Here is a 144,179-nt window from a genome sequence, read left to right as displayed (position 1 = left end):
CAGGCGGCAGTAAGCGTGGTCAGACAATCCGGATGGCAACGGTGGTAGCAGTTCAGTAGGTAGGGATAAGGCAGAAGAGTAGTCGGTAGGCAATTCCTGGTCAGCAGTGGACTTCCAGCAGTAGCAAGAGCAACAGATGAGGAGAAGCTTGATCAAGGCTCAGGAGCTCAATAATCAGCAAGCTGGAGTGCAAGGGGCTGGACTATATAGGGAAGTACCAGGTGTGGGGAATCAAGGGTAATGAGCAAGGCTAGGCAAGACTGAGGTTAACTAATAGGTTTCAGGGAGGAATGTCCAGAGAGGACGGTAGCCTAGTAAGCAGGGCTACCGCCTGGGATGGGGCTGGTCACGGGTTCGAATCCTGACAATTTGGCAAAAGATTCAGGGTAATCTGAAGAGGATGAGTGAGAGATATAAGCGTGTGGCGGATAAGAGACATGTACCTGGTCCGGACCTGAATGTGGGTGATCTGGTGTGGTTGTCTACAAAAAATATCAAACTGAAGGTTCCCTCCTGGAAGTTGGGTCCTAAGTTTATTGGGCCTTACAAGATCTTAACAATGGGTGCGGGGACCGCGCTATAAATCAGCAATTTAAATCAGTTATTCAAGTCAGATCCTATAAAGACGGAGAACTGAAATCGCATCCAGCTTTCAGAAGCAACAGTCACAGGTATGTATTACTCATACAAGGAAGCTGTCATACACCTCCTGCTGGTCCTCAGATTCCGTCATGAGCCACCAACCGCTGATTCCAGACACCGGATCGGAATACAAACTAAAAGTTGTTTGCATGCACATAGAAATGCCCGACCCGGGTTTCGCTGTTAGCTTCTTCAGGGGCTGCGGTACAAGATCTTGTCCGTCATCAATCCCATTGCCTTCCGTCTTGATCTTCCTCAGACTTGGAAGATCCATAATGTTTTTCATAGGTCCCTATTAAAACCTTATGTCCAACCCACTGTACCCTCCTCTTTGCCTCCTCCTCCGATTGTTGTTGATGGTAATCTTGAATTTCAGGTCTCTAGGATTGTGGATTCTCGCATTATCCGCGGTTCTGTCCAATACCTTGTTCATTGGGAGGGTTATGGTCCTGAGGAGATGATGTGGGTCCCAGTGGCAGACATTAAGGCCACTCGTCTCATCAAGGCTTTCCGTAGGTCTCATCCTGAGAAGGTGGGTTCTGAGTGTCCGGAGTCCACCCGTAGAGGGAGGGGTACTGTCACCGCCACTCCTGTGAGAAGGTCTGACAGACGTCTTTTTCTACCTCTTGCATGATGTTCTTTGTTTTGGTTTCACTTTGTCATCTCATTTCCTTCTCCCAGGTGTCACCTATTTAGACTAATCCTCTTTCCTTTATATTCCCTCCCATACTGCCTCACTTTGGGGTTTATACTACTTCCTGGATTTAAGTGTTCACTGCTGGAGACTTCTGTTGCTGCTTGTTCAGATAAGTCCTTTCATGTTTTGTGTTTCCGTGCTGGCTTGATTCTAGGTGACCCTGACTCCCTCCGTATTAAGTGCAGGGAGCCGGTGGTTGTGTCCCCTCACTATTATAGGGTTTTCAGGTGTCACACAGTATAGGTATGAGGGCATGCAATCGTCTACCTCTGAGACCATTGTATGTGCTTAGCAGTCAGGGTGAGCTCTTAGGGTTTTTATAGGGGTCACCTTTATGCTCCTAAGTTTGGAATCAAGCCAGTCGGATGTTTATCCATAACTTCCAGCTATCTGCAACATCATCTGTGACACACACTGGTGAAGGTGGAACTGCACTGGAGCAGAATGAACGGTGGATCCCACAAACTAAAACCCACCAACACTGGGGGGGCAACAGCTTCGCGGCCATTACAGCGCCGATGTGTTTGCACACCAGCACGCTGCCCCTCAATCTAGAGGTGGACGGCACACTAGAGGGAGTCGGTTATAGGCAGGTCACCCTACCTCTGCCTCCTTGTCATAGCCTCAAGTAAACATCCATATTAGAGGCTGTGGGCTCCATTCATGGTGCATGTTGCTCCTGATGAAGTGCACGTTCAGTGCATGGAAACGCGTTGAGCACTAACCATTGAGGACAGTGTCAGGGGAATCGGTGCTCTAGACACACCAGTCGGAGTCAGCGGCTTATACCCTGTCATAGTCCTGCACCTGTATTGTGTCAGTGCAGTGGATGTCTGCACGCTGACATCCACTGTTAGGAGTGATACCTGGTGCTATACTTGGTACCAGATATCCAGCTATACAGTACTTCACCCAGGTCTCACACGTAGGACCCTGTGGTGTGTTGCCTCCCCAGTGTTGGTGGGTTTTAGTTTGTGGGATCCACCGTACATTCTGCTCCAGTGCAGTTCCACCTTCACCAGTGTGGTTATTATGATGGTGGTCTCATAAATCAGTGACGGTTCAGATAGCTGCTCCGTGCAGTTTGGGTAGACACCCTTATATTTAATAAAGATTTTGTTATTTTGTTTTAGCGTCCTTCTCCATACATATATTTATTCGATTGTTCAGTAGGACGCATACCCATTACACCACTGTTGAGGAAGGGTTGAGACGCATGCATATATATATACATACATGCATGCAAACACGTGCGTGCATGTATGATATATATGCATGCATTAATTACATTATAGGAGGATGTGCGCGGATGTTCCCAGCATCTGCGCACATCTGCCCTTAGTGGCCCACAGGGGCTCATGTAGGCCCCTTTGGGATATATGTGATCCCTTTTAATATATGTAGGGGCTTGTGCCCCCTTATAATGTAGGGGCTTGTGCCCCCTTATCTGTGCCCCCTTATATATATGAATGTGGCCCCTTATATAATCCCCCTTAGAATGTATGATTAATGTATACATGTGTATGGATGTGCCCCAAGCATCAATACACATGTATATTATATATATATATTCCCCCCCCCCCTCCTACAACTGAAACCAGGTGCATCGGTGTGAATGTGCCCCAAGCATTCGCACCGATGCAATCTGGCTAATTGCATCAGAATGACCGGACAAGGGTCCGGTCATCCTGATGGATACAAAGAGCTCAGATTCAACAGAATCTGAGCCCTTTGTTGTAATTATCCCTTAGCGCCGCTGGAGATAATTACACATGATAGAAGAAGGGGAGAGGCTCTCCTCCTTCTATTATGCGCATTCCGACAGTGCGATTACTATCGCACTGTCCGGAATGCTAGGTGCAGCAGGCGGGAGATCAAAGGCTTCTCCCGCCTGTCTGCAGCGCGTCCCCGATGTGCTGGCCGGCGCAGTGACATCATATCACTGCGCCGGCCCACGTGGATGATGGGGGCGCGCGCCCCCTGGTGGGCGGCGTGGCGCGGGAGTGCGGGCCGCCGGGGGATAAATATCCGGCGGCCCCGGCACTCTGGGTTCAGGATCGGGACCCCCCCCACCTGGAAGAGGAGCGCGTCCTGCGCTCCGGAAGAGTTAGGATCGGGGCCCCCACCTGGAGAGCGCATCGGCGCTCAGGACAACGCGCCCCCCCCCCCCCTCCGGCCCAAGAGAGCAGAGCGGATCCTGCGCTCTGGGGGAAAGAGGCCTGACCGGAGCCCTGCCGCCCCCCCAGAGGAGAGCGCGGTCGGCGCTCTGTACAGAGCGGCCCCCTGGCTGGCGAGGATCACCCTAGAAGAACGAGCAGAACCATAAATATCACCCCCATATCACCCCCCCACTATCCCACCAACACCCCTGACAACGAGCCCTGCCAGGATAGCCCCTGATCTCTCCCTTGGTTACCCCTGGCACCCTATAACCCTGTTACCCCTGGACACCCCTGGTAACCCTAATCCTATATCCCCTGATCCCCTACTGACCCCTGGAACCCTATACACCCCTGGTTAACCCTGATTAACCCCTGGTGGTTACCCTGGTTCCCTACCTTGGTTGTCTCTGTAAAGCATGCCTCTGCTCTGCAAACAATCCCTTTAACCCTGTGTTCCTTGGCCTGCAGGCATTAACCCCTGCAGTGCCACAATTGTGTAATCAACCCTCTTGCAACCCCGTAGGGACAGTGAGTACAGACGGGTGGGTCATTGTTAATATACTTGTATGTGTGAACTGTATAGTTAGTTGATGGGTGGAATTGGGAACGTGTAGTGTAGTTTAGGATTGTATATTTAGTGCTGTATTGTAGTGTACTGCGTGCGTAGTGTATTGTTAGTAATAAATACTGTGTTACTTGTAACTATCTGTGTAACGTGTAGTTATTGGCGATAGTTACGGTAGTTAGTAAGGCGCATGCAGCTAGTGTAGCGATCAGTGTGAAGCATAGCGAAGGTATATTGTTATTATATAAAGGCATAAATAGGCGGAGTCATCAATAGACGGCTCCTCCCATTTATGAATATTAATTATCGATATTTGCATAAATATTGGTGATTAATATTTCCCCTTTACATTGGCGAGCCAGGCCCACTGCGTGGATTTTGCGTTTGTTTTTGGTCTTAGGGCTGAGGGTCGCTGGGACTGTGAATTAGCGGGCAGGAGAGACGCGGTCAGCGGAGTGTCTGAGCGTCTAGGACCCGATAATTCGTACAGGAGAAGCGATACTTCCCTTAGAGTACCAGAAATAAAACAAAATCTTTTGCAGAGAATCTAGAATCTATCTGTGTATTAATATTTTTGTATTTGCTTTACACGGTCACCGTCGCTGGGGTAAGAGAAGAAGGCACGGAAAGAGATCCATCTTCGTTGGAGGTACATAGAAGTCCAGCTGGTCAGGAAGAAGTGATCCGGAAGAAAAGGACTTCTTTCAAGCAGCTGCAAGGGACGGAAAAGTACAGCACCAACAAGAAGATGGAGGCTCAGAAAAATGTCACTGCATCGCTCAAGTGATTGCAAGGGAGAAGACACGTCACTGAAGGAGATCCATCTTCGTGGGAGCGGCGTACAAGTCAGGCTGGTCGGCAAGAGGCGATCCGGGAAAATGGACTTCTTCCAAGCAGCTGCGAGGTACGGCCCCAAGGAGAAGATGGACGCTCATCAAACGGTGAGTATGGACTTCCCCACACTGCAACACTTGAGCAGACACAGCACATTTAACCCCATCCTCCCCACTACATACAAGTCAGCAGAAATGCTGTGGTCCGATTTGTTAGCACAGGCTTGTAGTTATGACAAGCTTTGTGTTAACAAACGGACGGTGTTGAACAAGGCCACCAAACGGCTTCGGATGCTGGCCAAACTCGTTCATACGTTTGAGGCTAGCATCTGTAAGCCAAAGGAAGTGGCACTGGTGTCTCAGTCAACGGAGACAATTCCTCCGGCCATTCACTGCCAGTGCTGTACCAGTAATTCGGACCAGGTTTCGGCATTGCAGGCACAGCTGGCAGAGAATGAGCAGTCTACTGTTGACCGAGATGCGCAGGTGGCTAGGATAGAGTCACAGTTAGTAGAGCTGCAGAGGCAGAAGGAGGAAATTGAGGCTAAGTTGACTCAGTCTTATACTGAGGTCAAGGCCTTCAAGGAGCGGACTGCCTTTACTGACGTGACGGTAGCCAAATTGAAGGCTGAGGTTGCTGTAAGGTCCCAGCTAATGTCTGGCATGCAACAGGTTATCACCAAGTTGGTGCCGGCCCTTTCTTTTTCTGTAAAGCCAGGGTCGGAATCTCCCAAAACGTTGCCCTGTGCAGGGCCACAAGGGGGGAGAGTAGTCTGTGACCAGTCTAATCATCAGACCAAGCCGGTCCAGACTAACAGAGATTTTTCCCTGACTTTGGGAAAAAGAACTGTCGTGAAGAGTGCGTCCCTGAGGATGGAACAATTCAGGAGAAGGGAGCACGGCTGCAGTGTAGATGGACCTGGGCCATGCAGAGCAAACTACAGATGTTTTGCATGTGGTGGCCTAGGTCACATAGCGAGACACTGCAAAACAGATAGGAACATAACACACAGGACAGGAAACCAAGTCACGTGTTTCAGGTGTGGGAACAAAGGACACATTGCAAGGAATTGCCCTTGTGCAAGTAATTGCAATGTGTCCAACAGTATCAGCCAGGTAACAAATTGTGCAGTGGGGTCTAGTCAGCCTGGCCATAACGGGGTTACCTCTCGGCAGCATCACCAGCTGATGAGGGGTCAGAGTGGCCAAGCTAGGCTAGGCAACACTTGACACCCCTGTACTATTTGTTACACCGTTTGTTCCCTGTGTATGTCCATGTTGTGTGTTTTTGTTATCTGTTGGTAAGTTTTTCTTGATGTTGATGGTGGTAGTCCTTGTCTACGGATGTGTTCTACCATGCTGTTTTTTGTAGTTTGTTGTAAGTCCCGTCTGCTGTCTTGTTTCATTCTGTGTCCCCTTGGAGTGGAACAGTGTTATACTGTGGATCGAGAACGTATAGGTTCGCGAGCAGATAATATCACACAGGAAATCCTGCTGGTCGGGAGAAGGCATATGGACCTTCTCCATGCAGCACACAAAGGATGATGTGATATTATTCTGGGCAGCCAGGGTCTCAGATCGATACAGATAACACTGTTTTGCTCAAGGTTTTCGGTAGGGCTGTGTTGCGCTGGGGACTGGGGCGGACAGACAACATCGGTGTAATGTTGTGCTGCGCACTTAATTCTAGTCCGAGCAGGTAGCACAGCTCTGATAGGGATTGGACGCAGAGTGTTTGGCAGCGGAGTGTGGACTGTGTTCTTGTGTTGTGGGGTCCTGGGGAGCCGGGGCATTACTATGCCATTGGTTCTGCGGGCCTCCACAAGACGGGATCACAGGGGGAAATCAGCCTGGGTACACATGTGTGGACGGGGATACAGTGCCATCAATAACAAGATGGTGCTTTGTCCACAGAACTCCAGTTATCCTAACCTAGTAGGGTGGCCATCCTTATCTGTTGGTGCAGAGGGATGTGCAGCAGAGGACGCTATCCTCTGAAGGTAGGGTGTTCAGACACCAGTGTTGGGATAACGAGGGGTCATGTGAGATAAAGGGCAGCCCAATACCTTTCTCTACCCATGGGTCAAAGGTATTGGTGCTGGGAATTTTCACATTTAATTGCACTGTTAGGGGAAAAATTCCCCCGGGAGCGCCTGGTATTTTCTTCTGCCATAGGTGTGATTTTATATGGAGCGGAAGAAAAACCCAGGAGATGCCACAAAAGAGGCCAGCTATTCCCCCTGACACTGTTGTGAAGCTCCAGAGGATCCCACTGGATTTTGGCAACTAAGCGACCTCTGCCTAGAGGTGTTCTGGAGATGGAAGACTGTGCCACAATCCAGCGGGGGCGTTATTTAAGGCTCTGGAGGAAGACTTGGAGACGTTGGATAGAAGAAAGTTGGGACTGAGGTTGTGAGGGTGAACCCGCTCCAGATGCCTTGGAGGCGGGCCATACCTGAAGATCGGCAGAACTACCGAGAGACTGTGGGGGTGTGGTCACTCCAAAGTGGGGGTGGCCGACACCAGGAGACTGTTAAAGAAAGGCCAGTTAAAGACTGTAAGGGTGAACCCACTCCAGAATTGGGGGGGGCGAAGATACCTGAAGATCGGCAGAATAACCGAGACACTGTGGGTGTGTGGTATCCTAAAGATGTCAAGAAGAAGACGGTGTATCCTGTGGACGGAGGAGTAGGTTACGGTGAAGGGCAGGTCGGAGGAAGCTGGATTAGGGATGTCTAAGTACCTAAAGATCAGTGTGCACTACAGTTCTTCCTGAACTTCCACCAAAGATGGGGTTGAAGGGGGGCAAATATATCTCAACCCGTTCCCCCATTATATTGTCGTATTATATAGTCCGACAACAGGGGGATTGTTGAGGAAGGGTTGAGACGCATGCATATATATATACATACATGCATGCAAACACGTGCGTGCATGTATGATATATATGCATGCATTAATCACGTTATAGGAGGATGTGCGCGGATGTTCCCAGCATCTGCGCACATCTGCCCTTAGTGGCCCACAGGGGCTCATGTAGGCCCCTGTGGGATATATGTGATCCCTTTTAATATATGTAGGGGCTTGTGCCCCCTTATAATGTAGGGGCTTGTGCCCCCTTATCTGTGCCCCCTTATATATATGAATGTGGCCCCTTAAATAATCTCCCTTAGAATGTATGATTAATGTATACATGTGTATGGATGTGCCCCAAGCATCAATACACATGTATATTATATATATATATTCCCCCCCCCCCCCTCCTACAACTGAAACCAGGTGCATCGGTGTGAATGTGCCCCAAGCATTCACAAAGATGCAATCTGGCTAATTGCATCAGAATAACCGGACAAGGGTCCGGTCATCCTGATGGATACAAAGAGCTCAGATTCAACAGAATCTGAGCCCTTTGTTGTAATTATCCCCAGCGCCGCTGGAGATAATTACACATGATAGAAGAAGGGGAGAAGCCTCTCCTCCTTCTATTATGCGCATTCCGATTACTATCGCACTGTCCGGAATGCTAGGTGCAGCAGGCGGGAGATCAAAGGCTTCTCCCGCCTGTCTGCAGCGCGTCCCCGATGTGCTGGCCGGCGCAGTGACGTCATATCACTGCGCCGGCCCACGTGGATGATGGGGGCGCGCGCCCCCCCCCCCCCCCCCCCCTCTGGTGGGCGGCGTGGCGCGGGAGTGCGGGCCGCCGGGGGATAAATATCTAATATTGTTAATATACTTGTATGTGTGAACTGTATAGTTAGTTGATGGGTGGAATTGGGAACGTGTAGTGTAGTTTAGGATTGTATATTTAGTGCTGTATTGTAGTGTACTGCGTGCGTAGTGTATTGTTAGTAATAAATACTGTGTTACTTGCCCCTGATTCGCTCTCATGACCGTGGGAAAATGTATCCCATTTGCTGCCTATTCAGTATTCTCTGAAGGAAACCTAGTTTCAGTAATGTGATTGGCCAGGGGAGGGCATGTGACTCCTTCAACCAATGAAAACACACCCTGGGGGGTATATAAGGACCAGTCAGAAAAGAAAATGGCAGTCCCCATTATGTTTAAAGCCCAGATACTGTCCTTTTTTTCCCCTTTTATTGGCCCTTTATGTTCTTGAGCGTCCCCCTGACCTCCAGTCCGACTGCACATTAACCCTTTCACCCCTCTTCCTTTAAAATAAATATAGGGGAAAGTACTGTAATAGTTTAGAATTGGGCAGGCACAGAACAGCAGTGAAAAAGACAGAGCCGGGGAGAGAGCGGGAGGATAGACTGAATGATAGTGTGAATCGGCTCTACACAGAACGCTAATTAATCACTGCCTGTGCAGCGCGGACCTGACAACCGGTGGACCGTGACTAACTAAGGAGAACACTTGTTAATACACCCGCTAGTACAGCAACAAATACTGTACCCTATGACTGTGCCATATATATTATGCATCGCTGCATCTTACGATTTGAAATAAAATACAGTGGGCAGCTACTTACAATACCGATACTCCTGCCAATTAACACCCCACTAAAGTGAAGCTAAGGGGACAGCTGCGATTAATCTCTGCCTCTGCAGCGCGGACCTGACAAGCGTTCTTTTACTGTATACTGCGTGGATAAGCGAACGGGGAGAGGAGGAGGAGGAGGTGGGTTTTATTTACTACTGCTTCATATAAAACTTATGCTACCAGCTTTACACTGAGGACACTTGATATGACCGGCTTTATCAGTGATTTACTGCTCCTTCTCCGCTAACTACCGCCAGTATATGACTTGTTACCATATGAACAGCATGTCTCCTGGAGGAACATGAATAAAGCACTGGATTTAGTGCTTTGTACAGTATGTGAAGTTATGGCCGAATGGTTTACAACCTGTATGTCTGCTAGACGTCTTTACGAGACTTCTGTAATGGAATAAGCCTTGACACCTACAGTACTTCTATCTCCGCAGCGAAACTTTGATATTTACTGTATAGCGCACGGGAACTAACTAACTGACTGTAGTTCCATGCGCCATCTGGTGTTCACAAACCAACATTGCACCCTGAATTTTCTCAATGGCTATTTACGCGATTCGGGTTTGCTAATTATATTGGAAATCGCGTGGCGCTGCCGCGATTCTGAAGGGAGCGCTAGCGATGCTATATCTGTACTTTGCTATGACTTTGCTTCCTTTCACAATCCAGTAACCACCTTCTCTCAAACAGCTTTAGGTAAAGCTTCTTCTTTGATGCAAGGATTTGTTGTGGTAGTGATCAATAATCAATATTGCGAAGGTAGAGTTTTAGGGTAGAATTGCTGGATGCTTCACTCTGCTGGCTAACAATGCATTTTCTAGTCTCCCTCCCACCTTCAGTATACCATCCAGCAGAAAAAGATTAAGCTTGTACAATGGGTGGTTGTTTGGAAGCCTTTTTCGGTTCTTGACTAAGTCTCTTCAACTCTTCATTGTAGAATCTCTGTTGAATGAGTCTAATGACTGTTTCTTCAGCCTTTATTCTTTCTTCTACATTGAATGATTCCTTCTTTCTGATTCCCTTTGCCAAATGTTGAATTCGAGCTACTACGTTTATGTCTGTATTCCATTTTGAACATCTGGCTAGTCTTTCAAGTATGTCATCTTGACACTTGGCAGCAGTGCTCAATGTTTGTAAAACTTTTACTTCTGGATCACCCATAGACAATTCTGTGTAACCTTTACTGGGCATGATTTCCTTTTCCCAAAGGAACTCTGGACCGGTGAACCAGTTTGAATTTTTCAATTCTGTTACATTCAGGCCTCTTGAAGCATGATCTGCTGGGTTATGCTTTGTGTCAATGTGATGCCAATGTTCCAGATTTGTTATTTCCCGAATTTTCTCAACTCTGTTGGCGACAAAGATATGGAATCTTCGAGCTTCGTTGTTTATGTATCCTAGGACAACTTGTGAGTCTGTCCAAAAATATTCTTCATCTATTTTCAATTCCAATTCTTCTCCCAGAAACTTGCTTACTGATGCTGAAACAACAGCTGCTGTCAGATCAAGTCTTGTATTATCTGAATACTGGTAGGTGCAACTTTGGCCTTCCCGATAACCAGGGCACAGTGTATCTTTTCTTTTCCTATTACTCTGACCATAACCATAACTACTGGCATCTGAAAAGTGATTAAGTTCTATTTTCTTGTACTTTCCGAAATCATGAGGTACAAAACATCTGGGTATCCTAACTTCTCTCAAGTTTTGCAAGTCTCTTATCCAACTCTCCCACCTTGGCCTCAAATCTTCAGGTATGGGCTCGTCCCATCCCAACTTCTGTCTGCATAATTCTTGTAGTATTTCTTTTGCTCTGAGGATTACTGGGGCCAAGAATCCAAATGGATCAAATATAGAAGCCACTGCGGAAAGAATGCTACCTCTAGTTGCAGCGTTCTCTTCAATAGATAATTCAAAGAAGAACTTGTCATTCTCTACATTCCATCCCAATCCAAGTACGTTCTGAACTGGAAAATGATCATAAATGAGATCTACATTCTTCATTGTTGCTGCACGTTCAGAGTCACTGATGGATTCCAGTACCTCTCTGTTGTTTGAGATGAATATGTGAAGGCGCAGGTTTCCTCTTGCGCAAAACTCTTGGCTTTCTTTCACTAGTTTGATTGCAGATTCTGTAGACTAGACTTATGAGACCATCATCTACATAAAAAAATATCTTCTGAAAATTTGTTGCTGATGGGAAATCCTTTTCATTTTGATTAGCTAGGTACTTCATACCATGATTGGCGCAACCTGGAGACAATGCTGCTCCAAACAAGTGTACTTTCATTCTGTATTCTGCTGGCTCTGTATCTGTATCTCCATCCTCCCAACATAGAAACCTCAGGAAGTCTCTATCTTCATTTTTCACATGAAACTGGTGGAATATCTTTTTAACGTCACACATGACCGCTATGGGATACTTTCTGAATCTACAGAGTGCTCCAGGCAGAGTATTTGTAAGATCTGGTCCTTTTAGTAGGTGATCATTCAATGCAACACCATTGTACTTTGCTGAGCAATCAAATACTACTCTAATCTTATCTGGTTTCTTTGAGTGGTAAACACTTTGATGTAGGATGTTCCACACCTCTCCTTCTTTAGGTTTGTTATTAACTTTCTCTGCATGTCCTTCTTCGAGGATGCCTTCCATGAATTTCAAATAATCCTGCTTGAATTTGGGATCTCTTCCCATCTTTTTCTTCAAACATTTCAATCTTGCTAGGGCAAGATTTATGTTATTTAGCAGATGAGGTCGTTCTCTGAAAGGTAAGGGCATTTCAAGATGACCTTATTGAAATTTATTTGAAATTTATTTAGCAGATGAGGTCGTTCTCTGAAAGGTAAGGGCATTTCAAGATGACCTTATTGATTCTGCTGAATACTTTCTTCTAGAGTGTGTACGAACGTTATGTCTTCTTGAGATACACTCTTTTCTTTAGAACTTACATCTGCAAAGTTGGATTCAAGGATCTTGATTACTTTTGCTGGACTTACAGTTGGTAACTCTTGGACAGATATTCGATGACACAATCCTGTCACCTGTTTTGAGTTTGCGATCTGCTGTTTTCCTCCAACAACACCCCATCCTAGATCAGTTTGAACAGCATAGGGATCACCCTTTCCTCCTGTGATTACCTTTCGTGGTACTAAGGCTTCGGGACAATCGTAACCTATCAACAGTCCTGTAAACTAAAATATGCAATGCAACAGCTCTCTGCAAACCAAATAAAGTACAAAAATGCATAATAATTGCTAATGCTATACTTATAAATTAGAGATGCTTGGCAAATACATTTTGTACAAAATTATTTGAGCCCGTCTGCCGCACGTCAAAGCGATCTCTGTAAGACGGGTCCTAATACTAAATACTACCCTTTATGTGCCATGGCGGCTACCATACAATTCAGGGAGTGTAGGTTCCACATGCATGCTGGGCCTGCTTTAATTTCTGTCATCTTTGGTGCCAAAATCAACAGTCCAACACCAAACTCCTTCAGCGGGGACATTTCATGAGATATGACAGATAGGTGCTCCCATTCATTGGCTGTTTCACAGGTAGGTATGCGATATCGATCTAGAGGTATATCGTCTTTTGTATAAGCTGGAGGTAGATCTAATGTGCAGTTTGAATGAAGTCCTCTAACTCTCAGTCCTTTGATCCTTTGACTGTTCACTAATGGTGGTGAGTTTGAGCGTCACTGGTTCTGAAGCCACTTGTAATTTCTTGCAGATTTCTTGATCAATGAAGCTGACAGCACTCTGGGCATCCAGTAGCGCATAGGCATATACCTTCTTGTTCCTCCTTTTAGGATTTAATATGCACACTGGTACAACCATTGATGTGCCATTGCTTTCTCCTTCCCTCACTCTGCAAGAGAATACCAATGCTTTCTTTCCTTCCTCAGTATCTTTAGGTGTTGAGGAGTTATCTTTTTTTTGGACGTTCTTCAAGTAGTGGTGTAGGATGGCGTCCTTTGCAAACGCTGCATGTGGCCTTTTTCTTACACTCCTTAGTAACATGGCCTTTTCTTAGACATCCAAAACACAGTTGGTTATCAAGTACAAATTTTTTCTTTTCTTCTGGGGACTTCTCCTTCAATTGTTGGCACTTGTGTATGGAGTGGTTCTCTCCACAGAACATACACTTGAAGGTAGTCTGAAGATTTGTCGATTCTGTCTCTCTACTGATCCCAGTAGTGACTTTGGACTTGCTCTCGTAGGTATCTGGACCTTTAGCTGCTGTGTTGGTTGCAAAACTAGTTGCTCTTGCACGTCTTATATCTCTCGCAGGCCTTTCTTCTAAGGATTTTAAGACGAAGGATGCTGTTACTGGATTACATGCTATCCGTGCTTCCTTATTAATGAACTCAGAGAACTCTTTAAAACTTGGGAAGACCTTACCTATATCTAACTGTTCAGTCACATAGCGATTCCATCTAGAAACCACTTCTTCAGGTAGCTTAGCTAGCATCCTGTGGTTTTCTAGATAATTGTTCAGTTCTTCTAGTCATCGTACATGTGGGATGGCATTGCTGCATGCTTGCAGGAAGTCACCATACATTTGGAGTTTGAAGGGTTCTTTGGGACCTATTTTAGGCCAGTTATTCAGTTTCTCTCTAAAGGCTCTTTGTACTAAGAAAGGATGACCATATCTTGCATTAAACTTTTCCCAAGCTTGTTTGTAGGCTTCTTCGTCTTTTCTATAGAAGTTACCTTCAAGAACTTCCTTGTCTTCTCCACCAACATCTCTGAAGGTAGAATAACTTGTCAACTGGACTGAAGCAATGATGCTCAATGATCATCTCAAAACTTGTCTACCACTCTATGAACTTCAGTACGTCTCCTGGGACAATGGTTGTAACATTCTCCTGAGCATTGCGTTGGCATCTAGGAATAAAATCATCCGGTTCTATTTTCTCACTTACTTCTGAATTAGGTGAGTCCTTTTCTTCATCTTTTCCGGTAGAGATAGAGGGTAAATTTACATACCGTTTTCTTAACACTGGACTAGGCCTCTCTTTGTCTTTCTGAGCAGGGATGGAAGGATAATGACTTATTTCCTCACTAAGTGCTGGAGATTTCCTTCCATTCTCCTGGGAGTATGTAGGAAATTAGGAGTTTGCTTCTTCACTTAGTACAGATTTGAACCTATGACTACTCTGATTCATATCCTCTTTGTGTACTCTGAGTCTGGCTTCTATAATATTAACTTCCTTTTGCCTTTCCAGACTTTTCATTTGAGCTTCCATTTGATGGCGCTGTGCCTCCATTTCAGATTCCATCTGATGGCGCTGTGCCTCCATTTCAGCTTCCATCTGATGGCACTGTGCATCCTTTTCAGCTTTCTTTTCAGCCATCAGTTGGCGCTGCGCCTCGATGGCAGCTTCTGTTTCAATTTCTGCTCTCTTGACAGCAAGTTGTTCAGCTAAGTCCTTTCTTTTGGCTGAAGTATTTGAGGACTCTGATATATGGGTGGCACTTCTGCTAGGGAAGGAAGTCACACTTGAGATTGTGGTACCACCTAAGGACCTAGCATAGTCTCTCATAAAAAGCTCATTCATTCTACTTCTTGCTTTAACATCATCATAGTTTTCTTCAGATGATAGTTCTCTCATGAGCTTTACCAAATCTTTAGTGACCGCAGTACATGTGTCCATGTTCCTTACAATATCCTGGGAAGGTGTCATAAATGACCGCAGGTTGACATATGCTGCCATAAGCTCTGATTCAGATTCTTCTACCGTCTCTACCATATCACTCAAGTTCCCTTTTATACTTTCTTGTTTTAGCTTTTTACGAATGTCTTTAATGTATAATTTCCACTTATCATACATTCTGGCAAACTTTTTTCCTTTCAGTGCTGATTCTTGCTCCAAATTTTCCAGCATCTTTGGGGTCGGTTTTCTGGCACGTGATGAACGTCTTAGTTCATCTGCTTGGGCTATATTTGTTTGAGGCAAGACTAATGCTATATCAGACTCTTCTACCTCAGACAGGTTCCCTTGCTCTTCAACTTCTACTCTATCTATCTTTGCATCCTCTAACAGTAGCATGGTAATACTAGGCTCAGACATTTTACTTTAAATGCAATACTGACAAACAATATGAATATTAAGAGTCCTTTCACTTTAAATGCAATACTGACAAATGCAGAAATAAGTGACTGTCACTTTAAATACAACAGCGACAAATGCAGGCCATAAATGACTTTCAGTTTAAATGCTTTAGAGTCCGGGTACTACAAACTGTCCTTTGTTTTTATTTAAAGTCTCTTATTTCTGAACACAAAAAATGTCTCTTTATGCCAAAGCCTATATGCAATGATAAGTAATACAAGGAAAGCTCTGACCTTATTCTGAAGAGCAGGATACTGTGATCTGAAGGTTGCTGGAACAAATGTCTGTCTTAAAGGAGACTTGTCTTTTCTTGATGTGATGCAATGCTGTGCGCTGACTTGCGATGCTCTGTGATGACTTGCGATGCTCTGTGCAGACTTTCAATGCTTTGTGCTGACTTGCGATGCGCTGGCTTGGATACGCTGCTGCAAGCTTTGGACCTAGTGGAGGGAAACTAGCTGGCTGCAGTACGTGGTCTCTCCGTGGATAGTGGTACAGGCACTCTAGCTCTGGCCTTTGGCCTCCCACCATGAGTCTCTTTCTCTCTCTAGGAATCGCAGGAGGGTTTTTGCTCATTCTCTGATTATTTTGCCTTTGCCGTTCTGCCACTTTAAGAGTCGTCTGCAGTTTGACTAATGCACACGTTCTATGGCCTTTATGGTAGCTCCACTGAGATGTCTTTGCTTGCTCACTCAGGGAATAGTTGCTGCGCGGCGGTTTATGCTGGCGCTCCGCTGCTCTAATGCACTCTTTACTGTGCAAGTTGAGGAGCGCTATCGCTTTGCCCTCTGAGGGCAATAGTTCCACTCTGGCAGGCGCAGCACTATGAAGTGCCTTTTGTGCTGTGGCATTAGAAGAATTTTCATATCTCTGACTTTTAGTCTAACCAGACTGTCTATTACTCTGTAATTCCTCTAGTGCTGTTCTATGGAAACGCTTCAAATAACTTCTTTATTTACTTCAACTTTTCTTCATATACAGTATAACACTGCCGCCTCTGCAGCAGATAGTCCATGTACAAAACACGTGTTGAAAAGATATCACAAAATGGCGGTACACCAGACGCGTTTCGGAACATACACACTGTTCCTTCCTCAGTGGTTAATTTTTTTTTTAACCACTGAGGAAGGTAGTGTATATGTTCCGAAACGCGTCGGGTGTACTACTATCCCCTATGCATGTACACTAAAATGGACGACCAGCTGTAATTTTTCAAAAGGAGCGCTCCAGGATTATACCCAACTAAAGTTAAAAAAAAACGGTCAGCTGATTTTCTCACATGATACACTTACAGCTCCACTCGATTAAACCAACAAGCTATCCATACGCAAAAGCGGTGCCGGAGCAGAGAGATTCATAAGTGGGAGGAAGTATCGGAGGTAAAGACAGGAGTGCCGATAACCATGTGGGATGCCACGCAAGGCACTAAAACCCCGACTCACGTACTACAGAACCGTGAGAAAGCTGACCAAACTAACTCAGATATGAATGTTTGGAGGTACTAACAACCGACCAACACAACTGGGTATAAGCAACCTCGAACAAATGCAACATTTTTTATCCTTTTTTTCGGTGGACATTTTAGAATAATATAAATGGGATCATACATGGAAGGTTGCCTGTAAAACACTATGTGACTCTTAAACTCAATGGAAATAGGATATTGTTGCAACAGATAATATATAAGGAATACATCACTCTTCAGCAACTATGTCCTTTTATTAACCAATATATATACTGGATAATTATTACAATAGGTGACAATAGGTCATTTGTATTGCAGCAGGAGTGTACGGTGTGGAACATCTGTCCGTGCTGCATAAAACACAATATGGTCATGATGTAAATTGCATGTAGTTATGTTAACAGCATTGTTCTGCCTTCAATATTGTTTTACCATTGGATGATAATACTATATATGGCATATTGGTGATCCAGTATTGATTTTAATTGTACTCGTTTAGTCTATATTTTACTATGTTTTATATACTACGTTTGTATCAATTAACCGTTTCATGTATTCAGCATAAATAAATTGATTCTTGGAGTGATTCTGAAATTGGAGTGCCGACACTCCCTCTTTTAAGCTATTATTTTCTTCAGGCCTATTATTGATTGAGACATCCAAATACATGGAAACACAGCTACATTCAAATGCATGGAACAGGAAGCACAGCTCCATTCAAAGTGTAGTGTCTGTGGCGGGTTACTGCAGCTCAACTCCTATTGAAGTGAATCACAACTGAGCTTTAGAAACGCAGCAATGCCACTACACTTTGCATGGAGCTATGCATTCTGTTCTACTCAAAGTTACAAGTCCAGCACCAGAGGCTGCAGGGAACAGCTGATCGGTGGTGGTATGGAGTGTTGAACCTTCACTGCATGCAGGGGCGTAGCTATAGGGGAAGCAGGGGAAGCGGCTGCTTTGGGGCCCTGACCCAGAAGGGGCCCATCCAGGAGGAGGAGGGCTAAAAGATTTTGTCAGGGCCCCCTCAACAGTATTACACAATGAAATTATATACAGTGACAGAATAGACAGTGTAGAAAATGGATGGAACAGCTGCCGGGCCCGGTCTGAGAGGGCGATCTTTACTAACCACAGGAATGGGGGTGGCATGAAAGGAAGGGGTTGTAAAAAAATTATTGGGGGGAGGGGGGCCGCATTCAAAAATTTGCTATGGGGCCCAGTCATTTCTAGTCACGCCACTGACTGCATGGATTTGAATTAACTATCCTGAGGATAAGCCATCAATATTAGGAACTTGGAAAACCCTTTTAATCCCAGGCAGGCTAGATAGGCATTTTCTGGTAGTTTTTTTTTACAGAAACATGTGTTGAGTACCGTACTTTCAATCCCTCTTGATAAAATTGTGACAGGTTTAATATAGGACATTTCTGATTTACTTTTGAAGGCTCAATCTGTGATCTTGAAAACAACTGGCGGCCATACATACTGCACTTCAACTACATATGGGGGGAAACATGAGGCATTAAGCTTAAAGGGAACCTGTCATCAACTTTATGCTGACCTCACTGAGGGCATTTTATGTGTTGCATTTTATGCTGTGTCGGAGGGGGCTGTGTTTTACAGAGTTGTCTGTGAGGGGGCTGTGTGGTATTGTACTAAGATGGGGGTTGTGTGAAGGAGGGCAGCTGTGTGTATGCTGAGGGGGGTGTCTTGTGTGGGGGACCTGTGTGGGATTGTACACTGAGATGAGGGGCAGCTGTGTGTATGCTGAGGTGGGTGTCTTGTGTGTGTGGGGGGGGGGGCTGTGTGGGATTGTACACTGAGAAGGGGAGCAGCTTTGTGTATGCTGAGGGGGGTGTCTTGTGTGTGGGGGGGCTGTGTGGGATTGTACACTGAGATGGGGGGCAGCTGTGTGTATGCTGAGGGGGGTGTCTTGTGTGGGGGGGCTGTGTGGGATTGTACACTGAGATGGAGACAGCTGTGTGTATGCTGAGGGGGTGTCTTGTGTGGGGGGCTGTGTGGAATCAGGGGCGGACTGAGAACCCTCAGGGCCCCCGGGCAAAATAAATCAAGGGCCCCCCTTACAGGCCCCACCCATGTTCTGCTGCAAGCCCCACCCTTGTCCCGCCTCCATGCCCCGCCTCCAGCCACACCCTACACAATCTTTAATAAGATTTCAAAGTTAAAGCGACACAAAAGGCACCCAGACCACTTCAGTTCATTGATGTGGTCTGGGTACAGTGTCCCTTTTGCAAATCGAGCTGCAATGTTCTAGAGAAGCTGCATTGTTTACGTCCCAGCAATAAGTCAGCCTCTAGTCGCTGGCAGCCTCCTGAGGGCTTCCTGGAGTAAAACAGACCTTTGGTCCGGTATCTGACGCTGGAAGTCCTCACACCCTGCATGATGACCTCCAGGGACAGATTTTTCCCCATAGGAAAGCATTGATTCAATGTCAGTCACTTCGGTGCGCAATCCCATCCTGCGGCACGTGATCCCACGAGACCCGTGACCTACAGCGGCAGGTCTCGCGGGATCACGCGCTGCAGGACGGGATTGCGCACCGAAGTGACTGAACTCATTCCCGCGCAGCCCACAAGTAGCGGAACAATTACAAGAGGGGTGGGGAATAGCCAAATTAAAAAATATTTTTAACCAAAAGGTGTTATGGGGGCTCTGTGGATGGCACTGTTATGGGGGCTCTGTGGATGGCACTGTTATGGGGGCTCTGTGGATGGCACTGTTATGGGGGCTCTGTGGATGGCACTGTTGTGGGGGCTCTGTGGGTGGCACTGTTGTGGGGGCTCTGTGGGTGGCACTGTTGTAGGGGCTCTGTGGGTGGCACTGTTGTGGGGGCTCTGTGGGTGGCACTGTTGTGGGGGCTCTGTGGGTGGCACTGTTGTGGGGGCTCTGTGGGTGGCACTGTTGTGGGGGGGGATCTGTGGGTGACACATATATAGCACCTTATGCTATATATGTGTCATCCACAGATCCCCCCATAACAGTGTCCCTGTGAGTGAATTATCCCCAATACAGGGTCTGGGGGCCGACATCTGGTGCTGTAATGGCAGCGGGGCCCGGTGCAGTCACTGTATTCTATTACACCGGGCCCCGCTCACTGTAATACTAATATTCATATGTGAACAACTTGAAATCCTCTGCGATCCTCTCCCTCTGAGCTCTCTGTACTCACAAACTCAGTAGCAGGCCGGGCGGCAGCGCAACTCACGGACGTCACGCGCCTGCTCCTCCTGCTTCATTCATAAAGTGGGAGGAGCAGGCGCGTGACGTCAGTGAGTTCCGCTGCCGCCCGGCCTGCTACTGAGTTTGTGAGTACAGAGAGCTCAGAGGGAGAGGATCGCAGAGGATTTCAAGTTGTTCACATATGAATATTAGTATTACAGTGAGCGGGGCCCGGTGTAATAGAATACAGTGAGTGCACCGGGCCCCGCTGCCATTACCAGGCCAGAATAACATTCGGAATCGGGGTGCTGGGCACAGTGCTCCAGACTAAAAAAAATACCTAGTAGCCATTGGCTCCTGAACTGAAAAATTTAGGAGCCAAATTACATTTTTAGTCGCCAAATCAAAACTGAATCAAAATTTTGGTATTGTGACAACGCTACGCCGATCAGATTGGCGTAGGGTTGTTTCGATACCAAAGTTTTGATTCGCTTTCGTCACCATAAAAAAGTATTGCGATACTCAATACCGTGCAAAAAAAAAACACCAAAAAAAGCCGCGTGCATTTCGCATTTTATGAAACGTTCGGCCCATAATAGAACAGTCCTATCCTATTTTTTGGGGTGACAAGGTGACTAAAAATGGCGAATGCTCACCGCATAGGAGATATTTTTTAATAAATTAATAGTTTGGACTTTTCGGACGCAGTGCTATGTAATATGTTTATTTATTGTTTATATATTTTATATGTAAAATTGGGAAAGGGGGGGATTTAAACTTAATATTTTAGGGTACTTCACACTAGCGTTTTTCATTTCCGGCATAGAGTTCCGTCACAGGGGCTCTATACCGGAAAAGATGTCTTCAGGTCAGTCTTTTTGACTGATCAGGCAAAAGATAAAACCGCAGCATTCTACGGTTTTATCTCTGACGAAAAAAACCTGAAGATTTGCCTGAATGCCGGATCCATCCTTCCGGTTGAACCGTGCGATTTTCACGCATGGTTGCTAGGATGAAAGTCTATTCACTGTATTACTTTCCCTTATAACAACATGGTTATAAGGGGAAATAATAGCATTCTTTAATGCAGAATGCGTAGTAGAAGGTCAATATAATAAACATTGGTGGCGCAGTGCGCCCCCCCCTCCCTAGTATAATAAACATATAAACATTGGTGGCGCAGTGCGCCCCCCCCAACACCCCAGTATAATAAACATTGGTGGCGCAGTGCGTCCCCCCCCCAACATAATAAACATTGGTGGCGCAGTGCGTCCCCCCCCAACATAATAAACATTGGTGGCGCAGTGCGCCCCCCCTCCCTAGTATAATAAATATATAAACATTCGTGGGCAGTGCGCCCCCCCCTCCCTAGTATAATAAATATATAAACATTGGTGGGCAGTGCGCCCCCCCCCCCCCTCCCCAGTATAATAAATATATAAACATTGGTGGGCAGTGCGCCCACCCCCCTCCCTAGTATAATAAATATATAAACATTGGTGGGCAGTGCGCCCACCCCCCTCCCTAGTATAATAAATATATAAACATTGGTGGGCAGTGCGCCCCCCCCCTCCCTAGTATAATAAATATATAAACATTGGTGGGCAGTGCGCCCCCCCCTCCCTAGTATAATAAATATATAAACATTGGTGGGCAGTGCGCCCCCCCCCTCCCCAGTATAATAAATATATAAACATTGGTGGGCAGTGCGCCCACCCCCCTCCCTCGTATAATAAATATATAAACATTGGTGGGCAGTGCGCCCCCCCCTCCCTAGTATAATAAATATATAAACATTGGTGGGCAGTGCGCCCCCCCCTCCCTAGTATAATAAATATATAAACATTGGTGGGCAGTGCGCCCCCCCCCCCCTCCCTAGTATAATAAATATATAAACATTGGTGGGCAGTGCGCCCCCCCCTCCCTAGTATAATAAATATATAAACATTGGTGGGCAGTGCGCCCCCCCCCCATATATAATAAATATATAAACATTGGTGGGCAGTGCGCCCCCCCCCCCCTCCCTAGTATAATAAATATATAAACATTGGTGGGCAGTGCCAATGAGGGTTAAAAAAATAAATAAAAATTAACTCACCTCCACCAATTGATCGCGTAGCAGCCGCCGGTCTTCTGTACTTTCTTCAGGACGCAGGACCTGTGGTGATATCACTGTGCTCATCACATGATCCATCACCATGGAGCTCAGTGACGTCACCACAGGTCCTGAAGAAAACAGGAGACCGGCAGCTACGCGATCAATTGGAGGAGGTGAGTTAATTTTTATTTATTTATTTTAACCCTCATTGGCACTGCCCACTGCGCCACCAATGTTAATTATACTGGGGGGGCGCACTCAATGTTGATTATACTGGGGGGGGGGGGACGCCGCACTCAATGTTTATTATACTGGGGAGGGGGAGGCGCCGCACTCAATGTTGATTATACTGGGGGGGGGGGCCGCACTCATAGTTTATTATACTGGGGGGGGGGGGCATGCCACCAATGAAGATAACTGAGCTGTTAATACAAATGCAGGAGGCGGGTGCCGGAATCAAATAGCCGGCACCCGACCTCTATGACAGTGAGCTGTGATCAGCGGCAGTTAACCCCTGCGGTGCAGCTCCCTGTCATAGAGGTCGGGTGCCGGCTATTTGATTCCGGCACCCGCCTCCTGTATTTGTATTAACAGCTCAGTTATCTTCATTGGCCACAGCCCCTCCCCCTGTCCCTCTTCTTATTGGCCGCGGCAGCAGCAGCAGCACAGGGGGAGGGAGAGACTCTTCCACTGCGCTGCTGATAATAAATATTATTCTGCGGCGGGCCCCCATCCCGCCCGGGCCCTCGGACCATGCCCGAAGTGCCCGACCGGTCAGTCCGCCCCTGTGTGGGATTGTACACAGAGATGGGGACAGCTGTGTATGCTGAGGGGGTGTCTTGTGTGGGGGGCTGTGTGGGATTGTACACTGAGATGGGGGGCAGCTGTGTGTATGCTGAGGGGGGTGTCTTGTGTGGGGGGGCTGTGTGGTATTGTACACTGAGATGGGTGGCAGCTGTGTGTATGCTGTGTAGGGGGCTGTGTGGGATTGTACATTGAGATGGGTGCAGCTGTGTGTATGCTGAGGGGGGTGTCTTGTGTGGGGGTCTGTGTGGAATTGTACACTGAGATGGGGACTGCTGTGTGTATGCTGAGGGGGGTGTTTTGTGTGTGGGGGCAGTTTGGGATTGTACACTGAGATGGGGGGAAGCTGTGTGTATGCTTAGCGGGGTGTCTTGTGTGGGGGACTGTGTGGGATTGTATGTTGTTGGTAGTATGTGTAAAGGCTATATTACATAGGCAGATCTAACAGGCGATAAGGAAGGAATCATCTGCTCGCTTGCTGAGGAAACCGCTCCTATTACATGCAGCGATCTTGTCCACAGTATGGGGAGGAGCGATTGTTGTACCATCTCTTGTCTCCATGCGGTACAGTAATTTGCCGGCGGCAGATTGTAATTAGCATGATCTGCCATTTGCTTGTTCATCGGGTAATTACCGGCGGTATTACACTGTATTGATGATATGGGAATGTTGAAATGACTTCAGACCAGATGTCGCAAGAACGCCTGTACAAGCGTCAGAGATGCCTGCTCAGGCTGTTTTACTCTCTGTACAAGCGTCAGAGATGCCTGCTCAGGCTGTTTTACTCTCTGAAATAAATGTAAGGCTATTTTCACACTCGCGTTTTGGGCGGATCCGTCATGAATCTGCAAAAACGGATCCGTTACCATAATACAACCGCATGCATCTGTCATGAGCTGATCCGTTTGTATTATCTGTTACATAGCCAAGATGGATCCGTCATGAACTCTATAGAAAGTCAATGGGAGACGGATTGTGTTTGGCTCCGCTTTGTCAGGCCGAGAGCAAAACGCTGCAGGCAGTGTTTTGGTGTCCGCCTCCAGAGCGGAATGGAGACTGATCGGAGGCAAACTGATGCATTCTGAGCAGATCCTTTTCCATTCAGAATGCATTAGGGCAAAACTGATCTGTTTTGGACCGCTTGTGAGAGCCCTGAACGGATCTCACAAATGGAAAGCCAAAAGGCGAGTGTGAAAGTAGCCTAAGGTGGACCAATATGCGCTCTGAACGGCATGGAAGTGCATCACTGCTGCCTGTGCCAGCAATAAGAAGCTTTGTTATTGGTTAGTTTGGGCGTACAGTGTCCTGCAGCAGAGAAAGCTGGCGGGAGCTGTAAGAGGGAGGGGCTAGCTGTAAGGAGGAGGAGCTAGCTCCCGGGGTTGCTATAGTAAGGAGAGCCTGGCACGCTTCCCAAGGACCCCGGCAAATATGGTGGTGGTGGAGCTGAAGACTACATCCCAGACATCAAGATGGACGCGCAGAACAAGGTGACAGCAGTGTGTAATCTATTGATGTATGTGGTGCAGTGTGTCATGTATGTGGTGCAGTGTGTCATGTTCGCTGCACCACATACACCTCATACATCACACACTGCCCCACCTCACACACTGCCCCACAAGCACCTGATGCACACTGCCCTACACACACCTGACGCACACTGCCCCACACGCACTGATGCATGTAGTGTATGCAGTGCACTGTGTAGTGAATGCAGGCAGGCTTTAATAGCCAAGTGATAAAGTACAGGGTTAATTCCGCCATATTGAACTGGACTTCTCACTTGGCTATAATTGCCTGATGGTGTGTAGTAATGGTCCCCTGCATAAATCCCCTCCTCTTAGGCCCCGTTCACACCACCACTATTTATTTCTGTTCTGCTCTGTTAGATGAGCAGAGCAACAACAATAACAGAAGTGCTGGATCGGGCAGTAAGGGTGGGTTTTTTCATACGTTCAACATACACAAAAACTGTACACGTTACACCATATGGGGGCCACAAGGAGACGTTATACCATATGGGGGCAGTCCCAAGGAGACGTTATACCGTATGTGGGCAGCCACAAGGAGACGTTATACCGTATGGGGGCAGCCACAAGGAGACGTTATACCGTATGGGGACGGCCACAAGTAGAAGTTATACCGTATGGGGGCTGCCACAAGGAGACGTTATACCGTACGGGGGTGGCCACAAGGAGACCTTATACTGTATGGAACTAAGGGACACTGTCCGGGGCAGCAGCCACAAGGTGACATTATACTGACATTTGGCCCCCCAATGTCTTATGGCCACCTGCCACCATACAGTAATTCCTTCTTGTTGGTCATGTCATGGGGGAGGGGAGGAACTCATGATGGCTCATTCCCTGCCGGCTGGCTGCTATTTCAATGTGCACCGTGCAGCTAGTTGCAGGCAGGAGTAGGCCAGAGTTGGACAGGGCCGTGCAGCAGTAGAAGACATATATGGGGTCGTCATATAGACAGACATTACACCTTTATTGAGGCCAGCAGCTGTAATTGTAATATATATAAGGGTCTCTCTGTCTGCGAACTGAATTCTCTGGGGGTCGGAGTGGAACTTGAGAGACTTTCCCGCCACTCGCTCCTGTCCTGCGCTGCTCAGTCTCAGCGGCCTCGCCCGTCATCTGATTCGTCGGCGGGCAGAGACTGCATTATGGGAGCCTGCGTGTAGGAGCCAGAGTGGCCGCTACGGGCAGCAATTGGTGTAGCTGACTAGCTAAGACCTGTCCTAGGTTGCTAGTATAGCTTATATGTGTATACAGCTTGACCTGCCAATAGCCTTAATGCAGTTCCTATGTTTATGTGTTAAAGACAGAAGCAGAGTTATTTACTGTGACATCATGTTTTGGATGTCATATAACTGTTATATTTTGTGCTCACAGAGGCAGAAAAGGATAGTATGCCTTTGGGATTCATTTTGTAATGTAGGGTAAGCTCAGCGACACAGCAGAAACAACAGAAAGCATAGTGTTAATCAGTTGTTGCTGGGCAGAAGTCTAGACCAATCACAGCCAGCTTCTCACACAGCAAGAGTTTTCACCAATCACAGCCAGCCTCACACACAGCCTGTCTGAGAATTCCCCTAGCAGGAGCTGCTGGAATCATTATTCACCAGAGACAGGAGCTGAAGAGACATTCACTCCACTGAGAGCTGAGTTTTATGGGAATAAGGGCCAAAAAAAGGTATTTAGAACAGCTATATAATGTTCATATTGTTAGTATTGTGTTTAGGACTGTATACTGAACTAGATATATATGTGTTTACTTACAGTTCCACCAAATCAAACTACAATTGCAACCATACAATTGCAAATACAAATTGCAAGCATTCAGATTCCATATTGCAATACAAATTGCATACCGATCTGCAAAGTCACTGCTAACTGCATACTGCAAGTAGAACTATTAGTTAGACCTCAGATATACCTCTCAGATAGATCATAAAGTGCTTAAATAACTTAAAGTGACAGTACAGATACTGAAGAGAGAACTATATCCACCTTTTTATGTTGAATGACAAAATTGAAACGGTTGAACCACCATCTTATGCATACCGCCATTTTGTGATATCTTTTCAACACGTGTTCTGTACATGGACTATCTGCTGCGGAGGTGTTAATAAGGAAGTTATTTGAAGCATTTGGTGTGCTCTTTAAACCTACTGTTTCCATAGAACGGCTAGAGGAATTACAGAGTAATAGACAGTCTGGTTAGACTAAAAGTCAGAGATATCAAAATTCTTCTAATGCCACAGCGCAAAAGGCACTTCATAGTGCTGCGCCTGCCACAATTGGTATGTAATAATGCTGGGGCGGGCGGACGCAGATTTTGAAGCGGTCAGCGCACATGACCGCTTCTATGACGTCACAAAATACCGCGGTTATTAGGAAACAGCGCTATCACCATATCGCTGTTTCTTAATACCGTGGTATACCGCCCAACCCTAATGTGAACCCAGCCTAACTGACAGGGAAGAAGCTGAACAGACTCCGCCGACTATGATGGAGTCCGTTCAGTTTCTGTTCAGGATCCTGTCTTTATACAAGACAAAAAAGTGTTGCATACAAGGCCTTTTTGTCTGTGATGGAAAAATGAATCCAGCCAGCAATGGAGGCAACATGGAGAATCACAGCACATTAGGAAGGGCCTTATATTAAATGCTATGTGCTGAAGTGAGAGGACCCCTTTTTAACTGGGTAAGAGGCCTAGGGCAGGATTTGGGGGTACCATCTCTCTTTATGGAGAGTTCAGTTGGCAACAGTTTTTGTTTTATTGCATTAAATTGTATTATTGTGTAGGTCCAATGGGAATGGGTTTTTGGCAGTAATTACATTTACCTTTTATAGCACTTTACAAATGTAAAGGCAGTCAGTAGGATTACGTCAAGGAAACTAATTCCACAGGCTGGTAGGCTCTGCGCACTGATACAAAGTGTACAATTGTTACGCTGATCCCATGTTCCAGTGAAGAATACCAGGAGAGACACATGAGACATTTCTACTGTCACCCCTGCAGTTTCTGCACAGTGTGCCAGGCAGGGTCACAGCATCCATTTACATAGGCTGTGTGTGTCACTGACTGGACCGCATCACAGTCACAAATTCTCACCCCATCTATCTGTGCAAAAGAAAACTGACACTGTAGTAGTGCCTGTGCATGCTGTATTTACTGCAGAACCAGCCAAAATTGGCTTTTTTTTTCTTTGAGCAAAAATTGCATTTTATACAGCAGGTAATCATCACACGCCATTTTGGTGTGTATTTGAGAAAACTTACATTTCAATATTGCATTTTTATGTGTATTTTTAAAATAAAACCGTACACTGGAATATTGCTTGTAGTACAGGAAATTAGTTTCTTGCATCATGGACTGAAATTTGAGGTTTAGTAGGAAACAGAGGTACATTTGACTAGAATATGTTTGGCAGCAGAAAATGACAAAAGACAGGATAAAGGAGGAAAAAACCACGTCATCTACCAGTAATGTCAGCGGCCGTAGCGGCGGCAGCACTGCCAGACTCGGCACCAGCCTGTATCAACCAGTGACTCCACCTGCTGTTGGCCGGCCGTCATTATAGAGGAAGGAGATGAAAATGTGGAAAGCATCATCTCACAGCCGCATGATGTTACCTCTGACAGTGACATCACCCTCATATTTTGCCCCTTCCTACAAAGTTGGCTATTTACATACTGGCCTTTCTATTCTTATACATATGCATATACATATGCCTAGTAGATCTGGCAGGTATCTATCTTCTGCTCTGTCTGTAGTCTGCTTAGTTTGGGCCTGACTAGCTGAGGAGGTATTTAGTTTCTCTAGGTCTTTGGATCTGTACTCACAGGACTGCTCGCAGGGTATGATGTTTTCTTCCTGGAGATCTATAGTTCTGTAGATAGCTGCTTACTTGTCAGCCAGCTGAGTTAGATGACTCAGGCTGGGAAGCAGGGCTGGGACAAGGCCATTTGGTGCCCAGGGCGAAGATGGCAAACTGCGCCCCCCCCCCCCCGTTTTTAAGAAAGAATCAATGTTGTTTCAAAACAAGAATATACTTAAAGCAATAGAACAAAGGACTGTGGGACTTTGAAAGTATTCATTTTAAAACACGTGTGTAAACACGAATATGAACTTTGCCCCACGATAGCTCTTTTGTAGAACCCCCATAAAAACTTACAGTTACTTGACTTGGCCCTTGGGGATCTCGGACGCCACTTCAACACTTGGCCGGGGGCTCGGCGGAGCTGATGTTGTGCTTTATCCTAATGAGAAAGATTTCATAATAAGGATTTGGAGAAGGGGCAGAGGAATAGCAGAGCAGGGAGAGGCTGGTGCTGCTACTAGGGGGTCATACCATGGGGGAGTAATAAAGCCCACCATAATGCCCCCCCCAGTAGTAATAATTCTCCTTATAATATGCAAAACATACCCCTTTGTAATGCCCCCAGTTGAGCTAATGTTCCCATAATGTGCCAACATAAAATACCCCTTCTCAGTGCCCCCGTAGATGACCCCCATAGTGCTCCCCCCTTCCCCATAGTACCCACCATAATGTGTCCCAGTATAAAATGCCCCTATACAGAGCCCCCCATATAAAATATCTTCTTTTTAGCCTCAGTAGATGCCCCTAAATAATCTGCAGTAAGATGTGCCCCCATAGATGCCCCCATATCATGTGCCAGTAGCCAGAGCCCCCCCCCATATCATGTGCCAGTAGCCAGAGCCCCCCCATATCATGTGCCAGTAGCCAGAGTGCCCCCATATCATGTGCCAGTAGCCAGAGCCCCCCCCCCATATCATGTGCCAGTAGCCAGAGTGCCCCCATATCATGTGCCAGTAGCCAGAGTGCCCCCATATCATGTGCCAGTAGCCCCCCATATCATGTGCCAGTAGCCCCCCTTATTGCCAATAGCCCCCTTATGGGCCAGTAGCCCCCCTTATGTGCCAATAGCCCCCCTTATGTGCCAGTAGCCCCCTTATGGGCCAGTAGCCCCCCTTATGTGCCAGTAGCCCCCCTTATCATGTGCCAGTAGCCCCCCTTATCATGTGCCAGCCCAGTAGTCCCCCCTTATCATGTGCCAGCCCAGTAGCCCCCCTTATGTGCCAGCCCAGCCCAGTAGTCCCCCCTTATCATGTGCCAGCCCAGTAGGCAGCCCCCCTTATCATGTGCCAGCCCAGCCCAGTAGTCCCCCCTTATGTGCCAGCCCAGCCCAGTATTGTACCTATATAAATAAAAAAATAAAAAATAAAAACTTATACTTACCTCCAGCAATGTGATGCGATGCAGGCCGCCTCTTCCGTCTGTGTCCCTCGCTATACGGCAGTCAGGCGACGCGATGACGTCATCGCGCCGCCTGCACCGGCCTCTGATAGGCTGCCAGCATTAGGCCGGCAGCCTATCAGAGGAACAGGAGGGGACACACCTCTCCCTCCTCTGCCGCAGCGCAGGCATCTGTATTGCAGTCCTGAGGACTGCAATACAGATGACTATGGAGATGAGCGCTTCCGCAATGGAAGCGCTCATCTCCTGCTCTGCCCTGCCGCCGGCCGCGGCCGCCCCCACTTGTCACCAGGGCCGCGGCCTTGCGGCACTCAGGCTTGCCGGCCCACCTGCGCCCCCCTCCTTGTAGCGCCCAGGGCACCCGCTCCTTCGGCCCCTGCCTTGTACCGGCCCTGCTGGGAAGAGTGATCCTTGGGCCTCAGCCGAGGCTTGGATCCTAGGTTGGGATCCCTGTTTCTGGGAGCTCCTACCAACACAGCTTTCCCCAGCCAGGGGGCTGGTTACACACTAACTAACTTCCTTCTCCTCCTCATGAGACAGGACATGGGAACATCCCACTTCTGCTCACACAGGGGAGGCTAACCTGGAATGGACTATTCCAGGCTAGGAATACTAACTGACTTCGGTCTGCTACATATTGCTGCCACCTGCTGGTGTACACTGAAATTACAGCAAATACATAATACAGGCCTAAAAATACATATAATGGCAAATGCAAAGTTAGATTACACAGAATGACAATACATACACACCTAACATATTGTAGCGGGGAAGCAGAAGTTTTAGTGACATACTTCAGGATGTTACATACCCCTTTACTTTAAGTGATGCCGTCCTCGGCGTACGCTAGGAGGGTGAGGAATCAGCTCTGGGTACCCAATAAAATACAAAGTGCTGCATGAATTACATATAATGACATACATAGACAAAACATTTAACGGCTTTCTCGAGGTTCCTGCCCGCTAGAGTAAGGTGTCCAACACACAGTTTCCTTCTCTTGGTATAACCAGGTAACCTAAATACTGCACAAAGCAAAACCTTTACTGACTGACTTTGTATATCATCCACCAATATCAAAGAAAGCATGGGGGTGTCTTTACTCCGTAATCCCACCATTATGTAATGGAATGCCCGCAAATAGAAGGGTGGCTTTATCCTGTATTCCCTTCCCTGCACCATAGCCTGAATAAATTTGGCTTGTAGCACGATCACTATGATGACTAAGAGGAAGCTAAATATGGCTCTAAGGTTTGAGGCGCCTTACCTTGGGCAAAAAGGCTCAGAAGGGGAGGTATTTATTGTCTCCGTGTCTTCTGGCTAGTCACAGGAGGAGGGCCTTTAATCCCGTGCGCTCCTGGAAATTAGACACCTCAGGATGGGAACAATCCTGAACATTTAACAAGCGGGAAAGAGCAGCCTAGGGCTTCTAACGATTCCCGAAGCAGCAGGGGTACATGTGAAGTAATTGGATCTGCCAGGACTTACCACTTGGTCCTACCCTGGGTACCTATGGGTATACATCACCGGGTGTAGGCCATTAGTATTCAATGTCCCTATGATAACAGTCCGTATAAGGGGGGAGAGAACAAGAGCTGTTAAAAAGGCACACTTTAAGTAAGTTGCTACATTTTTGTTAACTGCAATGGTTAAGTGCAATTATTCTAAACAGTGCATAAATTCACATTGTGGCATGTGGATGGATAATACACACAATGGGCAGGTTATCTTAACGTTACATAACATGTAAACTAGTTACTAGTGCAAACATATCAAAGTATGAAATCACAAAGAGCTCAGGTATCACGTTTGAGTCCTTTCTTTGGGTGCAAGCTTTTATGTTGCAACAAAATATTTTATAAAAGTAGTGCAATTTTATAAGTGCAAGGATAGGCTCAACAATAACTCGAGTCCTTATTCCTGGAAGTGCTTAAAGTTGCAGAATCCTCTGGAAACTGATAAAGAGTCCATTGTAATCCACAAGGTAAAAGTTAATGGTAATCCAAAGGGTTAAAATGTCATATAAGAATAGCAGCAGGCTATCATGTAACCTGAGAAAGGGGATAAAACAGTTAACTTGGACAAAAGGGGTTAAGTGTTGATGGGGGGAGTCCTAACTAGCATGACCATCTGGATGAGGACAAACCAGGCAACCTGAAACAAAAGGTTAAAATCACACAAAGGCCAAACAGGTCCTCACCCGTCAAGTAGCAGTCCATGGCATGGCTCCCAAACAATGTCACTGATGTTTGTTTTTTTTTCATTGTAGGGGACACCTTACAGGCAGGTGTCCAGCTCCTCGTCGCTACTGGAGCTGCTGAATTTCATCAGAGGTTGTTCCTGCCTCTGATGATAGCTCATCGTGGCGTTGGTTGTAGTGCACCACTGCCCTCTGTTGGTGGCTGCAGGAACTGGTTGCGCTGACAACCTGGTAAATGCTGCGGTGACCCGCTGTAGCCCGGGATCCACAGCCGGTACAGGAGGTGGGAGCACTTCTGGCTGCAGGGGCTCAGGAAGAGCTGGAGCAGTTGCCTGGGGCTGCTTCCAGGGCAGCATATATGGTGGGCCAAGGTAGGGCTGGATCTTAGGATTGAAGATTAAAACAGAATTGTTAATCTGCCCTACCCTCAGGGTTGGTGGTGGTGACAAATTTGGAATAAGCGGTACAGGTTCAGGTTGGGGCTTCTCTTTGAACTGCAAACAGCCATCTGGGGTTTCTTGAAGACATCGGACCCTGCCCGCAGAGCCTGGATCCTCCTGCCAGGTCTCTGGGGCTATGGCAGGGGTAAGCGGCTTGTCAAGTAGAGTGACACCAGCCGCAAAGAGTCCTTGCATGGACCGCATCGGGGTGTACTCAATTTGATCCCCCACATAAAGGTTGTGCCTGGCCTGGGGCAAATAATTCCTTTTGACGGAGCGCCGGCCTACAAACACTTCAGTGCCGGAATAGTTGTCCTGGAGGAACCCGACCCCCCGTTCTACTGAAAACCATAGCACGGTCCCGGTTCTCCTAGTTAACTTGGGGTCTCCTGGCTGGGGATCATCAATGACTTGTTTTACCCATTCTTCGACCGCTGATTTATATTCCCAGGCGGTCTGGGCAAAAGCAGTAATTTCATGCGGAACATCTGGGTTCAAGCTCCGCAACTTGTCATAGCTGGGCGGCGGAGTGGAATCACTGGCCGCCTCCGCCGCACCAGTAGGTGGTTGTGGCGGTGCAGGCCTAGGCCTGGTGGCAGGTGCTGGGGTCTCTGGACGCGGTGCAGGGGCGGACACGGACCGGGCCTGGGCCTCAGGGAGCGGGACAGCTCCTACCTGTGGTTGTGGCCGGGCGGCCGGTTCCGGTGCCTCCGGGGTGCCGTCAAGGGGTGTCATCTCCGTCTGGAACACCGTCTTGTCAATGGCTGTGGTAGCTGCGTCTTCCGCGGGAACCATCTTGACGTCGACCTCCATCTGGTCTTGTACGTCGTCTTCCGCGGGAGAGCGCTTGACTTAGCGGAGGGATCCACAGCCTCCGGGAACTTGATCAAGTCCTGGCATTCCACATCAGGGATCGGGGCATCAGCGGCGGCCTTCTCTGAATCCTCAGGGATGCTGGCCAGGATAGGTGGGACAGGCTCTTTGGCCACGGAGGGATCCACTGCCTCCGGGTCGGTACCGAAGGTTGAGGGACCGCGCCTTTTGAGTAGCTGGGAGACCTGGATCTCCAGCGGGTATTCTGGGTAGACAGGCTCTCCGCCGATGGACATTTCGTTCCACCTGGGACGCGGGTAGGTCATGGCTGCTTCTCTCTTGACCACACAAACTGCCAGAACTAAGGGTGGGGCGCAGAGGGAGGAGTCTTTCTCACCTCGGTTCCCAAAGGCAAGTTCATGGAGGGCAGTCTCTATTTTTCCCGCTTCTAGGGGGCCGTATTCGTTATCTTCGCGCTCTTGAGGGGGAGTTACTAGGTTTTCCCGCTTCTGGGGGGTCGTATTCAGCATTTTCGCGCTCTTGAGAGGGCGTTCTTTTCTTCCCTCGCTTCTGGGCATGAAGATGAAGTGCCATTTTAACGAATATGGCGAATTTCACAATGACGAATTAACTCTTTGAATGCTGGAGCGCACGTCTGGCGCTTTCTGGCACAGCAATACGGCAATACAGTCACTTTTCAGGGTCTTTGCACAAGCGGCAGCGCTTGCAGTACTGCGAAACATGCGATCCGGTCCGTTTCAACACACAATTGGATCCGGTTCTGTTGTTAGGGATGGACACACAATTCAATCCTATCCTGTTCGTGACGCCACTTTAATGCAATGAGCCGGGCTGTGGTACAGTGGGACAGCTATGCAGTGGGTCAGGATATATGTGTAGTAGTTCGTGACGCCAATTTCAGATTGCGCAGGTACTGTAGCAAGGCCCTTTAAGATGTTATAGCTCACGTACCAGGTGAGGAATGCCAGAGAGGGATAATGTCTCTGTATAGCAGGTATTGTAGTGTCAACAGTGTCTCCTACCTTGGTACGGCTGGACTCCTGTATCCTGGCTCACTTGCAATAAATTGAGTGTTGCTAGTAGGAGTAATTGAGTAACTTTGATAGCAGTAAACGAGATCCAAACAAGTAATATGGTCCAACTCGTCTTTACTGAATGGCAGCTTTGATCCATACAAATTACAGCAATAGTCTTGGGTCCCAGCAGGTATTGGCAATATGTGGCAGGAATCTATATGTATTCTGCTTCTTATACATATGCCTAGTAGATCTGGCAGGTATCTATCTTCTGCTCTGTCTGTAGTCTGCTTAGTTTGGGCCTGACTAGCTGAGGAGGTACTTGGTTTCTCTTGGTCTTTGGATCTGTACTCGCAAGACTGCTCGCAGGGTATGATGTCTTCTTCCTGGAGATCTATAGTTCTGTAGATAGCTGCTTACTTGTCAGCCAGCTGAGTTAGATGACTCAGGCTGGGAAGAGTGATCCTTGGGCCTCAGCCGAGGCTTGGATCCTAGGTTGGGATCCCTGTTTCTGGGAGCTCCTACCAACACAGCTTTCCCCAGCCGGGGGGCTGGTTACACACTAACTAACTTCCTTCTCCTCCTCATGAGACAGGACATGGGAACATCCCACTTCTGCTCACACAGGGGAGGCTAACCTGGAATGGACTATTCCAGGCTAGGAATACTAACTGACTTCGGTCTGCTACATATTGCTGCCACCTGCTGGTGTACACTGAAATTACAGCAAATACATAATACAGGCCTAAAAATACATATAATGGCAAATGCAAAGTTAGATTACACAGAATGACAATACATACACACCTAACATATTGTAGCGGGGAAGCAGAAGTTTTAGTGACATACTTCAGGATGTTACACATCCACCTGTAATGTGCCCGCTCATCCAGGATTTGCCCATTCTAAAGGAACACAATTTGGAAGGCCATATAAAAGAAAAGCCGCTTCTTCATTTCTGAACCACAATAATGATCACCGCCACAATATTTTTTATAAAATTTGTGTAACAGCTTACTAGTACATAATAGATGGAAAAGGTCCTTTTGGGGTACGGGAAATAGTCACTTCAATGTGAGTCGGCTAAATCCTATCCTTGAAAAGGACCTCAGCAGTATGAATCCTCCATACTCCATAATAGAGAATATAATTTGAGAATATATGACATTTCTATATTTTTTTTTAAACAAATAATGTTAAAGGGGTTATCTGATATTGAAAATATCCCCGCCAATGCCCGGGCCCCTTGTATGGATTATACTTATGTGCTCAGGGCACCCGCGTTGCTCCGGATCCCTGCATTGCCACCGCTGCATCTCCCCGTCACTCAGATCAAAATATCCGGCGATGGGGTGAGCAGGCAATCGCAGGCCGCGACTGGGACGAGCCCCCCTTGGGTCTGGTCTCCATTGCGGCCTGCTATTGGCTGCTTCCCCCGTCACCAGATGCCCCCATTACTGGATGTTTTGATCCGAGCAAAGGGGAGATGCAGCAGCGGCCATGCAGGGATCCAGAGCGAAGCGGGTGCCACTGAGCAGGTAAGTATAATCCATACAAGGGGCCCATGAATTGGCGGGGATATTTTCGATATCGTATAACCCCTTTAACTTCTTGGAAAGTACAGAGATCACATGATCAGATGTTTCTGCGGAGCGCTTTCACATGAATATCCCAGGACCCGACAAGTGCTCAGAAGTCACATGATAGTTTTTTTTATTGTTTATTGTAAAGATTTTTCAGAAATAAAAATAAACATAAAAGAGGCTTATTCTGCAATAGTCACCTATTTAACTTTATTGTATACTATAACACTGCATCCATGTAGAAGATGTGCTGCTTGACATAGTTAATGACCAGGTCCTAATAGACAAGTGGATTTAGCCAAGTCATCGAGAAGCAACAAAATTCTAACACAGTTCAGTAACCAGATCAACGAGGCAGAAGAGGTCCCTACAAATGTTGGGAAATAGACAGCTCCCGTAGAGTCGGTTATTTCCTATCACAGGTAAGGACTAGGTCCTTATGGAGTGTAGGATTTAGCCAACTTCCTGTGAATCAGCTATATACTATTTCAGTTCAGGACCTGACCACTAGGGGGCAAAAAGGTCCTTACCGGTGATAGGAAATAGACAGCTCACCCTGAGCCAGCTATTTACTATTACTGGTAAGGACCAGGTCCTTACGGAGTATAGTATTTAGTCACAACCCTTTATTGGGAGCCTGACCCCTGTCACTACTACACTACTGCAGAACAGCTGATGGATGGGTTGTAACTTGTGAGGTGTCGTACCTCTGTCAATCTGATATTGATGGCCTATCCTGAGGATAGACCATCAATATCAAAATCCTGGACAACCTGATGGTTTACTTACACTGGTCAATTGTAATCACACATTTCTCATTTCCAATTAATTGTAACCATAACAAGCTAGTGTGAATAGAGCAAAAATAAATGGAAAATGATGACACTTTTGTACTGCCAGTGAAAAAATTCCCATGATCAGAGATATGATTTGTAAATGTAAATGTTTCTTGTAGTGACATTTACAACAGACATTGCTGACGATGGAATTGTCTGAAACGTGTGTTGGAGTGCTGGACGGTGAGGAACAGAACAACATTATGGTGTCTGGTGGGTAATCATTACTTGGCTTGCTTGGATATTTATTTACCCACATTACTTATTGCACTCTTTCACGGATTAATTATTACATCTTGTTCTGCATGTACTATTAAATCACTGATAGCAGTGAGTTAATGCTCAGTGCCATAATATTATATCACGGTGATGGCGCAGACTCAGGAGCTGGACATTTTTGCCAAATTTTTTATGTATTTGTGCCATTTATCGAGTGGTTAGCACCATGTCTGTCAGTTTGCATTTACTAAGGGGCAGCCAGATGTTTTTGTCTAGATTTATCATAGAAAATGTTTTTTAAAAGTTGCAAAAAACTGTTGCAAGTTATCCAGCTTCCTAGTAGCTTGTATTAGGGCTCTTTCACACTTGCGTTGTTCTGTTCCGGCATAGAGTTCCGTTGTCGGGGCTCTATGCCGGAAGAATCCTGATCAGGATTATCCTAATGCATTCTGAATGGAGAGAAATCCGTTCAGGATGCATCAGGATGTCTTCAGTTCCGGAACGGAACGTTTTTTGGCCGGAGAAAATACCGCAGCATGCTGCGCTTTTTGCTCCGGCCAAAAATCCGGAACACTTGCCGCAAGGCCGGATCCGGAATTAATGCCCATTGAAAGGCATTGATTCGGATCCAGCCTTAAGCTAAACGTCGTTTAGCCGACATTTAGCTTTTTTTGAATGGTTACCATGGCTGCCGGGACGCTAAAGTCCTGGCAGCCATGGTAAAGTGTAGCGGGGAGCGGGGGAGCAGCATACTTACCGTCCGTGCGGCTCCCGGGGCGCTCCAGAGTGACGTCAGGGCGCCCCAAGCGCATGGATCAAGTGATCGCATGTACACGTCATCCATGCGCATGGGGCGCTCTGACGTCATTCTGGAGCGCCCAGGGAGCCGCACGGACTGTAAGTATACCGCTCCCCCGCTCCCCGCTCCTACTATGGCAACCAGGACTTTAATAGCGTCCTGGGTGCCATAGTAACACTGAAAGCATTTTGAAGACGGTTCCGTCTTCAAATGCTTTCAGTACACTTGCGTTTTTCCGGATCCGGAGTGTAATTCCGGCAAGTGGAGTACTTGCCGGATCCGGACAACGCAAGTGTGAAAGAGGCCTTAAAGAGGACCTTTCATCGGTCCAAACATTGCAAGATAATTATCAGGCTATATAGAGCGGCGCCCAGGGATCTCACTGCACTTACTATTATCCCTGGGCGCCGTTCCGTTCGTCCGGTATCTTCACTGAATTGGTTAGACTAGGCGGAGTCTGCCCTGTTGACCCTGGGCGTTCCTTCTCCCAGGCTGTAGCGCTGTCCAATCGCAGCGCAGAGCTCACAGCCTGGGAGGAAAAAAACCTCCCAGGCTGTGAGCTCTGCGCTGTGATTGGACAGAAGGAAGAAGGAACGCCCAGGGTGAAACAGGGCAGACACCGCCTAGTCGAACCAATTCAGTGAAGATACCGGAGGACCCAACGTGTAAGTGCAGTGAGATCCCGGGGCACTGCTCTATGTAGCCCGATAATTATCTTGCAATGTTTGGACCGATGAAAGATCCTCTTTAACTTTATCTACATGACAAATGTCATTTGCTGAAGTGAGACAACTTAAATTTTATTTAGAAAAGAATACACAGCCAATGCTTAAAGACGTATCGCCATATGGGACATTTATGATATGCCATAAATGTCTGACAGGTTCAGGTCTGGGTTCCATCTCTGGGGGGGCCCTCTCCAATCTCAAGAATGGGGTCCCAAAGTGAATGGAGTGCAAGCTACACATGCGGCCACCCCTGCCCTCACCACCATGTGACTTCTGAAATTTGTCAGGGGCTGGCTCAGCGATCTTCTGAATTCCCACAGCAGTGAATGGAGATGGCGCAGTGCATGTGCAGTGTGCTATTTAAGATACAGTAATGGTGGTGCCTCACCAAGCTCTTTACATAAATACAGAACCAAGCTCCAGAACCATGCACAGTACATGAATACAGCACCAGAACCACAGTAAGCCCATTTCATGAATACTGTATGAATAAATATTAGGCAGGCACTCTATATCTGGTTATTACAGAATTTATATTTATTAGTAGATAGAAAATAAGTAGTTTATTATTTGGTATTATCTTTAAAATATAGAATAGGCTTTAAAATGATTAAAAGGATTGTAAAAATTAAAGTTGGGAATAGGTTATGGTAGTTCAACTAGCGTTAGTTGATGTGTCTTTTGACTGGTAAGTGCTTGAAGTTCGTTCATAGATATGGGTACATAATGCGATTTGGTTGAATGCAGGTAAATGTCCAAGAAAACGGAAAATAAAATATATAATTAGTCTCTTGTCTGAACATTTCATGAATGCAACACAAAAACCAAGCCTATTACATAAATACAGCCCCAGAACCATGTACAGTACACAAATACAGCAAAAGAACCAAAATTACATAAATACAGCACCAGAACCAAACTCATTACATAAATACAGCACCAGGACTAAGCCCATTACATAAATACACTACCAGAACCACGCCCACTATGTAAATACACTACCAGAACCATGCCCACTATGTAAATACACTACCAGAACCAAACTCATTACATGAGTACTGGCCCAGAACCAAACTCATTACATAAATACAGAACAAGAACTAAGCCCATTACATGAATACAACACAAGAACCAAGCCTATTACATTAATACACTACCAGAACCAAGCTCATTAAATAAATACAACTCCAGAACCAAGCACAGAACACAAAAACAGCAAAAGAACCAAGCTTGTTACATAAATACAGCACCAGGACTAAGCATAGTACATAAATACAACACCAGAACCCAGCCTATGACATGATTACAGCACAAGAACCAAGCCCATTACATAAATACACTACCAGAACCAAGCCCATTACATAAATACACTACCAGAACCAAGCTCATTACATAAATACACTACCAGAACCAAGCCCATTACATAAATACACTACCAGAACCAAGCCCATTACATAAATACACTACCAGAACCAAGCCCATTACATAAATACACTACCAGAACCAAGCTCATTACATAAATACAGCACCAGAGTCAAGCTCATAACATAAATTCTGAACTAAGCTCATAACATAAATCCAGCACCAGAACCAAACCCATTGCATAAATACAGCCCATTATCTAGTGAGACATGCTCTGTGCCTTCATGCTCTGTACCATGTACCGTACCTCCTTGCTTTTGCCTCTATGTTCTGTGCTTCCATCCTCTGTGTCCCTATGCACTGTGCCCCCAAGTACTGTTCCCCATGCTCTGTCCCCCCTTATATAGTGATACATACTCTGTACCCCTTGTATAGTGAGACATGCTCGGTGCCCCCATATACACTGATAAATGCTCTGTGCCCCGATGCTCTGCACTATTTACTGTGCCCTCTTGCTCTGTGCTTTCAAGTACTATGCCCTCATGCTCTGTGCCTCCATGTACCGTGCCCCATACACTGTGCTTCCATGTACTGTGCCCCCTTGCTCTATGCCTCCGTGTACTGTGCCTCCTTGCTCTATGCCTCCGTGTACTGAGCCTCCTTGCTCTGCACCTCTATGCACTGTGCCCCCTTGCTCTGTGCCTCAATGTACTGTACCTCCTTGCTCTGCACTTCTATGTACTGTGCCCCTTACTCTGTGCCTCCCTTATTGTAGTGTGCCATGTACTGTGCCCCCTTGCTCTGTGCCTCGATGTACTCTGCCCCCATGCACAGTGCCTCCTTGAACTGTGCTCCCTTCTCTTTGCCTCTATGTACTGTGCCCCATGCTTTGTGCCCCCTGGTTCTCTGCCTCATTGTACTGTACCAAGTAATGTGTCCCCTTGCTCTGTGCCTCCATGTACTGTGCCCCCTTGCTCTGTGTCTCCATGTACAGTGCCCTCCGTGTACTGTGCCCTCATGCTCTGTGCTATCCTATACTCACCTTTTACCCGATCCCACAAAGTTATCAGAAATGCAGTTCAGGTCTCTTCAGGCCATGCATCCCGTAAACACAGATACAATTGAGTGTGGGTGTAAGCAATTATTATATATAAATATATACCAAATATAATATACCCTCTTACTGGTTCTGATTCTTTAAGTTGGGTGTAATAAATGAGAAACAAGAGTGAGATTATAAAAAAATAGGTAGAGTGGTCCCTCAAGATACAATATTAATTGGTTCCAGGAGAACCATTGTATGTTAATTAATCGGTTCCAAAGCCCCAAAATGTCATCCAAGATAAGAGAAAATGCAGATTTAAGAAAAATAAGCAGATAACTAAGGCTACTTTCACACTTGCGTTCGGAGCGGATCCGTCTGGTGTCTGCACAGACGGATCCGCTCCTATAATGCAAACGACGGTATCCATTCAGAACGGATCCGTCTGCATTATATTTCACAAAAAAATCTAAGTGTGAAAGTTAGTCAGACGGATCCGTCCAGACTTTGCATTGAAAGTCAATGGGGGAAGGAACCGTTTGAAAATTGCACCATATTGTGTCAACTTTAAACGGATCCGTCCCCATTGACTTACATTGTAAGTCTGGACGGATCCGTTTGGCTCCGCACGGCCAGGCGGACACCCGAACGCTGCAAGCTGCAAGAGTCTTCAAACGGAACTCACAAGCGGAACCCCGAACGCAAGTGTGAAAGTAGCTTAAGACTGATAGAACAAGTCCTCAAATCTCAGCCTTTTACATGCTTAAAAGCCAGTCCTAGAATATAGCCTGGACACACCTGATTGGTTGTTGCTAGAGATGAGCGAATTTCATATTTTGAAATTCGTTCACACTTCGTTTGGTGGTAAAAGGTGAATTGCATTATGGATTCCGTAACCACGGACCATAACGCAATTCTATGACGGAATGCATAACGGAATACCTTTAGAGGCATTCCGTTATTCATTCCAGCATAATAGAAGTATTAGAAGTATTTCCTACAGGGGGTGCCCAGAAACTGGGTAAATTGATCCAGTGACCAGGTGCGCAGAAGAGGGGACCATCTAGTGCCCCCTCAAAAACAAAGGGTGATGTGCCCTGTGCCGTCGCACAGGTTACACCCCCCTAAGGCTGGCCCTGATGCCATGTATAGAATTAGTAAATTAGCGCATCTTGCGACTGCCTGGTCTAAGTTTACACTAATGATTAGGCTACCCTCACATGGGTGCAGGTTTACAAACAGAAAATCTGCAAATATTTATGTGCAGATTTCAATGCATTTCAGCACCAGTCCTGCAACAAAAACTGCATTTGTTACTTGTGTTTTTTAGTACAGATGTTGGTCAATTTCCACACGGAAGAAAAAAGCAAGTGTACATGAGGTTTATCTAATCTCATACACTTTGCTGGTACTGTATTAGGGCTTGTTCATATGACCGTTGCCCCTCTGTGCTGCTGTGTGTTGTGGACCCCAAATTGCGGTCCGCAATGCACAGGCACCGGCTGTGGGGCTGCCGCATGCGGATCGCGACCCTGTCCGTTCCGCAAAAAGGTAGAGCAAGTTGTATCTTTTTGCGGTGCGGAGGCGTAGAACAGAACCCACGGAAGCACTCCGTATTGCTTCCATAGAATTCCGTTCCGTGCTTCCGTTCCGTACCGCACACGGCCGGTGCCCACTGTATTGCGGACCCGCTGTATGCTGGCCGCAATACGGCAATGGAGTGGGCAACGGCCGTGTGAATGAGCCCTTATGCTGTGTTTTTTTTTTACACACAATAATTTGAGCGGAAAAAGCAAACCTAATCTGTGAAGTGTGCAGGTAGCCTTAGGCTCCATTCACACGTCCGCAATTCTGTTCCGCATTTTGCGGAACAGAATTGCGGACCCATTCATTTCTATGGGGCCACACGATGTGCTGTCCGTATCCGGAAATGTCCCAATTCCGTTCCCGAAAAAAATAGAACATGTCCTATTCTTGTCCGTAATTGCGGACAAGATTAGGCATTTTCTGTTATAGTGCCGCCGATGTGCGGTCCGCAAAATGCGGAACGCACATTGCCGGTGTCCGTGTTTTGTGGATCCACGGATCCGCAAAACACATACGGATGTGTGAATGGACCATGTAGGCTATTGTGCTAGGAGTCTGATGGGAAAGTTGCAAATGATGCCAGTCAAGTGCAGAAAACCACTTAGTAAATGACCCCCCTGTGACCTCTAAGAATGCACCAAATTTATCAAACATGCACAAATTACAACAATGCAAAAAGTGATGTCAAAAACTCCCCTCGTGATAAATTCCTCCTATAGATGTTGTGATTATTTTGTGTCCTACAGAGCAGTGACATCAGTTATGAATCTTCTGTAATCTGTCTCTGGACTTTGTCCGCACAGCGCCAGGGTCTATTGTGATAAGGCGGACAATTCCCCGAAACTGTATTGTGTCATGAACACTGTCAGCAGTCACCTGTGTCACAAAGGGTTACACATTGTAGAAGCAGACCATCTGTGAGGACTGCTGCTGAGCCAAACTGCAAGCCCATCCCTTTATGCAGAGCAAGCTGGAGCGCTCAGCTCGGATTCAGTGACTGGCAGCATAGTCAGTGGGGAAAGATCCAGCTAAAGCCATGGGACCATACAGAACCTTCTCTGTCCTGCTCCTCACCCTCAACCTGGCTGCCCCCGGCCTAGCAGGCAACAGACTTCTGCTGTTTCTGATTGATGGCTTTAGACCTGATTATATCAATGAGAAAGAACTGGAAGTCCTTCCTGGCTTTAAGAAGTTTGTACAGAGTGGGGTCAAGGTGGATTATATGACCCCAGACTTCCCCAGCCTCTCCTACCCTAACTACTACACCCTCATGACAGGTGAGTGCCGCCACGTGTGGTGTCTGTGTGTGCTCCATCTGGGATGTTATCCTAGCTCTATCCGTACACAGGATAATATATATTAGAAATTCTGTCAAGCCTTCTGATATTTTGGTCTGCAAGAATAGTGTAGTCTCCAGAGCTATTATTATCTAGAATGGAACCTATATCTATCTATCTATCTATCTATAGGGGTTGGTCATTATTCGTCACTATCCAAGAGTGTTAGGAATCCTAATTTAGGATAATGGGAGATTTTTTTTATTTCTAATCTGCAGTTTTGTAGAGAATTGGAGAATCAGAGTTTATGATAAGGAGTAAGGCTACTTTCACACTTGCAGCAGAGGATGCCGGCAGGCGGTTCTGTCACCGGAACTGCCTGCCGGATCCGGCAAAACGTATGCAGACCCGTCTGACAAATGCATTGAAATGCTGCGGTATTATCTCCGTCCTGAAAAGGCAAAATGACTGAACTGAAGACATCCTGATGCATCCTGAACGGATCGCTCTCCATTCAGAATGCATGGGGATATACCTGATCAGTTCTTTTCCAGTATTGAGCCCCTAGGACGGAACTCATTGCCGGAAAAGAATAACGCTAGTGTGAAAGTACCCTTATTCACATGGGACCCTTTCTGCCACAGATGTTAAGAAACTGGGAGTCATTTACAAAGACCACATTTTTATGCCGGTCTTTGTTTCCCCTTGAACTGCCAGAGGATTTGCCTAATTTATGACAAATTGTACGACTCAACATAAATTATGTGCACCTCTGGCAGTCTGTGCACCTGAAGTAAAACCAACTCCAGCCCCTGACTGGAGTAGTTTTACTCCTCTATTATGCCTTAGGGCTCGTGCACACGACCGTATATTTTTTTTTTCCATGTCTGTTCCGTTTTTTGGGGTTTTTTTTGCGACCCATATGCGAAACCATTCACTTCAATGGGTCCGCAAAAAACGGAAATGACTCAGTGTTAGTGTTGAGCGAATTTGTGGGACTTGTGGTTCATCGTACAAAGTTCTGGTTCGGGTTATCTAAAAATTCCATTATGGATTCCGCTACCACGGACCACAACCACAAGTTCGCTCAACACTACTCAGTGTGCATTCCGTTTCCATATGTCCGCATGGCCGTTCCGCAAAAAGACAGAACATATCCTATTCTTGTCCATTTTGCAGATAAGGATAGCAATTGTTACAATGGATCCGCAAAAAAACGAATGCAATATGGATGTCACACGGCCACATCCGTATTTTTTGCGGATACGTGCTTTGTGGACCGGAAAATACATACGGTCGTGTGCATGTTCACACTTCAGTTTTTTGGTCAGTTATATCCATCAGTTATTGTGAGCCAAAAGCATAGTCAGAGATCAGGTATAAGGGAAAGCTCTTCACCTGTTCTTTGCTTTTGACCCACACCTGGTTTTAGCTGACATGTCAGTGATTTCCATCGGTGATTGTGAGCAAAAAACAGGATTGGAGCCTCCACAGACATAAGGTATAAAGGAAAGATCTGCACCTGGTTTTGGTCACAATCGCCAACAGTGATGGCCAGTTCGCAGGGTTCACCAGCGAACACATGGGGGCTGCCATCTTGACACACAAGTCCGGCGATGCACAGGTAAGCACTTACTTACCTGTGCCGCGAGCCGGTCTGAAACAAATGCGGTCACCGGGAGCAGGCAGTTCCAAGAACAGCCGCCGGGGGCCTTCATCGGGCTGTTCTCGGAACTGCCTGCTCCCGGTGACCGCATGTGTTTCAGACCGGCTCCCGGCACAGGCACAGGTAAAGGCTTACCTGTGCTTCACCGGACTTGTGAGTCAAGATGGCAGCCTGCATGTGTTCGCTGGCGAACACTGCGAACTGGCCATCACTGATCGCCAATGGAAATCACTGACCAAAACACTAACGTGTGAATAAAGCATAACTAATGGAAATAACTGATGAAAATACTGAAGTGTGAACTCAGCCTTAGGCCTCATGCACACGACCGTTGTGTGCATCCGCGGCCGTTGTTCCGTTTTCCGTGTTTTTCTGGAGACCCATTGACTTTCAATGGGTCCGTGAAAAAATCGGAAAATGCACTGTTTTTCATCCGCGTCCGTGATCCGTGTTTCCTGTCCGTGAAAAAAATAGACCTGTCCTATTTTTTTCACGGACAACGGTTCGCTGACCCATTCAAGTCAATGGGTCCGTGAAAAACCGCGGATGCACACAAGATTGTCATCCACGTCTGTTATCCGTGTCCGTTTTTTTTCAATCATTTTAAAGGCAAACTTGAATTGACTCACTTTTCATGTCCGTGGATTCTCCAAAAATCAAGGAAGACCCACGGAAGAAAAAACGGACACGGATCACCGAACTACGGAACCCGTTTTTGCAGACCGCAAAAAAAAAAACGGTTGTGTGCATCAGGCCTTAGTAAATTTGCTGATGTTCCAGCCTCCAACATTCCCAAGTGGCAAAGATGCCTGTGTGACAAAGTACCGTATTATTGCACGGGCATTTCAAAAGTTTCAAAAACTAGCGTAAATTTTTTTGCAAAGGACCCCTTAGTGTTATTTTTCACAATTCTGCAGAAATCACAGCAAAAACACAACATGACTCCGACATTTGAATAGACCCTAATCAATGTTTTGCGACAAATGTTTCTTGTATTATTTTCCGCATTGGTTAAAAATCTCCATTGAGAGTTCTGAATACAAGGGAACAGCTAGTAATAGCTGATCAGTAGCCCTGTGTATTATGTACTAGGTATGTATTTATGGTTGTGTATTTATAGTAAGGTTATGGCCAATTTCGCACTCAAGTATTTAGGGGCACATTTATTAAGACTGGCGTTTTAGACGCTGGTCTTAATAAAGCCCTCTCCGAAGTTATGAAGAGGCACCGGCCTCCATAATTTCAGTGCATCCAAGGACTAGTTGCTCAATGTAAGGCCTCATGCACACGACCGTTGTGTGCATCCGCGGCCGTTGTTCCGTTTTCCGTTTTTTTTTTCGCGGACCCATTGACTTTCAATGGGTCCGTGGAAAAGTCGGAAAATGCACCGTTTGGCTTCCGCGTCCGTGATCCGTTTTTCCAGTCCGTGAAAAAAATATGACCTGTCCTATTTTTTTCACGGACAACGGTTCACGGACCCATTCAAGTCAATGGGTCCGTGAAAAATCACGGATGCACACAAGATAGTCCGTGATCCGTGTCCGTTTTTCCTATCATTTTCAATGCAAACTTGACTTAATTTTTTTTTTCACTTTTCATGTCCGTGGATCCTCCAAAAATCAAGGAAGACCCACGGAAGAAAAAACGGTCACGGATCACGGAACAACGGAAAACCGTTTTGCGGACCGCAAAAAAAAACGGTCGTGTGCATGAGGCCTAAGACAGCGTCCGAGCGGTCTTACATTTAGACCATTTTCTACACCTAAAACGGGGGTAGAAAATGATGAATGAGACGGGCCTACTGGCCCGGCCCCTTCCCCGCCCACCTGTGCCTGAAATACGCCTAATTTAAGTGTATATCAGATTAGTAAATGACCCCCTTAGGCCTCTTTCACACGACCGTATGGCTTTTTCAGTGTTTTGTGGTCCGTTTTTCACAGATCCGTTGTTCTGTTTTTTGTTTCCGTTGTGTTTCAGTTTCTGTTCCGTTTTTCTGAACGTCATATACAGTATACAGTAATTACATAGAAAAAATTGGGCTGGGCATAACATTTTCAATAGATGGTTCCGCAAAAACGGAACGGATACGGAAGACATACGGATGCATTTCCGTATGTGTTCCTTTTTTTTGCGGACCCATTGACTTGAATGGAGCAACGAACTTGATTTGCGGGCAATAATAGGACATGTTCTACCTTTCAACGGAACGGAAAAACGGAAACGGAATGCATACGGAGTAAATTCCGGCTTTTTTTTGCGGAACCATTGAATCGAATAGTTCCGTGTATGGAACGCAAAAAACGGCCCGTAAACGAAAAAAAAAAAAAAAAACGGTCGTGTGAAAGAGGCCTTTTTAGTCTGTGAAATACACTCTGTGTGACCACAGTATTTCCCGGACTGAACGCTGCTCCTGTGACCCAAACTGACAGCATTATATTGATTTATAGTGCTGTGTGTTCCTGCCTGACCCTGGCTGTACTGAAATGTACTGACATAATGCTATCAGTACAATTCAGTACAACCGAAGTTGGGCAGGAATACACAGCATTATCAATTATGATAATGCTGTGAGTTTATGTCACAGGAATAGCATTCAGTCCGGGAAATACTGCAGTCGCACAGAGCATATTTCATGGACTGAATACACTAGCCTAAAACTGCATTTTTTTCTACGGCCTTTAATGTGTTTATCTAAAGATGGTAAAAAATCTAATAAGGGTATATTCTCACATTGCAGGAATCGCATTCATCAGAATAGAGTTTACAGAAGTCGTGCACATGCTGTATACACAACCCTGTTCAGATGTATAGGACATGTTTTCATTTTTTCCTGCCATTAATCTGTCAAATAATGCCAACATACCCTAAATATCACAGGATAGTATAATCCACTAGAATGTAATTCAAGTAGTTGACAACACATATCAATAGATTGAGCTCTGTCAAATTCCATTTTAAATCATTCTTGGCCATTGGTTGGTAGTAGCCCATTTGAGATTATCCCTGCCATCCAAAAACTGGACGGCACTGACCTATGAGGTGTGGGTATTTATCAAAACTGGTACTATTGGTTGTCCATGGTAACAAATCAAGTTGTGGCTTCTATTTTCCAGTTAAGATTGGTTGCTGTGGACAGTTACCCCACCATTACTTTGCAATAGTATTGATACAGCTCCGTCAGTGGAATAAATTCTGCCATTGACACACCTGATGTGTATGATATATACTGTATGTACTAGTAATCCCTGTACTCTCCCTTTGGTGTGATCAAACACTGGAATTTTTTTTTTTTTATAAGATGAAGGAGTAATGTGATTCTTCATTGTACAGGAAATCATAGGAATTCAGAGACTTGGTGTTATGGAGGAGTAATCCTTGGGGAAGCTCAATGGTCTCTGACTTGTGACTCTCCAGATGTGAAAGTACAATTCATTTATTCAGAAGAAGTTGTCACCTGATCCATTCAAGGTTTATTTGTTGCAGGATGTCTGCACTCTACAAGGACGAACAAGTCATTCTCACAGCTTGGAAACCACAGGCATATACAGATTGTGCTACTAAGTATGAGACATTGGCAGGAATTTATCAAGTCCTGCACTCCAGAATGTTTGCTTCAAGAAGCTGCAGTATAAGGCCTCATGCACACGACCGTATTTTTTTGCGGTCCGCAAAACGGGGTTCCGTTTTCCCGTGATCCGTGACCGTTTTTTCGTCCGTGGGTCTTCCTTGATTTTTGGAGGATCCACGGACCTGAAAAAAAAGTCGTTTTGGTGTCCGCCTGGCCGTGCGGAGCCAAACGGATCCGTCCTGAATTACAATGCAAGTCAATGGGGACGGATCCGTTTGACGTTGACACAATATGGTGCCATTTCAAACGGATCCGTCCCCATTGACTTTCAATGTAAAGTCAGGAGTTAATATACTATAGGATCTGAGTTTTCTCCAATCCGATGGTATATTTTAACTTGAAGCGTCCCCATCACCATGGGAACGCCTCTATGTTAGAATATACTGTCGGATATGAGTTAGATCGTGAAACCTCATTTCCGACAGTATATTCTAACACAGAGGCGTTCCCATGGTGATGGGGACGCTTCTAGTTAGAATATACTACAAACTGTGTATATGACTGCCCCCTGCTGCCTAGCAGCATCCGATCTCTTACAGGGGGCCTTGATCAGCACAATTAACCCCTCAAGTGCCGCACCTGAAGGGGTTAATTGTACTATCATATCCCCCTGTAAGAGATCAGGGCTGCCAGGCAGCAGGGGGCAGACCCCCCCCCCCATCCCCAGTTTGAATATCATTGGTGGCCAGTGCGGCCCCCCCCCCCTTCCTCCCTCTATTGTAATAAATCGTTGGTGGCACAGTGTGCGCCCCCCCGCCCCCCCCCCCCTTCCTCCCTCTATTGTAATAAATCGTTGGTGGCACAGTGTGCGCCCCCCCCCCCCCTTCCTCCCTCTATTGTAAAAAATCGTTGGTGGCACAGTGTGCGCCCCCCATCGGCCCCCCCTCCCTCTATAGCATTAACAACATTGGTGGCCAGTGTGCGGCCTCCCATCTCCCCCCCCCCCCCCCCCGATCATTGGTGGCAGCGGGTTACTAGCAATAGTACAATAGTTAAAGATTCATACTTACCTGTGAGCTCGATGTTCGTGTCCGGCCGGGAGCTCCTCCTACTGGTAAGTGACAGTTCATTTAGCAATGCGCCGCACAGACCCTGTCACTTACCAGTAGGTGGAGCTCCCGGCCGGACACGAACATCGCAGCAGCAGCCAGCAGCAGGTAAGTATGAATCTTCTACTATTGTACTATTGCTAAGTAACCATGGCAACCAGGACTGTAGTAGCGTCCCGGTTGCCATGGTTACCGATCGGAGCCCCAGCGATTAAACTGGGACTCCGATCGGAACTCCGCTGCCACCAATGATGGGGGGGGGGGGGGGGGGAGATGGGAGGCCGCACACTGGCCACCAATGTTGCTAATGCTATAGAGGGAGGGGGGGCCGATGGGGGGCGCACACTGTGCCACCAACGAATTATTACAATAGAGGGAGGGGGGGGGGGGGGCGCACACTGTGCCACCAACGAATTATTACAATAGAGGGAGGGGGGGGGGAGGCCGCCCTGGCCATCAATGATATTCAAACTGGGGAGGGGGGGGGGAGGTCTGCCCCCTGCTGCCTGGCAGCCCTGATCTTTTACAGGGGGATATGATAGTACAATTAACCCTTTCAGGTGCCGCACCTGAAGGGGTTAATTGTGCTGATCACGGCCCCCTGTAAGAGATCGGGTGCTGCCAGGCAGCAGGGGGCAGTCTTTTACACAGTTTGTAGTGTATTCTAACTAGAAGCGTCCCCATCACCATGGGAACGCTTCTGTGTTAGAATATACTGTCGGTTCTGAGTTTTCACGAAGTGAAAACTCAGCTTTGAAAAAGCTTTTATGCAGACGGATCTTCGGATCCGTCTGTATAAAAACTAACCTACGGCCACGGATCACGGACACGGATGCCAATCTTGTGTGCATCCGTGTTCTTTCACGGACCCATTGACTTGAATGGGTCCGTGAACCGTTGGCCGTGAAAAAAATAGGACAGGTCATATTTTTTTCACGGCCAGGAAACACGGCTCACGGATGCGGCTGCCAAACGGTGCATTTTCCGATTTTTCCACGGACCCATTGAAAGTCAATGGGTCCGCGAAAAAAAACGGAAAACGGCACAACGGCCACGGGTGCACACAACGGTCGTGTGCATGAGGCCTAAGACTTAGTAATCTTTTGGGGTTATTTGCACAAAGATTTTGCAAAATGTTAACATTTTTACACCACTCTAGTTTGGAAAAGTAGGTGGGGAAGTAGGCATGGCTAGACTGTCCAGCTGATTTAAGCCAAATTTTAAAAAGTTTTTTTTTTTCTATTAATCTGAACTACAGAGAGATTTCTTCATTATTCAAATAAGGAAAAACTAATCCTGTTATTCTTGGCACTGGTTGTACATAAGGATGTTAGGCGTCAATGAAACAAATCCGGTTTTGCCACATTTTTAAATTTAGCATGAAATCATCCTCATGGACACAGCAAAGTTGCATACGCCAGCCCTGTACAGGAGCTCAGATCTGTATTTTAGAGCTGTAAGGGCCTATTCACACAAGTGTTGTTCAGGTTGGTGTGCACATGGACTGAACAATGACCCTTTATAGTCAATGGACCACATGTCTGATTTTCCAAATGGACCATCGGTAGTACAAAGAAAATTGCACTACACTGGCTCCATTCTTGCACTAAACTTGTCCATTTAAGTAAATGGGTCCACGGATATAAACAGACCACACACGGATGCCACCTGTGTGCAGTCCATTTTTCACTAGGGTGGCTAGGAGATGTATGTGAAAACAGATAAACTATTGATGTGATAAAACAGAAAAAATGGACAAACTTAATGCAGTCAGAGACAATACTGATTCCACACGGATAGAAAATTGTCCATTTTTAGCAGATGGAACATGGACTCGGAACCACTGCAGTTCTTCTGAACTAATTATATCTTGTTTATGGAGTACTATGGTGATTTAAGGTTAGAGGAATGTTAGAAATATGTGGAGTCATAATTTAATCTCTACCATCTGCTCAGGAAGGGGGTAGTTGGGCAGAGGAATTCAGGCTCCACAGGTGGCCCTGCTTCAAAACAGACCAAGTGTTTAACTTTCACACCCTACTCAGCCACACTGGCAACTCAACTTCTCTTGCAGGATGAATGCCGGTGGGGGGCTGAGTTGGTCAACAGAACAAAAGAACTACCTAACAAATTGTGGAACCAGGAGTTCATAAGAAATTATGAACTCCCCGTACAGCACAGGAATAAAATGTTTACGTCTCTGCGACTCTGGGACCGAGACGGACTTTCTCCTGGTCGTTATTTGCAGGTAGGATGCACGGAAGGGGAGAACTCCTAGTAGGAACCAAATAACTGCACCATGTTTGGTCTCCGATTGTAGCTGAAACCCAGGCGGATCCGTTGGTCCCAGAACCATCTCCCTAGGACCTTTCGGTGAAGAGCTATGATCAATAATGTGTTTTTGGATTCGTTGCTGCCAGCCAAAGGGCAGGAGGAGTGGAATCCTCCCTGGGGAAGTGAGGGGCGTGACCCACTTAGGGTTAAATGCCTGTGCAGGGCAGATGCCATGGTCTTGCTCTGAAGGGGGTCACATTGTGTAATGTGTTTGGAGGGACCGTGAAAAACCTGCTGACATCACTGCCCCCATATGGCTATAGCATTTATCATCATACCCAAAGGATTACTCATCTACCGGGCAACTGACTCTTTTATCTGTTAAGGCCTCTTTCACACGACAGTATGTCTTTTTCAGTGTTTTGCGGTCCGTTTTAAACGGATCCGTTGTTCCGTTTTTTGTTTCCGTTGTGTTATCGTTTCCGTTCCGTTTGTCCGTTCCGTTTTTCCGTATGGCAAATACAGTATACAGTAATTTCATAGAAAAAATTGGGCTGGGCATAACATTTTCAATAGATGGATCTGCAAAAAACGGAACGGATATGGAAGACATACGGATGCACTTCCGTATGCATTCCGTTTTTTTGCGGACCCATAGACTTTAATGGAGCCACGGAACGTGATTTGCGGCCAAATATAGGACATGTTCTATGTTCAAACGGAAAAACGGAATGCATACGGAGTACATTCCGTTTTTTTTGCGGAACCATTGAAATCAATGGTTCCGTATACGGACCGTATACGGACCGCAAAAAACGGCCCGTAAACGGGGGGAAAAAAACGGTCGTGTGAAAGAGGCCTAACTCTGTTTTCACCATATCTTCTGTATTTGCACATCTGACCATTGTATATATCTGTGTGTACATAGTGTTGTGTCTAATGTGCCCTTAAGGCAATTTAATATATAAATTAATCTTGCGCTGTTCTGTATCTAAATCACAAATTCCCACGTCCCATTAAGTGACCGGGCTTATATCTAATGAGGAACTGGTCGCAATCTACCAGGCTGGCAGGGCACTGTTCCACTGGGGCAGTGAAAGGACCCTCTGAGCTTGTCAGGGTTGTGAGCGAGTGTGGAGTCACGCCGAAGGTAGCATGGACCACCCTCTCTCACTTCCCGTGCTTCCCTGTGCCCGTGCGGACAGGAGGTGTCTGTGTAAACTCTGCCCAGCTGACCTTACGTACTCCCAGGTAGGGCGTAACGTCAAGTCTTGGTAACCAGTGACGAAACCGTACCACGTGATCCCGACGTAGTGTAACGTCAAGGGGGGACTGCAGTATCGTCACAAGGAACTCTGGTGAGTCCAGGTCTTTTGGCCATAATTCATAAAATGTAGCCTTTTGAGGTGTGTCTAGGGCACCTTCTATCTTAACTGATTGGGTCTAGTCCTTATTTTTTGTTTCTATGACTTGTTTCAGTTCAGAAATGTATATTTTCCTGCATGTGCCTTTTTTGTACGGGTTTACAAGGAAGGGACGTGTTAAGCCCCTGCAAAGGACTGCATAACTTTACTGTATGCAAGTGGTATATACTTTGAGCTCTCTAACACCCTTGGTTTGTTTCCCTGTGTATATGTATACAAGACATGTGGAATTTGTCCAGTTGCCTTGCCTTTAAATTGTTACAGATCACATAAAAATAAAAGCAGCACTACCGGTCAGTGAATCCTGTGATGAGTTCCATGCTGTGGCAGTGCAGGCAGTGTTAGGCTTTAGCTATATGCCCCAGCAAGTACTGTATTGAAGAATACTGCTTGTAGTCTGGTTGTAGTTGAAACGTTGCACATGCTTTGGTAAAAAAAAAACTTTATTAACACAGATTCAAGATTTCGAGTACTGCAGTATTCTTCAATACAGTACTTTAAATTGTTGCACGCACACTTATGACATTATCTTGGCAGTTGTGTTCAGCGGTAGAAAGTATTGTTCTCCAGTGATAGATGCAACGTTGTGACGGAGACTTGTGGCCCTGGGTGCCATGTTGCTAGAGGCTGTCAACGTGTGGTCCTGCGTAGTCCTGTTATGATGTAGAGATTCAGAAGACACAGAATTAGTGCCACAAGGAGTTATTTCTTGCCAGTGGGTAACTTGTGTGGAAATCTATGGTAGTTGTTCTAGAACTACATAGTAAGCAGGTTTAGGAGCCTGAGGAAAAGCGAGGCAGCACAGGTTCTGCAGCAAGCCTGGGAAGGAAGAAGACAGGAGTGGTGGTAAGGATAGCGTTAGTAGTCATCACAGTAGTAGTCCTCACTCTGGTGCACCTGGGGGCATGCAGTGAAGAGAGGGATGCAACCTTTCTTCCCCTCGGGGCACATCCTGTGTTGGAGGCCTTCTGCTTGGTGGTAGGTGTCCTTGGCATCAGTGGGTTTTGAGGTGAAAGGTGGGGCTCCCTTGTGGTACAGGCAAGGTTAGGTCATGCCAGGCAATTAAGAGGCCGATGTTGGGGTAAGCAGTCCACTGTACTTTGTTGAAGTATTTGAGGCAGATGACACACACAGAGATGTGCAAAAATTAATTCAGACTTTCCAGCTGGCCATACAATGAGTACCTCTCTGAGGCTCTATTGTTAATCTGAGAAATCTTTCCAATTTGGTCAAGGGTCAAAGTCTCTCTCACAATAAATACTCTACTCTCAACATGGCACTACATTGGCCAACGGCCGTGTGTAGTGTTTAACAGATGGACACTCCATCTCAGAGGTATGGCAGGGTACTAAAAGCTTCTTCCCAACCAAATGCAGTCAACCCTACAGCCTACATTTAGGCGTAACCTTCACTGACTCTTTATCCATGCATTGTCTCTTGAAATGGCCCTAAACCTTCTGTAAACTTCTCTGCATCCCTCTTTCAGATGTTTGCCTGTGTTAGGATTGCCCCTAAAGCTGCTGTTGGCTTGCAGGGTTGAAGTATCCCTGTCAGCTGATTTTCTTTGTAGCACCAGCTTCACATATTTGCTGCTCACAACTCGGCTGCTGACTGCACACCACCAGATAGATACTACACAGCCCCAAGGGGTTGGACCAGCTTACACCCAAAAACTGTCTCTAAGGGGCTAGTAAATTAACCCTATACTCCTCATACACAGCTCATGGGATACAAGAATGCAAGGAAGACAATTTAACCAATTTAGCAGTGAACAACCGGGCCACTACAGTACCACAGCTGATTATTGAAATGATGGCACATATAACTCTGGTTTTAACATGGCATTTAGATAAATGACTAAAGCAGGGTTACAAAAGAAAAATATCTCTCTCTTCACTTAAAGTGTGTAACATTGAAGGGGGATATTTCTTTTCAAACTTTGTTTATTAATTATCAGTAAAGAGCTCAATAACAACTGTAAGTAAGTCGGTAAAGAAATACAGCAGGAAAAACGCATAAATAAACTTAAGCAGTCATCAGACATGTAATAAAACTAGTTCAGTGCGAGAACCCTAGAATCTAAATAACTGTGAATGACTGAAAATCAAACAATATCCAGACTAGTTGAAAGATCCACTAGCCATGTTTGAAAAAGAAGCCCGCTGAGCCATGAATAGTAACACAAATTAAATAAAAAGAACATAAACAGGAACAAACAAAGGGTGGTAAGGCGAGGAAAGAGGAGAGGGGAAGGGGGGACATTTTCAAAAGAAGGAAATAAGAGTATAGAGCTCACAAAAGAGTCAAATGAGTAACATGTACATTTCAGATAGGGAAGAAAATCATTTGAAGTCTCTACAAAACTTCCCCATCTTCCTAGGTTCCCAATGTGCCAATTCTTCCAGCCTATATATCTGATCCACCCTTTGAACCCATTCAGTTAAGGAAATGGTATCACATTGATGCCAATGTTTGGAGATGAGGAGAGGCTATTAAATGTTTAGCCAAGGTCACTTTCTCTAGGGGAAGAGAAGGAGGAAAAAGAAGGGCCGACTGGCTTGCCTCAAACGAGAGCAATAATTTGCACATTGAGTTTGTGGCATAAAGGACGCTTTTCCAGAAGGGTTGAACAATCAGACAGGACCACTACATGTGAAATCAATCACCACCTGGTGCTCCACATCTCCAACACATATCTGGATAAGATATCCATGCAGGACTTTCGTCTCCGCTCAAAAATCATGTTCTGAGCGGACACCGAACGGAACCTATTATAGTCTATGGGGTCTTTAGGCTCCGTTACGCTCAGTTAGGTCTCAGTTATCTGCAGAATCCGTCCTTTCTGTTCTCCTGCTCCTCAACGGAGCCGGAGAACGGAAAGGAGAAATGGTGATGTGAACGAGGCCTAAGCTGTGCTGTCTTATTGACTGTCTGCTTCAAATTACAAGCTGTTCGTTTATTGTGCACGGAAGGACCACACTGACACTTTGCAGTATCAAAGCACTCGTTTATTACAGGAAGTTAAGCAGTTTTTATATCATCAGAGAGGTGGTTCCTCTACTGAGGCTCATGCCATTGTTTCATTGGCTAAAATACAAAAACAAGAAAAGAGATAACACTTGGCATCTGCGCATTGTGCATTATTTTACAAACTTTGGTATGATAACAGTAAACATCTAGGTGCCAGCACAATATTGTAATTGTTTCACATTAATATCAAGACATCCTCAAAATGGCTTCACAGTAATATCATAACATCCTCAACAGTCCCCCCTTTTGAAGCCATTTCAATTGGCTGGACGCTGTCCCTAATCTAAGTAGGTTCTACAATCTGTCCCATTGTACCTATTGGTTGTTTTACCACTTTGGAGACAACCTATCCCTATTGGATAGGCTCCCTCGTAATGGACTTATACAATGGGAAGTCAGATTCTCACCTATCCCTAACACAGAATATATGGGGCAATGTTGAGTGGTGGATGCTTAGTTGGATTTCAGTCTTCAACTTCTCGATTATTGTGAACATAAAAAATATTAAAATACATCAAGAAAAATGCAGCCGGCACTGCTACGTGTGTATACTGTCCAAGACGACCCTCCAACGCATACAGCAAATGGCGATGATAGGTGGAGCTCTGCTAAACATAGTCAACAAGTGGAAACCAGTGGTATAAGAAAAAAGGTAGCGGCACTCACCAATAAATCTTTCAGCAGCTTTATTGAAGATAAAAGCAGGGGTCGGATACAGGCACTGCACAAATGGTCAGGCTACAGCCGTTTTGCGCTCTCTGCGCTTTGTCAAGCCTTCAATGAACCGGTGGGGGTGTGAAGATATATCTGCATGCCCTCAACTCCGGTCACATGACCACAAACAGGTGAACAGCAAGTGGAACAATTAGAAAAGGTGACGTACATCATCTAATACATATATATACAACCAATAACAACATAATTCACCCATAAAACCACATTAGACAAAGACAGCAAGGTCATTTTTATCATTGAGTCCTAACGGACCATTCGCATTCGTTTTGTTAATCCAGGTTGCTTCCTTTTGCAGGAGGAGGCGTTTTCTATCCTGTCCTCTCACCGTCATGCAGACTACTTCTAGTCCCGCACACTTCAAGGTGTGCTTGTCACCTCCATGTTTCTCATGTATATGGTTAATCAAGCGTGTGGCTCCCACTCCTGTGTCAATGGATTTTTTGTGCTCCCTGAACCTAACATATAGGGGTCTGAATGTTTTGCCGATGTAGAACTTACCACACGGACAAAAAATAGCATACACCACATATTGTATTTTACATGATATAAAGCTCTTAATAGAGTGTTGCACCCCCCTATAGTCAGGTGCTTGGACTTATACATGTATCTACACATAGAGGAAGTGCCGCATGCAAAAATTACCATTGGGGACACATTTTCACTGCCAATTAGTATAATTCATCTGTAGGTTACTTCTGACAATGGCGCTCCCTATTGTTCCACTTCTTCCAAAGCTAATGATGGAATACATCGTAGTTTTAGCCTTACGAGACTCATCTTGCACCAGCATCTGCCAGTTATTCAGAATAGCTTTTTTATTCAGGGGTGCCATGGAAATGTAGTCAAACGTGAAAACAACGAATAAACTGAAACAGGCTGTTTTTCAGCTGATCAAAAGTTTAGGACCACACCTCCAAAAAATAACGAAAATCCCCCAAAACAGAAATTCAACTTCCAAACATGAACTCAGTAATGAGTAGCTCCGCCGTTATTGTTTATCACTTCAAAAATTTGTTTTGGCATGCTTGATGGAAGCGTTTCCATGAGGTGAGTGGGAACATTTCTCCAAGTGGTGAAGATGGCCGCACGAAGGCCATCTACTGTCTGGAACTGTTGTCCATTTTTGTAAACTTCCCTTGCCATCCAACCCCAAAGGTTCTCAATTGGATTTAGATCAGGGGAACATGCAGGATGGGCCAAAAGAGTGATGTTATTCTCCTGGAAGAAGTCCCATTGTGTACTGTACCGTTGTCCTGTTGAAAAACCCAGTTGTTACCACACAGACGAGGGCCCTCAGTCATGAGGAATGCTCTCTGCAACATCTGGACATAGCCAGCGGCATGTTTAGTGCTCTCTTGCAAAGTCCAAGCGAGCAGTTCTGTGGCGTTCAAGGAGACAAGGTCTTTCAAGACGTTTTTTGTTTTTGAAACCCTTCAGTCTCAGATGCCGTCTGATGGTTATAGGGCTGCAGTCAGCACCAGTAAGGGCCTTAATTTGGGTCGAGGATCGTCCAGTGTCTTGACGGACAGCCAATTGGATCCTCCGGCTCAGTGCTGATGAAATTTTTTGGGGTCTTCCACTTGACTTTTTTGTTCCATAACCCTCAGGATCATTTAAGAATTTAAGAAATTCCAAATGACTGTCTTACTGCATCCCACCTCAGCAGCGATGGTGCGCTGTGAGAGACCCTGCTTATGCAGTTCAACAACCCGACCACGTTCAAAAAGGGAGAGTTTTTTTTTTACCTTTGCCATCACCACGTGTGACTACCTGACAGAAAATGACAATGAATCCACATCTTTGCACAGATTTGGCCTTTTAAAGGCATGTGGTCCTAAAATTTGGATCAGCTGAAAAACAGCCTGTTTCAGTTTAATCGTTATTTTCAATTAATTGAATGCTCAAAAAATGTTTTGTCTCACTTCTTCTTGTTGCATGTTGAAGCTCTACTTGGAATGTTGTTTAGATCCAACAATGCCATTTTTCAAGTGGTCTTAAACTTTTCATCAGGACTGTATGTATTAGATGATGCATGTCACGTTTTCTAATTTTTCCACTTGCTGTTCACCTGTTTGTGGTCATGTGACCGGAGTTGAGGGCGTGCAGATATATCTTCACACCCCCACCGAATCATTGAAGGCTTGACAAAGCGCAGAGGACGTGAAACGGCTGTAGCCTGACCATTTGTGCAATGCCTGTATCCGACCCCTGCTTTTATCTTTAATAAAGCTGCTGAAAGAATCAATGGTGGGTGCCGCTACCATTTTTCTTATACCACTGATAAAAAATATTAATACTGACAGTCTTTGGGCAATGCTACAGTCCTGATCAAAAGTTTAAAGGGCTTCTGTCAGCCCACTAAACCGTTTTTTTTTTTTTGCTTAATAATAACCCCTACACTGCGATTTATCCATACATAAGTAAAATAATAATTTTGGTTCAGTAGAATTTGCTAAAACCCTATTTTTATAATATGTAAATTACCTTGCTACCAGCAAGTAGGGCGGCTACTTGCTGGTAGCAGCCGCATCCTCCGATGGTAATGACGCCCCCTCTGCTTGTTGATTGACAGGGCCAGCGGACGGGATCTTTCTCCGCTGGCCCTGCCTGTTTTCATTCAATATCTGGCGCCTGCGCCGCGGCCGTACCTATCTTCAATCGGCGCAGGCGCACAGAGAGGCGGCCACTCACTCGGCCGCTTTATCCTCAATGCGCCTGCGCCGGGTGTAGATGTGACGTCATCGGCGCAGGCGCATTGAGGATGAAGCGGCCGAGTGAGTGGCCGCCTCTCAGTGCGCCTGCGCCGATTGAAGATAGGTACGGCCGCGGCTCAGGCGCCAGATATTGAATGAAAACAGGCAGGGCCAGCGGAGAAAGATCCTGTCTGCTGGCCCTGTCAATCAACAAGCAGAGGGGGCGTCATTACCATCGGAGGATGCGGCTGCTACCAGCAAGTAGCCGCCCTACTTGCTGGTAGCAAGGTAATTTACATATTATAAAAATAGGGTTTTAGCAAATTCTACTGAACCAAAATTATTATTATGTATGGATAAATCGCAGTGTAGGGGTTATTATTAAGCAAAAAAAAAAAAACGGTTTAGTGGGCTGACAGAAGCCCTTTAAGACCACTTGAAAAATGGCAAAAAATCATATTTAGCATGGCTGGATCTTAACAAGGTTCCAAGTAGAGCTTCAACATGCAACAAGAAGAAATGAGAGCGAGACAAAACATTTTTTGAGCATTCAATTTAATGAAAACAACGAATAAACTGAAACAGGCTGTTTTTCAGCTGATCAAAAGTTTAGGACCACATGCCTTTAAAAGGCCAAATTTGTGCAAAGATGTGGATTCATTGTCCTTTTCTGTCAGGTAGTCGCATGTTGTGATGGCAAAGGCAAAAAAACTCTCCCTTTTTGAACGTGGTCGGGTTGTTGAACTGCATAAGCAGGGTCTCTCACAGCGCACCATCGCTGCTGAGGTGGGATGCAGTAAGACAGTCATTTGGAATTTCTTAAATTCTTAAATGATCCTGAGGGTTATGGAACAAAAAAGTCAAGTGGAAGACCCCAAAAAATTTCATCAGCACTGAGCCGGAGGATCCAATTGGCTGTCCGTCAAGACACTGGACGATCCTCGACCCAAATTAAGGCCCTTACTGGTGCTGACTGCAGCCCCATAACCATCAGACGGCATCTGAGACTGAAGGGCTTCAAAAACAAAAAACGTCTTTAAAGACCTCGTCTCCTTGAACGCTAAAGAACTGCTCTTTTGGACTTTGCAAGAGAGCACCAAACATGGGACATTCAAAGGTGGAAGAAAGTTTTATTCTCTGATGAGAAAAAATGTAACCTTGATGGTCCTGATGGTTTCCAACGCTACTGGCATGACAAGCAGATCCCACCTGAGATGTTTTCTACGCGCCACAGTGGAGCGGGTGCTTTTTCCTTCAGTGGAACAATGGAGCTTCAGGAAGTGCAGGGGCGTCAAACGGCGCTGGCTATGTCCAGATGTTGCAGAGAACATCCCTCATGACTGAGGGCCCTCGTCTGTGTGGTAACGACTGGGTTTTTCAACACGACAACGCTACAGTACACAATGCCCGCAGGACAAGGGACTTCTTCCAGGAGGATAACATCACTCTTTTGGCCCATCCTGCGTGTTCCCCTGATCTAAATACAATTGAGAACCTTTGGGGATGGATGGCAAGGGAAGTTTACAAAAATGTACAACAGTTCCCACTTACCTAATGGAAACGTTTCCATCAAGCATGCCGAAACAAATTTTTGAAGTAATAAACAATAACTGCGGAGCTACTCATTACTGAGTTCATGTTTGGAAGTTGGATTTCTGTTTTGGGGGCGGTTTAGTTTTTTTTGGGAGGTGTGGTCCTAAACTTTTGATCAGCTAAAAAACAGCCTGTTTCAGTTTATTCGTTGTTTTTATTAAATTGAATGCTCAAATTTTTTTTGTCTCAATCCCATTTCTTCTTGTTGCATGTTGAAGCTCTACTTGGAACCTTGTTAAGATCCAGCCATGCTAAATATGATTTTTTGCCATTTTTCAAGTGGTCTTAAACTTTTGATCAGGACTGTATCTATGTATCACTGGGCTGGAAGTATTGGACTGTAACAGCTTTGTTCTTCCTTTTACACAACTTTTTCACGGCCCAGAAAGGTATTTTTACTATCTCATTTAGAATACATATTATTTGAGTCAGGATTAGCAGTCACACAAGGGGGAACAAAGAACACCACCCTTTCCAGTCTCCGGACTCAACACTTTCTTGCAATGACTGGTGTAGATCCATATAGGCTTTTCTTTGAGCTTTACTGATGTGTTTGTGTTCAACAACACTTGGAATAGACCATCAAATCCTTTTCTAACGTGTCTTTTTACCACCACCCATTCTCCAGACACAAGTGGGTGGGTTCCTGGTACTTTATCAGGATCTGGAAGTGAAGCAAAAACTCTAAAATGTATTTTAGTCAAATGCTTGTGCAAACTGATCACATAATCTGTCAGACAACCATGTTGATTCTGGAGCTGCTGTTGGAAATACAATCCTGTCCTAGGTGCTGAGCCAAAAAGGACCTCATAGGGATTAAGGCCTGTCTTAAGGTTAGGGATATAACTTACTGAAAATAGGGCTATTGGCAGGCACTCTGTCCATGGCTTACCAGTCTCTGCCATGGCTTTTTGAATATTTAACTTTAGTGTCCCATTCAGGTTTTTTTTCTTTTTTTCTTCCCTACCGCTGCTTTGTGGATGGTATGAAGCATGTAAGGCCTGTTCTACACCCAAAGCCTTCATCCTCTCCTGTATCACTTCACCTGTGAAGTGAACACCTCTGTCACTTTCAATGGTCTCAGGTACCCGATACTTGCATACAAATTCGTCCATAATCTTCTTTGCTGTGGTCTAGGCTGTGGCTTTAGCTACCGGGTATGCTTCTGGCCATCCTGAAAACAAGTCATCACACACCAATACATACTCGTACATGCCCACCTTGGGTAGTTGAATGTAGTCTGCAAAAGGTGAAACGGATACAAGGGGCGAGGCGTGTGTTTCTGGGGTACAAATCATACATCCTTGAGTATATCTGGCTGCTACAGTGCTGAACCCTGGGGTTTTGACTGGTGCGTCACTTCATGGGTTGCCTGTGCCATCGTGGGGTAGAGGGATCTGGGAAGGCAAAGTTTCCCTTGGAACTTTATTAGGCCTTTCTCATTTGCATTCCCTCCTTTTGACATTCACTGTTCTCTTTCCTCCTTTCCCGCCTGTTTCTGTAAGGTCTTAGGAACTACCAGGGAGACAGGAGGAGTTATTTCAGGGACCTGAGCTGTGGCCACTAAGGCAGGGGTCTACCTAGACAATTTGTCAACTATTTTTGCCGCCTGATCTGCCCTGGCTTTTCTCTTTGCCTCCTCCTTTTTTTTTTATAAATAAAATAATTATAATACTTGATAATTATTATTATTATTCTATTTATTTAAAGAAAAAAGCAAAGTAATATAATCGCATAGCGAATTAAACACAGCTGTCTCTATAGTCAACTTTCCTATTTGATTGCTAGAATTAGCGAAGTTGACGAATATGGAGCTAAAACGAAGATGGAGAATACTTCGTTATCTTCGTTTTGAGGAATATGACGAATACATTCGTCATATTCGTCATCTTTGCTAATTCTACCAAGCCAACCATAGTAAACCAGGTCTAAGTTGAAATCCCAATGCGATTACTTCAAGTTATATTAATTGAATTGCGATTTGAATTGCGAATTGTTTCTAATGGGTCAGCTTGCTAGAATTAACGAAGTTAACGAATATGGAATATAGCAGTGCTAAGTTGAAATCGCAATTCGATTAATATAACTTGAAGTAATCGCATTGCGATTTCAACTTAATTCTCACATCCGACAGTACATTCTAGTATGGAGGCGTTCCCATGGTGATGGGGACGCTCCATGAGCACGGAAGTCGGCAGAAGCGACAACGGGCACTGACTGGAGCAGCCAGGAAGCCAGGAATCCTAAGGACAGGTAATAACTACTTTTGTGAAGTGGGAAAGAAAAAAATATAATAAAAAAAAAAACAACTAATATTCGAAATAGGGAATTTATTGTGCGATATTCAAAATATTCGCGAATTAGCGAAGTGCCGATATTCGCTAAAAAATTTTGCTATTTGAATATTCACGCTCAACACTAATGCTGGCACGTACTTATGCAAGAAATTCTGCACCCAGGAGGCAATGGGATGGTGTCACTGACCAGCAACCGGTGTCACTGGTTAAGGGCAAATCTAACACGGATGGGTTCAGTTAAAAGGGGAGTGTACTACTTTCCCATCCACTCCTACACAAGCACGGGTGTCAGTGGAGATTAAGTCAGGGGAGGACATGTTTCTGTGCACAACTGTCTTGGCTGCTCCAGTATCAATCAAAAACGGCACTACTTCTTTATCACCCAAAGTGACGGATATCATTGGGTCAGGACTTGAATCTCCTAAAATGTTTAAGGGCACAGCCGATACTGGATTGCCTGTTTCCTAATCTTGGTCTAACTTTTCATCCTCGCCTGTCTTTGTGTCGTCCTCGCTGCCTCCCCAGCCATCCCTAAAAACATGGGTGTTTGTAGGGGCAGTGGTCCGGGCACGGTCAACACAGACATGTCTACACCTTTCATTAGTTTGCCGATGTTCTTCACTGCCTGTCTACATTCTTTCTTCCTTACTACTTCTCAAGCATCTTATCTCAAGATTAGCATTCTTCAGCAACATCATATGAAAGACAGAAAGAACAGAATCTGTCTGGCCTTAAAGTTACAGTTTACCACAGTTGAGACCATTTCCATCACAATCCCCTCCTTTAGCAGATGGGCAGGACCCCCAGGGCCGAGTACTTCACTTGACCTTGTATCAAATGCAGGACTTAACCTAACATCTTAACCCGATTCCCCTTGACCTGGAGTCCTGAACATCTGCACCAATCACAACAACCTGTTTTGAATCGAGATTAAGTTGCCTCTAAGTGCTCATTTAATCCTAGCAAAGGAAAAACATAGACGTTAAGGCATATCACCTAATAAAACAATACTACAAGTAATAACTAATTATAGGATCCTTCACTTACTGAGTTGAGTACTCTATGTGGTGCTACTTAGATCTATGCATATTGTTTCGTGCTTGTAGCCGAATCAGGAAAAAATACCAGTAACTGAGATAGCTGCTGGGCAGGAAATTCCCTCAGTTAAGATGGCCACCGGGCTGGCCGGAAGTTGCAGGAGTTAAGATGTCAGCCAGGCCGAAAGTTGCAGGAGTTAAGATGTACGCTGGTGAGGAAGTTGCCTCAGTTAAAATGGCTGCTAGGGGCATGGTAGGGTCTATCAGCGCCATCTTGGGGGGTAGTATCGATGGCATGTAAAAATAATTACCTGTCTGTTCATCATATATTTCTGTCCAACCCTGCTCTTTATACTTAATTATTTTCATGCTGATGCTTGCATTGTTCTTCATAATATTTACAATGTTCTATTCTTTTCTGGACCAGAAATAGAACAGAGACATGGGGGAATTAATGGACATTTGAAAAACAACAGAACAACAGAATATCAAAGATCTTGGTTAAGATCTTTGAAATTCTGTTGTTCTGTTGTTTATGAAAGTAATGTAACATCATTACTTTTATTTTTGTTAGCCATTAAAAAGTATCAAACCTGCAATACTCTTATTTTGTTTGTCATAATGAGAACACTAAACTAGTTTTCTATTGGCTAACACGGTACCAGACTTTTTCCTTTTTCTTTTTGCAAACTTTGGTATGTAAACTATGTAAACATCTAGGTGCCAGCGCCATATTGTAGTGGCTTCACATTAATATAATGAGATCCTCAAAATGGCTTCACATCAATATCATGACATCCTCAACAACACTAATACAGTAGTGTAAACACAATGTCCCCCAAAAATAATTGTAGTAAGCTGACACTGTGCCAGGGTGCCCCACCCCCACATTAATAGTGCTCCCCAAAGTCCCACTAATAGAAATAATGATCTGCCCTTATTAGTAATAGTGCTCCTACACTGCCCCCAACAATAATAATGTCCCCACTGTGCCCCACAAGTAATAAGACTCCCATAGTGCCTATACTAGTAATCATGTTCCCCATAGTCCCCATTAGTAATAAAGCAATATGGCTCATCTTAATGTCCCCCAGTAGTAATAATTCTGCTTATAATGTGTGCCAGTAGAAAAATGCCCCCTAATGTGTGCCAGTACAAAAAATGCCCCCTTATAATATGCGCTAGTACAAAACATACCCCTTTATAATGTGTGCCAGCACAAAAAATACCCCCTTTTAGTGCCTGTAATTGAGCTAGTGTCTCCATAATGTATGCCAGTATAAAATATCCCTATACAGTGCCCCCATAGTGCTCCTCTCACTCCCTTCCTCATAGTGTCTCCCATGAATTGTGCCAGTATAAAATGCCCCTGTAGTGCCCCAAGTAGATGCCCCCATAGTGCTCCTCTTACCACCTTCCCCATAATGCCCCCCATAAAATGTACCATTTTAAAATGCCCTAAATACTGCCCCCATAGTGCTCCTCTCCCCCAAATTAAAAATAATAAACACTAACACCTCCATGGTGCTTTCAGTAATGTGATGCAGGCCTCTTGTGGTCCTTGTCCCATGCTGTATCCTGCCTAGTGCCTGTAGCCTATCAGAGCTGAACTCAAACATATCCCCTGGTGGGCCCCAGTCCTTCACCCCCTGCAAAAGTGCACATGGCACAGTAGAGTGACTACATATAGATAGGCAGCATGTAGCATCTCAAGTAAGCCTGGGTAGATTATTTAACAATTTATTTTATATGCATCTGATGATGACTTCTAGACATCGAGGCAGGCCACCCAGAATCCTTGATTCCTAGGCACCCCCCTTCTTGAATTTGCTGCAGGGACCCCTATAATCAGTCACCTCGTAACATCTTGCTGCTGTCTGCTGCTGTGTGAATGGGTAATATTTGCATGTATCTGTGTAGTGGGCACCCAGAATGTATTTTACTGGTGAGCCCTAGACAGCGCAGTCCGACACTGCCCTCTCCCTTGCCCTGTGCTGGATTGTGCAGGGCAAGGGATTCTTTGTTTCTGTTTTTACACTGCTAGACGGAGGCTTCCACCTAGCAGTGTTCCCGGTGACGTCACCAGCTCTGATGGGCGGTCTTTAGCGGTGCCCTAGCCATTTTACAAGCTAGGGCAGCATTAAAGACCGCCAATTAGTGCCGGTGACATCACCGGGCTCACTGCTAGGCGAAAGCCTCCACCTAGATTTCCCCATGGAGAGCCTTGTACGTCACCGGATCTAAAAAAAAAGCCTTTGCCCTGTGCGATTCAGCGCAGGGCAAAAGAGGAGAACCTCGGAGCATGAAATGCCCCAAATGCTCATACCAGGGGGGCTGCCTGGGTGAAAACAGGGATATGTCCAGACTCCGCTTTTGATCTTGTATGTTTTTTTTTTTTTTTAAATCAAGGGATGTATTAAGGAGTTAGGTGATTTAAACTAGAGTTATAGCTAGGAATCCTGTCAAGTTATGATTAAAGGGGTTCTCCGGGAATTAAGAAAATGAAAATACTTAAATATTACCTCATTATAAATATATTACCAAATACCTTTCATTAGTTATAATGGCTCATTTTGCCCGGGGAGCAATCATTAGGAAAAATAAAATTGCCGCCATCCTACTAGTACACACAAAACCTGTCCTAATTACACAGGAGGACAAGTTAAAGAGCTATGCCATCTTCCTCTCTTACTTGTCAGGGATTATGATCCTTAATACAGTTTAATATGATCTTCAGATGAATCTCTGTAAGAATGGAGTTCATTAGGAGACATGAAGTTCAGAGAGGATAGTAGGGGTGTAGATAATGAGCAGCAGCACTTGCATGCAGTCTCCATTACCACGGTCTGTCCTGTCCGTCCTCTCTGTACTTCATGTCTCCTCATGAACTCCATTCCTGCAGAGATTCAGCTGAAGATCTTATCAGCTGTATTCAGGGTTATAATCCTTGACAAGTAGAGCAGAGAGGAGGATGAGGCAGCTCTTCAGCTCAGTGTTGTAAAGTAACTTGTTCTCCTGTGTGATTAGGACAGGTTTTGTGTGTACTAATAGGACAGCAGCCATTTTATTTCTCCTAATGATTGCTCCCTAGACAAAATGAACCATTATAGCTAATGAAAGGTATTTGGGAATATATTTATACTAAAATAATATTTAAGTATTTTCATTTTCTTAATTCCTGGAGAACCCCTTAAAGATACTCAGCCAAACACGTAAACTGGATTTACTGCACTGCTTATCAGACGTGTGGATGTTTAAAAAAAATGGCAATAAAAGAAAGCTTTTAACTGAATGGTGGCCAGTGCCGGAAGTTTGTTGCAACTCAATACTACCTTACTCCAGGAGTTCCGAGCACGCCAATTCCTGAGCAGTGAAGGGTGAGCTGACTACTTTATCTTGTTTTATAGTTTATATAGTAGTTACTGAAGACATCAGTGAGATACCTACAGTAACTAATATGCTAAAGGTAAAACTATTTATCTTTTATTTAAAAGCACAGATTTCCTTCACATTTATCTAAAATAAACCAGTAATGAAGACTTTTGTGTGTTATAAGACTGGATCTGTTGTGTGCTGTATAATGAATATCAATATATGTAGGGAACAATAATTAATTACTGCATGATTAACTGCACTACAAATTGTGTTCTTGCAGGGCGGCACTGTGAGGTGCATCAGATGACTGGAAACTATATGTGGGATCAGAAGACTAACAAGTCATTTGATATTGGTACTAATGAAGACAGTCTTCTGCCAATGTGGTGGAATGGATCAGAGCCTCTCTGGGTCACCATGGAAAAAGCAAAACGGAAAGTTGTTATGTACTACTGGCCAGGTAATTGTCCTTTTATGGATATATTATAGACATAGCATAGATTTACTAGTTATTTTTATTGTTAGAGGAAATGATCTTAGGGTATGCTCACATGACGTATTCTGACTTGTATTTTGGCATGAAGTACACACATATGCCAAAATGCACATCAAATAGCTTCACAGACATTGTCCCATTCATTTCAATGGGAAATATACCATAAGTCATACAGTGCCTATTTTAAAGCTGAAGATTTGAAATCCACATTGTGTAAGAAAAAAGAGACATAACATATTGCAGAACCACAGTGTTAAAGTGTTAAATAGTGTAAATTAATGTTTGCAGAGTTAAATGTCCTGATTTATTATTGTAATACTTGCCTTTCTATGCACTGAGTACATTTATAGAAATGTATGTGCAACATAGAGTTAACTTTTGCAGAATACTTAGGTTACCAGGGTGATGGAGTTGGTCCGCCCCCTAGTTAGTAAATATGAGTCTAGCAGAGCAAAGGAAAAGTCCAACATGCACAATTTCCTGAGAGCTAGGTCCAAGTCCAGAGAACCTCTGTCTGCTACAGAATTTACCAGAGGACCCCTGAGAGAATGAATATTAAAGAATGGAGTACTGCACACGGTTTTACTCTTCCCGGTGTCAGCAAAGACCCGGCGGTCATCAAACAGTAGTATAAATATGTGGCACACGGAATATTCTTTGCAATTTAAAGGTAATTTTATTTAGGGACTTTCACAATAAGAGGTTCATGATCCAGTTTATAGGAAATTAAATGCTGCTTAACCACTATCCATATATGAGCCGGACGTTTCGGTCCATAGGGATCTTCTTCAGCGGCTTTGGGTTTCTGTGGTCAGGGATGAAGGGATATCCGGATCAGTTACAATCTCTAGGTCAGAAAACCTCTGGAGCAACCTAGAGTATATTATCCAGGGTAGTCTGCTTTCCTAGAAGAAAAGCTCACTCCAGTGGCTCAATTGGTGACAACAGTCCCGAGCAGAACTATGGCATAGACAGTGATCCGTAAACACTCTGTGGGATCTCCGGTTCTCTTCCTCTCTCAACGTGCTCAACCCCAAAACCCATCCTCACTGTTAACTAACTAGCACCAGGTACACCTTGGCTCAGCAGCACTCTGACCTTAGGCGCTATAGAGCCTCTTAATTTTGACCTGGACCCACCTATGTGGTGCAATGCTACAACATTTGCGCATGTGGCAGCCAAGCTATATACCCACCACTACAGTCTTTAAGATACTGACAAGGATATGGTGTGCTGGAGTGGATAGCTAAGTGTGGCATGCTCAGCACTAGGAAGTGCCCTTTGCGCTGTGGTAGTAGAAGAATTTTGATATCGCTGGCCTTTTAGTCTAACCAGACTGTCTATTACTCTGTAATTCCTCTAGCGCCGTTCTATTGAAGCATTAGGTTTAAAGAGCACACCAAATGCTTGAAATAACTTCTTTATTAACCAACTTGATATATAACACTGCCGCCTCCGCAGCAGATAGTCCATGTACAAAACACGTGTTGAATAAAGTATCATAAAATTGCAATATGCACAAGATGGTGGTTCAACTGTTCAATCTTGTCATTTAACATAAAATGGTGGATATATTTCTCTCTTGAGTATCTGTACTCTCACTTTAAGCTATTTAAAGGGATTGACCACTATATACGTACTTTCCACTATTTAGTGGGAGGTAGGGTAAAAAAGAGTTTCCTAATATGCTTTATTAATAAAATCTGAATGGTAATGTTTTTATAGTGAGCCCCGCCCCCTCAGCCCCGCTCTGCGTGCAGCCAGTTCGTCCATGGCTGCACACGACATGGAGGATCTTTAGCAAAAGTTCGTCCATGGCTTTATTCTAACTGCACATGTGCTGCTTTTCCTAATAAGAGCAGTGCATGCCCACTCTGCCCCTGCCACTGGCGCACTCCCTGCTCCGACTCTGTCTCTACAACCGGCTGATTATTCCTGGCAGAGTTCGGAGCGGGAAGAAAAGTAAGAGTGCTTCTTCAAAACCAGGAACAAGAGAGCTGGATTCAACATGGTGCATCGTCTCAAGGTTAGATGGAGAGATGAGGAAGGGATGAAGAGATAGAGATGAGGGAGGGATGAGAGATAGAGAGAGATGAGGGAGGGATGAGAGATAGAGAGTTAACTGCATTGGTGACAGCAGAGACATCTGAAAAAACTACAACAGCCTAGGTAGATCCAGCCTGCCTTAGCAGAGTTAGCTCAAAAAGAGCCTCTTCCGCTTCAGGAACTGGATCACCAATCGCGGCTATCCACCCTTCCCCCAGATCAGGTGTACATAATGCGGTTCCTCCAGACTGAAACCGCCCTCTGTATCCCCTGCTGGTTTACCATTGTCTTCTGAAGCCACAGCTGAGCTACATCCTTCCAGAGGGATCCCCCAAGCGAACCCTTGGACTACCTATGCCATTCTTTAATGGACTTTGTGGCCTTCACCCCATAACTAGATCTCATGTACTGAGCCGCCATCTGACTCTCGAAGGGAACTATTCCCCCTTCCCGAACATGGATCTGCCACAACCCATCCTTGGTTAACCAAGCCGTTTCTAGTGTTGCCTGCGTCCAGGGACATGCTTTTGACCGTACACGGAGGGTACCGCCCGGCTCCTTCTCACGGTATGTCTGTCCGACTCCAACTTTTACACAACCTTTGTCGGACAGCCAGAAATCTCGTGCACTGAGAGCTGCCTATTGCTACTCTCAATGCTATTTCCACTCCCACAGGGCCTTCAGGCCAGAGCTCCTTTTGCTGGATTCCCAGTATGCCTCCTAAAGGACTATACACACAGCTGAGCTGCGCCTGTGTTTGGACAGCTGAGGCTACCCAATAAATGAGACCCACTTTTCTCCATCTCAATGTGGCTCCTCCAGTATACAGTTGTTAATGGGGATAGCCTTCTGCTGTCTATTTACAAGTTGTACGATGTCTCAGTACAACACCTGAATCACTGTCACCCAATGAAAAAAAAACTCCAGTCTGGGCGTAAAAACTACTCGCTGCGTAAAGCAACTTTATTCCAATAAAAGCATGTTATTGCCTCTTGCACAATCCGCCTATGGAAAGTAAATATAAAAAGAAAGTTTTAAAACCGAATGCTTTCTTTTCTACCGCAAAACCCACAGTAATGCGATACTATACAAAACGCAGCACGGTTCTAAAACACCAAACAATGGGGGAGGGGGCATGAATTGCCCTCTCAAGAATCAAAAATGCCCAAACAATAACATGAAAAAAAAACACCACTAAAGCCCATTTTCTACCAAAAAAAACTTAAGTTACAGGAAGTCTTGCCACATACATTGAGATTCAGTAAAAAGTAAATTTTAACTTAAAAAAAACCTTTGGAACACATACAATTGTATAGGACTGAATTAACACATCAGTGTCTTGGAGTAATGTGCCCAGCACCAAACCAACTTCAGATTCATTTTACCAAAGAAGCAGGATTTAACATTACAAGGTCCCCAAAACCGGTTTCCAGGGAAACGTAAAAGTCCATTTAAATTAGGTCTTAAAGTTCCTCCATTTATTTATTTTTTTAATACAAACAGTAAAATGGTTTACAAAGACCTCAATAACATCTCTTCATTCCCCCTTCTCTAGCACACAAAATTAGAAGCTTTTCTGAATTCCAGGAACCGATCTCTTTCCTCTCTAAGCTTCACATTTTCACATTTTAACCGTTCATATTGGGATTTAAAATCTGCTTCCTGGATCCATGACCTTGGCTGTCCCTGGCTTCTATGCCTTTGCAAAGAACCACGTCTAGGACCATTACCCCACCTTGCTGTATAAACCACTTTACTTCTAGGTGTGGTTCTGGGGTACTTAACATACCTGTGTCTGTTGCCATTAGCAACGTCACAATATCTTGCAATGTGCCCAAATTCCCTGCATGCAAAACAACGAATAGCTTGTCTCCCTGCACAAAACCTTCTCTGGGCACATGGTGATCTGCCTTGCTGCACATTAACCATCCTAGCATGACTAGATCCCACACTACCATCTGAATTGAGTCCTCTTATCACGGACTCATCTGAGGAATCTTCTGCCATTGTATTAATACTTTCAACTCCAGGGTCAGACAAATTGTCCATCTCCATCCCTGAGTCGGTTTCAGTATCTGACCCAAAGTCCTCAGACTTCTCCATACTTACAGCCCATACATTGCCTCTAACCCCAGACACATTACACATAACGGTTGTTTCAATGACTTCTGTCTTGCAGAGAGCAAACTATTTCCTTACAGAACACTGTGCGTGCGTCAGGCTTTCAGACAACCATTCATTCTCTTTGCTCAGCTCAATATTACACCTCAGTACATTCATACTCAGTGCTAGCTTCAGCTTCCTGCTGGACAAGAGTTCTCAATTTACCAATTTCCACTTTTAAATCTTCCACTTCTCCTTCCAAACTCAGCTTCAGCCTACAAGACTCCTGATATTTTTCCGCTATCCACCCAGCAGCAAAAATCGGAGCATACTTGCCTTTCCATTTGCGCCATTTTCTGGTACCGATCAGGTTTGCTACACAATTCTGAGCCTGCAGCCATGGATTAGTAGATCCCTGCATAGCTTGAAGAATGGCCACCGTGTCCTTCAACTTTGCAACTTCTTTAAAAATGCTTTCCATTGTACAGGAATACAAACACCACAATGGTTGCTACAAAAAAAAGACACTGCTAATGATCTGTAGGAGTTGTCCCAATACATTTGGCACATAACTACAAAGCACCTCCTTTCTACACTGTAGTGGCCGTATTAACTATGCCAAACAATTCTACAATTCAGTGTAACAGCCACAGATATATAAACATTAATCAGAATCATCAACTATAGGACAATTTCACCTCTAAACTGCCACTAATACTCACACAATGATTCCCCTATCAGACTGGTCACTGAGCTATACCATAACCGAAACACTCAACCGATATCCAGCACAAAACTTACCAAAACAAAATCAAACTGTACATAGAAAGGTTACAAAAAGACAAGATAACTATTCTGGACAAAACTGACATTTGAGGCAAAAACAAACAAATCGCTTTCCATAGACACCAAAACTAAAAGCTAAAAGGGAACCAGCTCAAACTAAAATGAATTCCTTGTTAAAACCTGCAGCACCAAACTAACCAAGATGTCTGCCAAAGCCACATGATCTTCACACAAAGGAAATGAAAGATGGCCAACAAAACCACATGGCTTGACACAGAAAAGAAGACCACATAATGTCTCCAAAATCCAGCAATAGAAAAACCAAATTAAACAAAACAGTTTCCCTATTCCTTGTGCCTCACCCTCGAAACCAGAGCAAACCTCCACTCTGGGGGTGATTTACAGGCTAACAGTATAAAAATCCTCTCTAAATGCTGTCTCTCCTGTACAAACACTAAAACAAAATGCTGCCTCTACAAACCAAAATCACAGTAACATAAAAGTTACGCAAAAACAGAGAAGTTACAACAAGAAAAACACGATACTCTGTATTGGTCAGCACACACATCACAATCTCACCATACAATCTCTGTACAATCAACTCAGATCCACCAAAAACGACATACAATTGTATAGGACTGAATTAACACATTAGTGTCTTGGAGTAATGTGCCCAGCACCAAACCAACTTCAGATTCATTTTACCAAAGAAGCAGGATTTAACATTACAAGGTCCCTAAAACCGGTTTCCAGGGAAAGGGGAAGAAGCCAGGTTTACTGGCGAAACAGCGTTGGGTCAGGAGTCGGCCGAGAGATCGATACACCAATCAGGGTATGTTTATTTTTGTTCTTTCACCCAAACCTCAATTTTACAATCGCCTCCTTTGTATTTTGTTTGGGGTGTTGCTGCCATGAGGTTCTGTGGTATGCTCTTTTAGCTAGCATTCTTTTTCCCTGCTTTTTGGTGCACTGATCTCCCGGCCTCTCCTAGGGTCCTGCTCCTTATCTGTGTGTCCCGCCTTGTGCTGCCTTTTTTTATTATGTATGTATGTACTGTCTGTATATATTTATAATAAAGCTTTTCCTTCATGTACAGTAAAAAACATCCAGGAAGTGATGATATACTGGTAGATGAGAAACCACCATCACTTTTTCAATACAATAAAATAACATAGCCAGCTAACAAAACACATGTATACTATAATCTCCCATTACCACTGGAGTGAACTTTATCCAGCCTTGCTCGGTGATCAATGATTTTCATGCGTGCTTATTTACAGGGACAACGTCATTATCTCCAGCGGTTGATCAGGTGCACTAGAGACAACAATTGAACGTTCCTTTCATATATTGTTCTCTTAACAAATGCATCCACGCCAAGCCAATAAATCCACATCTTGCGTGGGGGCCCTAGCCGGCGTCCATACATTTGCCAAGAAAACACCAGTCTCCCCTGGCCCACAGCCCAGCAGATAGCACATGGACCATTCGCCAACGGAGACCTCTGCGCCCGGTGGCTGCATCTCCACATCCACAGGAAGATATCCACTCCAATGGTTTACCCTGACACTGAGAGACATGATGACAATATATAATATATTAAAAACACATCCTAATAAAATTTCCACAACATGTGGCAGAGGGGCCCTCTCGTGCAGCAAGGCCCAGGTGTGACTGCTACCTCTGTACCTCCTGTAGTTACACATACATTCCTGAATAGCAAATTTACCTGGCTGCTGGGGGCATAATTTTGACAGTTATACAGTCTATTGGTGCATGTTCATATTATCATTTTTTTGGTGGAACTATTTTGCCCAGGGCACTGACCAAGATTTTACTTTTCTGTGGTCTTGTTTTTCTAAATATTACATTAAATTTGTCGATACATTCTAACTCGAACAAAGGATCTTGTAAAGTCTCCTGCAGTTGTCTGTCTAGACTAGAAGAAAAAGGAAAGCAAATTGTTCAGCCAAACTTGTAAAAATGAGCTGTCCACTTCTTACATGGTTTTAAATTGCTGATACAAAAGTCAGTAACAGTATTACAGTTTTTGTTACCTCCATTTAACTGAAAGGCCTTATGCCCTCTTATGTAGATAATGCTCTAAGCTTAGATACGTTTTGTTATCAAGCAAGCTTTCAGTGCATGCCATAGAGAATCTGGAATTGATTGTGCCCTCAGCAATTACCTCTTTTATCCTGTGGTTATTTCAGGATCCCATAAGCACACTGTTCCTTTCCTTTTAAACAATATCTAAGCTGATAAAACGAGTGGGCATTTTAAAGAAGACCTGTAACCTCTCCTGAAATGACTCTTTTAGTAACTAGCTGCATTCACCATGTAATAACAGTTCTGAAGCATCTGCTCTTACAATTCAATACTGTGCCATTCCTTTACTTTTGGGAACACTTTTAGTATGTGGTGGACTATCTGTATGGTACTGTTACTTCTTTAGAATAGTATTTGAGGAATTGAGAGGCACAAAAGGCCCAGTACTGGGGGTAGCAGCAGGATAAAAATTTTGGGACATCAGGAGGAGGAAGATAATAGAAAAGTGAGGAATCTCAGATGTCTGTGTGGCAAACTCTGCAAATGACACATGACTGAAAGATGTCATCATGGTGGTCTGTCCCCAATGGAGAAGAAGAGGAAAGATATGTAGTGTTGTATGTTGTATACTCCTGTTTCTTTGGTAGTGCTGAACATAATGTCCATCCAAATTTTTCATTAGCACTGGGGCAGGGACGGTTGGATGGAGGGAGCCGTGGTCGGGGGACAGTTAGCACAAATATATTTAACATTCACCATACAATAAGTGGACCTATCTGTTTTAAAATGTCAGTCCCAGACCAACTCTTGTTATAGATAAACAATCATAAACAATGATTGATTTATTAAAGAGAACTCTTGTAACTTTTATACCAGTTGTGAGCAGTGATTGTGAGCAGACCTTAAAGAATATTTGTCCCACCTTAAAAAGGGGCGTAGAAGCTTAATATCAATATTATAATACATTCTTCTATTATTATATTTTATATCTCCCCATCCATGTGTCATTCATTTATTTATTTATTTATGTATAGTTCTATAACCTTTATATTACAATGTTAGTTGAAAAAGACCTACTATTTAATCCTTTTTCAGGCTGTGAAGTTGAAATTCTTGGTGTTAGAGCCAATTATTGCCGTGAATATTACAATTTCCCGTCAGATGCTAATTTTACAAGGGCAGTCAATGACGCTGTTCAAACTCTGAGGTACCGTATAACATACGATTTATTTTCAACAGGAGGTGCTCAAGCATTTAATGTTCAAGCATTTTGTATAGTTATAGTTAAATATATCATAAACACTGGTTATTAAAAAGGGACACATTAATATTGGGATTATGGGGGAATTTAAAGGGAGTCTGTCATCAGCAACAACTGTAATAAAGCAATGCCATGTTGAAATAGGCTTTTGCTCACCTGAATAAAACCTTCAAATTCCTTGTTTCTGCTGAATTTTGACTTTCTTAAAATATGCAAGTTAACTGCTCCCTACCCTGAGGGCATTACTACTGCCCTCAGTGTATGAATGATCCCCTCCTTCAGTCTCCCAGCTACTCCCTGTGAAGTTTGATTGACAAGGCAGGCATCATCTTGCCAATCTTCTCTCACAAGTGCCGTGTGACTAGACATCGGCAGAGACTCCAGGCTCTACTGCGCAGACAGGGCCAGGCAAGATGATGTAGTTGATGCCTGTAACCAGGGGCTGCAGCTAGCCTTTCTGCTGTCTAAGGTGAAAACTAAAATGGTGCCCCACCTGTGTAAAATTCTCAATTCAACTTCTCCCCCAACCCTATTGTTATACATCCAGTAATGTCTCCTCTGATGTTCTCTTCTCCTTCCTTTGGACCAGACCACCTTGACGCCGTCTTTCACCGACATCTCGTATTTGCAGAGTTTACCACGCAGACATCTTAGATTCATCACTTTTCTATCATCCTCCCCCTCCTTGTGCCCCAAATCTGTTATCCTGCTGCTAACAAGAATACTGTGCCCACTGTGCTCCCCAATGCCCCCAAATACTATATTTCAAAAATAGTGCCATACAGATAGTACCCCCATAGTATGTGCTCCCTAAAGTCCCAACAATGGTAATCAGTTTCTCCCAAAGTGCCCTCATTAGTAATAGTGCCCCAACTAGTACCCCAATAGTAAGAATGCTGCCCCTTTAGTAGTAATGCCGTCAATATTGTGCCCTATAATAAAAATGCCCACATAGTAATCTTAGTAGTAATAATGCCCCCATAGTGCTGCCAATAGAAATAAGGTCCACATATAGTGCCCCTATAGTAAAAAGTCCCCTCCATAAGGCACCCCTTTACAGCCCACAGTAGTAACAAAGCTAATTAAAAAATCCCCCTAAAGAGCTCCCAGTAGTAATAAGGTCATCTTTAGTAGCCCCAGTATTTATAAAGCACTGCTGCAGTGCCCCCTGTATTATAATGCCCCCTGTGGTGATCCCCCTGTTTTATAATGTCTCTAGTTAGTGCCAGTATGTATAATTTTCTACCCTGTAGTGCCTCCATTATTAAAATGCCCCCTGTAGTGCTAGTATGTATAGTGCTTTCAACCTGCCCTGTAATGTAATACCCTCCATAGTGCTAATATGTATAATGCTCTCACAATCCCCCCTGCAGTGCCCTCTGTAGAATAACGCCCCATGTAGAATAATCCCCCTGTAGTATAATGCCCCTCTGCAATACAATGCACCACTGTAGTATAATGCCCCCTGTCATTTAATGCGTACCTGTAGTATGATGTGCTCTGTAGTTCCCCTGTGGTATACGGCACCTCCTCTAATAAAATGCACACCTGTAGCCCACCACTTAGTAGAATGCCCCCATAGAGATTTTATATGTAATGCTCTGCCCCTATAGTCCCCCACTTAGTATAATGCCCCCCTAGGGATTTTATATATAATGCTCTCCTTCTCGTAGTCCCCCACTTAGTATTATGCCCCCTTGTAGGGTTGTATAAATAATACTGTCCACCCCTGTAGCCCTGTATCTGTGAGTGTGTGTGTGTGTGTGTGTGTGTGTATCTGTGTCAACATCTGCTTATTCTGTATATAGGAGATAGCAGTGTCCTATTATGAGTAGTAGTGTGTGTGTGTGTGATTCTATCTATCTATCTATCTATCTATCTATCTAGAGAATAAGAGCAGTACTATTCATATTCAGATATTTAGGACACTAATACGGAGATACTGATATAGATTCTCTACTCTCTTCTGTCTCTTTTGGAGGCTAAAGAACTTGTCATCATGTAAGGGTACTTTCACACTTGCGTTTTTCTTTTCCGGCATAGAGTTGCATTCTAGGGGCTCTATACCGGAAAAGAACTGATCAGGCATATCCCCATGCATTCTGAATGGTAACGTCATCAAAGGTCCTTTAGCCTACCATTACTATATTCCAAAGGTCCTCTATACTCTGTTGGGTTGATCTATGCCTAGTGGTAAATTTTTTTGGGCCATGAATTTACCAAGATTCACAATATTCCCCAAATACACAGTCACAAAGATGTCTGCAGGGCTGGAGGCTAAATTGCTGTTCGCTGCTCTCCTAGTACACATTGCCTAATTAGTGATGCACCCCTGTCTGTTCCTGTCAATCAAACTTCAGAGGCCGTGTAGTGACCTCGGTGCAGGAAACATCTGATTTGCATATATTAAGAGAGTCAAAATTCAGCACAACAGAATGGAATTTTAAAATATATAAAGGGTTGGGTTCAGGTGATAAAACCATATTTGAACATGGCCTTGGTTTATTACAGTTGCTGCTGATGACAGTTCTAAGCCAATTTTCTCGTGTAGAAAATTAGCAACGTTTGGCGCAAGTCCCATTTTGCAGTAAAAAATAAATAAATGGATGGGAGGGAAATGACTATAAACAGCTTTAACACTTCTGCCAACATGTGCACCACAAAACTGGCACACATTACACCAGAAAATCTTTGCTCTTTACTGCTGCAGATTTAGATTTCTGGTGTATGGACCTCCCTTAGATACACCAAAATTATTAAGAAGGCTGTGCATTGGCGAATCGTATGCCAGCATATTTTTAAATTTTGAGACTGGTTTAAGAAATGCCAGAATTAATAAATTCCCTGCGATATACCTTTATGCACCAGTTGGCTCAAATATGAGACATGATATATGATTTTATAGGGAGCAGTTCAAATTTATGTGCTGTATATAAATTATATAAATTGTATACCATTAATTATTACCATTCTGTTGCACATGAGACCAGAAATAATTATTTTAAGAACTATGTACATACTGAATATTGCCTAGAAGCCATATTTGTATAATGTATTAATACGTTTTCTTAATATTGTAATGATCATGTAATTTTTTAATTATATTATAGGAATGAAAATGCTGAAATGGTTGCTGTTTACTATGAACGCATTGATATAGAAGGTCATCACTTTGGACCTTGGTCTGAGCAAAGGAAAAATGCTACCAGAGTAGTAGATCAAATGCTACAAAATCTTGACCAACAAATTAAAGTAATTATTTATTTACATATTTATTGAAAATCTGAAATTCCGCTCAGAGTCCTGAGAGCATGCAATGTTTTATGTAAGAAAAGACTTAGACGCTGAAAGACGCTCATTTTACCATGCTTCTTATAAGGCACTAGCAGGATGAGCCGGATTCGCACAGATATATTTCCACTATCTAATTTAATGTTTGTGTGTGAGGTTAATATATATCCACAGTGTTCCCCATAACAGTGACCTCTACAGCACCCCGCCTCTTAACACTGACCTCCATAGCTGACCGTCCCCTTAACTGTGACCTCCACAGCAACCTCCCCCCTTAACTGTTACCTCCACAGCACTCTGCTCCTTTAGGCCTCTTGCACATGACCGTATGTCATCCGTGACATATGGTCTGTGAGCTGGCCATATGTTCCGGAGCGGCATTGAGCATACGGTCATGTGCAAGAGGCCTTAATAGTGTCATCCACAGCGCCCTGCCCCTTTAAAGGCAACCTACAGCAGTGAAGAAAAATGGCTGGGTTCTTATGGAAACCTGGTGTAAAACTGTGTGTATGTCGAGAACGGTACGTCATAGAGAGCCGAGACCCGGTCTAAAACCTCCCCAGACACTTGATGTACCTATGTGCCAAATTTGGTGTAAATTGGTCCAGTCATTTGGCTGTGCATAAAGAATAGAAAGACAGACAGACAGAAATTCATTTTTATTTACAGTTGCAAGAAATAGTATGTGAACCCTTTGGAATGATATGGATTTCTGCACAAATTGGTCATAAAATGTGATCTGATCTTCATCGAAGTCACAACAATAGACAATTACAGTCTGCCTAAACTAATAACACACAAATAATTAAATGTTACCATGTTTTTATTGAACATAGCATGTAAACATTCACAGTGCAGGTAGAAAAAGTATGTGAACCCCTAGACTAATGACATCTCCAAGAGCTAATTGGAGTGAGGTGTCAGCCAACTGGAGTCCAATCAATGAGATGAGATTGGAGGTATTGGTTACAGCTGCCCTGCCCTATAAAAAACACATACCAGTTCTGGGTTTGCTTTTCACAAGAAGCATTGCCTGATGTGAATGATGCCTCGCACAAAAGAGCTCTCAGAAGACCTACGATTAAGAATTGTTGACTTGCATAAAACTGGAAAGGGTTATAAAAGTATCTCCAAAAGCCTTGCTGTTCATCAGTCCACAGTAAGACAAATGGTCTATAAATGGAGAAAGTTCAGCATTGCTGCTACTCTCCCTAGGAGTGGCCATCCTGTAAAGATGACTGCAAGAGCACAGTGCAGACTGCTTAATGAGGTGAAGAAGAATCCTAGAGTGTCAGCTAAAGACTTAGAAAAGTCTCTGGCATACGCTAACATCCCTGTTAGCGAATCTACGATACGTAAAACACTAAACAAGAATGGATTTCATGGGAGGATACCACAGAGGAAGCCACTGCTGTCCAAAAAAAATATTGCTGCACGTTTACAGTTTGCACAAGAGCACCTGGATGTTCCACAGCAGTACTGGCAAAATATTCTGTGGACAGATGAAACCAAAGTTGAGTTGTTTGGAAGAAACACACGACACTATGTGTGGAGAAAGAGGCACAGCACACCAACATCAAAACCTCATCCCAACTGTGAATTATGGTGGTGGGGGCATCATGGTTTGGGGCTGCTTTGCTGCGTCAGGGCCTGGACAGGATGCTATCATCGAAGGAAAAATGAATTCCCAAGTTTATCAAGACATTTTGCAGGAGAACTTAAGGCCATCTGTCTACCAGCTGAAGCTCAACAGAAGATGGATGTTGCAACAGGACAACGACCCAAAGCATAGAAGTAAATCAACAACAGAATGGCTTAAACAGAGGAAAATACGCCTTCTGGAGTGGCCCAGTCAGAGTCCTGACCTCAACCCGATTTGAGACGCTGTGGCATGACCTCAAGAAAGTGATTCACACCAGAATATTGCTGAACTGAAACAGTTCTGTAAAGATGAATGGTCAAGAATTACTCCTGACCGTTTTGCACGTCTGATCTGCAACTACAGGAATCGTTTGGTTGAAGTTATTGCTACCAAAGGAGGTTCAACCAGTTATTAAATCCAAGGGTTCACATACTTTTTCCACCTGCACTGTGAATGTTTACATGTGTTGAATAAAAACATGGTAACATTTAATTCGTTGTGTGTTATTAGTTTAAGCAGACTGTGATTGTCTATTGTTGTGACTTAGATGAAGATCAGATCACATTTTATGACCAATTTGTAAAGAAATCCATATCATTCCAAAGGGTTCACATACTTTTTCTTGCAACTGTGTATATATAGAGAGAATTTTTATATATACAGAGATAAAGCAACTAAAGGCTATTGACACATTTGATGGCATTTATTATTCTTACATTTTACTGATCTTGGGCCAATATTTTTTTTCCAATTTGTCTTTATTAAAATGTTTGTCTACTACAGTCTTCAGTTTCATTCCATCTGCAGAGTGCAGCTTCTTCCTAGTGCTTAATCTCTTCAATCCTGACATCTCATAAACACTCATATAAACTTACCTTTCAGGAGTGAAGAGACAAGGGCTATAGATCGCACTGTCAGAATAGCTCTTTGACAAATTCACTAAGAAGGAGAAGAAACGGCCTGCAAATGCAGTCAAAGTGGAGGCTGTAGAAGACAAACTGAAAAATTGTTTTCAGCAATAGTAATTATTTTTGGCAACAGATACAATAACTAGAGATGTCCCGAACTATTAGCCGGCGAATAGTTCCCGGCAAACATCGCTTGTTCGCGTTCGCCGCGGCGGGTGAACATATGTGATGTTCGGTCCGCCCCCTATTCGTCATCATTGTGTAAACTTTGACCCTGTACCTCACAATCAGCAGACACATTCCAGCCAATCAGCAGCATACCCTCCCTCCCAGACCCTCCCACCTCCTATCAAAAAGCAAGGACAGCATCCATCTTAGATTCATTCGGAAGCTGCAGTGTCACAAATTTGACTAAGTTGTAATCGCAATGCGATTAATACAGGTTATATTAATAGCATTGCGAATTCAACTTAGAGCTGGGTTCCTAATGGTTGGCGTTGCTATGGCTGGTGTCACCCGGTGCGGTAGAAAATGGTGTCACCCCTGCCCCCCCCCCCCCTGAAGCCATAATAAAGAGATAAAGAGAAAAAAAAAGAAGTCACTAAGTCAACTCCAATCAGATATCTGCATAGACCCAGAGTCTTGGTCTATGTGCAGATATCTGATTGGAGCTGACTTCTTATTTCCTCTTTTGCACATAAACGTTTAAACTATATTCCTTAGTAAAAATGACCAGTCCACACCATGTGGGTCTATATTTATGAGGGCCCCCCTGAGCAAAGATTAGTAAATGTGGCCGGGTGGCCCCAGCCCACAGTTCAACCCAACCCCTTATGTCTCCTGGCCTGGGGCCGTCTCTATAATAATCCACCAGTAATTTATGAATGGGGTTAGGTTATTAACTTATTATTATTGGGGTATTATTAAAATAATTTGGTCTATAAATACAGAGCCGCTCTACCTACCTCCTCCTCCCGGCACCAGAGACTCCTGCAGGGCAGCTGCCGCGGCGCCCCACCACTCACCAGGCTGCAGTGAGTCACACCCCCGTCCCCCTTTACCACGTGACGGCGCGACGTGCTTGTTTGCTTGCGAAGTTTAGAAGTTGAACTTGTGAGTGAGAACTCCTGCGCTGGCGGGCCGCAGGTGACACCCCAACAGACTGGTGTCACCCGGTGCGGCCCGTACCCACCGCACCCCCCTCCCAACGCCACTGGATCTAAGTTGTAATCGCAATGCGATTAATACAGGTTATATTAATCGCATTGCGATTACAACTTAGATCTGAGTTCCTAATTGTTCTATTGCTAGAATTGACGAATATAGCACTATATTCTCAATCTTCGTTATATTCTAGCAATACAACCATTAGGAACTCAGATCTAAGTTGTAATCGCAATGCGATTAATACAGGTTATATTAATCGCATTGCGAATTTAACTTACCACACTCTGCGTCAACTACGTAATTTTCCATGGGAGTTTTGCCATGGATCCCCCTCCGGCATGCCACAGTCCAGGTGTTAGTCCCCTTGAAACAACCTTTCCATTACTATTGTGGCCAGAAAGAGTTCCTGTGGGTTTTAAAATTCGCCTGTCTATTGAAGTTTATGGCGGTTCGCCCGTTCGTGAACATTTGCGGAAATTCGCGTTTGCCGTTCGCGAACGGAAAATTTTATGTTCGCGACATCTCTAACAATAACTAGAATGCAATAATAAAAAAATTGCCTCAAAGTTGTCCGTAGCCTTTAAAGGACTTGTCTAAGTTAAATATAAATTTGGCCTATGCCACCTAATGCTGTAAAAAAATATTATATACTCACCTCGTTCTCCTGCACTGTTTTCTGCACCACCAGTCCGGTCCTTCTCCTGCTTCTCAAACTATATACCACCTAAGAATAGTGAATATATAAGAAGAAAGATGGAGACAGCACGTCCCTTTTGCTGGAATTTATTCCGGATGCAACGTTTCGGCAAGAAAACCTTTGTCAAGCATGCATTCACCCAGTGATTAGGGGTTTAAAAACCCCAGTAGTGACAGTATATTACAGTCACTACTGGGGTATTTAAACCCCTAACCACTTGGTGTATGCATGCTTGACAAAGGTTTTCTTTATGAAACGTTGCATCCGGAATAAATTCCTACAAAAGTACGTGCTGTCTCAATAGTTCTTCTTTTATATGTGGATTATCCGAACAGCTTACCACTTTCCCTGGCGACGTGCACCCACCGCCCATCAAAATAGGTGTGCTGTCCGCCCCCTCTTTTTTCTAAGAATACTGAATTGCTACAGCAGACCTATGCTATATACCTACACATCATTGCTGCAGTCTTGTATACAAACAGCTATGGCGTAGAGAACTGCAGGAGAAGGAGGTGAGTATATAATCATCTTTTATTTTACAGCATTACGTGGCATAAGCCAAATTTATAATTAACTAGGACAAAACCTTTTCAGATACCCAGTGGAATATCTGTAATGGGGCCGCAAACAATGATATGTCAGTGGCAGTGCTGGTGTCCTCTCATGGAGCGGTTATTTTTATTGTTCTACTCCTACAGCAGAGCAGAAAAACTGAAACAACAATGCTGGTGAGAACCCAGCCTAAACTACCTGACCTGCAGAATAAAACTGGGAGCAATCTACCAGAGAGACATGTACACCTACTGCTGAAACCTCTTCAAAAGATCACCTCTTAGGTTATTTTCAAACCCGTGGTAGAGCCCTCTGGCAGAGGAACAGCCTGCCGGAGTTCACTGTATTTGGCCTAGCCGGATACTGACGTTTACGTCAGACCTTATTAACTATAATGGGATCCATCCGGTTTCCTACATGAGCATCAGGTTTCAGCCAGACGAAAACTGCTAGAACAGATGGATAGCTTTACAGCAGGTGTAGAATTAGCCTTACCTAGATTGGATACAAGTGTACCCACTTCTCAGCCAAGAGCATGTCACTGCTGAGGCCAGTCACTGGCTTTCATTAACTTTCAACCTGAAAACCCCCTTTATATACCCTTTGCTAAATAATTCAAGATGCTTAATTTTTGTAAGACTCCTTTTTCAAATTGATCTTAATTTTCCTAAATTACCAAAGAACCAAATGCCAACCATCTTTTGTCAAAGTTTTGTGTCTTGCTAGAAATTAACCTGTATGGGTACATGCACACGTTCAGGATTCATGTGCGGAGGAACCGCACTGTAATCCGCAGGTGTTCGCAGGCAAATCTGTGCAGTCAATCCGTATCAATTGGTTTGGATTTGCATGCGGATTTGGTGCGGATTTTACTAAGTGAATGAAGAAAATCCAGTCAGGAAAAATAAAATAAATTGACATGCTGTGGATTTTAAAATCCGCACCGCAGGTCAAAATCTGCTCTGAAAAAATCTGCATCCTGTACATTGAGAATTTAAAATTCTCATAGAATGCAATGTACATGACCTACGGTGCGGATTTTCCGCATGCAAATCCGCGCGGAAAATCCGCACGCAATCCTGATCGTGTGCATTTAGCCTAACACCCTTTACAGGTCTGGTAAATATTTTGAGAGTAAAATGCATTCAAAGCACATTCCACGATTAACAAAACACCTTGGGGGGAATTTATCATGAGGAGAATATTTGAAGTCAGTTTTGCTGGAGTCTGTGTTGGAGTACTTTGTGCCACATTTATCAAGTGTCACAGGTTGTTTGATAAATTTGTCTCTTCCTTAAGCCTCCCTTAGGGCGCTTTCACACCTGCGTTCTTTTCTTCCGGCATAGAGTTCCGTCGTCGGGGCTCTATGCCGGAAGAATCCTGATCAGTTTTATCCCAATGCATTCTGAATGGAGTGAAATCCGTTCAGGATGCATCAGGATGTCTTCAGTTCCGGAACGGAACGTTTTTTGGCCGGAGAAAATACCGCAGCATGCGGCCAAAAATCCTGAAGACTTGCCGCAAGGCCGGATCCGGAATTAATGCCCATTGAAAGGCATTGATCCGGATCCGGCCTTAAGCTAAACGTCGTTTCGGCGCATTGCTGCATCCGACGTTTAGCTTTTTCTGAATGGTTACCATGGCTGCCGGGACGCTAAAGTCCTGGCAGCCATGGTAAAGTGTAGCGGGGAGCGGGGGAGCAGTATACTTACCGTCCGTGCAGCTCCCGGGGCGCTCCAGAGTGACGTCAGGGCGCCCCACGCGCATGGATAACGTGATCACATGAACACGTCATCTATGCGCATGGGGCGCTCTGACATCATTCTGGAGCGCCCCGGGAGCCGCATGGACTGTAAGTATACTGCTCCCCCACTCCCCGCTCCTACTATGGCAACCAGGACTTTAATAGCGTCCTGGGTGCCATAGTAACACTGAACGCATTTTGAAGACGGATCCGTCTTCAAATGCTTTCAGTACACTTGCGTTTTTCCGGATCCGGCGTGTAATTCCGGCAAGGGGAGTACACGCCGGATCCGGACAACGCAAGTGTGAAAGAGCCCTTAACAAACTTTTGCCTAGAGAAGCTCCTCCACTTTTCCTACTCCAGCCTCCTCCTGGAGTGAGACTGCGACTTATTTGCAACTTTAAAAAAAAAGTCGCAATGATAAAACTGGAGTGAAACTCCTGCGCAGCTAGGTCCAAGTAAAAAAAACAAACTAATCTTTGAGCCTACAACTGCTGTGAAAGTAACCCTACTTTTAAATTACCTCTGAGGTCTAAAACTCACAAGACTATGCAGGCTTCAGACAGCAAGGTATTGTGCTCATTTAATGGAAACCTGCCATCAAAAATCATAAAATCCTGCAGTTTTCGCACTGGCCTCTAAGCCTTATGATAGGTGCCACTTCTTGGTCTGTACAGATCACGTTACTGCAGCTACCTGCTTATCTATACACAGGTGATATCATTACAAGCAGGATTAGAATGTCAGATAAGAAAGGATCCACCATTCACAATAGCTGATTGTCAAAGCTTATCTCATCTTCCCTTGTACAATGACCTCTGCACAGGTCACAGAACATGCCCAGAAAACTCTCTCATAGAAGTCAATGAGGTCCGCTCCTGACCATTGTGTCTATGGACCATGGGGCTGCCGTAAAGTAATTTTCTTACTTAACTGGCAGAAAAAAAGCAGGCACAATGACAGGGAACAGTGATCGCGCCACCCCCATCATTGAACCCCTCAGATGCTGCGTTTAGCGCTGATTGCGTCATGTGAGATTTACATTGAGGGCTTTCAGGGGTTAATCCGGTAAAAAAAAAAAAAAAAAACGTGTGGTGGCGTGATGAATTCATCACGCTAACCAAGATTTTGCGCGGTATCTTCACTCAAGGTGGCCACGGACCCTCCCTTGATATAATTAACGGCGGTGAAACGAGGGCTCGGTGGGGACACTTCCCTATGCTCAATCTCGCACGGACCACATAAACCGCATAAGTGGTGTTGCAATTGAGATATGATTTCATATGAAAAAGTTTTCCATTTGATGTTGAAACAAAAGTAGTTGATACTGACATATGAGTGCATCAGATGCATCTATGATGTCCGCATCTGTAGCTCCCCTTAGTCGTTAACCATACAGGATGCGATTTTTTTTCTTCTCCTGGTATAAACTGGGACTGACATAATTGGCAATAGTGGGCGCCCTTCTAGCTGCACATTTAACCCCATCAGCGACTATATCAATCCACTCCTTATCATAAGCTCGGATGGGAAAATGTTTTTTGATGATATAACACAGTGGTGCCCAACCATTTTTCGTCTGAGGGCCGCACTAGACTTAGTATAAATTTTGCAGGCCGGAACCAGGTAGCTTTGCCAGAAAGAAATGCAAACGCTATGAGGGGGCACGTGTGAGCATTACTACTGTGAAGAGGGCACATATCTGGCATAACTACCATGAGGGGGAACATATCTGGGCATAACTACTGTGAGGAGGGCACATATCAGGGTATAACTACTGTGAGGAGGGCACATATCAGGGTATAACTTCTGTGAGATGTGAGGAGGGTACATATCAGGGCATAACTACTGTGAGGGGGCACGAGTAAGCATTACTACTGTGAAGAGGGCACATATCTGGCATAACTACTGTGAGGGGGCACATATCTGGGCATAACTACTGTGAGGGGGCACATATCAGGGCATAACTACTGTGAAGAGGGCACATATCGGGGCATAACTACTGTGAGGGGGCACATATCTGGCATAACTACTGTGAGGAGGGTACATATCAGGGCATAACTACTGTGAGGGGGCATGTGTGAGCATTACTGTGAAGAGGGCACATATCTTGGCATTATTACTGTGAGGGGGCACATATCTGGGCATAACTACTGTGAGGGGCCATGTGTGAGCATTAAGTCTGTGAAGAGGGCACATATCTTGGCATTATTACTGTGAGGGGGCATGTGATGTATACATGTGTGTAATGTATGTAGTGCAGTATGTGGTGATCACACACTGCACTACATACATTACACACATGTATACCTCACATACTGCGCTGTCACCTTCTTCTGCAGGTCTACCTTGATGTCTGGTCTTTAGGCTTCAGTCAGATCCTCCACCGCCATGCTTGCACCGTGTGCCCGACACCACCAGGAGCTGACCCCTCCCTCTTTCATCTCCCGCCGGCTTCTCCTACAGCAGGGCGCTCTATCGCTCCAGTGCCCGCCCAATCTTAACAATCAGGGGCATAGCTAGAAATGACTGGGCCCCATAGCAAAAAAAATATGGGCCCCCCCTTCCCGGATCTCCCACCCCCACATACCTATTGGACCTCCCACCCCTTCCAGAGCTCCCACCCAAACACCCCTCCAGGACCTCCCACCCCAACATCCCCCTAAGTGTCGTCCACAGATCCCCCCCTTCAGTGTCGTCCACAGACCCCCCCCTTTAGTGTCGTCCACAGATCCACCCCTTCAGTGTCATCCACAGATCCCCCCCTTCAGTGTCGTCCACAGATCCCCCCCCTTCAGTGTCGTCCACAGATCCCCCTTCAGTGTCATCCACAGATCCCCCCCTTCAGTGTCCTCCACAGATCCCCCCTTCAGTGTCCTCCACAGATCCCCCCTTCAGTGTCCTCCACAGATCCCCCCTTCAGTGTCCTCCACAGATCCCCCCTTCAGTGTCCTCCACAGATCCCCCCTTCAGTGTCCTCCACAGATCCCCCCTTCAGTGTCCTCCACAGATCCCCCCCCTTCAGTGTCCTCCACAGATCCCCCCTTCAGTGTCCTCCACAGATCCCCCCCCTTCAGTGTCCTCCACAGATCCCCCTCCTTCAGTGTCCTCCACAGATCCCCCCCCTTCAGTGTCCTCCACGGATTCACCCCTTCAGTGTCCTCCACAGATCCCACCCTTTCAGTGTCCTCCACAGATCCCACCCTTTCAGTGTCCTCCACAGATCCCCCCCCTTCAGTGTCCTCCACAGATCCCCCCCTTCAGTGTCCTCCACAGATCCCCCCCTTCAGTGTCCTCCACAGATCCCCCCTTCAGTGTCCTCCACAGATCCCCCCCTTCAGTGTCCTCCACGGATCCCCCCTTCAGTGTCCTCCACGGATTCACCCCTTCAGTGTCCTCCACAGATCCCCCCCTTCAGTGTCCTCCACAGATCCCCCCCTTCAGTGTCCTCCACAGATCCCCCCCTTCAGTGTCCTCCACAGATCCCCCCCTTCAGTGTCCTCCACAGATTCCCCCCCCTTCAGTGTCCTCCACAGATCCCCCCCTTCAGTGTCCTCCACAGATCCCCCCTTCAGTGTCCTCCACAGATCCCCCCCTTCAGTGTCCTCCACAGATCCCCCCCCTTCAGTGTCCTCCACAGATCCCCCCCCTTCAGTGTCCTCCACAGATCCCTCCCTTCAGTGTCCTCCACAGATCCCCCCTTCAGTGTCCTCCACAGATCCCCCCTTCAGTGTCCTCCACAGATCCCCCCCTTCAGTGTCCTCCACAGATCCCCCCCTTCAGTGTCCTCCACAGATCCCCCCCTTCAGTGTCCTCCACAGATATCCCCCCCACCCAGAGCCGCTTCCTAGCTAATTTATTCACTGCACTTGCCTCTGTGAAATTGAAGAGAAGCGCCGTAATCTCGCACAGGCACACTGGCAGAGGCCAGGAAGATGGTGCATGAGCACTTCGATGCCTCTGCCAGTGTGCCTGTGCGAGATTACGGCGCTTCTCTTCAATTTCACAGAGGCAAATGCAGTGAAAAAATATTAGCTAGGAGGCGGGGCCGGGCGGGGAGATTGCAGGCACAGGCAGCATCGCTTTGCTGCCCGTGCCGTTCGCAGCGCTCCCTGCGCTGATAAAGTCCGGTCACTGCGCGGCCGCATGACACGGCTTCACGGGCCGCATTTGGCTCGCGGGCCGTAGGTTGGGCATCACTGATATAACAGATTTGTGTAAACTCCATGCTGTATTGTGTAACAAATAAATTACTGATTTTGTTTCTGTTATTTTTAGTATTCTTATCTTTATTTTTATTTGTACTATGAAGCCACCTAATGCAGTGCCAAAAAGGATGGGTGTCGATGAGAAGAAAGCTCCTCTCCCACCATGCCATGAAAATGTTGGCTATGGAGGGAGAGAACTTGGCCCCCATCGACACCCCCGATATCTACAAATAAAACTTGTTGAACATAAAAAAGTTACGCCTGAGGAGGAAATCCACCACCAAAAGTATATATTCTTGTTAGCCCCTAGTAATGTTCCCATAGGTTTTTAGGAACCAGGCTAGAGATTTTAATGCCAGATCGTGCGAGATATTGGTATATAATGACACAACGTCCGCTGTAATCCATGTATAGTGTGCTGACCATTCCATATTCTCAATTATTTGTAAAAACGGACGTCGTGTCTTTAAAAAAAACAGGTATATGTGGTATAAACGGATGAAGTATGGAATCAACACACTGAGAAATTCTCTCAGAGAATGATCCAATGCCCGCTACAATAGGCCTGAGGGGAGGCGGAAAGATGTTTTTATGTGTCTTTGGGAGTGCATGAAACACCAGGATGACAGGAGACATAACAAATATATATTCTGATTCCTTTTCAGTCAAGAACCCTGATTTAATTCCTAAGTCTAATATATTTTTCATTTCTTTCTGGAAGGAGGGGAGGGGATTGTCACTGAGAGTGACATACACTGTGGTGTCACTCAACATTGACTCGATTTGGGTCCTATATAGGCCACTATCAAGTACAACAACCCCGCCCCCTTTATCAGATTGCTTGATTACAATGTCATCCCTGGTTTTCATATGTTGTAAAGCCCTCATTTCTTTCTTGGTTACATTATTTTTAGTATGAGCTGTTTTAACTTTGATTTGATCATGTAACCAAACCAAGTCTTGCTCCACCAGTTCTTGGTATCGATCTAGTGCTGGAGATCTGGACTGAATGGGATAAAAGTCCCGATTTTTAGTATAAAAATTTAATGACCTATTATTTAATTCCAGATCCTCCAGAACTGTATTCGATTCCTGTAATTCACATACATGCATCATTTCCTGGAAACTCATGTTCCCTATATAATGGGGACATGAATTTTCTCCATTTGCAGCAGAATGTTAAAAAAAAAACGTGGATGTCATAGAGTGACCCGTCTCCCCCACCACCACACCACAATTATCTTCTCCACCCACCTCAAAATGTCGCCGGAGGGTGAGGCTGCGGGCCAGTCTATTGACATCCAGGAGCATCTTGTATAGATCAAAATGACAAGTCGGTGAAAAGGTTAGTCCTCTCATAAGTAAATTGATATCATCTACTGACAGTATTGAGGCAGACAAGTTAATCACTTGGAGCTCATCCTGTCCTTTTTGTATCTCACGTGATATCGGCGATTTTCGGTGCTTCCGACCTGCCCTCCATTTTTTGAAGCCGCTTTGTGTGAACTAGTCTCTTTAGCATGAGAGGTATGTGCAGTTGAAGAAGGAGGATCTTGTTCAGAATCAACAGAGTCCAAATCCGTAGAACTAAATGAGACCTTCTGGAGGTTTTTTCCTTTTCTTTTTATTACGTAATTTTTTCTGAATTGATCGAGGTGTATTATGTTTAGAGTCTATCCATGTATATACTTGGTTCGACTCATATTCAAGAAGATCACGATTATATTTCATTTGTTTGAATTTTATTAAGTCATCTTCCATCTTTTGCAAATCTTCCTTCAGTTTATTATCCAGTTTGCTGAATTCCGGATTATTTATATGCACACATAGAGTTTCTTGTGTTTTTTTATGTTCTCCCTGAAGTCCACTAGTGCTTGACTTTCATTCCGTATGATCAAGTCTATTAATTTGAGAGAGCACTCCGAAAGGATAGCTTCTCATTCCTTTAAAAAAACATCTGAATATATGGTAGTTGTTTTTTTCTTAAGTCTGAGCCCCCTGGGAATCATCTGTTTATATTTCAGTGAGGTAAGATTCCACCATGTACGGAGTTCTCTGGACATTAGTTTTTCAAGCGAAGACATTGACATGGTTAATTGTAAATTTTCTTGGATGGATTTATCGGGTGTATCATAGATGGCATTCATCCTTTGTAATCTGTCCTCATCATCCTCCAAGGGACGCAGCGAGGCATGTGCCATATCGCACAAGTATGAACAGCCGCTAATAGCAAAGGCAGGGAGTGCTCGCAATCCCGATGTAATCAATATGAAAAGGAAAATTCAGCAGCTCTCACCTGCCCCACCTTCACCTGTGGGCACGGAAGGCCCGTGTCAGGAACCGGGCAAACACAAATCCAAAGAGTTCAAGGATCCAGCTCCACTGTATTTAGTTCAAAAATCCAGAAGGATTCTCTATTTAGTAATTTCCTTCTGTGGCCTCCTCCTCTAAATCCTTCTGGATTTTTGAACTAAATACACGTCAACCAGAGGGCTTAAATAAACGCTTAGATTTAATCTTACAGCAATAGTCTATATATAAAGAGTCCTTGTAGCCTCCCATATTCATGAATGATTCCTTTAAATAACTTTTCTCAAGCTAATATATCTCATGGATTTCTCTATTGATTGTATGTTTTTTTTTCGTTTTTATGGTGAAGTGTTGTTTAAGGTGTGGCATTTTTTGAGGGTGTTTGCAGTCATATGACCACAATTAGTGAAGACAGGTGCAACTTCCCCTACAAATATCGTCATTTTAATGTCTTACGATGTCATGAGTAAGGGCTTGAATTGTCTTTGGTAGCCCGAAACGCGTAGACAAGACTTTTTGTAAATTGGATGTGTTTTTACCGCAAGCAAAAATAAATTAATTCCTTTACTGAAGTGGAGCTGGATCCTTGAACTCTTTGGATTTATAACTTGAATATGTTTTAGTAAACGGGCAATAAAAACTATATTTGTGTCAGTGTCCAAATATATATGGACCTAACTGTATATACCCTAAAAGAGATCTTTTCTTTTTTTTTTTTCTTGCTCCTATCACTCCTCGCTTTCTACAGTAACCCCTGTACTGAGATGAAACATGGCATGTAGGGATTTAAGTCAGGGACATTTTTAGGTAATAGGCCCCAAGCGGGGACAGGTTCCTGACGGGGTCGCCCCTATCAGGGCGGGTGCTCTGTGTATGTTAGTCAGGGACCGCTAGCCCCCTCCCCCCTTTGCAAGTAGGGCTATATTATTAGGGTCTGCTAGTTTTTGTCCCTATTTTGACAGCAACATCACGAGCTTCGGCTACCTAGACTCTACCGTCATCAAACTGAGAGACGGGCACCTGCAGAACATAATTCCCGGGTTGGGTAAGACTTTTCCAATTATTTTCCAGGCAGCTACTATTCAGGTGCACAAGTGAGTTTGTTGCATATTTTAATATATTTTTCTCACCATATGATTTGAGCATGGCATGATTACTTTGTTTACTTTTATTCTAAATTAGTAAAAGTTATGTTTTATAATTAGGTCCAAGTCCCCTGGAGGTTTTGTGGTATTGATTGGTGGAAGACTCAAATATCCATATATTTTTACTTGTGTAGCGAATCATTATTTGGTTTTCTCAATATTTACTACCCTGATTCTGAAGTTTACAGAAACACCCCGTATGTAGTCGTAACTTGCTGCATGGGCACACAGCAAAAGCTCCCTGTCTCTCTCTCATCCCCATGGATGCCGCTGGCGGCTACTGACCGCGGCATCTATGGGGTTAACCGGCCAAGATCGGTGCCAGAACCGTAAGTTACCGCTGACATTCTCTGCTGATGGCGGCGGCGCAGCCATCAGAGCCGGCACAGATGATAAAGCTGCAGGGGGCATCTGGGGTTGATGGGGACAATGGCAGCATATGGGGGGGCAGTGAAATGATAAGTGGCACGGGGGCACACAGGTGGTCTTGCCTGATTTCGGGCTGTCATCTCCAGCATGTAGATCACAGCCTGAAACCGGCATTTTGTCACTGAAGCGGTCCGATTGTTACTTGCAATTTGGACATACAGTTACGTCCAAATGCGTGAATAAAATTTCAGCAGCAGCCATTGCAGGAGAAATGTAGTATACCTTGGTGGCCATTCAGATTAACTCCAAGTCCATCTAATGCTGGATGGTCCAGGTCTGCTAGAGTGATATGTACTACTTTGATGGTGGCTCTCTGGCTCATAAAGGGGGTTCATGAGAGCTGATCCCCTTTCTATGGCATACATATGTCCTAAAATGGTATGTAGTCAGGGGTTGTCCTAATGGGACAATCCTTGTAAAGGGAATGTGTCAAACATACAGTACAGACCAAAAGTTTGGACACACCTTCTAATTCAAAGAGTTTTCTTTATTTTCATGACTATGAAAATTGTAGATTCACACTGAAGGCATCAAAACTATGAATTAACACATGTGGAATTATATACATAACAAACAAGTGTGAAACAACTGAAAATATGTCATATTCTAGGTTCTTCAAAGTAGCCACCTTTTGCTTTGATTACTGCTTTGCACACTCTTGGCATTCTCTTGATGAGCTTCAAGAGGTAGTCCCTGAAATGGTTTTCACTTCACAGGTGTGCCCTGTCAGGTTTAATAAGTGGGATTTCTTGCCTTCTAAATGGGGTTGGGACCATCAGTTGCATTGAGGAGAAGTCAGGTGGATACACAGCTGATAGTCCTACTGAATAGACTGTTAGAATTTGTTTTATGGCAAGAAAAAAGCAGCTAAGTAAAGAAAACGAGTGGTCATCATTACTTAAAAAAATGAAGGTCAGTCAGTCAGGCTAAAAATTGGGAAAACTTTGAAAGTAAGGGCTATTTGACCATGAAGGAGAGTGATGGGGTGCTGCGCCAGATGACCTGGCCTCCACAGTCACCGGACCTGAACCCAATCGAGATGGTTTGGGGTGAGCTGGACCGCAGAGTGAAGGCAAAAGGGACAACAAGTGCTAAGCATCTCTGGGAACTCCTTCAAGACTGTTGGAAGACCATTTCAGGGGACTACCTCTTGAAGCTCATCAAGAGAATGCCAAGAGTGTGCAAAGCAGTAATCAAAGCAAAAGGTGGCTACTTTGAAGAACCTAGAATATGACATATTTTCAGTTGTTTCACACTTGTTTGTTATGTATATAATTCCACATGTGTTAATTCATAGTTTTGATGCCTTCATAGTCATGAAAATAAAGAAAACTCTTTGAATGAGAAGGTGTGTCCAAACTTTTGGTCTGTACTGTATGTCAAACATATTTTGAAGAATTTTTGGTAATACTACTTTTAAGTTTCCATGTAAATATCTATATATATATATATATATATATATATATATATATATATATATATATATATATAGATATTTACATGGAAACGTAAAAGTAGTATTACCAAAAATTCTTCAAAATATGTTTGACATACAGTACAGACCAAAAGTTTGGACACACCTTCTCATAGGATCCACTGTTCACAATAACTGATATCACAGCTTATCTACTCCCTCCTGCACAGATCACAAAGCATGCCTAGAAAAGAAGTCCCCTTCTGTGTATTGTGTCTATGGCCCATGGTGGCTGCTGTAAAGCATATTTCTAAATGCTGTTAAGAACAGCTCAGGCAAGATGGCCGTCCCGATTACCATGTTCAGGAAATAGAATTGAAAAAAATCTGTATTCTGAAAATAAAAACAGATTAAAAGAAGAGATATGTGTTGTTTGGTTTTAACTCTTGGAAACATTTTCGATAATACATTCCCTTTAATTTTATGCTGTTGCTGTTGACTTGGTGCTCTGCATCAGAAAAACTGACCATCAATAAAAATAAATTTAAAAAATGAATCAACACAAAAAAGTTATATTCAGGGGTGGACATTACCTTTTATATTATTCATTGCCCAGTAATGCTTGCGTTTTTAATTTTTTATTTAGGAAAGCGGACTAAAGGACAAAGTGAATGTTGTTCTCTTCTCGGACCACGGAATGACCGATATATACTGGATGGACAAAGTGATAGAGCTTGAAAACTATATAAACTTTAATGACATTTTACAAATGAAAGACAGAGGTCCTGTTGTGAGTCTGTGGCCGGTGGTGGGTCAGCACACCAAGGTATGTGCCGTTCTATACTTTACATTATTCATATTCTGCTGCAGGGACGTTCTAGATATCTCAGAGCTAAGGTGTAATATAATCTATAACCACAAACCAAATAAAGACAAGCAGAGGCCCAATATATTTTATTGTGTCCGTTTATTTCATTGGCCCATTTGTCGCTTGATAGAAAAAAAACTCCTTTTTATTGGATTCTATAAATAAAATCACCACATATATCAAGCACAGCAGAAGCCTGTTTGTACAAATAACTAGTTAAAGTGATTGTTGGCTTTAGTCAATTCCTTTTTGACAGAAAGGTCCCCAACATTAAGCTGGTCACAGGGGGTGCCGCTGCGTGGATCCATATCAATCATCTATAACCTGTCTGGCATCCTGGCAACAAGTGTTCAATGCAGCGCCACAAGAGGTGACATGATGCATTACATACTTCCTGATGAACGTGATGGGTTATCCGTGTAATCCATGGACTTGTAGAAAAATACTTCCACTTCTCCAGCATTTCCATAAAACATATCTTCTTTATTCCGTTATGATTAAACATCTTGTACAAAAGCAAACTGCACCCAACATGTTTTGAACTCCACAGAATAGGCGGTAAGTAGCATAGTAACATATGGGGTCATTTATCAAACTGATGTAAAGTAGAACTGCCTTAGTTGCCCATAGCAACCAATCAGATTCCATCTTTCATTTTGGACAGCTCCTTTGGAAAATGATAGGTGGAATCTGATTGGTTTCTATGGGCTACTAAACCAGTTCTACTTTACACCAGTTAGATAAATGACCAGTATGTCCATCCAGTTCACCATATTATCATGCAAAGTTGATCCAGAGGCAGAAGACCCCATGAGGTAGAAGCCAGTTTTCCACATTTTAGGGATAGCTGAACACAGGTGCTTGGCTATTTAGCCCCATAGAGCTGAATGCAGCAGCACGTATGCATGACTGTCGCTCCATTCAAGTTAGCGAGCACAGGTCCGTGATCAGTAGGAGCCTCCGCTAATCACGCATGTGATCAGTGGGCACCTCTGCCAATAACACATGTGATCAGTGGGGACCTCCGCCAATAACACATATGATCAGTGGGGACCTCCGCCAATAACACATATGATCAGTGGGGACCTCTGCCAATAACACATGTAATCAGTGGGGACCTCTTCCAATAACACATGTAATCAGTGGGGACCTCCGCCAATAACACAGGTAATCAGTGGGGACCTCCGCCAATAACACATATGATCAGTGGGGACCTCTTCCAATAATACACGTATCCCCTACTTTGTGCATCGAGGATAAGTGTCTTATTGGGACAGTGTCACGGATGATATAGCAGATAGCTGGAAGTTATGGATAAACATCCGACTGGCTTGATCCCAAACTAAGGAGCATAAAGGTGACCCCTGTAAAACCCTAAGAGCTCACCCTGACTGCTAAGCACATACAAAAGGTCTCAGAGGTAGATGATTGCATGCCCTCGTACCTAGACTGTGTGACACCTGAAAACCCTATAATAGTGAGGGGACACGACCACCGGCTCCCTGCACTTAATACGGAGGGAGTCAGGGTCACCTAGAATCAAGCCAGCAAAGAAACACAATACAAAAAAGGACTTATCTGAACAAGCAGTAACAGAAGTCTCCAGCAGTGATCACTTCAATCCAGGAAGTAGTATAAACCGCAAAGTGAGGCAGTATGGGAGGGAATATAAAGGGAGGCAATTAGTGTGAATAGGTGACAGCTGGGTGAAGGAAAAGAGATGACAAAGTGAAACCAAAACAAAGAACTTCATGCAAGAGGTACAGAAGAACGTCTGCCAGACCTTCTCAGATTGCTGGCGGTGACAGACAGCCCTTTTACATTATTGATTCTAAAGTAGGGCAACCTCCCTCCAGATTTAACTGTTTGTAGTTTGTTATATTGCCCAATTATTTCATATGACATGATGCAGTGTCTTCCACCAATCTCTTGTGACATTTGACAGGTGTACAACCAGTTGAAAGATGTACAACATATGACTGTCTATGAGAAGGACCAAATTCCAGATCGATTTCATTACAAGAATGGAAAATTTGTGCCTCCATTAACTCTGGTAGCTGAACAGGGCTGGTTCATAGCTCAGGTAGGCATGCATCATGCGATTCGAGTTTTCAGTGGTATGTTTTGTAGGTACTAATCAGTTTTGGTTTATTTAGAGTAAAGAGAAACTTCCCTTTTGGAATAACGGCTCCGTGCCTAATCAAGGTTGGCAGCATGGGTGGCATGGATATGACAATGAGTTGATGGACATGAGGGGATTCTTTTTGGCATCTGGCCCAGGTACAGTAAAAATAAAATAGATGATATTTTTATGATGATACTTCTAATTATCTGATTACACAGCATAAATGTGTTGTACACATGGAAATCTACAGATGGTACTTTTGCATAGCTCTCTTTCAATAGTGCCCCATTTTTTTATTTTATTTTGCTTTACATTTTTGATAAATACCTCTTTTGAATTTTGTGAATTTATTGCAGTCCCACAAAAAACATTGCTGTACCATAGGATACACCGTAGGCCACCATTGATCATGGAAATGGGGTCCCTTGTCCCCCTGTTTGAATTTAGTGCTGATTGCACCTTTAAAGTCTTCAAAGTCTATGGGAATTACGAAGATAGCCAAATAAAGTTCTTTGTTATCTCTGTCAGTCTTATAGACTTGAATAGAGTGGCACGGCGCACATGTGGCAACAAGAACATGGGAGCCCATTTTCAGCTCCCATAATCAGCAATTGTAGAGTTATCACCTGTTCTGTGGCTTGATGATAAAGGTTTTTCATTGGCCAACCCCTTTAACTACTGCTTCATTCAGCAGCCTGTCATTAGGGTTGAAGTGGGCCAGAGATGTAGCATACTGTATGCCCTGGGTGTTGGGTTGCAGGGGATACCAACAAGCCACGGAGCCTTGGCGTGGGTATTTATATATCAGACTGGTGCAGCAAACTGAATCCTTACCCCTGGTGAAAGAAAGCCTAGTTACCATTCTAGTGGAGCCTTTGCGTGTTTCACAGTGGCTAAAGCTAAATAACGGTTTGTCATCAATTTCAAGAACAGAGCTGTAGAAATGAATGGAGGAAATGTGGGCATACAAGCAGTGGTGTAACTAGAGTGTTATGGGCCCCAGTGCAAACTTTGGATCAGGGCCCCCCACCCATTTTTACAAAGAGGTGGCAGATTTTCTTTACACTAAGGGCTCTTTCACACTAGCGGATGCCGTGCGGGTAATCTGCTGCGTGAAAGAGAGCCAAGCCCCGTTCCGGACAGCAGAGAGACGGAGCATTAACATGATTGATAATGGTCTTTGCCTCTTTGTGATCTTTTTACTACAAAATCACAGTGAGATAAAGTTGTCACCGTGATTTTGGAGTAAAAAGATCACAGAGAGGCAAAGACCATTATCTATCATGTTAATGCTCTGTATCTCTGCTGTCCGGAACAGGGCTTGGCTCTCTTTCACGCAGCGGATTACCCGCACAGGATACGCTCGTGTTGAAGAACCCTAAGCCCAATGCATGGCTACACTCACCCAGTCCTAATAAAATCTGGCCCTACCTCATCCAGGGTGTCTCTGGCGTTGGTGTGATGTCCACTGGATCCAGAACAAGGTCCCTGTGGTCATAGAGAAAAAAAGAATAATCAGATAAGGAAGGGATGGTGACTGCCCCTGTGAAATCACCAGCAGGGGGTGCTGTGCTGGCCTGTAAGACTGAGCCATGCCAATGTATAGCAGGGTAATCTAGGACATTTCCCCTAAGTGCCACCACACAGTACTCATGCCCACCTTGTGGCCCCTCACAGTAATTAAGCCCACCTTGTGGTCCCTTCAAAATAGTTATGTCCTCCTTGTGGCCCCTCACAGCAGTTATGCCCACCTTTGTTCCTGTCACAGTAGTTATGCCTACTTTTGTGCCCCCTCACTGTAGTTATGCCCAGATATGTACCTCCTCACAGTAGTTATAGCCATATACACTCACCTAAAGAATTATTAGGAACACCTGTTCTATTTCTCATTAATGCAATTATCTAGTCAACCAATCACATGGCAGTTGCTTCAATGCATTTAGGGGTGTGGTCCTGGTCAAGACAATCTCCTGAACTCCAAACTGAATGTCAGAATGGCAAAGAAAGGTGATTTAAGCAATTTTGAGCGTGGCATGGTTGTTGGTGCCAGACGGGCCGGTCTAAGTATTTCACAATCTACTCAGTTACTAGGATTTTCACGTACAACCATTTCTAGGGTTTACAAAGAATGGTGTGAAAAGGGAAAAACATCCAGTATGCGGCAGTCCTGTGGGCCAAAATGCCTTGTGGATGCTAGAGGTCAGAGGAGAATGGGCCGACTGATTCAAGCTGATAGAAGAGCAACGTTGACTGAAACAACCACTCGTTACAACCGAGGTATGCAGCAAAGCATTTGTGAAGCCACAACACGCACAACCTTGAGGCGGATGGGCCACAACAGCAGAAGACCCCACCGGGTACCACTCATCTCCACTACAAATAGGAAAAAGAGGCTACAATTTGCACGAGCTCACCAAAATTGGACTGTTGAAGACTGGAAAAATGTTGCCTGGTCTGATGAGTCTCGATTTCTGTTGAGACATTCAAATGGTCCGAATTTGGCGTAAACAGAATGAGAACATGTATCCATCATGCCTTGTTACCACTGTGCAGGCTGGTGGTGGTGGTGGTGGTGTAATGGTGTGGGGGATGTTTTCTGGGCACACTTTAGGCCCCTTAGTGCCAATTGGGCATCATGTAAATGCCACAGGCTACCTGAGCATTGTTTCTGACCATGTCCATCCCTTCATGACCACCATGTACCCATCCTCTGATGGCTACTTCCAGCAGGATACTGTACCATGTCACAAAGCTCGAATCATTTCAAATTGGTTTCTTGAACATGACAATGAGTTCACTGTACTAAAATGGCCCCCACAGTCACCAGATCTCAACCCAATAGAGCATCTTTGGGATGTGGTGGAACAGGAGCTTCGTGCCCTGGATGTGCATCCCTCAAATCTCCATCAACTGCAAGATGCTATCCTATCAATATGGGCCAACATTTCTAAAGAATGCTATCAGCACCTTGTTGAATCAATGCCACGTAGAATTAAGGCAGTTCTGAAGGCAAAAGGGGGTCCAACACCGTATTAGTATGGTGTTCCTAATAATTCTTTAGGTGAGTGTATGTGCCCCCTCACAGTATTTATGCCAGATATGTGCCCCTCAGAGTGGTTATGACAGATATGTGCCCCCTCACAGTGGTTATGCCAGATATGTGCCCCCTCACAGTGGTTATAGCCAGATATGTGCCCCCTTACAGTAGTAATGCCAGATATGTGTCCCCTCACAGTAGTTATGCCAGATATGTGCCCCCTCACAGTAGTTATGCCAGATATGTGCCCCCTCACAGCAGTTATGCCAGATATGTGCCCCCTCACAGCAGTTATGCCAGATATGCGCCCCTCACAGTGGTTATGCCAGATATGCGCCCCTCACAGTGGTTATGCAAGATATGTGCCCCCTCACAGTGGTTATGGCCAGCTATATGCCTCCCTCACAGTAGTTATGCCAGATATGTGCCTCCTCACAGTAGTTATGCCAGATATGTGCCCCCTTACAGTAGTTATGCCCACATATGTGCCCCCCTCACAGTAGTTATGCCCACATATGTGCCCCCTCACAGTAGTTATTCCAGATTAGGTGCCCCCTCACAGTAGTTATTCCAGATTAGGCCGCCTCCTCAGTAAAGATGCCCACTTTTGTGCCCCCTCACTCTAGTTGTTGCCCCCCCCTCTTTTGCCTCCAATATGCAGCTTTATGGGAAAAAAAAATAACATACTTACCCTCTTCCCTGATGACGCGCTCCCACACTCACATTAGGCTGCTGGCTGTGCTGAAGTCTCCCTGCTTCACTCTGAAAACGAACAGCCGGCAGTGACAAGAACTGCTGGGTGAGTGCGCGCCCCCCCCCCCCCTTCCTTGCCTCTGCGCTCCCCCTGCCTCCTGCGCTCCCTCATGTTTGAAGAGCGCTCTGACGGGGCCCGGCATTCTCACTGTACTTCATGCCGGGCCCCGTCAGTGCGCTCCCATTACATGTGAGTGCAGCAGGCCCCCTTCCCCTGCCAGGCCCGGTCGCAGTCGCACCCTCTGCGACAGGAAACTTCCTGTGTTCCTGCCACGTAGCTAATTACAGTTGGGTGCTAAATATAACCTGTATTATCTCAATGGTAGATCTGGGTGTGGAAAAAGAAATGATTTATGATCTGTTTGCCAGAAATTTGTCCTGAGCATGGCATTAGTAATAATACCATTATCCCACAGAGAGATTTGAATACATGTCAAAATATATCACTGTATTAAGGACTACAAAGCCATGTCTAAGGCACTGGGACTTCATCCAAGTCAATTCAACTGAGATTTGCAATACTTGCACCTGTGAACGTTTTAGGGCAGGGTTTCAGCCTTCAAACACAATGATTTTTCTTTTGTTTCACATTCACATGACGGCAAGCAGAGATCATATTTTCATTATACAAGTTCATTAATCTTTAGTGTATACTTGGTAGGTCAAAACACATGTTAGACATGTGGGAGATGTGGGCGTATTACATTAGACATTACTAAAGTGGTTAACCATTTGATCTTCTTTTTTTAGATTTTAAAGAGAACTTCAGAGCTGCACCAATCCGATCAGTCGACGTTTACAACATAATGTGCAAAGTTCTTGGTATGAACCCACAGCCTAACAATGGATCATGGTCCAGGGTGGAATGCATGTTAAGAAGTGGAGCACATCCTGGTATCCTGGACTCATTCCCAGTGATCTCCATTCTCTTCACACTTGTAGCACAATGGATTTTGCAATTTTTTTTCTAGGATTAATGATTTTATAAGATTTAAAATATTTTATTTTTCAGTATAGTTTTACAATAACCTTGCCAAAAGTATGAATGATTTTCTGTACCCGCTTGTTCTGTCTGTCGAATACAAAAACAACCTTATATAACTGACGTTATTGACCTACTGTATGCAAATTTGTTTGTTGCTTTACAAAAAGAGAAGAAAGCTGATGCCACCAGAAGGTACAGTAGCTGTCTTACAAGTCGAACACTGACTTATAGGATAGTTACCTTCCATCTGGTGACATCAGAGGTTCAGCTTTCTTTTTGGAAATCCGCAAGCTAATTTGCATACTTTTTTCCCCAGAGAGCACTGCATGGCCTATAAGACTTCTTGGGGGGATTTATGAAAACTGGTGTAAAGGAACCAGAGTTCACCTAGAAAGATGGAATCTGATTGTTTGCTTTGTGCAACTAAGCCAGTTTTCCTTTACACCAGTTTTGATCAATCTCGGACCCTCCTTATACCTTCTAGACACTCTCCACAAGGAGACTTAGTACTTAATGGCCTATTGCAGGTATCGGCAATCTCCGGCACTCCAGTTGTTCTGAAACTACATCTCCCAGAATCCTCCTTTCACTTCTAGGGCAGTTACAAGAATAGCTGAGTAAGTATGCATGCTGGAAGTTGTAGTTTCACAGCAGTTGGAATGCCAAAGGTTGCTGATCCCTGCCCTATTGAATGTAATTTCAAGGGGCTGCCACTTTAAAAGAATCCAGGCTGAATGGCCATGCAAGTCCATGCTATGCCACAGTAATCTGATATGTACATGAGCTGTGTTTTGGCAGTGGGTGTGGAACTACTGTGTCAACCAACCGGTTTGACTTTGGGCTGAACCTAAGGGCGTTATCCTGGCAGCTCCCTGGTATTCGCTCTTCTACTTCTATGCAGGGGAACCACCAGGCCTCTTCAAGTAGTGCCAGTGTGCTTGACAGCTGACCCATGGGGGCCAGAGACACCAGTGAGGAGCACTGAAGGATCAGGCAAAACTTGTAGTCAGTAACAACCCGAGATTAAGACAGGCAGAAATCATGTGAAAACGTGGAACAGGTCCGAAGTCAGGGCTGGCAGAAGAATCACAACAGTAAACAGGCACAGGTTGAGTCAGGAAGCAGAGGGTCAGAAAGCAGAAAACAGTTAGATTTCAGCACACAGTCACACAACAGAGAACAAACATCTTAGCAAGGAACCAGCCTGCTAGGAACCTAATTGCTCCGACAAGGAGACTGAAAAGCAGCACAACATATATATCATATAATCAGGAGGTTATTAGCATATTAGTAACAGTATAACATCAACACACAGAGCCAAGGAGGGTATTTACCCTTGCAGCATTGCTGACGTGAGGTGAGATTCAATGACAGGGTTAGTGGAGTGGTGTCCATGCCCACCCGAAATAGCAGGGCAACAGAGTGCAGGAGCTGCCGATGTACCAAGCTGCTTATCACAAGCCCTACAGCTGCCCATCACACCTGGTGCATCCATAGGAACCAAAATGGAAAATGATTAATCACATGACCGTTTTCTTTCCTATTCACGTCTGGAACTGTAAAACTGCCGTCTGGTGCTTGGGCAGAAGAGGATGCAGCCATGGACAGTTCCCATGGACATGGTGACCATGGTGCTGGGATATTTACATAGCCGGGGGATGAGCAGCTGGGGGCCTTGTGACAAGCAGCTCATGTGAGTTGAAAGGTATGACTGATTACTGTGGCACAGCATAGACTTGTGTGCCTATTCAGGCCATCCCCTTTAAAGAAGTTATTTGCTCTGAATAATCCCTACTTGCTAGAAGGGCCTCTTGGCTTTAAACTAATCACATATATTGTCTCCCCCAGCAGTCAGCTGTAATCTGTGGGGAATCCTGTGAGTCAGTGTTCAACTTCCCTGCAGTCCCACCACAGGAGAAATGAAGCATTACATAGCAACCACTTAAATCAATGGACTGTCTAGGTAATGTAGGACAGGACAAGCCTTCACAGAAAGAAGTGCTCTTTGTAACCACACTCAACTCTGGGCAAGAGATATGGATCCTGAACAGTGAACCCCTCCCATTAACTCAGAATTCCTTAACATAATATATGAAAATGGGTTTCATAGATTGGACAAGGGAAAGAGGGGTCGGTTTGTCTCATGAAGGTATCCACTGTCCATATGGTAGATTATGCTTGGGCCCCTCTCACCCCGTGAACCAGAGCAGAGAGCTGCTAATATCAACAGCTCTTGCGCTGGAGAGCTGAAAGTGGCCACTACAGGAAAATGTCTAGCACGAACCTGTCCCACTTACAGGGGTTGCCTGTGGTCAGACACCTTTAACAATCAGTAACTGACCCTATTCAGGGAATTACTTTATTTCTTTATCTCCTGTAGATATATATTACGTCAGTGTTCCTCAACTACAGTCCTCAGGGCCCATCCACCGGTCATGATTTGAGAATATCCCACAGAATAACTACCTGTGGTAAGGCCTGATGCATGGACACTAATTATATCACCTGCTCATTACTAAGGAAATCCTAAAAACATGACCGGCAGGTGGGCCCTGAGGACTGGAGTTGAGGAACACTGTCTTATGTTGTCCACATGTTTGTCATTGTAGTAAGTAATCACTTAATACACAGTTGTGGTCAACATTATTGGCACCAATATCTTCAGAAATAATAATAATTCAGAAAGTACTAATTTTGTATCATTAGAATATTTTAATAGTATCTCAAAATACATTTAACAACATACATGCAGTCATTAAAAAGAAATAAAGCATAAACATGGTATATGACTTGGTTTCTTATCCAGCATATTTCAGATCCAAAGATTTTCAGGAGTCATTGCTGGTCACTTTATAACAGTCCACTTTGATCTTCTTAACCATTCTTGTGTATTTCTGGATGTCTGCTTTGCATCATTACCCTTCTGTAAGATTTATTTTGACTCAAACCTAGTTTTTTTTACACTTGGAAGCACATTCACTTTAATTTTGATAATCCTTTGATTTCATTGTTCCTGTAACATGTTCAAGCCATCCAGTCCTAGAGGCAGCAAAGCAGTCCCATAACATTATGAATCCTCTACCATATTTCACTGTAGGTAGGGTATACCTTTCTTTATAGGTTTCATTTTGTCATCTGTAAACATAACACTGGACTACATTGCCAAAGAGCTCTAGATTGGTTTCATCTGTCCATCCAACATTTTCCCAGAATTGTGTTTTGTCTATACAACTTTTGCTAAGGTTCAATCACTCTTTTTATGCCTTTAAGCAGTGGGGTCCTCGGTCTTCAACCATAGAGTCCTATTTTGCTCAGCATGTGTGCAGCATATGGTATGGGTTGGAACCATCACTCCAGATGTCTCAAGCTCTGCTCAAATTTTTTTGGGTGTTGCATGTGGTTTGTTTGGTGCATTTCGAACCAACTTTCATAGGATTCTGCCATCAGTGTTCCTCTTTTCACCATGTACAGGAAGGTTCTTGATTGTTCAAGGAGTAGCAAACTGCTTAATAAAATTTCAAACTGTTGAAGCCAGGACGTCAAGGTCTTTGGAGACAGTCTTACACCCTTTAGACCACTTGTGCATAGTGATAATAGCATTTCAGGTCTGCTCAGACTAGGGGTGCACCTATTCTCTCTGATGCCTGAGGTGAACACTGAAATGGTGCCTCCCTATTTCCCCATACAACAGGGTACCTCAGGGCATATTCACAAGCAAAAAAATTCACATGAATTCCACTGTTTTCAAAGGGAACAGCTTTGAAATTTGCACAGAAAGCACAGTCAGGTAGTCACTAGTCTGGAGTGAAGTGAAGCATTCGAAGAAGAATTCGGTTCAAAGTCTAAACGAATCCAAATTTCCTCACGCTTCGTGTTTAACTAGAATGGCGGCTGCACGTGTTACAAAGTAAAAGTAAGTGTAGAGGAGACAAGCCCGGGAGTGCAACATCATCCATAATGCCATGCAGCCAGCCAATCCGCAGGTAGCCATCCCTTTGATGTTACAGCCCTATAAAACCCTCCTCCATAAGGCTACAATCACACAAACATATTTTGTTTCTGTGTCCGTTCCGTTTTTTTTGCGGATAGGATGCAGACCCATTCATTTCAATGGGTCCACAAAAAATGTGGACAGCACACTGCGTGCTATCTGCATCTGTATGTCCGTTCCGTAGCCCCGCCAAAAAATTGAAAATGTCCTATTCTTATCTGTTTTGTAGACAAGGATACGCATTGTTACAATGGATCCGCAAAAAAAAACTGATGCAATACGGATGCCAAAAGGACATCATCCGTACTTTTTGTGGATCAGGGTTTTACGGTCGTGTGAATGTAGCCGAAGAGACGTGGTAAGCACTCATGCACTAGGGACAGTGTTGCTGCAAACAGTTTTAAAGAACAGTATTGGAGAGGAAGAGTGTATCGCCGTGTGCATCACTGTGCAGTGCACCGACATTCATAGTTAATCCATTCTGTTCATGATACAGTTACTGTGCCTCAGTATTTAAGGCAGGTGTAGTAAAGTTAACACTCATGCTTTATGAGATGTGTTATCTAAACTAAATGTGTTAAGCAAACACCTTCAATTGCTTTTCAATGGCTTTTGTTTCAAGATAACATGATGAGTTAGGAAATTTGAGTTGAGTTTGAGTGTTAACCCTGCTACATCTGTATATCGCCATGGGCATCACTGTCACGTGCGCCAACATTCATAGCTAATCCGTTCTGACTTACATCTGGTGGCATTAGAGGCAGAGCTTGTTAAGAGCTCATTTATATCCCTTTCTTCCCAGAATTTCAGAGGAGATAGTACCCCCCAAATCCGTTCTGTTAGTGATACAGTTACTGTGCCTCAGTATTAGGCCGAATGCACACGGCCGTGTTCCGCGGCCGAGAGCGGTCCGTGGTATCCCGGCCTGGATTCCTGTTCAGAGCAGGAGCGCACGGCGTCATTGGTTGCTATGACGCCGTGCGCTTCATGCCGCCGCTGCTGTACAGTAATACACTCGTATAGATCATACGAGTGTATTACTATAGTGCAGCGGAGGCATGAAGCTCACGGCATCATAGCAACCAATGACGCCGTGCGCTCCTGCTCTGAACAGGAATCCAGGCCGGGATACCACGGACCGCTCTCGGCCGCGGAACACAGCCGTGTGCATTCGGCCTTAAAGTGAGGTGTAATATATCGCCGTGTACATCACTGTTTAGTGCACCAACGTTCCTAGTTAATCTGTTCTGTTAGTGATACGGTTATTGTACTTTAGTATAAAAGGCAGGTATAATATATCGCTGTGTGCTTCACTGTCAAGTGCACCAACATTCATAGTTAATCCATTCTGTTATGATACAGCTACTGTGCCTCAGTATTAAAGGCTACTCAGGAGACTACCTGTGAGGAACACACTGACAGTGCACGGGTTCATAAAAGCAGAGGGCACACATCACACAGTGATGGAGAGCAAACGTGATATTCATCAGTTTGGAAATTTTTCACAAAGTCAATGGGGGACGTTAGCGTGGCGGTATGCAGGATTTGTGGGCAAATAGTGAGCTGCAGCCAGAGTGCTAATGTTGGCACAACGCCCCTGCGTCAACACATTGAGTGTCACTGTAAAGTTGCGTGGGAAAACTGTGCCACTCATTTAGAGTTACAGCTTGATGCAGCAACCACTGCACTCCCACCAGCCCGCACCCCATGTCCAGCAGTCCGTGCTCGACAATGTCAGCAGAAGGAAGCTGTCGTTCCTTTCCATCGACTTCAATGTCATCTATTGCTCCTGATGCTCCTTCTCTTTGTCACTTATTTTAACAACAATCTATCACCAAGGCAATAGCAAAAAGACAACAGTATACATGCACTCATCCAGTGGCGCAGAAGCTGAAAGTGCACCTGGCCAAGTTGGCGGTACTCCAGTCCCTCCCTTTCCATGTAGTCTAATCTGCACATTTCATAGAATTGATGCCTTGGGCCCACCTAAGGTGGAGAGTCCCAAGCAGATATTACTTATCCAAAAAAGGTGTACCTGCCCTGCACACAAATGTTGAGCAGAAGGTGGGCCAGTCCTTGGGCCTCTCGGTGTCTGGTAGCGTTCACGCCAGCGCTGACATATGGAGTTGTAACTCTGGTCAAGGACAATATATGTTGTTCACAGTCCACTGGGTATATGTTGTTCACGCACATCAGCAACTTGGCCAGGTGAAGGCAATGCTGCCTCTGTGTGGTAATCATGGGATTTCTGCATCAATGTACTCCTCTGCCTCTACATCCTCCACCTTGTCCTCAACCTCCCCTCTAGGCACAGTTCACAGTGGTACTCCATTATATCACCTAGACAAAGCTAGGCATTGTCACGTGGTTCTGCACCTCATCCATCATGGCCAACAGACCCACACTGGGGAGGAACTACTCCGCATCATCAATAAAGAAATACAATACTGGCTGTCTCCTCACCAACTGCAGATAGAAACCATGGTTACTGATAACGGGAAGAACATTTTGTCTGCGTGGCGTCAGGAAGGGCTGACCCATACGCCCTGCATGGCGCTCATCTTCAATCTCGTTGTTACCCGTGACAGTGCTAATGGTGAAAAATACACAAAATGAATCATGTTCCAAAAGTCATACTCCAAAATTAAGCAAAATACACAGACTGTGGTGATATCCCACGAAATATACAAAAAATTGTCCTCCGTTTAAAAATAAAATAAAATAAGGAATTCAAGTCTTCCTAGATAAATTATAAGTCAAATTGCCCACACACATACACATATACAATACATGCATATTACAATTGCATAGTCCTTCTTTGCCATGAAAATTAACTTAATCCCAAAAAAAACCTTTCCACTGCATTTCATTGCTGTCATCAATGACCTGCTGAGATCATTTCAGTAATCGTCTTGTTAACTCAGGTGAGAATATTGATGAGCACAAGGCTGGAGATCATTATGTCAGCTGATTGGGTTAAAATGGCAGACTTGACATGTTAAAAGGAGGGTGATGCTTGAAATCATTGTTCTTCCATTGTTAACCATGGTGACCTGCAAAACAAAAACCCACTAATTCTGACAAACTCCAAGAAGTGATTATGAAAGAATGGGTTGCTATCAGTCATGAATTGGCCCAGAAGTTGATTGAGCGCATGCCCAGTCGAATTGCAGAGGTCCTGAAAAAGAAGGGCCAACACTGCAAATACTGACTCTTTGCATAAATGTCATGTAATTGTCGATAAAAGCCTTTGAAACGTATGAAGTGCGTGTAATTATATTTCACTACATCACAGAAACAACTGAAACAAAGATCTAAAAGCAGTTTAGCAGCAAACTGTGAAAACTAATATTTGTGTCATTCTCAAAACTTTTGGCCACGACTGTACACATACATTACACATAGACCTACCTTCCCTGTAGAGTGGACCGTGCCCATGACAGCAGTAGAGGAGTAAGGACAGGACAGGACTGAACCTCATCTCCTATTTTCCTCTCCTCTCTACAGTATCTGCAGCCTTCCTCTCCTCCTGTCTGGGTCAACTGCTAAGCTGCTTTGCAGTATGAAGTGAAATCAGCCAGGAAACACTGTCCTAAGGCCTCTTTCACACAAACTTGTGCTCTCCGTGGCTGTATTGCGGACCGCATTTGCAGATCCGCAATATACGAGCGCCGTTCCGTGGGCATTCTGCATCATTTACTTGAATGGGTCCACAAATCCGGAGATGCGGAATGGTGCGGAACGGAAGCACGGAACGGAACCCTAAGTAAGCACTACGGAGTGCTTCGTGGGGTTTCGTCCCGTACTTCTGTTTCCTCAAAAAGAAAGAACATGTGCAATCTTTTTGCGGAACGGGCGGATTGCGGACCAATTAAAGTGAATGGGTCCGCAATCCGCTGCTGCTGACCCACGGTGGATGTTTGTGCATTGCGGCCTGTAATTTGCGGGCCGCAGCACGGCCACGGTGTGGCAGGCGCAGCACTATGAAGTACTGTGGCATTAGAAGAATTCTGATATCTCTGACTTTTAGTCTAACCAGACTGTTACTCTGTATTTCCTCTAGCGCCGTTCTATGGAAACAGTAGGTTTAAAGAGCACACCAAATGCTTGAAATACCTTCTTTATTAACTTCAACTTTTCTTCATATGACACTGCCGCCTCTGCAGCAGACAGTCCATGTACATAACACGTGTTGCATAAAGATTCATAAAATGGCGCTATGCATAAGATGGTGGTTCAACTGTTCAATCTTGTCATTCAACATAAAATGGTGGATATATTTCTCTCTTCAGTATCTGTACTCTCACTTTGAGTTATTTAAGCACTTTATGATCCTTCTGAGAGGTATATCTGAGGTCTAACTAATTGTTCTACTTGCTGAATTCGGTCCCAATTTGCAGTATGCAGTTAGCAGTAACTATTTACAGATTGGTTAAGTATGATCTGGTATGGTTGTATGCAATTTGGATTGGTTTAGTATACAGTTTTAATCACTACATTAACAATAGGAACATTATAGAACTGTTCTAAATACCTATTTTGGCCTCTCTGCTTCCATAAAACACAGCTCTTAGTGGAGTGTGTGTCTGTTCAGCTCCTCTCTCTGGTGAATAATGATTCCAGCAGCTCCTTCTAGGGGAATTTCCCACACAAGCTGTGTGTGAGGCTGGCTGTAATTGGTCAAAACTCCTGGGCTGTGTGAGCCTAGCTAGGATTGGTCAAGACTCCTGCTTAGCAACAACAGTTTAACTCTATGCTTTCTGTTGTGTCTGCTGTGTCATTGAGCTTACCTTACATTATATAATGAATCTTAAAGGCACATTATTTTTTCTGCTTCTGTGGACACAAAATATAACTATTACATGATATCCAAACATGAAGTCACTGAAAATAACTCTGCTTTTGTCTTTAACTAGAGGTGGGACGAATCAAATTTTTTTCGAATCCGAATCTGAAAAAGTTCTCGAATATATTGAATCTTTAGAATCTCGAATCCTGCGAATCCTATACATAAGAATTGTCCAACAGTATAAAAAACATATTTCACATGAAAACTTACAATTACTTGGCTTGGCCCTTGGGGATCTCGGACACCACTTCAACGCTTGGCTGGGGGGGCTCGGTGGAGCTGATGTGTTTTATCCTAATGAGAAAGATTTCATAATAAGGATTTTGAGGGGCAGAGGGGTAGCAGAGCAGGGCTAGTGCTGCTACTAGGGGGTCATACCATGGGGGAGTAATAAAGCCCACCATAATGCCCCCCTCAGTAGAAATAATTCTCCTTATAATGTGACAGTGCAAGAAATACCCCCTTGTAATGCCCCCAATTGAGCTAATATTCCCATAGTGCCCCCATAATGTGCCAGTATAAAATACCCCTATATAGTGCCCCCAGTAAATGCCCCCATAGTGCTCCTCTCCCCCTTTCCTCCTAGTGCCCCCCATAATGTACCAGTATAAAATGCCCCATATATAGTGCCCTAGTAGATGCCCTCAGTGTCCCCCATAATATGCAAGTATAAAATACCCCTTCTTAGTGCCCCCCATAGATGATCCCATAGTACTCTTTTCCCCCCTACCCCATAGTACCCACCATAATGTGTCCCAGTATAAAATGCTACTGTACAGAGCCCCCCATATAAAATAACCCTTCTTTGTGGCCTCAGTAGATGCCCCTATAGTGCCCACCAATAATGTGCCAGTAATAAGTGTGCCCAGTCATGTGCCAGCAAAATGTGCCCCCATAGATGCCCCCCAATCATGTGCCAGTAACATGAGCACTCCCCATCATGTGCCAGTAACAAGAGCACCCCCCATCTTGTGCCAGTAACAAGAGCACCCCCAATCATGTACGAGTAATAAGAGCCCTCCCATCATGTGCCAGTAATAAGAGCCACCCCATCACGTGCCAGTAAAAGGAGATCCCCATCATGTGCCAGTAATAAGAGCCCCCCATCACGTGCCAGTAATAAGAGCCCCCCATCATGTGGCAGTAATAAGCCCCCCCATCATATGCCAGTAACAAGAGCCCCCCTAATGTGCCAGTAAAACTATTGTACACTTATAAAACACTTATACTTACCTCCATGTCAGCCGACCTAGTGCCTGCAGCCTATCAGAGGATGGGGAAGGGACACGCCTCTCCCTCCCCTGCCCTGCCGCAGCACAGGCATCTGTATCGCTGTCCTGAGGACGGCGATACAGATGACTATGGAGATGCGACGTCGTGGCAGGATTCGTCGGATTCGTATTCCGTAAATTACGTCGGGATTCGAGTCCACGAATCCCACGAATCCAGCAAGATTCGAGGGATTCGTGGATTCAACGTCCTACCTCTATCTTTAACACATAAACATAGGAACTGTATTAAGTTTATTGGCAGGTCTAGCTGTATAAAGTTAAAAGCTACAGTCAGGTCCATAAATATTGGGACATGGACACAATTCTAACATTTTTGGCTCTATACACCACCACAATGGATTTGAAGTGAAATTTGAGGGTATTTACATCCAAATAAGGTGAATGGTGTAGGAATTACAACAGTTTGCATATGTGCCTCCCCCTTGTTAAGGAACCAAAAGTAATGGGACAGAATAATAATCATAAATCAAACTTTCACTTTTTAATACTTGGTTGCAAATCCCTTGCAGTCAATTACAGCCTGAAGTCTGGAATGCATAGACGTCACCAGACGCTGGGTTTCATCCCTGGTGATGCTCTGCCAGGCCTCTACTGCAACTGTCTTCAGTTCCTGCTTGTTCTTGGGGCATTTTCCCTTCAGTTTTGTCTTCAGCAAGTGAAATGCATGCTCAATCGGATTCAGGTCAAGTGATGGACTTGGCCATTGCATAACATTCCACTTCTTTCCCTTAACCACCTCCCGACCGCGAGACGCGAGATTTCGGTCAGAGCCGGCCCGCGCATGCACATCGCGGGCCGGCAAAAGTTAAAGGACAAGTTCGTCACCAGCCTGCCAGCAACGATCATTTGCTGGCAGGCTGGCGATTTTCAAAAAAACGAATCACAAGCCAAATAACAGATCATATTAGTAAATATGATCTGTTATATGGCTTGTCTGCTCCTCTGCTGGTCCTTTTCGTCGGTTGGATCCAACAGAGGAGCAGGCTTCACAGTGAGTAGCACCAACAGTACACTTTAGCCCCAGATCACCCCCTGCACCCCAATTAACCCTTTGATCACCCCTTTGATCGCCCCTGTCAATCACTAGTGAAAGGAAAAAAGTGATCAGTGTAAACTATCACTTTTTTTTTTCACTGGTATTGACTGTTAGGTTTTAGGGATAGTTTAGGCCCCTTGGTTAGGTAGTTTAGGGATCAGTTAGCGCCCAGCCCACCGCACCGCAGTCACTTATTCGCTGTTTAGCGTATCGCTAATCAGCATTTGTACTTTTATAGTATCTGTAAGTGATCAAAACTGATCACGGTCAGATCTATAATTGTATTAGTGTCACCTTAGCTCGCCCTCCACCCAAAACGCAGTGTGTGCCCGATCAGGTCTGATCGGTCGCCCACACGTGCGTTCACCCACGCCCGCCCCACCGCAGTGACAAAATTATTTTTTTTTTTGATCACTGCACATTCACTTTACACGCGCTGCGGCAATAAAAAAATCAGTTTTGATATTTTTTATCAACCGCAGCGGCATCCGGTACTTCGCTAGCCTCCCATTTGTAAGACAGGCTTGCTTTTTTTCTTGGGTAGTCTCAGGGAATACCCCTAAATTTAGTTGCCCAAATGTCAAACAGGGGGTATTCTTCTGAAGAGGCCTACAGGATTCTGACCCAGTCGGATGAGGAGTGGGAACCCTCATCTGATGAATCTAGCGGGTCAGAATATGAACCTGTAGAAAGCAGTGGCTCTCTGACCCAAAGTTCGGACGAGGAGCCTGAGGTCCCTGATAGCACCAGGCGTTCCCGGCCCCGCGTCGCTAGACCACAGGTTGCGCAGGATCCGCTTCAAGAGCAGCAGAGTGGGGCTGGCACTGTCGGATCACGTGGTGAGGCATACACCAGCAGCGCAGCCCTTCCTGGACCTAGTACCAGCACTGCCGTACAACATGGTGAAGTAGCGAGCACCAGAAGGGCAGTTGAAGCTGGTACGGTGGCACGTGCAGTAGTTACCCCGTCGCAGCCACCGCACAGACAGGCCCGTAGAGCCCCTAGAATCCCTGAGGTGCTGGCAAACCCTGATTGGCAGTCACCAACTTCAGCCGCACCTGTAGTTCCCCCTTTCACCGCCCAGTCTGGAGTTCGGGTTGAGACGGCTCAGATCGGTTCGGCCCTGGGATTTTTTGAGCTGTTCTTGACTGCGGAGCTCTTAGACTTAGTTGTGGCAGAAACAAATCGGTATGCCACACAATTTATAACCGCCAACCCGGGAAGCTTTTATGCCCAGCCTTTCCGGTGGAAACCAGTCCAAGTTTCCGAAATTAAATTTTTTCTGGGCCTTCTCCTCAACATGGGTCTAACTAAAAAGCATGAATTGCAGTCATATTGGTCCACAAACCCAATTCATCACATGCCCATGTTCTCTGCTGCTATGTCCAGGACACGATTTGAGACCATCCTGCGTTTCCTGCATTTTAGCGACAACACCACCTCCCGTCCCAGAGGCCACCCAGCTTTTGACCGGCTCCACAAAATTCGGCCCCTCATAGACCATTTCAACCAGAAATTTGCAGATTTGTATACCCCAGAGCAAAACATCTGCATAGACAAGTCCCTAATACATTTTACCGGGCGCCTTGGCTTCAAACAATACATCCCAAGCAAGCGTGCCCGGTATGGGGTCAAATTGTATAAGCTCTGTGAAAGGGCCACAGGCTATACCCACAAATTTCGTGTCTATGAGGGAAAAGATCAGACCCTGGAGCCGGTCGGTTGCCCTGACTACCTGGGGAGCAGTGGGAAGACAGTCTGGGACTTGGTGTCACCCTTATTCGGCAAGGGGTACCATCTTTATGTGGACAATTTCTACACAAGTGTGGCCCTCTTTAGGCATTTGTTTCTAGAACAGATTTGCGCCTGTGGCACTGTGCGACCTAGTCGCCGGGGCTTCCCCCAACGGCTCGTTACCACCCGTCTTGCAAGGGGGGAGAGGGCTGCCTTGTGTAACGAAGAACTGCTCGCGGTGAAATGGAGAGACAAGCGTGACGTTTACATGCTCTCCTCCATTCACGCAGACACGACAATCCAAATTGAGCGAGCAACCCGTGTCATTGAAAAGCCCCTCTCAGTCCACGACTATAATTTGCTCATGGGAGGGGTGGACTTCAATGACCAGATGTTGTCTCCGTATTTAGTTTCCCGACGCACCAGACGCTGGTATAAGAAGGTGTCTGTATATTTGATTCAATTGGCTGCATATAATAGTTTTGTTCTCTACAGTAAGGCTGGGAGAACAGGATCCTTCCTCAAATTTCAGGAAGAGATCATCGAGAACCTCCTGTATCCAGAAGGTTCCGTGGCCCCATCCACCAGTGTAGTGAGCCGTCCACACGAGTGACATTTCCCCAATGTCGTTGCCGGTACCTCAACCCAACCGTCACCCCGAAAAAGATGTCGTGTCTGTAGCAGGAGTGGAATAAGGCGTGACACCCGCTATTTCTGTCCTGACCACCCTGCCCTATGCTTAGGGGAGTGTTTCCGGAAGTACCACACACAGGTACACCTAGCATAGGGATCACATCTCACCAGGACAGGCACACAGGGCTATTAGGGCCCATTCACTCACAGCTGCTGCAAACGTCTCCTTTCACCTGGGACAAAGTGCATAACGCACTTCGCCACATCTTTGGGCGATTTGCGCTTTGCACATTGACCCATGGGGAAGGAGAGGTTTGTTCTATAAAGGTAAAAAAAAAAAAACACCAGTAAGCAAAAAGGTTAATGTTCAGTTCAAAAAGTTAAAGTTTATATGTTCTGTTCCAAAGTTAATAAAATTATTGCGTTGCGGCCTGGTTTTTTCTTTTTTTTCATTTTTTTTTACCTTCCAGGTGGACCAACCGATCGACTAGCTGCAGCACTGATGTGCATTCTGACAGAAGCATTGCGCTGCTGTCAGATTACACACAAGTCGGTGTATGCGGCGCTGCAAGACGAGATTTCTCCTCTGCAGTAAAAGGTACGTTTGCCGAGGCATATGAGCTGAGGAGGTGGCGGTGTTCATATGCTTTGGCAAACACTTTGTATATATAAAAAAAAAAAAAAATCCCGGCAATGATTTATTCATCCACATCGATTGATGTGAATGGATAAATCTGGTTTGCCAGGGCATACGAGCTAAGTGGGTATTGATGTTGGGCGGAGCTCCTATTTCCTGGCAGAGATTTTTTCATCCACATTGATCGATGCGAATGAAGAAATCTGTGCCGTTCATTTTTTTCTTTCAGCCCAGAGGCTGAACGGAAAAAAAAAATCTCATTACCTGTATGCTCAATATAAGGAGAATAGCAGAAACTCCTAATGCTGGCCATACATGTAATGATTGCGGAGACCCTCAAATGCCAGGGCAGTACAAACACCCCACAACTGACCCCATTTTAGAAAGAAGACACCCCAAGGTATTCGCTGAGGGGCATATTGAGTCCATGAAAGATTTAAATTTTTGTCCCAAGTTAGCGGAAAGTGAGACTTTGTGAGAAAAAAAAAAAAAATCAATTTCCGCTAACTTATGCCAAAAAAATTTTTTCTATAAACTCGCCAAGCCCCTCATTGAATACCTTGGGGTGTCTTCTTGCCAAAATGGGGTCACATGTGGGGTATTTATACTGCCCTGGCTTTTTAGGGGCCCTAAAGCGTGAGAAGAAGTCTGGGATCCAAATGTCTAAAAATGCCCTCCTAAAAGGAATTTGGGCACCTTTGCGCATCTAGGCTGCAAAAAAGTGTCACCCATGTGGTATCGCCGTACTCAGGAGAAGTTGGGGAATGTGTTTTGGGGTGTCATTTTACATATACCCATGCTGGGTGAGATAAATATCTTGGTCAAATGCCAACTTTGTATAAAAAAATGGGAAAAGTTGTCTTTTGCCAAGATATTTCTCTCACCCAGCATGGGTATATGTAAAATGACACCCCAAAACACATTCCCCAACTTCTCCTGAGTACGGAGATACCAGATGCGTGACACTTTTTTGCAGCCTAGGTGGGCAAAGGGGCCCACATTCCAAAGAGCACCTTTCGGATTTCACCGGTCATTTTTGACACATTTTGATTTCAAACTTCTTACCACACATTTGGGCCCCTAGAATGCCAGGGCAGTATAACTACCGCACAAGTGACCCCATTTTGGAAAGAAGACACCCCAAGGTATTCCGTGAGGGGCATGGCGAGTTCCTAGAATTTTTTATTTTTTGTCACAAGTTAGCGGAAAATGATGATTTTTTTTTTTTCTTACAAAGTCTCATATTCCACTAACTTGTGACAAAAAATAAAAAGTTCTATGAACTCACTATGCCCATCAGCGAATACCTTGGGGTGTCTTCTTTCCAAAATGGGGTCACTTGTGGGGTAGCTATACTGCCCTGGCATTCTAGGGGCCCAAATGTGTGGTAAGGAGTTTGAAATCAAATTCTGTAATAAATGGCCGGTGAAATCCAAAAGGTGCTCTTTGGAATATGGGCCCCTTTGCCCACCTAGGCTGCAAAAAAGTGTCACACATGTGGTATCTCCGTACTCAGGAGAAGTTGGGGAATGTGTTTTGGGGTGTCATTTTACATATACCCATGCTGGGTGAGAGAAATATCTTGGCAAAAGACAACTTTTCCCATTTTTTTATACAAAGTTGGCATTTGACCAAGATATTTATCTCACCCAGCATGGGTATATGTAAAATGACACCCCAAAACACATTCCCCAACTTCTCCTGAGTACGGAGATACCACATGTGTGACACTTTTTTGCAGCCTAGGTGGGCAAAGGGGCCCACATTCCAAAGAGCACATTTCGGATTTCACCGGTCATTTTTTACACATTTTGATTTCAAACTTCTTACCACACATTTGGGCCCCTAGAATGCCAGGGCAGTATAACTACCCCACAAGTGTCCCCATTTTGGAAAGAAGACACCCCAAGGTATTCGCTGATGGGCATAGTGAGTTCATAGAAGTTTTTATTTTTTGTCACAAGTTAGTGGAATATGAGACTTTGTAAGAAAAGAAAAAAAAATCATCATTTTCCACTAACTTGTGACAAAAAATAAAAAGTTCTATGAACTCACTATGCCCATCAGCGAATACCTTAGGGTGTCTACTTTCCGAAATGGGGTAATTTGTGGGGTGTTTGTACTGTCTGGGCATTGTAGAACCTCAGGAAACATGACAGGTGCTCAGAAAGTCAGAGCTGCTTCAAAAAGCGGAAATTCACATTTTTGTACCATAGTTTGTAAACACTATAACTTTTACCCAAACCATTTTTTTTTTACCCAAACATTTTTTTTTTATCAAAGACATGTAGAACAATAAATTTAGAGCAAAATTTATATATGGATGTCGTTTTTTTGCAAAATTTTACAACTGAAAGTGAAAAATGTCATTTTTTTGCAAAAAAATAGTTAAATTTCGATTAATAACAAAAAAAGTAAAAATGTCAGCAGCAATGAAATACCACCAAATGAAAGCTCTATTAGTGAGAAGAAAAGGAGGTAAAATTCATTTGGGTGGTAAGTTGCATGACCGAGCAATAAACGGTGAAAGTAGTGTAGGTCAGAAGTGTAAAAAGTGGCCTGGTCATTAAGGGTGTTTAAGCTATAGGGGCTGAGGTGGTTAAAAAACTCTTTGGCTGCTTTTGCAGTATGCTTTGGGTCATTGTCCATCTGCACTGTGAAGCGCCGTCCAATGAGTTCTGAAGCATTTGGCTGAATATGAGCAGATAATATTGCCCGAAACACTTCAGAATTCATCCTGATGATTGTCAGCAGTCACATCATCAATAAATACAAGAGAACTAGTTCTATTGGCAGCCATACATGCCCACGCCATGACACTACCACCACCATGCCTCACTGATGAGGCGGTATGCTTAGGATCATGAGCAGTTCCTTTCCTTCTCCATACTCTTCACTTCCCATCACTCTGGTACAAGTTGATCTTAGTCTCATCTGTCCATAGGATGTTGTTCCAGAACTGTGAAGGCTTTTTTAGATGTCGTTTGGCAAACTCTAATCTGGCCTTCCTGTTTTTGAGGCTCACTAATGGTTTACATCTTGTGGTGAACCCTCTGTATTCACTCTGGTGAAGTCTTCTCTTGATTGTTGACTTTGACACACATACACCTACCTCCTGGAGAGTGTTCTTGATCTGGCCAACTGTTGTGAAGGGCGTTTTCTTCACCAGGGAAAGAATTCTTCGGTCATCCACCACAGTTGTTTTCCGTGGTCTTCCGGGTCTTTTGGTGTTGCTGAGCTCATCGGTGCGTTCCTTCTTTTTAAGAATGTTCCAAACAGTTGTTTTGTCCGCACCTAATGTTTTTGCTATCTCTCTGATGGGTTTGTTCTGTTTTTTTTCAGACTAATGATGGCTTGCTTCACTGATAGTGACAACTCTTTGGATTTCATCTTGAGAGTTGACAGCAACAGATTCCAAATGCAAATAGCACACTTGAAATGAACTCTGGACCTTTTATCTGCTCATTATAATTGGGATAATGAGGGAATAACACACACCTGGCCATGGAACAGCTGAGAAGCCAATTGTCCCATTACTTTTGGTCCCTTAACAAGTGGGTGGCACATATGCAAACTGTTGTAATTCCTACACCGTTCACCTGATTTGGATGTAAATACCCTCAAATTAAAGCGGACAGTCTCCAGTTAAAGCACATCTTTTTCTTTTTATTCCAAATCCATTGTGGTAATGAATAGAGCCAAAAATGTTAGAATTGTGTTGATGTCCCAATATTTATGGACCTCACTGTATATTAGCAACCTTGGACAGGTCTAAGGCTACTTTCACACTAGCGTTGTTTGAATCCGGCGTTTAATTCTGTCACCGGATTTTGATCACAATGAAAAAATGCATTGGAAAAAGCGGATCCGCCATTCATGGACTTTAACTTTTTTTTCACATTTTTCGGGTTTAAGATGCAAAAGCTGGATCCGGTTTGACGGAACACACGGCGCCGGATCCGGCGTTAATGCAAGTCAATGGGAAAAAGGCCGGATCCGGCGTTCAGTCAAAGTGTTCCGGATTTTTCGCCGGAGGTAAAAATACAACATATATATAATATATAGCGAGAGATATTGAGGGCACCGTCCTCCCACCTGAGATATCAAGGAACACAAAATTGGCCTTCTCCGACCATCCAGGATAACTGGGTGCGATATTAAAGCAGGATACAATGAAAACAAGATTGAAAAGATGTATCGCACTCACCATCCGTGTTCACGCTTCTTTATTGGTGATGGCAGAGTTACATTCAGGGGCAGACTCACATGGAGTATCAGTTAACAGCGACGGACGTTTCGCGGTATGACTGCTTCCTCCGGCTGTTTGATCCACTCTGGGAATCGTGTGTGCGCTGACCTATAGCGTCATAAGGGGGAGGGTTCAACCGACCCATCACTCAAACCCCTGACGTCACATCAGCAGCGCACACCTGAAACACAGGCGCATCGATACATTGGTGCAAAATTTAAAAACAAAGATGACAAAAATGAAATACAAGTTACAACAATTGCAAAAAAATTACAAAAAGGTGACACAAAGTTAATATAGATGTCAGAAATGGCATCTAAGCCCTCTGGAGGTTAGCTGAGTAGAAAAAATACAAAAATACAAAAAGTATATATATATATGCATGTACATAGCTGCTATTTTCCTATAGTCGATAATACATTTGGAAAGCAGAGACTCATATCATCCTATTCAATAAATGCTGATAAGTCATTGCGTTCATTAAGCCCTAAACACCCGGTAGCATCTGTTTTAATAATAAACCGAGCTTCCTTCTGAAGCAGGGTGCGGTGCCTGTCGCCTCCCTGAGAATCCAGCGCATCCGATGATTCAACTAATCCATCCACAAAACCCCGTAGTAATCCCCCTTTAGGAGGAGAACCAGGAGAGGGGGGCGGGGAAGAAGAAGGCGTGCGCAGATCGGCACGCAGAAAGAAACAGGTCTCGTGGAGGAGTTAGTGGGAGAAGATAATGCTGTTCCTTCTAACCTCGTAATCAACATTAGTGGTGTTGAATTGCCCTCGGACTGCACCTCGGTCCTCAATTTGGGACTGGGGTTCAGTCCGACAGAACAATTCAACAGGACCACATTTGAAATTGATTTGTTTAAAAATGTTCGCAAACTTTATTTAAAAAAGCATTTTAGTAATGTCTCGACCTCCCACAATATCACTAGAGAAGGAGATACTCCTGTACATATAGATCCGTTAGGGTATACCATCTCTGAACCCTTTAATATACAAGAAGTAGCCTGTTTGGAGTTTTTGGCAGACATAGATTTGAGTCCCGACCCTGCACCAGTCACCGCACATAGCGATTTCAGAGGAGGTATTCCATCCTCCTTTTGCCCCCCTATGCCCGCCGGCTCGATAATCAATGTTTTTCACAAGAGGATTCTGAGAGACACGAAAGCCTTAACCTCTTAAGGACATAGGGCGTACAGGTATGCCCTTGTGCCCTGGTACTTAAGGACACAGGGCGTACATGTACGCCCTGTGTATTTTCGATCACTGCCGTGCGGCTGGCTGTGATCGGAACCCGGTGCCTGCTCAAATCATTGAGCAGGCACCTAGGCTAAATGCGCGGGGGGGTCCCGTGACCCCCCCCATGTCGGCGATCGCGGCAAACCGCAGGTCAATTCAGACCTGCGGTTTGCTGCGATTTCTGCAGTTTCTGGTCCAGAAACTTTATATGCCTAAAAAAAGTTTTATTCACCCCCCCTGCACCCCCGAATGATTTTTATGGTGGCGGGAGGTGCAGGGGGAGGGTTGCGGGCGGTGTGGGCGGTGCGGGAGGCGGGCGGTGCGGCAGGCGGGATCGCGATCCCCCGCCCGCCTCCCCTTGTATAATCGTTGGTGTCTAGTGGGGATACCAGGGTGCCAGCACATTGCTGGCACCCTGGTATAAACAGCTGACATCTGCGATGCGATGTCAGCCGTTTAACCCTTTCCATACAGCGGTCCGTACGGACCGCTGTATGGAAAAGGTTAACAGCGCAGGGAGCTCCCTCCCTCTCCCATCGGGGGGCTGCTGTGCCTTTGCAGCCCACCGATGGAGAGGGAGAGAGCCCCCAGACAGACCCCCGAGAGATCCCCTCCTTACCCTTCCCCGTCTGCGAAGTTCTGAGCAGTACTGAGCAGACGGGGAAGGTTCCCATGGCAACAGGACGCCTCTCAGGCGTCCTGCTGTCCATGGTGCTGAACAGATCTGTGCTGAAAGGCATAGATCTGTTCAGTGTAAGTAAAATACAGTGCAGTACAATATATATTGTTCTGTACTGTATTATACAGACATCAGACCCACTGGATCTTCAAGAACCAAGTGGGTCTGGGTAAAAAAAAAGTGAATAAAAGTGAAAAAAAAGTAAAAATCAAAAAACACATTTATCACTGATAAAAAATGAAAAAAATAAAATTCCCTACACATGTTTGGTATCGCCGCGTCCGTAACGACCTAATCTATAAAACGGTCATGTTACTTTACCCGAACGGTGAACACCATAAAAATAAAAAATAAAAAACTATGATGAAATTGAAATTTTGTCCACCTTACTTCCCAAAAAAGGTAATAAAAGTGATCAAAAAAGTCGCATGTACGCCAAAATTGTAACAATCAAACCGTCATCTCATCCCGCAAAAATCATACCCTACCCAAGATAATCGCCCAAAAACTGAAAAAACTATGGCTCTTAGACTATGGAAACACTAAAACATGATTTTTTTTGTTTCAAAAATGAAATCATTGTGTAAAACTTACATAAATAAAAAAAAAGTATACATATTAGGTATCGCCACGTCCGTATCGCCCGGCTCTATAAAAATATCACATGATCTAACCCCTCAGATGACCACCGTAAAAAAATAAAAATAAAAACGGTGTAAAAAAAGCCATTTTTTGTCATCTTACGTCACAAAAAGTGTAATAGCAAGCAATCAAAAAGTCATATGCACCCCAAAATAGATGCCAATCAAACCGTCATCTCATCCCTGCAAAAAATGAGACCCTACTTAAGATAATCGCCCAAAAACTGAAAAAACTATGGCTCTTAGACTATGGAGACACTAAAACATTTTTTTGGTTTTAAAAATGAAATCATTGTGTAAAACTTACATAAATAAAAAAAATTGTATACATATTAGGTATCGCCGCGTCCGTGATAACCTGCACTATAAAATTACCACATGATCTAACCTGTCAGATGAATGTTGTAAATAACAAAAAAAAAACGGTGCCAAAAAAGCTATTTCTTGTTACCTTGCCGCACAAAAAGTGTAATATAGAGCAACCAAAAATCATATGTACCCTAAACTAGTACCAACAAAACTGCCACCCTATCCCGTAGTTTCTAAAATGGGGTCACTTTTTTGGAGTTTCTACTCTAGGGGTGCATCAGGGGGGCTTCAAATGGGACATGGTGTAAAAAAAAACAGTCCAGCAAAACCTGCCTTCCAAAAACCATATGGTGTTCCTTTCCTTCTGCGCCCTGCCGTGTGCCTGTACAGCAGCTTACGACCACATATTGGGGGGGTTTCTGTAAACTACAGAATTAGGGCCATAAATAATGAGTTTTGTTTGGCTGTTAACCCTTGCTTTGTAACTGGAAAAAAAATATTAAAATGGAAAATCTGCCAAAAAAGTGAAATTTTGAAATTGTATCTCTATTTTCCATTAAATCTTGTGCAACACCTAAAGGGTTAACAAAGTTTGTAAAATCAGTTTTGAATACCTTGAGGGGTGTAGTTTCTTAGATGGGGTCACTTTTATGGAGTTTATAATCTAGGGGTGCATCAGGGGGGCTTCAAATGGGACATGGTGCCAAAAAAACAGTCCAGCAAAATCAGCCCTCCAAAAACCAAACGGCGCACCTTTCACTCTACGCCCCGCTGTGTGCCCGTACAGTAGTTTACGGCCACATATGGGATGTTTCTGTAAACAGCAGAGTCAGGGCAATAAAGATACAGTCTTGTTTGGCTGTTAACCCTTGCTTTGTTAGTGGAAAAAATGGGTTAAAATGGAAAATTAGGCAAAAAAATGAAATTCTCAAATTTCATCGCCATTTGCCAATAACTCTTGTGCAACACCTAAAGGGTTAACGACGTATGTAAAATCAGTTTTGAATACCTTGAGGGGTGTAGTTTCTTAGATGGGGTCACTTTTAGGGAGTTTCTCCTCTAGGGGTGCATCAGGGGGGCTTCAAATGGGACATGGTGTAAATAAACCAGTCCATAAAAATCAGCCTTCCAAAAACCATAAGGCGCACCTTTCCCTCTACGCCCCGCTGTGTGGCCGTACAGTAGTTTACGGCCACATATTGGGTGTTTCTGTAAACGGCAGAGTCAGGGCAATAAAGATACAGTCTTGTTTGGCTGTTAACCCTTGGTTTGTTAGTGGAAAAAATGGGTTAAAATGAAAAATTAGGGGGGCGTGGCCTGACCGAGCTTGATGGCGGCTGCTTGAGAGCGGAGCTCCTGCTACTAGATTCCACTACAGCCTATTTATCAGCACTACTTGAAAGCTGGGATGAAGATCCAACCAAAAGACCCTCCTAGAGTCCCTGCAGATCAGAAACGGGACCATCCTCAACGCCCTGACATGGAAAAATACTTCCAGAAATCGAACCCTCAGGCACCAGCGCGCTCCGGCAAGATGGCGCAGAAGCGGCATGGGGAAGAAGACACCTCAGGCGATGCGGGCTATGAGACACAGCATACAGAGATGGGAGAGGTATGTGGGCCACAATCCACAGAGGACTCAGCGGTACTCACCTGAGATTTTCTAGAGGAAGCTCTACACAAAGCGCTGGCTCCGATTGCAGCAGATCTTGCTACCATTAAGGCGGATGTGCGCCACATCGGGGATAGGGTCGAGTCCCTAGAGCAGGTGCAAGACGCCATGCTGACTTTCAATACAGCAGTCAAAGATTCGCTGGGGTCACATACTAGGGCCATGAACAGCCTGCTCCTTCAGATGGAGGACCAAGAGAACAGGAGTCGTCGGTGCAATATTAGAATCAGAGGATTGCCAGAGGCAGAGGAGAAAGAGGACCTGACAAACATCATGGGCCTACTTTTCACTTCACTGCTAGGTCCAGATAGGGCCAAAGAGGTAATTGTGGAGCGAGTGCACAGGGCATTGAGGCCAAAACCTGGGTCTTCTGAAAATCCTAGAGATATTATATGTGGCTTGCTAAGCTATCGGGACACAGAGGAAATCTTACAAAAGGCAAGGGCTAAAGGAGATGTACAACTACAGGGGAGAAGCATTCAACTTTACCAAGATCTGGCGGCATCTACGCTCCAAAAAAGAAGATTGCTTAAACCATTAACGGACATACTCCGGTCCTCAAAGTTGCCTTATAGGTGGTTATTCCCATTCGGCATATTGATTACAGCGGGGAACCGTAGGTTCACTGTCAGAACACCTGCGGACTTAATACCAGTCTGGGAAATGCTTGATCTGACGCCAGTAGAGGTCCCTTCATGGCTACCTGTCCCTTCGGAGGAAGAACTCCCACCACTGCCTCAAATCTCACCTTGGCAGAAGCCGAAACAGCAGAGAACCGGTCGCAACAAGAAGACGGCAAGCAGAGTTATGGACGCTTGAAATCAGACCGTTGGGCAGATGCTTAAGGTCTTGTAAGCATATGGGGACATTGCTTATCAGAATGTTATTAATAATGCAATTTGCCCCTTCTCTCCCCCCCCCCCTCCTTTGTTCTCTTATTTGCCTCAAATCTCACCTTGGCAGAAGCTGAAACAGTAGAGAACTGATCGCAATAAGAAGACAGCAAGCAGAGATATGGACGCTTGGAATCAGACCGTTGGACGGATGCTTAGGGTCTTGTAAGCATATGGAGATATTGCTTATCAGAATGTTATCAATAATGCAATTTGCCCCTTCTCTCCCCCCTCCCCCCCCCTCTCTCCGCTGTTCTCTTCCCACCTAAGTTTCTCTGTATAACGCTGGTTGAGTATATGGAAATGCAACTATAGTTCACATAATTTTACTATATTGTTTACCTCAGTTTAGGGAAGTCGAGTTTATGGCACTATTACTACTGTTGGGTAGTTATTCAAACTTAATTACTTGCACAATAGGTTGTAATGGGAATCTAGGCCGATCAGGGAATACTGATGATATTTAGTTTCCTACCCCCCCTTCCTCAACAGGAACTCTTACAGAGTTACCTGGTAGGTTTCCTTTCTAAAGGAATCATATTCAGTTGGTTATCGTTATCATTTTTTATTAATGTTTGTGCTCCACCTTCTGGTTGCTCTTATATTTACAAGGGATTCGCTTGCACATTGATAGCAAATGAATGGCACCTTTAGTTTTTAACATTGCCACTTACAATGTACATGGCTGCAATGGTCCGGTAAAAAGGAGTCGTGTCTTCCGGAGTATTAAAAAGGCGGCAATAGATATTATCATGCTACAGGAAACTCATTTCACTACTCAGCACATTCCCAACCTGGGTAACTCTACTTTCTATCACTGGCACCACTCATGCTCTGATAATGCTGCATCAAGGGGAGTCAGTATAGGTTTTAAAAAAAATGTTCAGTTTACTCTTCATTCAAAATTAGCAGACCCAGAAGGGAGATATCTCCTATTAAACTGCGAGATAGGACATAATAAATATACAATATGCAACTTATACGCACCTAATATAAAAACAGTTCACTGGCTCATAGAAACTCTGGATAAGATAGCAGCATTCGCTTTTGGTTGGCTGATTATTGGAGGGGATTTCAATCTGACTTTAAATCCGTTATTGGACTCCTCAACCAAGAAGTCGGCTATATCGTTTCGGGCATTGAAGGCATTGCAGACACGCTTAAGGGAAATTAAGGTAATAGATTTATGGAGGTCGATTCATGGAGATAGAAGGGACTTCACTTTTTACTCGAACCCTCACAAATCGTACCAGAGACTGGACTATTTAATGATCCAGGATAATTGCCTGACATCAGTCCAGTCAGCTACTATAGATAGTATCACGATTTCTGATCATGCTATGGTATATTGTACTTTGCAGATACCTAGCATGAGAGGGAAGGAGTGGTCATGGAGGTTAAATCATACTCTATTAGATACTAAGTCAGAGGTAGAAGCTATCACTAGGAAATTGAAGGAATATTTTGAGCTAAATGTGAATACCGCCTCTTCATCCGCCATCTTGTGGGAAGCACATAAGGCGGTTATAAGGGGAGAATTCATTGCCTTAGGATCACATATTAAAAGAGAAAGGACAAAACAATTGACAGAGTTATTGACTCACATTTCCCAAGTAGAAAGAACACATAAAAGATCTTTAGCAGAGAAGGATTTTGAGATTCTTGTGAGGCTTAGACAGGATCTAAAGTCATTGCTTAATGTTAAAGCTGCTAAAGCATATTTAAGAATAAAACACAAGCACTACATACATGGGAACAGAGGCAGTAAGGTCCTGTCCGCCATGATTAAGAAACGAACAGAGCAAACTTTCATTAAGCAAATGACAACTCAGGAGGGGAAAGTTACACTGGATGACATGGAGATTTCTGACGTATTTACTACATATTATTATGACTTATATAATTTGCGCAAAAGTGAGACTAACGAAGAGCTGCAAATTAGACAGGAAAACACAGAGTCCTTCTTGCAGAAACTAGGGTTGCCATCCGTGTCAGTAGAGGACAGGGAGTCTTTAATAGCCCCAGTAACACTAGGAGAGGTTGAGAAGGCCCTAAAATCAACGCCTAAAGGGAAAAGCCCTGGTCCTGACGGACTGACTGTAGCCTACTATAAAAAGTTTTTTTCCAGTACTAGGCCCTCATATTGTCTCACTCTTTAACTCTCTGATGAATGGAACTCCCCTGCCAAAGCAATCACTGGAAGCTCACATTACAATACTGCCGAAACCTGGGAAAGACCTGAACCTACCATCTAGCTATAGGCCAATTTCATTGCTTAACGCAGATGTTAAGTTATGGGCGAAAATCTTGGCTTATAGAATATCCCCCTTACTTAAAGGCCTAATCTCCCCTGAGCAAGCGGGTTTTGTGGGTGGTAGGGAGTGCAGGGATAGCACTTTCTGAGTTATAATGGCGCAACAATATGCTTTGTCACGTGGTCACAACATCACTTTGTTAAGCACCGACGCTGAAAAAGCGTTTGATAGAGTGGACTGGCAATTTATGGCAGCCACTCTTCGGAAATTCGGCTTTCCCCCTCAATTTATTTCCGCAGTGCTATCCCTGTACTCCTCCCCTACAGCAAAAATTCGCATAAATGGCAACCTTTCTGCCCACTTTGATATTAAAAATGGGACTAGGCAGGGCTGCCCTTTATCCCCAACACTATTCATACTCTGTTTAGAAACCTTTCTCCAGGCAATTAGGCAAGACAGGGAAATACAGGGGATTAAGATTGGTACCCACACACATACCGTGGCAGCGTTTGCTGACGATATGCTATTGATGCTGTCAAACCCTAGAGTAGCTTTCCCAGCGCTGCTAAGATTATTAGATAATTTTGGTTTTGTGTCAAATTTTAAAATAAATTTAGCCAAATGTGTCGCTCTAGGAGTCAATACTCCCCAGTCGACTATAGCACATCTAAAAGCAAATTACCCCTTTGAATGGAAAACGGATAGCATTGACTATCTTGGAGTTCAAATAACAAAACATCCTGACCAATTGTTCTCCCAGAATTATCCAAAACTATTAGAAGACATTAGACTACAGCTCAAAGAGCTTAAAATACCATTCTTGACATGGCTAGGGAGAAAAAATGTAATTAAAACCTATATCTTACCCAAACTGCTTTATTTGATGCAGACTTTGCCAGTAGCATTGCCCCGCCAGTTTTTAGGTCAAGTAAGAAGGATTTTTTCCTCATTTGTGTGGAATCAGGCAAAACCCAGGATCGCATACAAGAGGCTAACATTACCCAAACATAAGGGCGGATTCGGACTGCCAGATGGGAATAGTTATTACAGAGCAATACAGATAAGGCTTCACTCTGAGATAATAAATCCAAAGGTTGATAAATTAGGATGTCAGATAGCGAGGAATCTATTAGGACCCAGAGGACTATCCTTATTGTGGGGAGTTAATCACAGATCCATTAGTGGAAGTGATATTCCGAATTCACTTAAAGGGGTAATTGACTCCTGGTACAAATTATCTGAATTTTTGCACCCCATTAGTTGTATCTCACCCCTAACACCCATTAGATTTCTGCCCTATTTGTTGGAAATGGAGTTTAGAGACGACATGGGACTATGGGCTGCTCTGGGTGACATAGCAGTAGGGGATGTGTTAGTAAATCGTAAGATACCGGGTATAGCATCTTTGAGGGACACTTTTCAGAAATTACCCTGGATGTCGACACATCACTCACAATTCAAAAAAATCTGCCAGCAATATATAAATACTACCTCTAGTAGTTATACCCCTACTTGGTATGATGGGATATGGAACCAGTCAATCAACAGGAAAGGAGCTATTTCCCGGATTTATAATAAGGTTCTGGAGATGGGTTCTGATACTAGACCAAAGTTCATTGAACAATGGGCTTCTGAAATGAATTTTAAAATTAGCAATGACACCACTGAGAGAATACTTGCACGCTCACATGGATACTCTCGCTGTATAAAAATACAAGAGAATTCTTTTAAAATAGTCACAAGATGGTATAAGACCCCTGACAAACTACATATCATCTCTCCTTTAAACTCATCGGTTTGCTGGAGATGTGGGGGGGCCAGAGGAACCATGTTTCACATCTGGTGGGCCTGTCCATTAATTAAAAGATTCTGGGACATGGTGTCAGAGAAAGTGCAAAAAATTTGCAAGATTGGATCACCCATCACTCCACAAGTAGCCATTCTAAACCTACCAGATTGTAATTATAGGTTAACTGCACATTCCTTACTAGCACAAATGATAGCAGCCGCAAAACTGCTGATACCAAAATATTGGCTATCCAGAGATGTACCGAGTTTGCAAGAATGGATGAACAAGGTGCAAGAGATAAGCCAACTAGAAGAGCTAACAAGCTGGGAAACCCTATCTCATGACAAGTTTTTAATGTCCTGGAGCAAATGGAAGGATTGGTACATTTCAGTTTCAGATGCTGTGTAAAGGAGAATGCTCAGGCTCATGGTTAAGTGGCGATTCATAGTTTGCTATCCAAGCTTTGTGCCTTAATGATATATTCTATGTTCAGTATGGAAAATGAAATCCCTGTATGTACCTCAATTTTCACAAACATATGTAACCAGATGTGTTTACTTTGGAGCAGTTATTCTTATTATTTAATATATATATATTTTTACTTTTACATGTACTTGTAAAATTGCATGAAAAATCTTAATAAATAAAGATTCGATTAAAATGAAAAATTAGACAAAAAAATGAAATTCTCAAATTTCCTCCCCATTTGCCAATAACTCTTGTGCAACACCTAAAGGGTTAACAACGTATGCAAAATCAGTTTTGAATACCTTGAGGGGTGTAGTTTCTTAGATGGGGTCATTTTTGGGTGGTTTCTATAATGTAAGCCTCGCAAAGTGACTTGAGACCTGAACTGGTCCCTAAAAATTGAGTTTTTGTAAATTTCTGAAAAATTTCAAGATTTGCTTCTAAACTTCTAAGCCTTATAACATCCCCAAAAAATAAAATATCATTCCCAAAACAATTCAAACATGAAGTAGACATATGGGGAATGTAAAGTCATCACAATTTTTGGGGGTATTACTATGTATTACAGAAGTAGAGAAACTGAAACTTTGAAATTTGCTAATTTTTCCAAATTTTTGTTAAATTAGGTATTTTTTGGTGCAAAAAAAATTATTTTTTTGACTCCATTTTACCAGTGTCATGAAGTACAATATGTGACGAAAAAACAATCTCAGAACGGCCTGGATAAGTCAAAGCGTTTTAAAGTTATCAGCACTTAAAGGGACTCTGGTCAGATTTTCAAAAAATGGCCTGGTCCTAAGGTGTAAAAAGGCTGTGTCCTTAAGGGGTTAATATATCCGAAAGAGAAGGAGAATTTAAATAAAAGGCAGTTTACTGCCATACAATGGCTACGGAACTCAGACCTCATTGTCAAGCCGGCGGACAAGGGGGGTAATGTTGTTGTAATGTCCCGCGATTTCTATGTTATTGAGGCGGAGAGACAGCTGAATGATGTCTCTACTTATGAGAAGTTACCCTCGGATCCAGTTCCTGAGACCAGATCCTATTTGGTGAACTTGTTGCGGAGGTACATTGAGGCAGGTGTTCTCCATGGATCAACCATTGATAAATTGGTCCCTCTTTTCTCGAATAAACCCTCTTGGTATTTTCTCCCTAAGGTGCATAAGTCACTGACCCATCCCCCTGGACGCCCTATAGTGTCGGGGGTTGGGTCAGTGACTGAACCCTTGTCGAGGTACCTAGATTGGTTACTGCGTCCTATTTTATTTAGATTCCCCACATACCTTGGTGACACCAACGACTTCCTCCTGGCCCTTGATGGTTTCCAGTGGCAGGATTGTTGGAGTTTGGTGTCCCTGGACGTGGTCAATCTTTACACCCGTATTCCACAACGTGGAGGTGTTAACGTGGTTCTGGAGCTCATTGAACATTCAGGGAGAAACCCTTTATTTACCGAATTTGTAGAGGAAACACTGTTGTTCATTTTGGAGAACAATACGTTTCTCTTTAATGATCAGTGGTATAGGCAAATCTACAGGATGGCCATGGGGACACCTGTCTCCAGTACCTTCGCAAACATATTTTTGGGCAGATTCGAGGACAGATATATCTTCTCAACGTCTAATCCATTCCTCAGTTGTATACGTCTATTCTTACGCTACGTGGATGATATCTTCATGGTGTGGTCGGGGACACAGGAGCAGTGCGAGCAATTTGTGGCCCATCTCAACGACGTGAACGACATGAACATGATGTTCACCCTCAATTTTGGGGGGTTGACCATCGAGTTCCTGGACGTCCGCGTCGTTGTGGGAGATGGTGCCCTACATACCGAAGGGTATCGTAAACCGACTGCTACCAACACCCTACTGCACCATGGGAGCTATCATCCACGTAGCGTAGCTAGGTCAGTCCCTTACGGACAATTTTTAAGACTCAGACGTATTAACAGCCAGGGTGAAAGCTTCCTGAGACAGGCGAATGAACTGAGGCATAGATTGATTCAACGTGGATACCCGCCAGAGCAGTTGGACACAGCTTTGGAAAGGGCAAGCGTCCATACGCATCGATCATTGATGAAACGCAGAAAGAGTGGGGTGAAAAATGATGCAGAGAAAAAGGACAGATTTGTGTTCGTATTTAAGCATAGTTCCATGGCCAATTGTATAAAAAGAACTATATTAAATAATTGGGAGATTTTGAAGGCAGAAGGAGATCTAGGTGATTTTTTAGATCAGAAACCTATACTAGCTTTTAAAAGATGTCGCACATTTAGGGACATCTTGGTGCGAAGCCGCTACAGCGAGCGAAAACCGCGCGATTGGTTGTCACTCGGTAAGCCGGTTGGCAACTATCGATGCGGTGACTGCTCCCTGTGCGGATACATGTTTCAAGGCCGCCATTTTTTTCTGGGAGGTTTTGAACACTGTGTGCACCAATTTATCAATTGCAGAACAACGTACGTAGTTTATGCATTGATCTGCGTGTGTGGGTCCTTTTATATAGGAAAGACCAAAAGATCCTTAAAGGAGCGGATACGAGAACATCGTAACTCAATAAAAACAGGCAAGGGACGTACTCGCCTAATTGAACACATACGGTGCCAGCATGGAGGAGATGCAAACGCCCTGCGATTTGCGGGTTTGGAACATGTTCCCCCACTGTCTCAGGGAGGCGACAGGCACCGCACCCTGCTTCAGAAGGAAGCTCGGTTTATTATTAAAACAGATGCTACAGGGTGTTTAGGGCTTAATGAACGCAATGACTTATCAGCATTTATTGAATAGGATGATATAAGTCTCTGCTTTCCAAATGTATTATCGACTATAGGAAAATAGCAGCTATGTACATGCATATATATACACTCACCTAAAGAATTATTAGGAACACCTGTTCTATTTCTCATTAATGCAATTATCTAGTCAACCAATCACATGGCAGTTGCTTCAATGCATTTAGGGGGGTGGTCCTGGCCAAGACAATCTCCTGAACTCCAAACTGCATGTCAGAATGGGAAAGAAAGGTGATTTAAGCAATTTTGAGCGTGGCATGGTTGTTGGTGCCAGACGGGCCGGTCTGAGTATTTCACAATCTGCTCAGTTACTGGGATTTTCACGCACAACCATTTCTAGGGTTTACAAAGAATGGTGTGAAAAGGGAAAAACATCCAGTATGCGGTGTCCTGTGGGCGAAAATGCCTTGTGGATGCTAGAGGTCAGAGGAGAATGGGCCGACTGATTCAAGCTGATAGAAGAGCAACGTTGACTGAAATAACCACTCGTTACAACCCAGGTATGCAGCAAAGCATTTGTGAAGCCACAACACGCACAACCTTGAGGCGGATGGGCTACAACAGCAGAAGACCCCACCGGGTACCACTCATCTCCACTACAAATAGGAAAAAGAGGCTACAATTTGCACGAGCTAACCAAAATTGGACTGTTGAAGACTGGAAAAATGTTGCCTGGTCTGATGAGTCTCGATTTCTGTTGAGACATTCAAATGATAGAGTCCGAATTTGGCGTAAACAGAATGAGAACATGTATCCATCATGCCTTGTTACCACTGTGCAGGCTGGTGGTGGTGGTGTAATGGTGTGGGGCATGTTTTCTGGGCACACTTTAGGCCCCTTAGTGCCAATTGGGCATCGTTTAAATGCCACGGGCTACCTGAGCATTGTTTCTGACCATGTCCATCCCTTCATGACCACCATGTACCCATCCTCTGATGGCTACTTCCAGCAGGATAATGCACCATGTCACAAAGCTCGAATCATTTCAAATTGGTTTCTTGAACATGACAATGAGTTCACTGTACTAAAATGGCCCCCACAGTCACCAGATCTCAACCCAATAGAGCATCTTTGGGATGTGGTGGAACAGGAGCTTCGTGCCCTGGATGTGCATCCCTCAAATCTCCATCAACTGCAAGATGCTTTCCTATCAATATGGACCAACATTTCTAAAGAATGCTATCAGCACCTTGTTGAATCAATGCCACGTAGAATTAAGGCAGTTCTGAAGGCAAAAGGGGGTCCAACACCGTATTAGTATGGTGTTCCTAATAATTCTTTAGGTGAGTGTATATACTTTTTGTATTTTTGTATTTTTTCTACTCAGCTAACCTCCAGAGGGCTTAGATACCATTTCTGACATCTATATTAACTTTGTGTCACCTTTTTGTAATTCTTTTGCAATTGTTGTAACTTGTATTTCATTTTTGTCATCTTTGTTTTTAAATTTTGCACCAATGTATCGATGAGCCTGTGTTTCAGGTGTGCGCTGCTGACGTGACGTCAGGGGTTTGAGTGATGGGTTGGTTGAACCCTCCCCCTTATGACGCTATAGGTCAGCGCACACACGATTCCCAGAGTGGATCAAACAGCCGGAGGAAGCGGTCATACCGCGAAACGGCCGTCGCTGTGAACCGATACTCCATGTGAGTCTGCCCCTGAATGTAACTCTGCCATCACCAATAAAGTTCAATCTTGTTTTCATAAAAATACAACATGCTACGGTTTTCTGAAAAGCCTGATCAGTCAAAAAGACTGAACTGAAGACATCCTGATGCATCCTGAACGGATTACTCTCCATTCAGAATGCATGGGGATAAAACTGATCAGTTCTTTTCTGGATTTGAGCCCCTAGGACAGAACTCAGCGCCGGAAAAGAAAAACACTAGTGTGAAAGTACCCTTAGCTGGCCAGCTACACTCCCACCAAAATTCCCTATAATTCTATGTTCTCAGTAGTAGGACTTAAACATGAATTTGAGAAATTTTCCATCATGTTCTCAACTCTCAAGTGTCTTTTATCACTCTTAAGTAGAACAACTAACTTATGTATAGGACAGTCCAACTTGAGTGGAGTAGTGAGACTTTTCCTTTTTTGTCAAGTTTTGAGTCTTCTATTTGTTTCTCCCACCTTGGCCTCAAAATTTCAGGTATGGGTTCATCCCATCCTAACTTCTGTCTGCATAATTCTTATAGTATTTCTCTTGCTTTGAGGATCACTGGGGCCAAGAATCCTAATGGATCAAATATAGAAGCCACTGCGGAAATAATGGTACGTCTAGTTGCAACTTTCTCTTCAATAGATACTTCAAAGAAGAACTTGTCATTCTGTACATTCCATCCCAATCCAAGTACGTTCTGGACTGGAAGATGATCATAATTGAGATTTACATTCTTCATTGTTGATGCACATTCAGAGTCACTGATAGATTCCGGTACATCTCTGTTGTTTGAGATAAATTTATGAAGGCGCAGGTTTCCTCTTGCGCATAACTCTTGGTTTTCTTTCACTAGTTTGATTGCAGATTCTGTGGACTCTACACTTATGAGACCATCATCTACATAAAAGTTTTTCTTCAGAAATTGTGCTGCTGATGGGCAATCCTTTTCATTCTGATTGGTCAGGTACTTCATACAATAATTGGCACAACCTGGAGACGATGCTGCTCCAAACAAGTGTACTTTAATCCTGTAATCTGCTGGCTCTGTTTCTGTATCTCTGTTCTCCCACCATAGGAGCCTCAGGAAGTCTCTTTCTTCATTCTTCACATGAAACTGGTAGGATATCTTTTCAACGTCACACATTACTGCTACGGCATACTTTCTGAATCTACAGAGTACTCCAGTGTATGTAAGGTCTGGTCCTTTTAGTAGATGATCATTTAATGCAACACCATCGTACTTTGCTGAGCAATTAAATACTACTCTAATCTTATCTGGTTTCTTTGAGCGGTAAACACCTTGATGTGGGTTGTACCACACTTCTCTTTCTTTAGGTTGGTTATTAACTTTCTCTACATGTCCTTCTTTGAGGATACCTTCCATGAATTTCAAATAATCATTCTTGAGTTTGGGATCTCTTCCCATCCTTTTCTTCAAACATTTCAATCTTGCTAGGGTAAGATTTCTGTTATTTGGCAGACAAGGTTGTTCTCTAAATGGTAAGGGCATTTCAACATGCTGAATACTTTCTTCTAGAGTATGTACGAACTTTATGTCTTCTTGAGATACACTCTTTTCTTTAGAACTTATGTCTGCAAAGTCGGATTCAAGGATCTTAAATACTTTTGCTGGACTTACAGTTGGTAACTCTTGGACAGATATTCGATGACACAATCCTGTCACCTGTCTTGAGTTTGCAATCTGCTGTTTTCCTCCAACAACACCCCATCCTAGATCAGTTTGAACAGCGTAGGGTTCACGCTTTCCTCCTGTGATTACCTTTTGTGGTACCAAGGCTTCGGGAGAATCGTAGTCTATCAACAGTCCAACACCAAACTCCTTCAGTGGGGACATGTCATGAGATATGACAGATAGGTGCTCCTATTTATTGCCTGTTTCACGGGTAGGTATGCGATCTCGATCTAGAGGTATATCGTTTTTTGTATAAGCTGGAGGTAGATCTAATGTGAAGTTTTAATGCAGTCCTCTAACTCTTAGTCCTTTGACCCTTTGACTGTTCACTAATGTGTCTCTTCCCGTCATCGTGGTGAGTGGTGAATTTGAGCTTTACTGGTTCTGTAGCCACTTGTAATTTCTTGCAGATTCCTTGATCAATGAAGGTGACGTCACTCTGGGCATCCAGTAGCGCATAGGCGTATAACTTCTTATTCCTCCTTTTAGGATTTGAAATGCACACTGGTACAACCATTAATGTGCCGTTGCTTTCTCCTTCCTTCACTCTGCAAGAGAATACTGATACTTTCTTTCCTTCCTCATTATCTTTACCATTAATGTACCGTTGCTTTCTCCTTCCTTCACTCTGCAAGAGAATACTGATACTTTCTTTCCTTCCTCATTATCTTTAGGTATTGAGGATTTATCTTTCTTTGGACGTTCATGTAGTGGTGTAGGATGGCGTCCTTTGCAAATGCTGCATGTGGTCTTTTTCTTACACTCCTTAGTAACATTTGTTTAGACAACCGAAACACAGTTGGTTCTCAAGTACAAACCTTTTCTTTTTATCTGGGGACTTCTCCTTCAATTGTTGGCACTTGTGTATGGAGTGGTTCTCTCCACAGAACATACATTTGAAGGTAGTCTGAAGATTTGTTGGTTCTGTCTCTCTACTGATCCCAGTAGTGACTTTGAACTTGCTCTCGTAGGTATCTGGACCTTTAGCTGCTGCGTTGGTTGCAAAGCTAGTTGCTCTTGCATGTCTTATCTCTCTTGCAGGCCTTTCTTCTAAGGATTTTAAGTTGTAAGATGATGTTACTGGATTACATTCTATCCGTGCTTCCTTATTGATGAACTCAGAGAACTCTTTAAAACTTGGGAAGTCCTTACCTAGATCTAACTGTTCAGTCACATAGCGATTCCATCTAGAAACCACTTCTTCAGGTAGCTAGATCTAACTGTTCAGTCACATAGCGATTCCATCTAGAAACCACTTCTTCAGGTAGCTTAGTTAGCATCCTGTGGTTTTCTAGATAGTCGTTCAGTACTTCTAGTCCTCGTACATGTGGGATGGCATTGCTACATGCTTGCAGGAAGTCACCATACTTTTGGAGTTTGAAGTGTTTTTTAGGACCTATTTTAGGCCAGTTATTCAGTTTCTCTCTAAAGGCTATTTGTACTAAGAAAGGATGACTATATCTTGCATTCAATTTTTCCCAAACTTGCTTGTAGGCTTCTTCGTCTTTTCTATAGAAGTTACCTTCAAGAACTTACTTGGCTTCTCCACCAACATATCTCTGAAGGTAAAATAACTTGTCAACTGGACTGAAGCAATGATGCTCAATAATCATCTCAAAACTTGTCTTGCACTCTATGAACTTCAGTACGTCTCCTGAAAATAAAGTAGGTTCCGGAACGGGAAGTCTAGCTAGGACTGTTTTCTGTGGTCTTGCTGGGACAATGGTTGTAACATTCTCCTGAGCATTGCTGTGGCATCTAGGAATAGAATCATCCGGTTCTATTTTCTCACTTAGTTCTAAATTAGATGAGTCCCTTTCTTCATCTTTTCCAGTAGAGATAGAGGGTAAATCCACACACCTTTTTCCTAACACTGGACTAGGCCTCTCTTTGTCGTTCTGAGCAGGGATGGAAGCATGACGACTTATTTCCTCACTAAGTGCTGTAGATTTCCTTCCATTCTCCTGGGCGTATGTAGGAAAGTAGAAATCTGCTTCTTCACTTAGTACAGCTTTGAACCTATCACTACTCTGATTCATATCCTCTTCGTGTACTCTGAGACTGGCTTCTATGATCTTAACTTCTTTTTGCCTTTTCAGACTTTCCAATTTAGCTTCCATTTGATGGTGCTGTGCCTCCTTTTCAGCTACCATCTGATGGCAATGTGCATCCTTTTAAGCCATCAGTTGGCGCTGCGCCTCGATGACAGCTCAATTTATGCTCTCTTGACAGCAAGTTGTTCATAATTCCTTTCTTTTGGCTGAAGTATTTGAGGACTCTGATATGTGGGTGGCACTTCTGCTAGCAAAGGAAGTCACACTTGAGATTGTGGTTCCACCTAAGGACTTAGCATAGTCTCTCATAAAAAGCTCGTTCATTCTACTTCTTGCTTTAGCTTCATCATAGTTAGCTGCAGATGATAGTTCTCTCATGAGCTTTACTAAATCTTTAGTGACTGCAATACATGTGTCCATGTTCCTTACAATATGCTGGGAAGGTTTCGTAAACGACCGCAGGTTGACATATGCTGTCATAATTTCTGATTCAGATTCTTCTACCGTCTCTACCATATCACTCAAGTTACTTTTTATACTTTATTGTTTTAGCTTTCTACAAATGCCTCTAATGTATATTTACCACTTATCATACATTCGGGCAAACTTTTTCTCTTTTAATGCTGCTTCTTGCTCCAGATTTTCCAGCATCTTTGGGGTCGGTTTTCTGGCACGTGATGAACATCTTAGTTCATTTGTTTGGACTAGGTTGGTTTGAGGCAAGACTAATGCTGCATCAGACTCTTCTACCTCAGACAGGTTCCCTTGCTCTTCAACTTCTACTCTGTCTATCTTTGTATCCTCTAATAGTCGCATGGTAATACTAGGCTTAGACATTTTACTTTAAATACTATACCAATATTTACTTTAAGGACCTTTCACTTTAAATGCAATATTCAATATTTTCGGAACCGCGCAACTCTCCACTAGTCGATCCTCTTAATCTCGAATCATCCGGCTGCACAAGTATCGATAGAACACCATAATTCCCAAAATTCCTCCTCCCACTATAGTTCCTGCGGAAGGAAGTGCACTAATAGTGAAGTACTGTAAAAGCTCACCACACGCGCTTTCAGCTGTTATACTCACAGGGACAGGTGGGAAATAGGCACATCAAATCAGTATATTCAACTGAGCTTTCCCCAATTTCCTTTTTTCTTCTGTGATCCACTAGAGCAGGGATTCTCAACCTGCGGCCCTCCAGCTGTTGCAAAACTACAACTCCCAGCATGCCCGGAATGCCTACAGCTATCAGCCTACAGCCTAGCATGATGGGAGTTGTAGTTTTACAACAGCTGGAGGGCCGCAGGTTGAGCATCCCTGCACTAGAGCATAAAAACTCCAATAGAGCAACACAGCTATTCACTTTTATATAAAAGTCTTTTAATATACTCACAAAAGTAAGTTGACAAAACAGCATATAAAAACAACTCTCAACCCGATATTCCTGCCCGACCCGGGTTTCGCTGTAAGCTTCATAAGGGGCGTAACTCCCAACACCAAACTACGTCATTAAATACCCTTACCTCTCCCCACACCCTCCTCTGTCTTAACCTACACTTTATTTTAAAACACACCTTTTCTACCGCAATTCAAATGTATTTCTACCATTCATATTTTCCGCCAATACTTCATTCTATTCTGTTTCCTTTTCCTTACTATTCAATACCCGCATTCCGCCTTATACACCAACAAGGGATCACATGCTTCACTCTCTCCAATCCTGCTGCTGTTGGTGTACACACCCATTACTATCCTCCACCGATCCATTCATGAAGTCACACTCCGCTTTCCACCCTAAACGACGTCACCTCCTTCTCACTCCCACCACGCAGGTAGGTGAATAATCTTTTCTTCTTCTCATGTGGGGCCCTTGCACAAGTTGTAATAACCTATTCTACAAGACATGTTGTCAGATCAAACTCGACGTATCGTATACTGACATTGTGAATTTAACCCACTTCACTTCTGGGACCTGCAGCGGTAAAACCATTTGGATTACGTATTGGAACTTTTTTACTACTTAAATGCAATATTGACAAATGCAGAAATAAATGTCTTTCACTTTAAATGCAATGGCAATAGATGCAGGCAATAAATGACTTTCACTTTAAATACTTTAGAGTCCATGTAATACAAACTGTCCTTTGTCTTACTTTAAAGTCTCTTATTTCTGAACACGGAAATGTCTCTTTATGCCAAAACCTATGTGCAGGTAATAAAACGAAAGCTCTGACCTTATTCTGAAGAGCAGGAACAATTGTCAGTCATAAAGGATACGTGTCTTTTCTTGATGTGTTGCGATGCTTGCGCTGACTTGTGATGCTGTGTGCTGAGTTGCGATGCTCTGCGCTGAGTTGCGATGCTTTGTGCTGAGTTACGATGATCTGTGATGACTTGCGATGCGCTGGCTACACTGCTGCAGGTTTTGGGCCTAGTGGCGGGAAACTAGCTGGCTGCAGTACGTGGTCTTTCCGTGGATAGCGGTGCGGGCACTCTAGCTCTGGACTTTGGCCTCCCACCATGCGTCTCTTTTTCTCTCTCTAGGGATCACAGGAGGGTTGGTGCTCTTTCTCTGACTATTTTGCCTTTGCCATTCTGCCACTTTAAGAGTCAGCTGCAGTTTGACTAATGCACACATTCTATGGCCTCTATGGTAGCTCCGCTGAGGTGTCTTTGCTTGCTCACTCAGGGAACAGTTGCTGCGTGGCGGTATATGCTGGCGCTCTGCTGCTCTAATGCGCTCTTTTCTGTGCAAGTTGAGGAGCGCTATCGCTTCGCCCTCTGAGGGTAATAGTTCCACTGTGGCAGGCGCAGCACTATGAAGTACCTTTTGCGCTGTGGCATTAGAAGAATTCTGATATCTCTGACTTTTAGTCTAACCAGACTGCCTGTTATTTTGTAATTCCTCTAGCGCCGTTCTATGGAAACAGTAGGTTTAAAGAGCACACCAAATGCTTGAAATAACTTCTTTATTAACTTCAACTTTTCTTCATATAACACTGCC

General features: G+C 44.4%; 1 protein-coding gene across 2 annotated transcripts; it reads left to right on the top strand.

Moving 5' to 3' along the window:
* Nucleotides 1-43,446: 43,446 nt before the first annotated feature.
* On the top strand, nt 43,447-107,793 carry ENPP6 (ectonucleotide pyrophosphatase/phosphodiesterase 6). 2 transcript variants are annotated; one of them, XR_005776376.1, is made up of 9 exons: nt 43,447-43,789; nt 68,871-69,050; nt 77,166-77,277; nt 80,442-80,583; nt 97,485-97,664; nt 99,652-99,789; nt 99,863-99,986; nt 104,372-104,987; nt 107,783-107,793. XR_005776376.1 is itself a non-coding variant. In XM_040418718.1 (8 exons), the coding sequence occupies exons 1-8, from the start codon at nt 43,549-43,551 to the stop codon at nt 104,590-104,592; spliced, it is 1,338 nt and encodes a 445-aa protein (XP_040274652.1). In that variant the 5' UTR covers nt 43,447-43,548; the 3' UTR covers nt 104,593-105,734. The 2 variants fall into 2 exon arrangements, 1 of the variants encoding a protein (XP_040274652.1); XM_040418718.1 differs by lacking the exon at nt 107,783-107,793 and having other exon boundaries at nt 104,372-105,734.
* Nucleotides 107,794-144,179: the final 36,386 nt, after the last annotated feature.

Source organism: Bufo bufo, chromosome 2, assembly GCF_905171765.1.
Source record: "Bufo bufo chromosome 2, aBufBuf1.1, whole genome shotgun sequence".
Lineage (NCBI taxonomy): Eukaryota > Metazoa > Chordata > Amphibia > Anura > Bufonidae > Bufo > Bufo bufo.
This window is presented reverse-complemented; position numbering and strand designations above follow the sequence as displayed.

Excerpts from the sequence above, each read along its gene's own strand:
- ENPP6 (XM_040418718.1), top strand. The coding sequence starts at position 43,549 with ATGGGACCATACAGAACCTTCTCTGTCCTGCTCCTCACCCTCAACCTG. Across the intron at positions 43,790-68,870 it reads CTACTACACCCTCATGACAG|GGCGGCACTGTGAGGTGCAT; the intron begins GTGAGTGCCGCC and ends GTGTTCTTGCAG. Across the intron at positions 77,278-80,441 it reads GACGCTGTTCAAACTCTGAG|GAATGAAAATGCTGAAATGG; the intron begins GTACCGTATAAC and ends ATTATATTATAG.